General features: G+C 44.0%; 1 long non-coding RNA gene across 1 annotated transcript; it reads right to left on the minus strand.

Moving 5' to 3' along the window:
• Positions 1–48,893: 48,893 nt before the first annotated feature.
• LOC147727477 (uncharacterized) lies at positions 48,894–49,737 on the minus strand. Its single transcript, XR_015309485.1, has 3 exons — positions 49,690–49,737; positions 49,497–49,599; positions 48,894–48,953 (listed from the first exon to the last, which is right to left on the minus strand). It is a non-coding gene; the product is annotated as an uncharacterized LOC147727477 (long non-coding RNA).
• Positions 49,738–144,179: the final 94,442 nt, after the last annotated feature.

Raw genomic sequence — 144,179 nt, forward strand, 5'->3', positions numbered from 1 at the left:
TCACCTCCACTGCTACGTCACCTTCCCAACAACAGTACGGAACCGACGCCTCACCTCCCCTGCATCGCAGTAAGGGACCAAGGCCTCAACTTCCCTGGGGTCGTAAGGAACCAACATATCACCTCCCCTGTGGTCGCAAGGAACCAGTGCGGCCTGGCGCCATCAAAGCATCACCTTCCCAATGCCATTCGCCATCTTTCCTTTCATCATTTTCTACGGTATTACTTCTTTGGGGTCTGTGTGACTCCGCACCCGACAGCGAGCACCTCGCGGTCCGCGCTGTACTTTGGATTTTCATCTGTCACAATGTTGTAATAGCTCCAGGTGGAGTTATTCGTTGTTACAAGCTTTATTTGTGTGAATGACCAATTTTTGAGGAGAGCTTGGTATATGACTTGTGAATTTTTGTCATTTTAATCGTTTGGTATACATAAAGATTATTTATTTTTCTAAACTGGTGTGGTGTCCACTTGTAGTGTTTTCCCTGTATTACTGTATGTGTGCACACATGCTTTGCACACTGTCTTTGAAATAATCATGTCTGCTCCTGCCAAGCTACCAAGGGGGGGAGCAGGGGTTGTCTAAGGGCATAACTTCATTAGAAGCAAGGGTCCCTACTTGGACAAAGGCGCAAATCATTGCCAACTAGTGACGCCCATTTCTAACAGGGCATATGTAGCATGTAGGATATTGAGAGAATAAAAGATAGCACAAGTAAGTATGGGCGAATTTTGCGAATCTCGCGTTCGCGAATTTTGCGGATTTGCGAACTCGCAATCCGCAAAATCCGCGAATTCTCGCGAATTTGCGGATTTTTTTTAGGTTCGCGCGGGTTTCTGCAAGTTCGCGAGGGTTTTGTACAATTTCGCAAATTGCGAAATTGTACAAAACGCGTGCGAACTTGCAGCAACCCGTGCGAACACAATTATATGAAGAGAAAGAAGCTCCTGGCCACAGGAACAGCACGGGGATTGCGCTCATGAAAGTCAAGGATGCAAAAGCCTCTACCCAGCATCGCAGCTGATTTTCCACAGTAGATTTGGGAAGAGGCACACCTGTCCCGCCTCGAAGACGCTCATTATTGTCTTTGGGCTAATGAATGAGTCACTGATTTTGAGCATCAACTAGTTCGAGCGACCATGCAAAGGCCGCCCTCTACCCAGCATCACAGCTGATTTTCCACGGTAGATTTGGGAAGAGGCACACCTGTCCAGCCTCGAAGACGCTCAGGATTGTTTTTGGGCTAATGAATGAGTCACTGAATTTGAGCAACTAGTTCGAGTGACCATGTGTGTGTTACTATGCAATCGCCCTGAAGGGCGCAGGGGTCCCTTGAGTGACCTGTGTAAGGCTGTGCCTGTAACTATTTTACAATGGCGCCAGCAAGCTGCCAGCGGCGTTGTAAAATAGTTACAAAGTTAGCTTGCACAGGAAGCACTTAGATAAAATAAAGCAGCACCTGCTTCGTTTTATCTAGTGGTTCCTGTGCAAGCTAACTTTGTAACTATTTTACAACGGCGCTGGCAGCTTGCTGGCGCCATTGTAAAATAGTTGCATGAGTTGGGGTTCAACTTTTGAACCCGTTACGCTCGCGGATTTTTTTTGCGGATTTTGCGGGAAATCCGCAAAATTCGCGGATTGCGGATTTCCCAAAAATCCGCAAAATCCGCGAGCGTAACGGATTTCCCGCTCATGCTTAAGCACAAGGCATTCAAATGTGGCATATGCTGTTGATGAAGTCTTGCTTTCAATTGTGTTCATAGTGACTACTGTTAAACCACCTCCTATTTTATTTTGGTGGTCAGCCTTATGAATTGGTAGCTTTTTCGACAAATATATCATGGACTTATTTGGAGTGTTCATTTACAATTCTGCTTATATTTTATTAAAAAATAAGAAATCTGTTTCTTAAATCATATTCTTGTGTCTATTCGATGGAGTGAATAAGTTTAATGGATCTTTTCTATTTATCAATGTATGTGTACAGGACTGACTTTAACAACTTCCTTTGTGAAATAAAAAAGATATAACATTGATACTTTCTAATCATAAAATGACTAATACTGAATGGCTATGGTTGTGTTAAGCATACCTACACAATGAAACATATAGTAGTGGTGTCTAACATTAAATACAAACTGTTAGAGATCTAGACTCAAGGCAGAAAATGTATACATTTATGGAAATTAATTCATTTAGAAATAGTTTTAAATCAGCTGGATGATGTAATACCTAGGAATAGTTCCTGGGGTGCTCCATAGTTGTAACACCACCCAAAAAAAAGGGCAAAGATGGCGGGGTACTGAAATGTCTTATCTTAGTGCTAGCCAACATTCCTTACTTTTGTCAGAAATAATAAAAAACACTGTATTTTGGAACAGATCTGCTCGGTTATGCCCACTGTGCAGCTCAATTATACGAGCCCGAAAGATGTCTTAGTTGTGAGGCTATATAGCACCAGGGAGGCTGTTCAAATATGCCAGCTGTGCAGCTTGATTATACCTGCTGTGAGACTTAACTACACCATCTAAGTGGGTCAATAATTCTACCTGTGCGCGCTAATTGGAAAAACGATAACATTCGCGGAAACAAATATGGTTGTTGTGATTTTGTATTATGATCACTGTTCTGCTTAGCTATCCACATGGATACTCAGCGTGCAGCTTGTTTATGCGCAGTATGCAATTCAATTACGTTGTCTAGCAGGCCATCTTAAGGCACTATAATGTACAGGTTTCAAATGTGCGTTGCAAACTTGGGTGTGTGGTCTCATTTCTGGACTTCTCCCGTCATCATATTCTCTCCGTTTCCAATGTGGATAAAGTTGTCACGGTGGTGATTAATCACGCAAAAAGCTGTGCATCCAGCGGTGGAGTGTAACTTCACTCCAGCTTCCATTGTGTTTACAAGTAAGTGAATTTGCCAGGTCAAAATAACAGTTTAGAACTGCACCCACAGGCTCTGCAGAGGCAGGCATGAGACATGTTTGCAGGGCTACTCATGTGGGTGGCACAATCAGTGCTTCTGGCCCTCTTGTAGAATCTGATTTACAGGCACTGGACACCCATAGTGCCCTTTACTAGGGACTTACTAGTAAATCAAAGATGTCAATCATGGAGAAACCCAATGCCATTACCTTTTGACAGAGCATAGTCACTTTAGCACCTGTGAGCAAAGGCAAAGTGCCCAGAGTCCTAAAACCAGCAAAAACGAAGTTCAGCACACAGTCAATTTCAATTCAATATTGCTTTATTTCGATTTTGGTTGCAAATCATAAAAGCATACATTACAAGTCATACATATATTCATAAATAAATACAATCATATAGCCATTTATAATACAGTTAAAAATACAATATTTACAAGATAAAATGTTAAACGATTGGCAACCTGCAAGTTGAATTTATACAAATGTCTAGGCAATACTTGTTATATTATTAAAATTCAGGTTTCAATATTATACAGGGAGCAATCTAGGGTCAAACGATGGCGGACAACACATTTAAGGAAGCTCGCCACTAGAAAAACCAACCGCTCACCCTGTAACAGTTGTAAAAAAAGCAATGCTGGACAGTATTGTATAAGACCAGTACTCCTTAGTATGGGTATAAGCCATTTTTTCCTAAGGTTATAATAAAAAGTGCAAAAAAATAAAATATGGGGAGTAGATTGTAACGAGACACCATCACAGGGACAAGGGGAAAGTGCTTTTGCCCAATTATTTCTAGTAGGAAATGTAACCAATCTATAAAAGAAATTCATTCTGAACCTTACCAACAGATGGCGTTCATAACTCGTGGTGTTATAGGTGAGGTACGGCTGTATTGTTGGTTCCGTTTGTATAAGCAAGGCATGAGTGACAGAGGGTTTAGTAATCTCACTCGTTAATCTCAAAGCCTCTAAATGGGCCAAACATTTCTTTTTTAGAGCCTTTCTCAGTACCTCACAAATTAGGGAGGGATTTAAATAATATTGGTCCCACCCCAGATCATGGACAAATCTCGCTACGTATCGCAGCCACCTTGAGTTATTAGCGTCATCCATTTTCAAGCAATCAGAAAGAATAAACTGGGTAAAGGTTGCCTTGTCTGAGGTCCAGATCCTATGCCACAGTAACAATGGTTCGGTTTTTGCTAGGTCCGTAACATATGAAAGACCTAGCTCAATGTGACAAGCAAGAGTACCCGAGCTACCAGGTACCCCTAAAAGATATCTTAGAAAGGAGTTTTCTACCCGTTGAATACTATCAAGAGCAACGAAACCCCAAAGACCCGCCCCATACAGAGCCACAGAGAGACATTTGGCTTTGTAAATCTTTATCATTTCCAGGGGCGCTTTCTTTCTCAGCTTTCTGGCAAAGTTGGTTAAGGCAGCTGTGGTTCTTAGAAAGAGCAGTTTACGTGTATCCACGGCTGCTCTCCATGAAAGTTTATGGTCTATTGTTATGCCTAGATATGAATATTTATCAGTAGTCGCTATTTTTTCTTTGTTGAGGTAGATCCCCCTCATTTTGCTTTTACGGCTCGAACCCACCCTCATAACAAAGGTTTTACTGATGTTTATTTTCAAGTCCAGACCAGCCATAAACCTTGAGTACCTATCCAGATTCTTTTGTATTTCAATGGGGGTGCGGGCATAGAGTAATGCAGGAATTGGGCGGTTTTCCACCATTGGGAGGTCTTGGGAATCGTTCAACATCTCACTTTCCAGCCCATTCGTATACAAAGTGAAAAGGAAGGGTGCCAGGACACATCCTTGCCTCACCCCTCTTTCTATTGGAAAGTCCTCCGTCAACTCTCCTCCCATTCCATAGCGGACTTTAGCTGTGGCATTTGAGTAGAGTTCTCTCAGGAACTTTACTTCGTTTGATGGTGCCCCCATATCGATCAACAAGGACCAGAGTTTAGAGTGGGAGACACAATCAAACGCGGATGATAAATCCACATAGACCATGTAAAGGTCTCCGCCTTTGATGGAAACATATTTATCGATCAGGAGGGAGAGATTTAAGGCCTGCTCAATAGTCCCTAGGCCTTGATGAAACCCATATTGTAGGTCTGAGATAATTCTGCCTTCCTCCGCCCAATCTTGTAGCAGTTCTAAAATGACTCGACCTGCCACTTTGCCAAGGGAGTCTAAAAGCGAGATTGGGCGGTAGCAAGAAACAGACCCTCTGTCTCCTTTTTTAAATATGGGAACTAATACGGAGATTCCAATAAGCCAACGTTACAGGTTGCATTCAGGACTCTGGTGAGAAGGGGGGTCCATAGATCCATTTGGGCTTTGAACAGATCAATTGGGACGTCATCTGGACCAGGCGCCTTCCCATTTTTGCTGACTTTCAGAGCCTGTGCAACTTGTAGCATTATAAACTGCAGGTCGATGGGGTAAGAAGTGGGTAGAACATTAGGTCTGGGACCCCCTAAATTTTGGGAGTCCGGGCTAGGGGAAAGGATCTTGGTAAAGTGTTGAACCCAGTCTTTCTCTTATATTGCTACCTCAATTTTCGGGAGCTTGGTATTATCATTTAAGAAGGGGGATTTGACCACTTGCCAGAAAGCAGCTGAGTTCTTATAACTGCAGCTTTCGTGCAGTTGGTCCCAAAGTTGGTTTTTTAGTTCCCTCTTCCTCGATTTGAGTGCTAGATTATATATCTTCCGCAGTTTTTTTACCTCTTGGGGATCCTAGCCGACTTCCTAAGGGCAGTTTTTAAATTAGAGTAGGCCACCGTACACGCGTGTTTGAACCAACCTTTTTTCTGCCTAGTTTTTTGCTTGATTTCAATCCAGAGTGCCTCTTTTATTGTTTTTAAAATTGCCTCAAAATTATTAATGGTTTTTGATCGGATACATCCGTACTAAGACATTTTATAAAATATGGGAGAGCCCTTAATACCACTTGCTTTGTTATTTCTGCAGGGTCTATTTTCCCCCATTTCAAAGCATAGCCATTTATTCTGTTTAAGGCCAAGTTGTTTTGTGTTAAAATGGAGCTATATCCGCTCCTTGGATTCTGGGACAATGGCATGGAGATGCTAATTGGAGTGTGATCACTTAATGGGATTTTATGCGAAGTGAACACTGCTTCTGCCAACATAACACCATTGGAGACCAAAATATAGTCTATGACTGATTGATGTCCCCTCCCATGGAATGTTGGAATGAGTAGCAAATCTTCCTTATTGGCGTTGTTTGCTATTACTAGGTCTAGATCAAACAATATTTCATTAAGGAGGTTGCCTAAAGTACAATGCCTGAAATGTGTAATTGGATTTCTGGCTTCGTCTATAATGCCACAAATACCATTACCCTCAGAGATACATGGACCCAGGTTAAAATCCCCCCCCCCCAAATGATTGTCACATCCTTGTCAGTCTTTCTCATACAAGTTAATAGAGTGGATCAAATCAGTATTCCCGCATTCAATGCATCTAGAACTGTCAGATTGTTGTAAAAATTTACCACGAGAACATTTTCCTTGTTGTTGAGGCATAGCCATAAGATCTGGAAATTTGGGTCTAATTTGATAGATACAACTTTTGTCGTATTAAGGAGGTTCGAGACATAAGTTGTTAGGCCTCCTTTCGCTCTGCCCGAAATAGAGGGTTTGGCAGGCGAGAAATAGGTCTTCTATCCCTGCATATGTATCACATCACATGCCCAGGTCTCCTGTAGTGCTAAGATATCAAAATTTGGAATAAAATCTATCCATTTGTCATTAGTCACTTTTGCCCGCTGCCCTGCCACATTCCAGAATAAGACAGAGATACAATGTTTAGTCTCAGCCCCATTATGTCCCCCAGTATCTGGTTTCAATCTATTATCAATTCTGGGGTAACAATCCTGTTTAGAATTGGAAGCTAGGGAGGGGTAATTTTGACCTGCGATCGAAGTGGCAGGAACAATCGCTGTGTCTTTCAGACAGGCTTGCTTAGGGCATTGGGTAGGCGAGATGCCATTTGAAAATTGTTGCTCAATGGTCATCGGGGGAACCTTTTGTGGACTAACAGAACTGTTTTTGACTGACATCCCTGAATCAAGTCAGTCAATTCCCTCCATGCCTGAAAAAGCAGCGTAACGATTGGAAAGTGGAATGGGATACTTGGGTTGTTGATAAAACGGATGCCTAGGATAATCTTCCAGATTCAGGGGCGGATGCCTAAACCAATCAATCTGTCTTTGGATCGATGACTCTTTGTGATTTCCAAAGGGCTGGAACAATGGTCGAACGTTATTTACTGGGGGCCTGGGGTAGCCTTCTAGATCTAAAGGTGAATGCCTTAACCAATCATTCTGATTTCGAGATGGAGGTTCTGTATAATTTGCAGTGGACTGGAACAATGATTGAACGTTGGATGCTGGGGCCGTTGGAATTCTGGGGTAAAAATATGTAAGGGCACATGTATTTATGGTAATGCTAGCATTGTGTGGGATCCAATTAATAATGTGACCAACAGCTCTTTTATCTTTAAAGTTTATTGTTATTATGTCTCCCTTTATGTCTTTTTTTCTATGTCCTATCCAAGGAAGGCGTCTGACATACAAAATTTTACCATTTAAGTTTGGAGGGAGAGGGCGGTTCTGTTTTAGCCAGTATATTACTTTATTCCTTAATTGATATTCGGCTTCATTGGTCCCCTCCTCCAAAGGTGGTACTCCAGTTAGAACCACCACGAATGGAACCGCTTCCGGCGGCAACTCCACGGTGAGCCTTTTCGGTGGAATATCCCTCGCAAGCTCATTCGCTTTTGGAACACTCCGGGGAGGAATCGATTTCTCACTTGCCAAACCCTCCTTGTCTTTCTGCTTTGTAGTTAAGTTAGTTACTGCTGGGTTAGGGGGAACTAATTTTACAGCTTTTGTTTTGGGTGGGTTCACAGTTTTGATTACATATTTGTTTGCAATATTTGGAACTGAGTCAGGTTTCAGGGGAGCAGGCGTGAACTTTTTTAGATCTTTTGTGGCCTCTTTAATTTCCCCCATGACTTGTTCCAAAATTCCCAATTGCAAACCTATTCTTTTCAACCTCTCTGCTACTGGCAGTATGAGGGATTTCATTAGATGTTCCATGTTGCCCAATAAATCAGTGGATGACGAATCTTTTAGTGGTACATGCGGTGGTGTAACTACTACAGATGTTAATGATGGGTCATCCACTGTGCTTTTGTTGTTCCCAGAGCTAGTATTAGTAATCTTATTTTTGTTTTTATTCTGACCACTACCTCTTTTCTGTCTTTTTTTTGGGGGCGGACCCAAAGCGGGAGTGGATTTATTGGTCTTTTTAGCCTTTTGGTTGGATTTATTTTTCGGTGGTGGGGTGTCTAGCAATATTTCAACCTCCGGGATTGAGTTAGCAGAGAGTGTTGAAACATTTATTGTTGGATGACTGATTGCTGGCAAAGTAGGAGATCTATCCTGGAAAATTGATGGAATGCTATCTTCAGGGGATGCAACAAAACCCTCCTTTTCACAAGAGGGATTAGGAACTGGGGAGACAGCCTGCAGCAACGCGCCCATAGACGAACGTTTGTTCCTAATAAGCTCCACTGAGCGGCGTCTATCGGCCCGGCGCTCTGCGCGCATTGTTTCCCTATCAACATCATTACCAACCCTAAAAATGTAGTTATCGAGCGGACCTCGATTGGTTCCTCCTGGGGGAAGCAATTTTTCTTTTTGAGTAGAGGACATTATGACAACAGGCAGATAATGAGCAGGGGGACCGACTAGGCTCCTAGTACAATTCTGACAATAATAATGATGATACAAGACCAGTATCTAACCGGACATTTATAACAAGAATACCAAATGGTAGTTATGTTAGAGTCTGCTTACTTAGAGGACTATCTTTGGAGTCTCTGTACGTCCTGAGCGTCAGTTAGCCAGGTGGAAGATGAAAGAGAATAGGCCCAGCCCGGCCTCCTTCGGCATCTGAGGGCCTAAGAGGGCCCGTTCTTTGCCCGGGCTTCGCCCAGCACTCCCGCGCGCTCCCGTGCAGCGGGAATCAATTCTTGGTAAATAGAGCGTGCAGTTGATAGTGGGCGGGTCTCACTGCTAGCGCAGGAGCTGGTGGTGTCAATCAAGCAGGGACTCTTGGGATATTGAGTCCCTGCTCCGCTGCTCCCCGCGCCTTGCAAGACACACAAGTTCCTCTGATTGCGAATGCAGCCGCCCGGTGTCAGCGGGCCGGTGTGCAGAGTCCTTAGCGGCGCAGTGGCACCCGCGAAGCGGGTGCGGCAAGATGTTGCGATGAAGCGCTAGGGAAAGTCTTGCAGATGTAGCGCTGAGACGCTAGGAAAGTCCTTTCACCAAAGAACGTTGGAGCGCTAGGGAAATCCTTGCAGATGTAGCGCTGAGGCGCAAGGTAAGTCCTTTCAGCAAGAACCAAAGCCTTCCTTTGTGAAGCAATCTCACGCGGTGTCCACACAGTCAAAAACATGAGGTCAGGAGCAAAAAGGCAAGGAAAACAACACCAAAAGATGGCAGGTCTAACAAAAATGTTGACCAAGCAAAGTACCATAACAAAATATTTAAATGTGCACTTCCAATTCATGGTTATACTTGTTCACATGTAACTCAAGAACAAATGCAAACATAGCATGATTACACTTTCAAATATGACCTTCAGAATATATGCAAATGCGACTTAAAGTATAAACTCAAATGTGACTGCAGAATACGTCTTCATGTTAAACTGAACATTAGCGCACACATTTATAAAACTCTAGTTTCCACAGAAAATAACTGTCATTAATGCATTTAAATGTTCTTACACGTTAATATAGTTATAGCACTCAATAAATACAGCGTCAAAATATAAATGCAAATTGCGAAATTCTAAAGTGTAGGGTATGGAGTCTAACTTGTACTGCTCCAGCTGCATCAAGTGAGAAGGAGAACATTGCTTAAACATAGTGCCATCATTGTGAGTGCTCCATTAAACTCTAGTATGTTTGGTAACTCCAATTAAAGCGCATACCGGAATTCCAGATTTTGCAGCAAACGCTACACCTTACCAATTTTTCCCAGGAACATTTTGGTGGGTCAAACTTGACTAAATCTACCAGGGGAAAAATGTGTGCTGAATACCATGACTAGGGTATGCATATTTTGGTGAGGTAAGCACGACAATTTGCATGCTATGCCTTGCTTTGACCTTGACAAATTCAGAATACCTTAGTGTAAGATTTTGTCATTTGCCATAATTGTCTCATCCAAGACATGCAACTCGTAAAGATGGCGTAGTGTTTCATAGTACCTAATGCCTAGGCCACTGACAGTAACCAAAAGTGTCCACCATATCTAGCAATGAGTAATCACTGACTGGCTAGCACCCCCAAAACACTTCAAATCAGCTTAGTATTCATATTGTTCACTTTCCTTTCCCTGCTTTCCTTTCCTGCATTTTGTTGATTTGGTAGAGTCTGTGTGAGTATCACATGTCCAGAGTTCTCTCTCGAGTAACAGGATTCATTCTAGTCTATCTTACTTTTTCCCTGATTTTAGGGAATTTATTTGCTACTGGGTTTGCTCAAAGCATGGCTTTTGTGCACAAATCCTTCAAAAAGGAGAATTTGTGTTTTTTTGGGTTTGCATGTGGTCTCAGTTCTTTGAAACCTCTGTGGCATGCCTTCATTGAAAGGCATAGCAGTAAAGGATTGTGGAGCAAATTTATGGCTTTTGTGGACACAGAGCAGCAAGTAACCATGCTGTGTTGCCCTGCGTCGCAGGGAAAATGTTGGAAGGCACCATTTCTTTCCAATACATTGCATTCATGTCCTTTTCCCTTGAGCTGGTGCAGTTTTTGCAGCTAACATTAATGCAGGCATCTTTGCACCATGGTGGAAGGGTGCCTGTGTTGTAGGCAGGAAAGTTTTTGTGCAGGAATGGGCACCGTCCTGCACAAAAACAATATTGAGTGTTTTTTTCCTCTTTTTGTGTTTGCTGCAGACTGCAGAACTCATGGAAAGAGGAAAAAAAATATCTCTCCTTGTTACGCCTCCCCTGAGAGGCGTATCAGTTTGGCACATTCCCAGGTTTACCTGTTCTTCTACATCTGAGAATGAATCAAAAGGCATTTATCTTGAGTGGGAACACTCATGTAATACCCATGGAAATGCCTCCTTGGTGTAGAGTAATACAATGCAGCGATTTGCGCTGCACTACATTATTCGACATTTATGAAGCAAAGCAGGGCCATGCAAGGTGGTCTTGCCTGTCTTCATAAATCTCATTTTACATTATGTTGCTCCTGCACCACATTAAGTGGTGCAGGAGTGATGCAAAGGGGCTCATAAATATGCCCCTGTGTTTAGAAATTGAGAAAAAGTGATACTCAAGTAATTAATTACTAGTAATCACTAGAACTCTTGAGTTCAACTCTTTACCATCGGAGTTCTTAAAACCATCCCTCCATCATTTACTTGTGTCTTTTCCCAGCTTCTAATCAGACTTACTAATGTTGTAGATAAGACAGGAGTCCTCACAGTAAACCTATTCATACAGGCGAAGGGGGAAGGATTTTATACATATATATTTTCACACCCTTTAAGTCAAGTCCCACACCTCTCTATAGGGTGCATCCACATGTCGTTGAAAAAGGAGAGCTAAACTGGTATGTTAGAGTGTCATTAAAAGCTACAGAACACCCATTATGTACAGGGAAGCAAATGTAAATAAAAATCTGCACAGCATGCATGCTTTTGGTTGGGCTGTGTCTTGTTGATAGCATTCAACAAGACGCAGCCCAACCAATCTTCGGAAAATGAACCAGACAGGGGTGGCTCCTCTGCACAGATGGAGGAGCGCTGCCTCACTGGCTCAGAGCCAGCAGCTAAAAAATAAAGCAATGTTTGCTTATCGTTATATTTTTAAGCAGCTAGTTCAGCCAGCGTGTGCCAGGAGGGTCGGGTCAGGGCATGAGAGGGGGTGGGGGAGGGCCAGCTCAGGCTGACCAAAACAAACATGCACACTTAGGTTTCTCTAATCCTGCTGCATTGAGCGGGTGGGGTGAAGAAAACCCACAGACTACCTGACCAGAGTGGAACATCTTTACAGCCCACTGAGGCCAATCCCCGCACTGCTCTGCAGCGCGGGGATTGGACAGGGAGTCTGACGTAGCCCCAGTGCCTGCTGGGGGCAAGGAAGAGAAAACACCAAGAGGGACGTGGGACGTGACAGGCAACTTAAGGTACGTTTTTTCTTTTTATTATTAAGCTCCCCCCTGCACTCCCCCTCCTGGGCAACCCTGCTCCCCACCCACCACCTTTTGTATGTGGCAGCCGCCACTGGAACCAGGGGTATAAATAACTAAAATAGAACAACAAGTCCAAGTGGATTGATAAGGAAAAAATCTAATAGACACTTATGGCCAGACTGTGGCGTACCAGTCCTTCTTGAAGGTGCAGGGTTTGACGAGAAGCAATTGAGCGTTTCTTGATTCTTGGTCAGGGCCTGTAATTTTCAAAATGAACATATTTTTAAAATATTGGGAATTGTTGTCCGCCCCTTAGTTTCACTTTTTCTGGTATCATATTTCTTAGGTGGTTTATGGGTTCTTGGGCCTGTAACTCTACTATCCTTTAATACTAATAATGTTTGCATGCAGTAGAAGTAAGAATCATAAGAATTATTCTCTTGCAGTTGTTTGCATTTTAATCCATAGTGGACACATTCTTAATTTACGATGATGACAATTTTTTTTTATTTCTGACTCAGATGTTTAATAAGGCAAATTAAGATAAAATAAGGAGGTTATTTTTATAACTGGGCCCTAACACAAATTAAATTACAGGGACCCCAGCAGTAGTAGTTTAGTCCATGGTCCCAAGTCCCAGTTCACCATTTATGTTGAGGATCACATTATGGTAGCAGCCCACAGTTGTCAGAGCACATTTACAATGAAAAATATCAAATGTAAGCATGTTCTACTACAAGCTCATAGTGGTTGTGTGAATCATTGACAGAATATACAACTCATATGGGCAGATTTACAAATTAAGCACACAATGCAGCACAGCAACCAGAGTTGCTGCACTGTGTAGTGCGGGAGGAAGCGAGTGGGACAGTGCCATATCTATGAAGATAAGGCACTGTTTATCTCTCCCTCTGTGCTGGTACTCTTGAGCCTATCTTCCGCCATTAAGAGACCTTTGCAGCAAGGCAATGTTTGTGTTATGTCTAGCATAAACTAACTTAAATATTTCCTAGATTGGATGTGTGCTGTGCAGCACACATGCACTGGTGGAGAAAGTTTGGAGAAATGGAAACATATCTCCTTTTTAACATTTGCCTCAAAGAGACAATATTGTTTGGTGCAAAGCTGTGTACCATTGTTTGTAGATATGACTTTGCATCAAAACTCATAGCTGTTGAAAGGGAATGCCGACGGAATGTTCCCTTGACACAAACTAACACATTACAGGACATAGTGCTATTTATAGTACTTTTTGACAACATTCCACCACCAAACAAGTTTTGTGTTGGAAAGTAAATAGTTTATCAAGACTTTGCCCTTTTTTGTCACTTTTTGTTATTTTCCACCAACGCAATCCTAGATAAATCTTCCCTATAGATTCTGGGCTTCCACGAACAGCAATAAGAGCAACCCTACTAGTTCTATCTCTGGTCATGTTGGAGGGGAATGGCCTATGTAGGTGCGGCTGGAAAAATGCAGCTCTTGGTTCTGCCATAGATGATAAGGGCACACTGGTATTCATCTACCAGAAAATGGGAGGACTGTCTGCCTGACTCAGGATGGCGGCTGGCTTTGCTATTATAGTCGTTAATACAGCACATGAGTCTCCATCCACCTGGAGAGGCTATCGTTTGTGTAATCTGTCTTCAACAATGTGGAGCAGTGTGATCCGTAAGGTTGGTGCTACTGGAAAACAACAAAGTTGGTTTTGTTATTAAATGCTTTATTTGTGATTCATGAAAATCTTAATAAACACAAATATACTTGTGGTGTCACAGAGGTTTTTCTTCCATGTAACTGCTTGCGGTGAGGAAAGAAAGGGGGCCCAACAGGTTCCCCTCTTGCCCCTGTGCATGGGGTGGAAGCAGGGGGAACATGTTTTGCCCCCACTGTAGTTTTCCAACCCAGTTCCTGGACGGGAAGGGATGCACGACATGGTGCACTCCTTCCCATGCAGGAACAAGCACTGGCTATCCAGAGGCAGTGCTGTTTAAGGCTCAGAATGAGCCTTTAAACAACACCGCCACAGGACCAACATGTTGCCTGCCAGCCAGACTACAAAATTACTAGTAATATGGAGGGCGGGTGGGCGGCGACGACTCATGGCAGTGCAGAATAGTGGTAGTGACATGAAGCCTGCTCCCACACCGCCAAAAGTCCCTTAGTTTTAGATCCCACTTCAAGTAAGCATTTGGCTATTATGCAGAAAATGTTGCGTTTAGAGGTGAAGCCTTCTTCTCTAAGATGGGAACAGATGCAAGAAGATAAAATGATTTACCAATCAACCACTAGCTTGTTGTGAGAGATGAATGCTCCTCAGGACGCATGCCCATAGAATCCAGTATCTAAAGGGGGCTAACCCACAGCCCACTACATTTATATAAACAAACAAACGTTTTTCTCTGCTCTTAAACCAGACCTAAAAAGGACTTTAAAACATGATTTTCACACAATTTACAAACATCACTTTTTGAGTGCCCTATTACTGCCAAAATGATAAAAAAGCTTGCACGGGGAAATATGTGGTAACTTGTAAATTTTTAAAACGAAAATCCACATCCTCAGATCTTTATTTCAATATATTGAATCCTACTGAGTTGATTAGTTATAAAAAACAATTTACTTACAATTGCCTGCAGGGGGCCCGTTAAGGCATCAGCATGTTTTCATATTCATACTTTATATCCTAGAATAATGTTTTGTTTTATGGAAAAATAAAAAGAGTGTTTTGTTTACAGAAAATGCAAGTTGTGATTAAAATGCATATTTTATGTTGTCAATGTTCAAGTGGAAGCAATTACAGAGAAGGTCATGGAGTGCATATTAATGGGAATATATGGAGATGACATTAAAGGGCATTGCCAGAATAGAACACATAATTTAAAGTTAGAGTTTTTCACAAAGATGGAAAAGTTACCCATTTGACAATGCTTGTTTTTATTTCCCTCATGTAGAACTCAATTTGACTGTGTATGCCGCTGTGGCAGGACAGCAAATCATTCTTCGCTATGGTCATTCTATAAGAAACTACTGAACATGTATACTATAGTCAGTGTATAAAGAAAGGATCTTTGTAGTAAGCATACCAACATCTTTTCAGTTGATATCTAGGCAAACATCCATGTTAAATAGTTGTAATACAGTGAAACAGAAAAATTCTAAAGGTTCTGCACGTTAATTTCCAAAACTTCACTAAAGATCTTGGGACATTGCAGATTATTTAATAATATTGTAGGTAATGTAGAAGGTAGGGGTGTCCACCTTAGAGATGGTTTATCTCATTCTGATGTTGCAAGCATGACTTTAATGTTGCATGATAGTATGCCCATCTCAGGAATGTGTACTGCATACTTGACTAAACGTTGCCAATATTGCATGAAAGAAAGTATCATTACAGTGGTTAGAGGGTAATCTCATGAAGGTGAAATTGTAAACAGGTGTAGCATGTTGAATTACTTCAAGTCCACAAACTCAATAGGATGATGTCACAATGATTGCATGATGTCCTCAATGATGCTATCGTCATTGAGATATCATCAGTGATGTCATCAATAAAGTTGTTCTACATCAGGAGCAATTCAATATGTGAGGACAAGTTATAATTAGCTTAGTAATCTCAGTACATCTTTTACTTTATTTCAGCAGCTAACTATAACATTAGTGTAATCATTGGCCTTTGTTTTTTTTCACAGAATTTCTAGTATTTTAAATGTAAGTTGAGATCATATATATATATATGATCATATATATACCATGGCCGGCTCCTCCTATATACCTGAGTGCTCACCCCCAGGACATAGCTGTTTGCTATGGCTTGGCGGAAGCTTTGCTGCTCCCGCGAAGGCATAGCAAACTGTGCTCCGCTTTCATCAAGCAAGAGCATTGAAAATGATCTTGGTTGCTAAAAGCGGCACAGAATTGCTTTTACAGAGACAGAGCTGCATTTTAGCAGCTCTCTGTAAAAGCAATGCCTGGGCCCACAGAAGGCGAGGAGCTGGCAGGGACTGTGGGGGCCTTCAGGCATCCTTGGTCCCCGTCTGTGGCAAGTAGGTGACCTGGGTGGGACCAGGGCACGAAAAATTGAGGCCAGGCCCTGGGGGATGGGTTCCCTGGGACCAAAATCGGGCCGGGAATGGGGCCTTTAATTAAAGAAATATGTTTTTAAATGGCCGGGCCCTGGAGGAAGGGTCTCCAGTGCTGAAGTCAGCCTGGGTAGGTGGGCTATGTGGCCTCCCTCATCCTTTTAAAAATAAAAGACAGGCCCTGGGGGATGGGGTCCCTAGGGCCAAAATGGGCCCAGGGCAGGCGAATGCCACATTCCCCCCCTTCCCTAATAATAAAAAAAAGGTCTCCTTTTATCACCACTCTGTAAACGCACCTCCTAGCGCACTACTAACTGGGGGATGAAGTCCCTTTGACTGGAGAGGGTCCTTGGGGGCCAACTTCCCTTGCTGTTACCTCAAAAATTTCCCACACAGGAGGCACTGCCCCCTTTTTCCACCACTCTGCAAACATCACTCCTGGTGCAATTTTACTTAGGGGCTGAAGTCCCCTTGGCGCTTGAGGGTACTTGGGGGCCGACTACCCTTCCTGTTACTTCCAGTACATCCCACAGAGGGCAAATGCTGACAGGACTTCGGCGGCCACGCCTCCTTTCTGCACCACTGTGCAAACTCAGTCCCTGGCACACTGATGGTGGGGGATGAAGCCGCCGTGGCTCTAGAGTGTCCTGGGGGGCCAACAAGCCCTCCTGTTACCTGCACTAAGTCCCACACAGCATAATTGCTGAGAGGTCTTTGGAGCCCAGCCCCCTCTCTTTACCACTCAGCAAACACACCTCCTGGTGCACTGCTGGTTGGGGGATGAATTCTGTGAGTTCTTGGGGGCCCAGAAGCCCTCCTGTTACCTCTAGTAAATCAGGCACAGCAAGATTCCTCAGAGCTGGTCGGAGGCCCCACTCCCCTTTCTCCACCAGTCTGCAAACACGACTACTAGTATTAACTTTAAAAAACAACATTTACAGGGACGTTATAGTTAGGAAATAAAAGTGGAAAACCTTAGAAATGCAGTTAAAAAAACAAACTTAACTTTGGTGAGAACCAGCGAGGAAAAAACACCGCTCCACAAACGCAAGTCCTCATGCTCCACAGAGTGTAGTAAGCTGCACAAACTCTGCGAATGGAGTTCACCGCTCAGGCATTGAGCTGACTCAGTATTGGATCCTGTTTTGTGGGATATTTGCAAATGCTCCTACCAGATAGGAGTAAACACATTTCCCTGCTCCCCACTGGGCTCCTGATGACTCAGTAAGTTATCAGGCCCCAGGCAATGAGGTCCCCAGGTCCTTTATAAGGTTCAGGGAGAGTGAATCCCTGGCAGGCGGTTGGCCAGCTAACCCCCAAAAGGCACCTAACCCCATGCTGCACAGGGCCTTTGGCTATGCATGACTGGGCTGTCTGCCTTTGGGGGGGGGGGGGATTAGGCAAATGGACAACTCCCCCAAAGGCAGACAACCCTCACTGTGCAAGGCCTTCAGCCATGCTTAGCAACGGGTTAACCATAGGATGTGGCATGTAGCCAGGCCCTACAGCCAAGCCCCCTGCAGACAGCCAACCACACACTGTGCATGGCCTTTTACAACGCAGCATAGAGTTTGCCTGTGGGCCCCAGGAGCCACATGTCCTGGGGCTAAAACATATGTAATAAGGGAAGAGGGGCATGCAGACCCCCCAATCCAATGCTTTATAGACATTTATCTCAAGTCAGAGATCGGGGCCTAACTGGAAATGCATGTGGAGCAAATATGACAGTGGATTTAGGTCCAAATCTCTGACTGGGGGTGAGGGTTTGACACTGTTCAGCATTCCGTCCATCAAAATCGATCCTAGGATGCTTGTTTCTGATCCAGGGAGGACCTGGAATGCCTGTTCAGGCTGGACTGTTCCCTTTGGAGCTGGGTCAAGACTGATTTACATATGGATGGGTCCAAATCGGAATGGCGTGGTGAGCAAAAAAATTATACATTGAGGCCCAGATCTCTGACTGGGGGTGAGTGTTTGACATTCTTCAGCATTCCATCCATCAATTGTTCTTTTTGCATTTGTCACCCTAAGTGCGACAGGTATGCCCATACATGGGTGCCGTGCTCAACATTCTACTGGATTCAAGCTGTGTTGACTGATGAACAGTGATACCCTGAAACCGGTCCCAGGATACTTGTTTCCCTTCCAGGGAGGACCTGGCCAGGCAGTTCAGGTTGGACTGTACCCAAGGGGAGCAGGGCCAAGACTGAGTTGTGTATTGCATGGTCCAAACTGTAATGGCATAGTAAGCAAAAAAACGTTGGATTTAGGTCCATATCTCTGACTGGGGGTGAGCGTTTTACATAGTTCAGCATTCTACCATTCAATTTTTTTTTTTGCATTTGTCATCCCAAATGGGATGGGTATGAACAGGTCCCATGATTGCCATGCTACTTGTTTGACGCTATCCTGGCTGATGAGGGGTGATACCCTGAAACCAGTCCTAGGATGCTTGCTTTTGCTCCAGGGAGGTTCTAGCCTGTCAGTTCGAGCTGCATTGTTCCCATGGTGAACAGGATAAAGCCTGATTTGCATTTGGCTGGGACTAAACTAGAATGTGTGGTGAGCAAAACAAAAGATGGATATGGGCCCAGAGCTCTGACGAGGGTGAGTGTTTTACATTGTTCAGCATTTTGTTCATTAATTGTTCTTTTTTGCATTTGTCATCCCAAATGGGAAGGTATACCCATATGTGAGTACCTTGCTTGCCATGCCAGCCATGCCACGGGAAGCAAGCTATCCTGGCTGGGGAGGGGTGTGACCTTGAAACCAGTCTACAATGCTTGTTTCTAGTCCATGGCGGTACAAAAGGGGGTGGTAATGGACGGGGGATCTGAACCAATCAAACACTCACACCCAGTCAAAAGATCTGGGTTTAATCCATCACCGTTCTTTAGCCCACTCTGCCACCCCAGTTCAGACATGGCTATATGCAAATCAGTCTGACCCTGTGACTCATGTCCAGCCCGAACTGCCGAGCCATGCCTTCCCTGGACCCGAAACAAGCTTCCTAGGACCAGTTTGTGGCATTCCAGCCGTCTTCAGCCTGGCTTGCTTGAATCCAGTGGCAAAGTGAGCAAGGGACTCACGTCTGAGCGTACCCTGCCACACTTATGGCAACCAAAAGAGGTACAAGAGGGGGTGGTAATGGACAGAGCATCTGAGCCAATCAAACACTCACACCCAGTCAAAAGATCTGGGTTTAATCGATCACCGTTCTTTAGCCCACTCTGCCACCCCAGTTCAGACATGGCTATATGCAAATCCGTTTGACCCTGTGCCTCATGAGAACAGTCCAGTTTCTAGTCTATGGAGCACCTGGGCTGGCAGTTCGGGTTAGACTGTTGCCATATGGAGCAGGGCCAAGACTGATTTGCATATGGCTGAGTCCAAGCTGGAATTGTGTGGTAAGCAACAACACAATGGATTTAAGCCCAGATCTCTGACTGGGGGTGAGTGCTTGATGTTGTTCAGCAATCTGTCCATCAATTGTTCTTTTTGCACTTTTAGGAAGTTGGTAAATTTCCTGCCTTATTACACTGGTGCCTGCATCCTATCTCTGGGTCACATGACTGGGTGTCATTAACAATTGGATTTTGAGTATTCCTCCTAAACAGCCACACACAATTGAGAGCTTAGGTGTACCTGGATGGGCCATCACTGGCAGTATGGGATAGAGGAGCTGGACATAGTCCACTTACACTTGAATAGGCTGTGTCCTGCTTCCACACAAAGGGCTGCATGCCCTCTGTAATTAGTCTGGAGCCAGGGCAAGGAAGGCAGGTCACCTATGCACTTCCAAGGCATAACTCTAGAAGCATCTTCTACTTCAAATGTAGAACTAGACATAAATATTTGAACTCAGGCACCAGCCCTTCAGTACACTTATGGACCTGTGGATATTCTGCCAGGAAGAATGACTGCTGCTGAAAAGACTGCCACTCTGTTGGACTGCTGCTCTGAAAAACTGCTATCCTGCTGTGCTGACCTGCTGACCTTTTGCCTAGTTGACAAGATCTGGCCCTGCATCTATTGAACTCAGGACTTCATGGACTAGTTGGGTGGCCTACATACTAAACCCTGAGGGACAGAAGGTTCCAACAACTTCGACCCCAGCACCTGGACTCTGCCATCTGTCATTCTACCCTGCCATGTGGTGCCTTCCCAGTCTTGGACCCTTGGAAGTGGGCCTAAGGTGTTCGCCAGCTTTTGTAGATCCAGGAAGACTGACACATCTCATTGGGCAGTGCAACCCCAAGCAGAACCAATGCATCACCGCCACTGCTTGGATTCTCATCATCTGCAAAACTCATATAGCAGCCCCTTCATTAAAACCTGCTGCTCAGCGCTTTCTCTGTGCAGGCCCCGGCAACCCCTGTCAAAGATAACCTTGAAGATGATGCCAAACTCCGCATCACAGCTCATCAGAACCGATGCATCTCACCCACTGCACAAACATTATCCAAGCCGGAATACGCATCGTAAGCCCTCATCGATGGGCTTCACAATGACAACACAGTATAACGAACCGCAGACTTGCTGCATTTGGGAACTGACACAATGCTTTGGCTGTGAGATGCATCTTCAGTGAGGACCATCGCCATGCTCTGCATACCAGAATTCAAGGTACTTTGTTCAGTGGGCCTAAGTGGTTCCTGTTGATGGCCTGAGCTCCATCAAGGTCAGCCTGAATGTTTTGACTTTGTCATGGTCTGGCGTGACCAGATATACATAGTTGGCATTTGGTGCTTTTTGTGGTATTTTCACTGAAATCTTCAAACTTGGATATCTCTGATTCTACTGATTGGATTGTTGTCAATTTGTTCTAGTTTTATTCATTACATACCTCTTAACTTGGTGCCGGATCCTTTTTATGTGATGCTTTCCCTTTATTAATGTTTGAAGTGTTGTACAAATACTTTACACATTGCCTTCAGATTAATTCTGACTGCTCTGTGTCAAGCTACCAGAGGTTTGAGCACATATTAATTTAGGGTTGGCATGTGACTCACCCTGGCAAGTATTGTGGTTGCTGCTTGACCAGGGCTTAATCCCTAGTGAGTCAACAAACCAATTTATTACAAGTGTTAGTTAAAAAGTTAAAAGTTCAGCAAGTTTTATAGAGAGCTTTAACTCCTCCCCTTTTAACATCAAAGGTAATTTAATGCATCTTCGTTCCATTAAAGTATGGAAAGACTTAGGTATACCTGTGTCTTTTTCTTGATTGCACGAAGTACATCCTATTTTATGATTTTCTACTAATCTAGTCCTGGACCCCTCCCAAAACGGCTTCAGGCCAGGACACAGCACCGAGTCGGCCCTTCTAACCACCACCGAACACCTTCGAGGCATCCTGGACGCTGGTCAAAGTGCCGCGCTGATCCTGCTGGATCTCAGCGCGGCCTTCGACACGGTATCGCACAATATCCTGTTGAAACGACTCGAGGCCATTGGGATCAGTGGACTTGCCCTTGACTGGTTCCGGTCCTTTCTAAAGGACAGGTCCTTTCGAGTTTCAGCTCCACCCTACATCTCCCAATCCCATTCCATCGAGCAGGGAGTCCCCCAGGGATCGGCGCTAAGCCCATCCCTTTTTAACCTGTACGTCCAGCCCCTTGCAGTAGTGGCTAAAGAGTATGACCTTACGCTGGTGTCGTACGCCGACGACACACAGCTAGTCATCACACTCTCTGAAGGCCCATCTCCCTCGGCTACTAAATTTAGGGATGGCCTAGCCGCAGTTGCACAGTGGATGACGCGCAACTGCCTGCAGCTAAACGCCGGGAAAACGGAGGTGCTTCTTCTTGGCAAAAACCCTAGCCATTGGAGTGATCATTGGTGGCCCTCTCTGCTTGGCCCCACCCCCGTCCCAAAAAATGTAGTCAAGAACCTAGGTGTTTGGCTGGACTCATCACTCAACTTTCAGTCCCACACAAAGAAAGTGGCAGCTACGTGTGTGGGGCTAATGAGGAGCCTTAGCCCGATACTAGGCTTTTTTGACGCCAGAACCCGTCAGCTAATCATCCAAGCCATGATCCTTGCCCGGCTGGACTATGCCAATGTTCTATTCTTAGGGGCAAACAAAGCAGAACTAGCAAGACTGCAGCGCATTCAAAACTCGGCTGCCAGAGCCGTGATTGGTCTCCCACGCAGGTGCTCTGCTAGAGCCACCATACGTAACCTTCACTGGCTACCTGTTGAATCCCGTATTCACTTCAAAACCCTCACAATGGCATTTAAAATTCTTAATTCTGAGGACTGTCCCGAACTTCTACGCCCGCTCCTTGTATCCTACACCCCCCAGCGCACCCTGCGCTCACTAGGTCAGCACCTCGTGACTGTCCCCCGAACCAAGCTCTCTAGAATGGGCGGACACTCATTCAAAGTCCTAGGTGCAAAACTCTGGAACTCCCTGCCTCTACACATTCGCACCCTAACCAATCTGACCGTCTTCCGGAGGGAACTTAAAACCCACCTCTTTTCTGTCATCTAGTCTTGTTGGTTATCCCACCCACGCCTCTGGTACTGGTTAGGTTAGCGCCGGGACGCTCCGTTGCTGGGGCAGCTGTTTGCGCTTTAACAAAGGGATAACATAACATAACATAACATGTTGCAAATCTGATGTTTTTTGTTAATATGCATTGCAATTAATGCTATCCCTGAAGGTGATATCATTGTTTTTCCTTCGTGTACATTCATTTCCTGGTTTTAGCATGCTGCAATAAAACAAGAACCATTGATATATTCTCATGTATTTGATCAATAATTTATGCCATTTTTAGAATTACTTGCATTACTATTTATATGTAGTATATTCTGAATTGTCATTATGGTTAGAATTTTCCCTCAATACATGTCATATGTTTACCCATGTGAATCATATCATCATCATTGTTTTCATGATTATTTCCAATTACGAATATAACATGATACATTGAAGATCCTTTACAGGTAATCATTATTCACTATGCCAATTAGTAGTCAATTATAGGGGGTGATTTTGAGTTTGTCGGAGTAGTCACTCTGTCACAACAGTTGTCTGCCATATTCACTGTCCAACTGGCCACTTTAGGGAATGTCATGGCCTACGCCAGCCCTCTCAGTGACATACTCCTCTGATGGTCTGTCGAAGGTTGGGCTGTTGAGGATTAACCATCCAACCACCAGCCCAATCTAGAGTGGGTGGTCGCATGGCTTTTTTGTTATGTCCATTGCTGCTGCATAAAATCTGCCAGTGAAGGACAGTAAACAAAGGAAATACCGTCGACACAATTGGAGAAACCTCCCATGGTGTGGAGGTCAAGTGTTTTACTTTTTTCAAAAACAAGCTCCCTCTTTAGAATGCCATGTATCCTCGAACATGTATATCACAAATTCAGCATCACATGTTATATTTTCCTTAACATGCATTTTTTCTATTTCTTGCTTGGATTTCTGTCATGTTCACGTTGACATGCCTGGCATTTCATGCATTTTACAATCCTTTTCTCCCCCTTGCTAGACAAATATTTTCAATCTGCTCTTTTCTGGATTGATAAGTGATTTGTGGTGATCTCGCCATCTAACGAGGCAATTTTCCTGGAAGTTATTGCTGGTTGTGTATCATTTATTTAAGCTGTCACCCCTCAGGAGTACTGTCAAGTTATTTTGTGATACAGTTTATATTGGTTTGTATGATGCATTGGTGTCCATTATGATTCTCAAGCAGGTTGAGTTGTCGATGAAATGTACTTCATCAGTTTTGTTTCCTCAATTACTTTGTCCTCTCTCTACGTTCTCACGCTCTTGTCAGTGCATCTTGTCAGTGCATCTGCTAGCACTATTTCCCTTCACAATTTTTGCTTCTAATTCAGAATCTTCTCATGTGCAGTTCCTCAATAATTCCACAAAGTGCATACTCCATTCTAATGACCCAGAATGGATGGTCACTGTTTGATTGCAGTATGCTATTACAGGTTGTTTGCTTTTGTATGGAAGTTTGAAGATATTTGCAGCTGATCAAAAAATCCTAAAAAACATAGGGGCATATTATCAAGACATGCGATAAAATTATCACTGTTTTAGCAGCAGAAAACTGCTGCTAAAACAGCGATAATGGGCTTGATAATATGCTCTAAGGAATTCCAATTGAAGCCCATGTTAGATGTCCTCCTCATCTAACATGGGCTTCAATTGGAATTCAATTAGTGGCAGTTTTCTGCTGCTAAAACGGCGATAATTTTATCGCCTGTCTTGATAATATTCCCCATAAAGTCTTGATTGATCGGCTACTGCACATGTAAAGTTCAACACGTTGGTTTTTAGTATACAAATTAGTTTTCCAGCTGGAGAGCGGTTAGCGCTCTAGTGATTCACTTCCTTAGGGCTATTTAGGCGGAGCAGGGGAGCTTTTCGCTGTGGGAAGGAGACAGTGGCAGTGTCTCTAACCCGCTTGGCGTTTTGACCTGACCTGGCCAGTAAGAGATCGAGAAATAGAAATATTTGCTAGCGCTTTTAAAACTGATTTGTAATATTGCTGTGATATTGTGCATTTTAAACTGCTGTTTTTTAAAATTCATTACCCCCTGCACCACACGCCACCACTGATTACCGGAGCTGCCTCCCTGACAACACTCGTGGGGACCTGCAGGCACTTCCGGTCGGCCGGCACGAAGAGCGGTTAGCGCTCTAGTGATTCACTTCCTTAGGGCTATTTAGCTCTCGCAGTACCACGGGCGCGCAGCGATCGCGCGCAGCCCCGCCGAAGACCCGCCAAAGAGCTGCCCGTCTGCGTCCGTCCGCGACAGGACGGGGCGTAGGGGCTAGGGCCCATGTGTTATGGACCCTCCTGACTCAGGTACTCGTTATATTTCCTACTCCGCTAGCTCCTTATGCCAGCTTGAACCCATAGGCATTTGTACCACACGACTATCTTGCTCACAACTCGAGGGTTGCTTTTCTTGTCGGCAATGCCGCTATCAATCAATGGGGTCAATAGAGAGTTCCTTTGACAATGTAACCTCTTTAGTATCCCCTCTAGAACTGAAGTGTCTTCTCCTTAATGTACGCTCTTTCCCCAAACACCAACTTCAGATCTGGGATCTGATTTCTTCCCAACAACCGGATATGTTTTTTAACCGAAACTTGGATGAAACCACATGCTATAACTGCTATTACATTGTGGGTCCCAGTAGGTTATAGAATCATACATGCGGATAGGCCAATTAAGACAGGAGGGGGGCTTGCTATCATATTTAAAGACTCTTAAGATAGCAATGTTAGAACAAAGTTTCACTCCTTTTTTGGAAATCATGGTATTTAAAATCAACCTAGCAAGCAACATCTCATGGAAAGGAGCATTAATATATCGTCCACCGGGACACAATTCAGATTTTGCTCTCTCTCTCCTGGAATTACTGGCCCCCCATGTTAGAGCTAAGGAGGATTTTTTCCTCCTCTGTGACTTTAATGTACATATGGATAACTCTGAAGACCCTGAATCAATACAATTAACAGCAGACTTGTCCAATCTTGGACTTGAGATAAAAAATAGTGGGGCTACCCATAGAGCGGGTCACACTCTTGACTCTATATTTTCCAATTGCTCTAAAATAGGTGCCTTCCTGCCACTGAAATCCACTGGACAGATCATTTTCTGGTGGAGTTCTATCTGGCAGGACCTACTAAAAAACAACCTAGAACACCACCTCCTCCTATTTACCGCCGCCAGTGGCATAAAATATCAGCTGAAAATCTGCGTGAACATTGGCAACAGCCTCAGTTCTCTGAAACAGACTCTACTGAAGTGGCATTGGAAAAGTATAACAAATCTCTTAAACAAGCCATAGATACTCTTGCCCCGCTTAAACTTCATAAGCAGTATCCCCCTACTAAACAAGAAAAGTGGTATACCCTTGACCTTAGGAAAGAAAAACAGAAATGCAGGAGGCTTGAAAAAGCGTGGAGGAAATCAAAAAAAGAGCAGGAAAAGGAAATATTTCTACTTGCTCAGTCAAACTATTACAAGAATATAAAACTTGCTAGGAAAAACAACCTATCCTTACAATTAGAGGAGGCGGGTAATTGTCCGAGGGAATTATTCAAAATTCTGCTCAGCTTTGTAAAACCGTCTGCTACTGAGAGCCCTGACGATGCCTCACAGACTCTGTGTGATGAGATCTCCATCTTCTTTGAAGATAAAATAAATCTGATTTATAATAAAATCATTGCTTCTCAAGGCACAGGAACTAGGTCCCCCCCTTCATGTGTATCTTCGGCACCTATAAAAAGCACCTTTCTTACCATTCCACCTGTCAGTGATTTAGACCTTCCACTCCTCATTACCCACATGAAAACCGGCTCCCCAAATGATCACCTTCCTGCTAAAATGGTGGCCCCTCTGATCTCCATCCTAGGACCCTCCATTCAGTCAGTTATGAATACCTCGCTGGCGAAAGGACAAGTCCGAGGGAATGGAAAATAGCAGTGGTAAACCCCATAAGGAAGAAGGCGACCTCCCCCTGGACAGACCTTTCCAACCTTCGGCCCATCTCCTTCCTACCCTACATCGGTAAAATGACAGAGAAGCACGTAAACACCCACCTATCGAATCACCTGGAAGCAGCAGAAGGCCTGGACCCTTCACAATCTGGGTTCAGGCCAAACCACAGCACCGAATCAGCCCTACTTGAAGTGACCAATAACATCAGGTTGACACTGGATAGTGGGGGGGATCTATGATTCTGGTGCTGTTGGATCTCTCTGCTGCTTTCGATACGGTGTCCCACAAAGTGCTTCTCGGTCGTCTGAGGGATGTAGGGGTGGGAGGTACAGCCCTGTCCTGGGTGGAAAGCTTTCTTTCCTGTCGCTCTCAAGAAGTCAGGTTGGGCTCCCATAAATCCACCTCTAGGGAGCTCACCAGGGGTGTGCCACAGGGCTCATGCCTCAGCCCCACATTATTTAATGTGTATGTGGCCCCCCTGGCCGACTTAGTGAGGCCTTATGGGTTTACCCCGATATCCTACATTGACGACACCCAGCTGATGTTCCCCTTTAAAACTTTCACCCCTGCCCTGCAAAAATCTTTTGCTGAAGGTATGAGAGCCGTCGCAAATTGGATGGCCGAGAATTGCCTTCAATGCAACGTGGGCAAAACGGAAGTCTTATTGTTTGGGGAGGCGGCAACATTATGGCCTGGGGAGTGGTGGCCCACAGAACTAGGACCAGTCCCTGTCCCAAAGCAGACGGTCAAAAACTTGGGGGTGTTATTCGATCAGGCCCTGACTTTCAAACATCATGTCAACCAAGTTGTGGGCACATGCTTTAGGGCCATCGGACTATTAAAAAAGGGTGTTCCCTTATATACCTGATAGTCATAGGAAAACCCTAGTCCAGGCACTAGTGATTAGTAGACTGGACTACTGTAATGGCCTTCTATTGTCAACTAATGAAGGCCAACTAAACAAATTACAAGTGGTCCAGAATACGGCGGCAAGGTCAGTTCTCAATGTTCCATCTAGAACTCCCTCCCGCCCTCTACTAGCCAAGCTCCATTGGTTGCCAGTGCGGCAACGCACAAAGTTTAAAATCCTCTGTACTATTCATAGATGCCTGACTGGAAAGGGCCCTAAATATTTGACCAGAGCCTTTCAACCCTCTGTGCCAGGCCGATCACTTTGATCGAGTAATCTTCATTTACTTCAGGTCCCCAAAATAAAAAAATCCCGTCAAGGAGGTCGTGCTCTGGCACATACAGGCCCTGCTCTCTGGAACTCCCTTCCCCTTGAACTTAAACTTATCACCAATCACTTATCCTTTCGTAAAACTCTCAAGACCCATCTTTTCAGCACCAATTAATCTAGTTTATGATTTCTCACCTCTGTAATGATCAGATACAGGTCCAATCTCCCCTTCCAACATGAGCGCGGAGATACCCCTCCGGGGATTTATTCAGGCGCTATAGAAGCACATAAATAAAAAATAAATAAATCTTTCCTGCCACCCTACCAGAGATAAATCATTGATTCATTCTGCTCTAAGAGTATGGGACAAATTGACAATTTTTTTACACTGCACAGTAGCCAACCTGTTTGCACTGGATTGTATGAAAGGGAGAAAGCAGAACAGCACCATATCTATTAAGAGTATGGGTTATATCTCTCTTCCCCTGTGATGGTCCATTTTAAGCTGCCATGCACCATGAGCAGACCCTTGCACCATAGTGCAAGGGTGTGTATATGATGTCTAGCATAGGTCTTGTACCTGAAGTATACACTATCTAATAACAAATACTCTGCTTAGTCATTGTTTAACCCCTTCCATGCTGGTGACGAATCCCAGCTGTCACGCTCTGCGGCGCTCGTGTGCTGATGACGGCTGGGGTTCGTCACGGCCCCGCCCTGTTCTTTTGTTTACCGCACAGCGGCAGAAACGGCCCAGCATGGAAGGGGTTAATATTTTCCTAGTTTGTATATGTGCATTAGAGAAAAGAAAATGTTTGTCTAATGTCATGCCTGCCTTGAGGGGGCATACGATTTTGATGAAAAACCCTGTCCACCTTTATTTTAGTAGATAGAGCTTTTCACTGAAATCCAGGGAAGTTTACCAGGGAACACCATATACAACCGTTGACATGCCCCCTTGACACAAATAAGTTTAAGGTAGTGCATAACAAAGTTTGTGCTGGGAAGTAATTCTCAATTCCACACTATTGGGATGCAAATCAAGTGCAAAGTGTTGATGTATCTAGGCATTTGTTCTTCTATTGTTTTTCTGTTCTGCTCAGCCCAGACTGCCTCCTTCTCCCACCTTCCTATCAAGAGATTTACATAGCTTGGATAAAAGACGTGCCTTGTCTTTGCTAAAAATATTGTTCATTGAAGAGCAAGAAGATGCACTTGAGATAATAGTTTAGCATCTCAAAAATCATTTGAGCATGTTTCTAATAACTAAATAGCCTTTGCCATAAGAAATAGTCTCAGGTTTTTATATATTTCAAGTGCTGAATTTAAGTATATGAGGAGGATACAACTGGTGTTACCAGTAAAGAGTTGGTTTTCATTGGACAGTCCAAAGTATTTCTCAGAGGACAGAGCCACCACAAAAGGAGATAGAAAAATAACTAATAATCTGATAGTATTTTCTAGTAGTGACCCAACAAGACGTACCATTGGCTAGTTAGGTGTTAATGATTTTTTGCACTTTAGGTGTGCTCTTGGTTTATTTGTTGTTAAATACCTATACACATCTTCCACTAGGAGTACTTTATGTCATGAACATGCTGTGATATTGCGTACTGATCTCTTTTGTAGAAAACCTTTTCTTAGTAGTACCTACAAGGAAGGGCCTATTTACAATGTTGGTGGGTCAGAAACTGATGGCACTTGGGTGACACATCAACATCTGCCCCTGTGGTCCACCCGTTGTAGTACGATGCTGCAGGAGGAAGCATGGGGCGGAGGGACCGTGCACGGTGCTTCTGATGGGCACCAGATGGGAAACAACCTGTCAGGTTCCGCTGTTATGTATCCCCAAGATTGTACCGATGCTATAAAGGGGCCCACCTCTAGATCATCCCAAGTCTGACACTATTAGTACACAGACTGTTAAGGAGATCAAGCGGGGGAAAATAGAAGGTCCGGAGGGGAACTGCTGGGCTGCTGGAACTGGAAATCTGAAATATACAAAGCACGGAATAAGTGGTGTTGGGTTACTAGCGTGAACCACAACTAACTATATTACTCTTTCCTCACCTGTATAATCATTCAGGAGTGCTGAGATATAAGAGGTAAGGAAATGGATAACTCCTCATCCCCCAAGGATACTGTAATGAGAAATAACAACCTCTAAGTATCGAAATACCCCCACCACCCAGTATCTCTTCGTGGTATGTTTTAACAAGAATATACACCTACCCCTGAAGGGAGAAAGAATCTCAAACGATCCTCTGGAAACCGAAGACCACCAATTCTATACCTCTAGACTCCTTAAATAATGTTAGTGTATGCAATAGCTTGTGCATTCCTTCATGCACGAAGTAGTGTCTTATAGGTGTACATAACTCTGTCACCTGGAGTGTCGCTAACACATTTGGTTCCCTCCACAAAGTATTTGCAAACGAAAGTTCTAACAAATAAATAATATCAGCAGCTCAGGACAAAAGGAAGATCCAATAGTACAATTCTTTTCTCCACCATAAGGATCCACAATAGTCAGGAAGAAAAATCTGGTAAGTAGTCACTACTAGTGTTCAATACTTTCACAGATTCACAAAGTAATATTTCAAAAGGGGTGGAGGGAAATGAACAGGACACCGGAACCCTGAACTCAGTAAGCACCACCTTGAACCAAGAATTAAGACGACCTGAAAACAGACAGCGTACGTTGTAGGCGCTTCCTAAGCCCCTGCCAAGATATCCAAAGGGAAGCGTTCCCTCTCTTGGGACCGAACAAACCAGTAAATCCAGGTAGGCGCTTCCTAAGCCTCTGCCAAGTAATCCAACGTGAATTGGAAGTCACCGATTCTCCAGCCAAGAACTAACTTTCACGAGAACAAATTATCGGTAGCGCGTTCTGCCTGAATGCACGCTAAATGCTATTTTCCCCGGTGCAACGCGTCACTACAGCGCGCCGCCCCAAGGATCATGGGATTTGTAGTTTCTAGTCCCTTGAGCGCGTATTTGGGCAGTCAGTGTTTACCAGCGGTCGGGGAAACGTGACAGTACACCCCCCTCTCCGACATTCACTGACTGCCAACAGGCTTGCCCGGATGCTGACGATGAAACAAACGCATCAGTCTCGGAGCATGTACAGCTGCAACAGGCTCCCATGAATCCTCCTCAGGACCATACCCCTTCCAGGATATCAAGTACTGTAATTTGCCTCTCACTCTTCTAGCATCCAGAATCCTTCGCACCTCATACTCAACATCTTGTTGTACCCTCACAGGCATAGGGGTTTTTGTGCGAGGACCTTTGGCAGGTTTCAGAAGAGACACATGGAAAACCTGATGGATCCGGAAATGAGTTGGAAGATGCAATTTCACAGCCACTGGGTTTATATGCTTGATCACTTTATAAGGACATATAAACCTAGGATTGAAAACACTGTATCTGCGAAAACGAATGTTTCGAGTGGATAGCCACACCCAATCCCCTCTTCTGTACTCAGGACAAGCTTTACGATGTTAATCTGCCTGCATCTTATACCTTGTTTTAGCTTTCTCCAGGTTATTCCGTGCTTGTATTACCGTATTTCGGATAGTAACCAATCGGGAGTGCAATGTAGGGATGTTTACATTAACAGAGGGCAAACTCAAAGGGGCAAATCTGGGGTGAAACCCGTAGGTACAATAGAAAGGAGTGTATTGAGTGGAGGTATGAATTGCATCATTGTACGCCACTTCAGCAGCCCACAGCAAATCAACCCATGCGTCAGTGGTGGTGTCAACGAAACATCTCAGATATTGATTGAGTGTTTGATTCAACCTTTCGGTCTGACCATCAGTTTGGGGGGTGAAAGCTTGTAGAAAGAGAGGATGATATACACAGTTTCTCACACCATGTCTTCCAAAATTTCGCTGTAAATTGTGCCCCCCTATCAGACACTATGGAACGAGGAAGCCCATGTAACCTGACTATATGTTGGAGCAAAAGCTGAGCTAGCTGACCAGCGTTTGGTACTTGTTTACATGAAATTAAATGCCCCATCTTGGTTAAGTAATCCACCACCATGATGATGGCTGTCATACCTTGATCTTTAGGCAACCCCACCACAAAGTCAACTGAGAACCTCTCCCATGGAATAGATGAGTAGGCATGACTTGCAAGAGCCCCTGGGTAGGACGATGATCACTCTTGGCTTGTGAACAGATGGAACAATTTTTTACCCATGCAAATACGTCTGGACGAATGGTAGGCCACCAGAATTTCCTCAACATCTTTTCTAAAGTCTTTTGTCCACCAGTATGGCCTGCACAGGGAAGGTTGTGGCACCATTCGAATGCCTTTTTACGTAAACTTAGGGTGGGTAGAAGCAATTGTTGGCCTTTCATGGGTAACCCTTGTTTAAGTTTCCACTCCGGATGCATTCGAATCCAAGTTTTCCATTCGAAGGTCTGAATTCCTCTCTTGGTTTTCTGGAGGAAGTCTTCCAGACGTATCACTCCCACTATTTTCTGTGGTTCGATGATGCTCTTCTCAGGTGGCATCGTTACAATGGGGTTATTTTCTTGGCGGGTCAGAGCATCCACCTTCCTGTTTTCGCTTCCAGGACGAAAGGTGACGATAAAATGAAATTCTGCAAAAAATAACATCCATCTGAGTTGTCTGGGAGTAAGATGTCTGGCTGCCCTTAAAAATTGTAAATTGCGATGGTCCGTATACACAGTGATTTGATGAGATGCTCCCATTAACCAGTGTCTCCATTCAGCAAACGCATCCTTAATCGCTAACAATTCTTTTTCAGCTATTGTGTAATTTTGTTCAGCTGCATTTAATTTGCGTGACACAAAGGCGATGGGATGGAGATGTCCGGTGCTCTCATTTCTTTGGGATAGCACTGCCCCTATGGCCATCTTGGAGGCATCAGCTTCTACCACGAATGGAATTTCAGGGTTTGCATGTGTGAGTACTGGGGCGGTGACAAAAGCTTCCTTCAATAAATCAAACGCCTTTTGTTCAGCAACACTCCACACAAAAGGGATATTCTTTATCGTCAATCTTGTGAGTGGAGTAACCATCTCTGAAAAATGCGATATAAATCTTCTGTAAAAATTTGCAAATCCTAGAAGACTTTGAATATCTTTCACACTCTTTGGTCTAGGCCACTCCACAATCGCTTGCACCTTTCTCTCCGCCATGACCTGACCTGATGGAGTGAGCATGACTCCCAAAAACTCCACAGTGGTGACGTGAAATTCGCATTTTGTCAGATTACAATACAAATGATTCTGTTGTAAGGCTTGGAGAACTCGACATACATGACCCTGGTGTTCTAGCTCAGTGTCGGAATAAATCAAGATGTCATCTATGTATACAACCACAAAGATGTCCAAAAACTTGCGTAGCACTTCATTAAAAAAAACTGAAAAGAGGAAGGGGCATTGCAGAGCCCAAAAGGCATTATGAGATATTCAAAAAGCCCATACCACGTCTTGAAGGCCGTCTTCCATTCGTCGCCTTCTCTCATCCGAACCAAATGGTATGCGCCCCTTAGATCCAATTTGGTATAGATTTGTGCCGAGCGGACTTGCTCTAGCAGAACTGGAATCAAAGGCAACGGGTATTGATTCCGGATGGTAACCGCATTTAATGCTCTGAAGTCGATGCAGCAACGCAGCTCTCCATTCGCCTTCGGTATAAAAAAAAGCGGAGAGGCTGCTGGGGACCTAGAAGGCGGAATGAATCCTAGCTGTAGTAGCTTATCCAAATATTCCTTGAGGTGCGATGTTTCCGGTTGAGAGAGAGCATAGATTCGATCACAAGGAATCACAGCTCCGGGTACCAAATCTATTCGACAGTCGTATTCTCTATGTGGTGGTAACACCTCAGCCTTACTTTCACTGAATACTTCCACAAACTTCCGATAACAGCTTGGCAACACTGCTTCTTTTTCAGCAGCGGTATTGATGGCATGCATGGTCGCAAGGATGGTAGATGGACAGGGATTCTCCACATTACAATGTTTGTGACAAAAGTCGGATTGTAACTCCAGAGACTGCTCAGCCCACTGTACTGTGGGTTCGTGTTTTTTCAACCATGGGAGTCCCAATATCACTCCATAACGTGGAGCATGAATGAGATAAAACGAAAGATATTCTTTATGGTAACCTCCATACCAAAGCTCATACTCCGGAGTGTGTTGATTTATTGGTCCTGATTCCAATTCATGTCCGTCTACTGCAAACACCACTTCTGGAACCGGTTTCCTTATAGGTGTTACTCTCAGTCTACGCGCCTCTTCTTTATCCATAAAACAGCCCGTGGCTCCTGAATCCACCATGGCTCTGATGCGTTTCGGGGTTTGATCAATCCATAACTCCATTTCCAAAAAGAACAACTTATTTCCAACTGTATCTTCACCTTTCACAGAAGGGATGAATTGTTTGCTTGAGTCACTCCCTTCTGGAATACTCAAGCACTGGAGTTTTCCGACCCTTTTTCGACGGAAGAAGCAGCCACTTGACCAGGACGAAACCGACCTCCTTTAGGTTTTACAGGGCATTCACGCAAGAAATGTCCTTTCTTCCCGCAATAAAGACACAATCCATGTTTGCGACGATGTTCTCTTTCACTGAGCATCAACGGGGAGCGGACCGCTCCTATTTCCATAGGCTTTGTTTTTCCCTCAGATTTTTCTCCGCCTGTCTGTTTCTCACCAACGAACAGCGGTCTATCTTTTCTGCTATGATCTCCTTTACGTTCCCTTAGACGATGGTCCAGCCTCAATGCCACTTCGATCAGAGCAGCACAGGTTGTGGGTTGAGGATCGACCTGGGCTATGACATCCTTTAAGTTCTCAGTGAGTCCTTGATAAAACAGAACGATTTGTTTTGCTTCAGGCCACTCCGTTTCTGCTACGAGCCTTCTAAAATGGTTCAGGTAAGTGACTAAATCAGATGATCCTTGCTTCAGTACAAGCAATTCCTTGTCTATTTAGCGCACTTAGGCAATTAATGGAAACCCATAACTTACTAGATATGTGGGTTCAGTCAGGCAAAAAGACGGACGGTCATACATTCTTTTCTTACCCCCACAATATATTTTCCCGGATCGACTACATCATGTCATCGTTAGAGGGCTTGGTAATGATTGATATGATCAAGTCCCCTAAAACAATTTCGGACCACAATGCGCTCACCTTTGTCTTTGATGTCCCCGAATTGGTTAAACCAAAGTATAATTGGACCTTTGACAGAAGACTCTTGATTAATCAGGAATTCATAACACATATGAAAAATTGGGCACAGGGCTTTTTCGATTGTAACCGCTTTAGCGCGTCACGAGTAACGGTCTGGGACTGTTTTAAAGCGGCAATAAGGGGAGAAACTATCTCATTTGTCGCCAATAAAAAGAAGCGGGAAGACAATATTAATATACAGCTCATGGAGGAACTTTCTGATCTTGAGACACTCCATGCCACTCAGATAGGCCAGGGGGTCCCAACATCTGAAACCTCTAAAAAAATACTGATATTAAAAAATGAAATTAATAACATCTTGATCCAAAAAGCAGCCGAAACCTATCAAGCTAACAAAAATAAGCTATATGAATCAGGGGAGAATGTAGGCAAATACCTAGCATTACGAACACGCCAAAAACAATCACAAGGCAATATAAAGATGATTGAATATGAAGCCAAGGAATATACATCCAAGCAGGATATCCTAAACATATTTCAAAAATATTATAAGAAATTGTATCATAGCGATCTGACAAATTCGGACTCGGACATCACGTCATTTTTGAACAACTGGCTCCCAGACCAAGACATAAATACTAGGTTAGATGACAGGATTAAAATAATACTCGAGAGAGAAATTACCTATTCTGAGGTAGAGATTGCCTTATCCGAACTTTCCAATGGTAAGGCGGCAGGCCCCGACAAAATCCCCCTAGAACTGTATAAAATCCTAGGTAAACAAATAATTCCGTTATTGTTAGATCTCTTTCTCGGAGTGCAGTATAACTCCGCCCCACCAGACTCCTGGAAACTAACGAATATTATAATTTTTCACGAAAAAGGTAAACCATCTCAGCTTCCATCATCTTACAGACCGATATCCCTGATAAACTCTGACTCAAAGCTCTACTCAAAAATACTAGCCAACCGACTGAACGGGGTTATCAAACATCTCGTATCCCCCTGGCAGCACGGATTTATACCCGGAAAGGGCACTACAGATCATACCCGGAGAGCCACTACCCTTTTTGATATCATGGGAACCACGGGGGGCGAGATGGCGATGATTCTCCTCGATGCCGAAAAGGCTTTTGATCGAGTAGCATGGCAGTTTCTCTGGAACATATTAGAACGAAAGAATTTTGGATACAAATTCATCAGAGCCATCAAAGCCTTATATATCGATCCTAGTGCAAAAATCTCTATATGTGGCAATGAGTCAGAGCTTATCAAGGTACATAGAGGTACAAGACAGGGTTGCCCATGCTCCCCGATCCTGTTCGCACTATACATAGACCCCCTTATTCAGAAACTACTTTTGACCCCTTTAATACAGCCTATTAAAATAGGGCCATATTCCACCAAAGTCATGGCATATGCGGATGACATTGCCGTTGTAACTAACAACCCCACGGTGGCAATCCTGGAAATCGAATCAATTACCCAGGCATTTGGCACATATTCAGGATATTCGTTAAATAGGGACAAAACCATGGTGTTAGCTACTGATAATATTCATTATGAAAGTGCTCTCAAAGTTGAAGAAGCTACATACTTAGGCATACACCTTACTACTAAAGTGGAGAGAATTATCCATTTGAACTACACTCCCCTCATTGATAAAATTAAAATAGACCTCAAAAGAATAGACAACTTACATCTATCTATAATTGGGAGGGCTAACTATATTAAAATGAATATCTTCCCGAGGGTCCTCTATCTTTTTAGAGCGATCCCATTGCTAGCTGGAGATAACTTCATTAAGACTATTGAGTCTGCTATATCTAAATTTATATGGAGCTACGGAAAGATACGAAGATCCCTCCGCTTAATGTCGCTTCCACAGGATAGAGGGGGACTAGCTAGCCCCAATCTAAAATTATATCTCTGGGCAACACTGATGCAATCTATGGATCCCCTGCTTACGGATAAAAAAACTAATACCTATACGCCCCCAGACTTATATATTCCATCGATCTATGAACTTAGTCTCGGTGATAAGTGTAAAGGGCTCTTTTTAAGACAGGTAGAGCCTTCATACTATAAAAAAATCAAATTGAAGACAGTCTTAGACGCATGGGTGGGTTGGAAAGCAATCTCTAAATACCTATCAATTCCCAATTTTACAAGATATACTCCTCTTTGGCATAGTAAGATCATCCCCCCATCCCTTAATGATGCTACCTCGCAGAGGTGGGAACATCTAGGTATCAATACAGTTGGCGACATATTAGGACATAATATCCCTATATCTTTTGAATATTTTCAAGAAAAATATCGTGTCCCTACGCAAGATTTTCTTAAATATTTTCAAATACTGTCATGTATCCGCAATGTTTTTCCAGTAATAATACGAGACAGACTCCCACTTCTTGAAGCTATTGGTAAGAAAACTACAAGAATAGGGACTCTGTATCAGATTCTTATGGGTAATCTCCCTGATGATATCGAAAAAACAGAACAATCTTGGGCTGTAAAACTGGCAAATCCTAATGTTGATATCGATCTTTCACTAGCGCTATCTACAAAATACTTTATAGCCTCAAATTTAAGAGCACAATATTATAAAACAGTATACAACCTATACTATACACCCGCAAAATTATTTGGTTGGGGTCTTCGGGCCGACGACAACTGCCCAAGATGCAAACAACCACTCGCCAATCTACTTCACATGTTCTCAGAATGTTCGGAGTTGAGGCGGTTAAAGACCATGATATTGGAGTTCTGGGCTCAGGTCTTTGGACGTCAGATAAGGGACTCACTAACTCTCTGTATACTAGGCCACGATGACTCACTGGGTCATAATAAAGAGGAGCAAGCGGTAGTTTTTCTGGGGTATGCTGTACTTCGTATCATTTTGGCAGCTCGCTGGAAAGACGTAGACCCCCCTACTTTTCATATGTGGCTTAGTCGCTTTCTTGCAATCTATAAACAAGAAACCGCAATATATGCTACTAGGGGGAGAAAAATGAAAGCAATAGGAGCACAGATTTGGGACCCGATTACAAGATGGTACACAAATGAGGTTCGCCAATTAGGTTCTGCCGATGATTAATGGACATCTCTTTTGTTTCTCAGATTCCTGATCGTTTAATCTGCTTATATTTTTCTGTTGTCATTTTTTATTTTTATTTTTCATTCTTTTTCTCTTTCCTCTCTGGTGTTATTATCCCACTTGATATTTTATAAATTGTTTTGTTAATTAAGCTATTTGATCATCTGCTGTACCAACTTCTGTTTCTTTTTTAATCTTATGTATTAACTATGAATTTGTCAATAAAAAAAAAAAAAAAAAAAAAAAAAGCAATTACTTGTCTGCTGAGAATGTTTCGGCTCTCCTGTCGAATGTTTTTTCAAACTCCACTTTAAACAAATCCCAGTTATACAGTATGGGATCATTACTTTTTACGATAGGGACTGCCCACTGTGCTGCCTCTCCCCCCAAGTACGACATCAAAAAGGAAACCCTAGACTGATTGGTCAAGAAAAATTTGGGTTTACAAGTGAAATGTAACATCACTTGTGTCATAAACACTTGCACCTTTTTTCTGTCACCTAGAAATCTTTCTGGAGGGGCCAAAGGGACTGGAGAAGGCATTTCTACCACTACTGATGCAGGTTGAGGGGCTCCTACATCAAAAGGATTACGCTGCAATGCGTCAACCCTTAGTTTGAACGCTGCCGTTTCTTGACGTGAGGCCGCAAGTTCTGCCTGTACCAGGCCTAAAGCTGCCAGCACGTCATCAAAGGAGGCCATCCTTTATCACTACAACCGGGGGGATACAAATACTTGGGCCGATTATTCTGTCAGGTTCCGCTGTGATGTATCCAGAGGATTGTACCGATGCTATAAAGGGGCCCATCTCTAGATCATCCCAAGTCTGACACTATTAGTACACAGACTGTTAAGGAGATCAAGCGGGGGAAAATAGAAGGTCCGGAGGGGAACTGCTGGGCTGCTGGAACTGGAAATCTGAAATATACAAAGCACGGAATAAGTGGTGTTGGGTTACTAGCGTGAACCACAACTAACTATATTACTCTTTCCTCACCTGTATAATCATTCAGGAGTGCTGAGATATAAGAGGTAAGGAAATGGATAACTCCTCATCCCCCAAGAATACTGTAATGAGAAATAACAACCTCTAAGTATCGAAATACCCCCACCACCCAGTATCTCTTCGTGGTATGTTTTAACAAGAATATACACCTACCCCTGAAGGGAGAAAGAATCTCAAACGATCCTCTGGAAACCGAAGACCACCAATTCTATACCTCTAGACTCCTTAAATAATGTTAGTGTATGCAATAGCTTGTGCATTCCTTCATGCACGAAGTAGTGTCTTATAGGTGTACATAACTCTGTCACCTGGAGTGTCGCTAACACATTTGGTTCCCTCCACAAAGTATTTGCAAACGAAAGTTCTAACAAATAAATTATATCAGCAGCTCAGGACAAAAGGAAGATCCAATAGTACAATTCTTTTCTCCACCATAAGGATCCACAATAGTCTGGTAAGTAGTCACTACTAGCGTTCAATACTTTCACAGATTCACAAAGTAATATTTCAAAAGGGGTGCAGGGAAATGAACAGGACACCGGAACCCTGAACTCAGTAAGCACCACCTTGAACCAAGAATGAAGACGACCTGAAAACAGACAGCGTACGTTGTAGGCGCTTCCTAAGCCCCTGCCAAGATATCCAAAGGGAAGCGTTCCTACCCTTGGGACCGAACAAACCAGTAAATCCAGGTAGCCGCTTCCTAAGACTCTGCCAAGTAATCCAACGTGAATTGGAAGTCACCGATTCTCCAGCCAAGAACTAACTTTCACAAGAACAAATAATCGGCAGCGCGTTCTGCCTGAATGCACGCTAAATGCTATTTTCCCCGGTGCAACGCGTCACTACAGCGCGCCGCCCCAAGGATCATGGGATTTGTAGTTTCTAGTCCCTTGAGCGCGTATTTGGGCAGTCAGTGTTTACCAGCGGTCGGGGAAACGTGACACAACCTTTACAACGCAGTCATCACATCGCGCTACATTTACAACGCAGTCATTACATCGCAAAATCCTTTACAACGCTGCCATTGCAAGTCACTACAACGTATGACACTACAATGCATGTCACTACAACACAGGCATTACATCGCATGTCTTTACAAAGCATACCATTACAATGCATAGTACCCCCTACACTTTCCAACACTTACCCTACTGTTGAACCCCCTGTATTAGAATAGTAATTTTTCCCCTACACTATCCAACACTTACCCTACTGTTGCACCCCCTGGAGTTAGAATAATAATTTTTACCCCTACACTATCCAACACTTACCTTAAATGCAATGTAATGGAATGCGTTGAACGGTATTATGCGATGTAATGTAATGCGTTGTAAATGTAATTTTAAAAATTTGTTGTAATGGCATGCGATGTAAATGTATGCGTTGTAAGGGATGTAGCGGTGTAAAAACTGCATTGTAAAGGCATGCTTTATAAATGTATGTGTTGTAACATCATACATTCACTCAAGACACCATAATCCCCTAATGACGGTGACTCAGAAGTTGGGATTAGGATGTCATTTTCTACCAGCCTTTCCATGTCAGCCTTTCTGACATGGAAAGGCTATCAGAAAATTACTTTGGGGGCCTCTAGCAGGGCCTCCTTATCCCCTGGCCGTCCACTATATCATTGCACCCTGTGGGAGGCACCATCAGGTGCCGGCTATTTGGTGCAGGGATGTTTGCAAACATCCATTTCACTGTGGCAGCTTGTGCTGTTGGCATTTTCCACCCACCGCACAAACTGCCATATTTAAATGGATGTTTCCGACTGCCCAAAGGTGGTCGCATCCAAATTACGAGGAAATAATCTCTGATGTTTGGTTGGTCGGTTCCAGACCGATACAGTGTCGTCCACCCGACATTGTAATCAGCACCAAACTATCAGTAAGCTTCTTCTATGTATTTAATTGTGTCAAATATTGCAATATTCTCACATGTTTCTGACCCTTTAATGTTTATATAAATGTTACTTCTCAATTGGTTTATTGTTTTCCATGCCTGCTGACTCATGTTCATATTTTAATGTTGTGGTTTCTCATCATCTGTCAATGTTTTCAGTTCTTCTATCATTAAGTAATAACACAAATCAATTTTCTTTCCTGCTGAAAAGCTTTGGGCAAAATGTACTGTGACTTTTTTAAGCTTGTCAGCTCAATTTGATACATTGCAATCCCAAGTTATAAAAATGCTTCATCAATATTGTCATTTGTCTCTTTATTGACAATGTTGTCCTGAAATAGTGCTACCCACTTCAGTAAGTCCAGTATTTCTTTCACCTTTAGTCACCATTCTGAGATAGTTCTTTCTTTCAGTGAATGTATCTTGTTCTTATACAGGCTTCATTTTCTTATACATTTACTAAACTGGCTCCCAGTGGAGAGGAGAATTTCTTTCAAAGCTATCTGCCTAATGCATAAGGCACTCCATGGAACCGGCCCCCTCTACTTTCAGGAGCTATTTACATGGTATACTCCTAGCAGAACATTGAGATCTAGCACAGAGCATAAGGTTCAGATTCAGAGAAACAAGCGATTAAAATGGGTCAGGAGGATTCTGACATTCCAGGGGAAGAAGTTATGGAATTCCTTCCCTCTGGCCCTCCGCTCCCAAAACAGCCTGCAGCTGTTCAGAAAGCAGCTGAAGACCTGGCTGTTTCTGCCGACTGAGCTTTAGCATCTGGCGACCCATTTCCTGGGTCCGTTCCCCTTTTCCGCCTTGTTCCGCTCAGCCGGGTAGGCTCATCACAGAAGGCCACCTGGTAAATCTATATAGCAGAAACTTGTCATGTGCCAATGAGCACCGGGCTCGGTGCTACTTGCTGAGACTTTTTAACATTTGTGTGTGTCTGTCTGTTGTGTCCCACCACCCACTACAGGTACAATAAGGGAAGACTTTGAAAGGTGCATGCTAAACGCTGACCCACCAACAAACCCTGAAGAAATCACTGAAAAACAAAGTGATGAAACATGTCGGTTGACTTTTAATCAGAGTGAGCTAACAGCACAGAATAAAGTCATGAGTTGCCAGTTAGTCTTACTCTTTTTATAGTGGTATTTGGTTTTTTCACTTAATTGGGCACGGAAATATCACACTGGGTCTTCAGCACTCACAACACCTCACGGTTGTTTGACCTATATGCACTTTCTTTATGTTTGTTTTCTCCCATTTTCTTTAAGGTTGACAGTAGCCGATGATGAGAAGTGAGGAATCAGGCGAGTACCAGTCTGATACAATCCTCTCCTTGGTGTTGCTTCCGTGAGGCACTGTCAACCTCCCCTCCCCTTTTTTCACGTATGGAAGGGAGGATATATATGTAGCGTGGTGGTGACACTGATATACATACACACATCTTGGCAATATTGCCAGATTGAAAATTACAACGTTGTGTAATATTGTGATAGAAGTTAGATATTCTCTCTACCACAAGAGCAAATTCTTCCCCTTTGTTTAGCCGTTGAGCTGCTCAGGAGCAGGCCATTGTTGTATGAGAGATATTTGAGTGGGGGGCGGCCTGTCTCTGTTTCCCCCTAGGCTCCTGTTTTTGTGAGACCGCTCAGCGCTAAGACATGAACAAGGGTGTCCCCCAGGGCTCCTGTCTCAGCCCCACTCTTTTTAATATTTATCTGGCGCCATTGGCGAGTGTAGTGGAAGCCCTGGGGTTTGAGACAGTGTCCTACGCTGACGACACCCAACTGGTGTTCATCTGCGGGTCAGACGCAGCAGCTGATAGACTCCGTTTTCATTCCGGAATGATGGAGATCGCAAATTGGATGGCCAACAATTGCCTCCAATTGAACCCAAGCAAGACAGAGGTCATGCTTTTGGGAAGAGCTGAAGAATCTTGGTCACCGGATTGGTGGCCGGCACAATTGGGGCCGCCCCCCTTGCCATCTCAGAGTGTGAAAAATTTGGGGATCAAATTAAACCACACCCTTACAATGCAAGATCACATTTCCTCGGTTTCTGGGGCATGTTTCTATAGATTGACATTATTATGGAAGATCCTTCCTTTTATTCCCATGACACATCGCAGAACGCTGACCCAGGCGACTATTATCAGCCCTTTGGATTATGGAAACGCTCTGCTTGCTGAAGTAGGTGCAACACATATAAGGAAACTGCAGGTCATTCAGAATACGGCCGCTAGGCTTGTTCTGAACCAACCGGCGCGTACCCCATCTATGCCTCTACTGAGAACCCTACATTGGCTTCCAGTGAAGCAAAGATCCTTTTTAAAGTCTGCTGCCTTACCTTGACGGCTCTTCAGGGCCGCGGTCCATTGTATCTCCAATCAAAACTGGAAAAATACTCGCCCAACCGCCAACTGAGATCTAGTTCGCGGCATCTTTTGCTTATCCCGCGCATCAAATTAAGTAGGACTGGGGTAGGGCCTTTTCTTACTTGGCCCCTAAGTATTGGAATAGTCTCCCTATGACTCTTCCAGACATCTCCTCCTACCAATCCTTTAGGAAACTCCTTAAAGCCCACCTGTACTAGTTCTACCGACCTGTTATGCCTTCTTGTATTTGCGACTAAGATAAAAAGCGCTGAGATGCCCCCCGGTGATTCGTGCGCTATACAAGCTAGAATAACATAACATCTTCTCTGGTATTGCGCACTTTACAAAATTAATAATTAATTCACACTAAACTCAATCCTCATGTTCACATAATTCACCATCGTTCCTCGCCAGAAAGAGAGACCTCCATTTAACACACTTCATTTGTTCTTCAGAGCTGTTTCTCATTCACTGCTACAATTTATGTTTCTTTTCTCATGCCTGTCTGTTTTTCCTTTTATGTGGACTGATGTCCCTTCCTCTTGGCTCTTCTTGTACTGCATATCATCTGTCTCTGACTCTCCCAGTTCCCTTTCACCATCCTTTTTGTTTTGAAATCAAGTGGATAAGTCTAATGTCTTCTTAAACTATTCATTCAAGAGAAGGGCTGCCTCATCTGCCTAGGAGGCATGATCTGAGTGTTCTTCAAATTCTGTAAGATTACTTTTGCCTTTTTAGGTTTTGTCCATGTGCTCTGTATTCATGAGTGGTTTAAACCTTTTCACACAGGTGTAGGTTCTACCAGACATATAGTCTAATTTATCACAATCACATTTTCAAGCTGTCATCATTTCTATCTCTATCTCATTTCTTTTTTTTAAGTTCAAAAATGAGTTTATTAGATAAAGAATTAAAATAATGTTTAAAAATTAAGAACAGTGAAAGTAAGAAGATAACATACAATGTATCAGTTGGAGTAAATAAATATCAGGGATATAAAACGGTCAATCAAGTATTTCGTGTACAATCAATATGACCATAACATATGTTAGTGATTTGAAAGAAGAGAATGCTACATGTACTACAGAAAATTATAATACATGTTAAAGTATAAACACAACTGTATAATAACATAAAGGAAGTCATGGAGGTTTAGTAACTCCTTGTTGCAGAGGTGTAGGGCGAGTGGAAACATTTAGCACTAGTATCAATATATAGTGTGACTGGTGTCCACAAATCTAAACGTTTGGATGATAGATGTGTCGGGTATACAAATGCAGTGTCTAGCCTATGATTGTAACAGACAGAGTACCAGCATGCTTGATATGCGAGTTTAGTAAAGTTTTTCCAATTCTTAGTTATTTGTTGGAAAGCTACTGCTAATAATAGGTCAATTATTTTTACATTGATATCACAATTTTCCCATATAGAAGATAAGCTACCTAAAAAGATATGTGAAATTGAAAAGGAATGGTTGGCATGAAAAATCAAATTGAGTTGTGACCACACCTTTTCCCAAAAATCCGAACAAACTTGCATGTAAAAAGTAGATGGAATAAGTCCACATGTGGTAGCGAGTAAGACCAACAATTGTGTGAGGTATCAGAATGATATGTATTGAGGGCAAGGGGAGATAGAAGGAGCCTATTATATATGAAAAATAGTGTTTGTGTTGTGTTTGCGGCTCTAGAAGATTTCCTACCTTTAAGCCATATTTTATCCCAAAAATCCACGGGCCAAGAGGTGTCAAGTTCCTTTTCCCATAATAATTCTGTCTTAGTTTTATTTCTTAGAATAGGTGAGGTGTGTATAAGTTTATACATAGTGGAAGCCTGAGATTCTTGAAGTGATAAGGAACGCAATTTATCTGCATGAGTAGACTCAGAAGGAGTGGTAATATGGGATGTTGTAAGTGAGCTAATTGGACAGCTTGTGTTAAGAGAGAATATTTGGAACAGAAAGTTGAGGGAAAGTCAAAAACAGTACTAGCTTGTGCAAAGGGTATAATCTCATCTTGACTGTATAATTGGTGCACCCAAATCAATCCTCGTTGTCGCCACGATTTCCAAAATAAAGATTTATTATTTATTAAAACGTGTATGTTGTATTGTATTGTATCTATACTTCTCTAGCGCTACTGTCATCCTACGGGTATTCTGGCGCTTTCAAATATCCAGATACTTGGTCTGCTGGTTGATGAGGAAAGAAATGGAAACATAGATCAGAGTTTTGGGAAAAGCCAAGTTTTCAGGCCTTTCCTAAATTCGATTAATGAGACACTCTGTCTAATCATTTGTGGTATCTTGTTCCATAACTGTGCCCCTACCACACTGAAAGCCCCCCCCCCCCCCCATCCGGGAGCGTTTACATTTTCTGACTGCCAGCAGACCGGTACCCGAGGACCGGAGCTGTCTCTGAGGGAGATACCAGGAAAATTTTTCCTGTAATATGATTGGCCCAATCTCGTGTAAGGCCCTAAACACCTGGCAGAGTGATTTGAATAGAACCCTTTCTCTAATTGGTAGCCAATGGAACTGCCTCAGTGCGGAGGTGGAAGAAGAGTCACGTTGCAGACCCAGTACCAATATTGCTGCCGCAGACTGGACTCTTTGCAGCCCCTGAAAGATGTACCGGGGGGCTCCTAAATATAGAGAGTTACAATAGTCCAGTCTGCTCAGCACTGTGCTGTTTACCACCATAGCGCACAATTCCTTTGGCAACATGGGGAGTATTCGACGGAGCAGGCGCAACAGACCAAAGCAAACATTAGCAGTCTTGGATGCCTGCAACTCCATCTGGAGGTTTTTGTCAATTAGGACCCCCAGGTTCCGTACTGTATTGGCCGGGGTCAATGGGTCTTCCTCAGGAGTGAGTCTTAAATCCAATGGGGAGTAGATAGTCGGCCTTGCAGGGGAACAGTAGAGCACTTCATTTTTTCCTCTATTGAACTGCAGGGAGTTCCTCCGCAGCCAATCCGCGGTGTGGCGCATACACTCTTGGAATTGCTCAAGGGGGAACTGCCTGACTAAGTCAACCCCGAACGATTTGATGATGGAGAACAGCGGCTGTAAATAGACATTAAAGAGAACAGGGCTAATAGCAGAACCCTGAGGCACCCCATGAGTGACCGGCGTCTTGCAGGAGGTGAAAGGTGCCATAGAAACTGTCTGTTCTCTATCTGTCAGATAGGAGCCAAACCATTGCAAGGCTTTACCCCTGACCCCCATATTTTCCAGTCTCTCTAATAGGATTGAGTGGCTTACCGTGTTGAATGCGGCTGACATATCGAGAAGTACCAGTACTGCACCATTCCCGATGTCGGCCCTCATTCGTAGGTTGTCCAGCATAGTCAGGAGAGCAGACTCCGTCCCGTGCGCTGGCCGAAACCCAAACTGATCCTTGTCCAACACGTGATGTTCCTCAAAGAAGTCTGACAAGGACCTGCTTACAACCCTCTCCAAGATTTTGATAGGAAAGGGGAGCAGCGAGATTGGGCGAAAGTTGACTGGATTTGTGGGGTCTAGAGAAGGTTTTTTAATCAGTGGTGTCACCACCGCGTTTTTCCATTCCCCCGGGACAGTTCCTGTTTCCAATGACTGATTACATATCTGTCTAAGCCAGGGAAGAGTTTCCCGGCCATAGGTTTTCCATATTTTCTGTGGCAATGGGTCAGAGTGGGATCCTGAGGATATATTTTGCACTACCTCACTGAAAGTGGAGTCAGAGAGAGGCTGAAAGCCATCAAGAATGTATAATTGGCTCGGGCCCCCTCCGTCTCCATTGGTCCTTGGGGGTGGGTGTCGGTATTATGCACCTCAAGTGATCTAACAATCTTTCCCACTTTATCCAGGAAGTGCAGAGCAATATCATTGCATAATTCCTGGGAAGCCACCACTTTGGTGCTCAGACATGTTGGAGCTGACAGATCTCTGACTATCTTAAAAAGTTCTCTAGTCCCATTAGGGGTGTGCAAGACGGAATTGGCATAAAAGTGGGCCTTACAGCCTAGGATCCGTTGTTTATACGCAGTCTGTGCTGCACTCAACTCAAGCCTGTCTCCCTCTAAATAGCCCTTCCTCCATTTCCTTTCCGCCTTCTTACACAGCAGACGTAGATGTCTCAATTCATCATTATACCATGGTGTTGATGTTTTATTTCTTATTTTGATTTTTTTTATCAGGATTATTTGATCCAATGCACTCATGATATAATTCTGATAGATGTTGTAGTTAGTCTTCACTGATGCGGACGAGCAGAAGAGGCTGTCTGGTGGTGATGTTAGTGTGGCCCCTGACCTACCCAGCTTCGCCCATTCTCTTCCCACCCTAAATGCCACAGGTGTCTTGGCTTGTCCCGTATGTTCTGGGAGTAGGGCTTGAAATGATACTAAGTAATGGTCAGTCCAGTTCTGAAGTGTGACACTCAGAACCTCGGTCTCCAAGGCATTGGCAAAAAGCAGGTCAAGTATATGACCCCCTTGGTGAGTTGGGACTTTAACCAGTTATTGCAGATTTAGGCTGGCACAGGTGTGTGTCAGTTCTCTTAAATGGTTACCCAAGGAGGCATTCTCCCACAAATTAAAATCACCAAGGATGATCATTCTACTAGGGAAAGGTTGGTAATAATATCCAGGGCGTCTTGATAACGGGTGACGCTCCCAGGTGGTTTATAACAAATCAATCCAGTGAGCTGGCTACCTTTGGGTTCCTGTAACGAGAAACCCATGAGCTCTAGCCCACTAACCTCTTCCACTTTTATTGAGGCGAAATGCAGTTCTTCCTTGTAGATCATTCCAACCCCTCCTCCTCTGCCCTTAGGCCTTGGATTATGTAGGATATTAAAGCCCTTTGGGCAGGCAAGTCCTATTTCGAGTGCAGATTCTGCTTGAATCCAGGTTTCAGTTAGGAATAAATATAGTAACATGTAAGAGAAGTTCCCATTATTCTAATGGACCAATAGGTTCCAATATACACAATTGCCCACAGAACTGTTGGTGATATTAGATCATTTTATTGTCAAGTATATATATATATATATATATATTTATAAAAAAGAGATTAATTACTTCAGTAAATATATCGACATATATAATTCATAAAATGTCAGCCCAGAACAACAAAGGACAATAAAAACATTTTATGTACATAAGACATAATAAAGTCTAGCTACACCCAGTTCACATACATCCGAAAAGACAACTATCTAATAGGGAACAAGAAATATCGTATACTATATAGGGGTGACTTGCAAAAGAGGGGATAGGCCAAAGCCTGTTTCAGTTATCCCAAGGGGAGGGGAAGGGGTTGATAGGCCTGATATTTCAGAATCGAAATCGGCAAGACTAAAGGCATACATACCGGAGGGACGAAATTAATCAGCCATGTAAACCATTCAGGGCTTATAACAGCAGGTTCCACATTAGATGGCGACAGACATAGAGATCTCTCTGAACTGAATATAGAAAAAAAAGGAGAGATATAAATGACCATGAAATGCAAGAATGCTCCAAAATTTCTGAAATAGGGACAACCAAGGCGGAACAACTCGGTGGTAAGGCTGTAGAAAATTCGCCTCGCAAAGGAAAGTACCCACTCGCTAATCTATCTACATACAACAAATCTATACACTTTAATGTTAAGTTATAGCCAAACAACAGTAGCCCGCCGGCAGAAAATGCTCACCCGAGTGTTTGGGGGAACAATGTAAAAAGTGACAGATGAAAGCGTAGCCATCCTGATATGTATGGCCAGCGAGACCGCATTTTTACGAGAGATTTTCTAAAATAAAGAAGGAAAGGGAATATAGAATTGCCTGTATTTAAAAGTATATGCAAAAGGAGTGAGCTAAGCAGGAGCCAAATCACAAGTTTTTATCTTATTTTAATAATGGCCGTCGACCAGAGAATAGTTCCCATGCACATTTCTCCAATATAATATATTAACAACAGCTACAAACGTATAGCTAAAGGCCGTAGGAACATTTACTAACGTTTACCTTTGGATGAATCAAGAGATGGAAAGAGTGTCGGTGTGCCGATAAGCACTACACCCACAGGACCCAGCCGGGTGGGGGACGAATTTGCGCTTCAAGGATAGTCCTGCACAAATATGAAACGAACAATGTAACCCACCGGCCAAGGGGATGAAAGTAGTTAAAAAAAGGGCTAGTCCAAAAATAAGAAACTTACTTTCCAGACAAGGCGGAGATCTCGGGATGTGGGCCAAACGGGTCACCTTCTAAACCGAAATGGGAGAGGTACGTTTAAGCTCAGACGCGCATAAATAACGCGAAGAGGCGGTATAATATGTCTCACCTGAGTAAGATAAGATTAGACACACCCAGCGCTAGAGTGGTAAACTCTATCGAGTCGGAAGTAGAGATAGGGAAAATGCCGCCATTGTAGTATTTTTGTTCCCAAAGAAGCCGATAACTCGGCGATAGACTACGAAGGTAAGAAGTGGCCAGAGAGAGCGGGCTAGAAGGAAAAAGAATATTTTTAAATAGCAAACCTAGTCGGAAATTTCCAATAAGTGATAAATAAGAACGCTGCACTTTAAAGACATACCAAAAACGATTCCATAAATAGGAGTGACAAAAGGAAGAACAATAAAGGAAGATAAAAAAAAGCAGTGAAAATCTGACTAAAAGGTTCAATATCACGCCATAAGAAACAGCACTAGGCGAATATATATACTCATCAACAAACACTAATCATAGGACACTCAAAGATGCTGGGAAAAATAAATATACTTAATGAATCGCATTTTCCCATGGATTCATTGAGTCCTGAAACAGCCGTCTCAAGAACGAAAATCCAATATACTTCCCTTTTGCTCCGCAGTGCATCCGAATTGCCATCCTGAGGACAGTGGATGTGTTCAAGAATGAGCCACCTGAGATCTTCAATTTTGTGTCCCAGGTCTTTCCAATGTGTAACAAGAGGTGCTCCCAGCCGGGAGTTTCTAATGCAGGATTTATGCTCTGAAAACCAAGTGCGGAATTCTCTACCTGTTTCCCCTACATAGCCCTTAGAACAAGGGCAGGTAAGTAAATACACCACATTATTGGTCCTGCAGTTGGTAATTTCTTTAAAATTGATGTTTCTTTTTCCCCATTTAAACTCAGGGGTACAGATAACCTGGTCACAGGCGTGGCAGCCACCACATCTGTGACTACCCAAAATAGGATTGGTTCCCATGATACTCCTTTGGGTAGGGCCAGGAGGCTCAGATGGCTTAGCTCTCACTAGGAAGTTTCTTAGATTCTTGTTGCGTCGAAACGCAAAGATAGGTTTGTCTAGTTTATCAGAGGTTTTATCTATATTAAGGAGGTGCCAGTGGGAAATGATAATGAACCTCAATTTATCATTGAAATTGGAGTGAGTCGAAATCATCACAAGTTTGTCATCATCTTTTCTGTCTTTAGGTTTCAGTAAGTTCTCTCTATTGAAGTATTTGGCTCTTTTGTAAGAGTCTCTAATCAGCCTCTTAGGGTATCCTCTGTCTAAAAATGTATTTTTCATCGCTCCCGTATGATATTCAAAGTTACTCAGGTCAGAACAGTTTCGTCGGAGCCTGAGAAATTGGCTGAATGGAATGCTATTTCTCTGGTTCCGCGGGTGGTAACTGTCGTAAAGGAGCAGTGTGTTGCGGGCAGAGGGCTTGGTGTAGAGAGATACTTCTCCTTGTCTCAATGGACATTGAGGCACTGTATTCAAATATTCCGCAAGAAGGGTCCCTGGAAGCGGTTAAAAAGATCCTTGACGGTGCAGACTGTCCTTTCGAAAAACTATTTGTCCTGGAATGCCTCGCTGTTGTTCTCAAAGAGAACTTCTTTGAATTCGACAAAGCTATTTACCATCAAACGCTGGGAATCAGCATGGGAGCGGCATGTGCCCCGAATGTAGCCAATGCTTACATGGGGGTATTTGAAGAGAAACACATTTATAATGAGCTTGCCCCCTTTTCTGAGAATGTCACCCAGTATAATCGATATATTGATGATTTTTTCTTCATTTGGCCAGGCTCCTCAGAACAACTCGAGGAGTTTGTGTTGTGGATAAACCTTTGCGATCCACATCTTAGGTTTAGCACCAACATTAGTTCGTCTAAGATCGAGTTTCTAGATGTTTGGATTCTAGAGAACAACAAACATATTGAAGTATCTCTCTACACCAAGCCCTCTGCCCGCAACACACTGCTCCTTTACGACAGTTACCACCCGCGGAACCAGAGAAATCCGTGGGACGGTGGCAAGGGCGAGGCTGGCATCGAAGCTGGCGGGTGGGTGTGTAGGAAGTGAGGCGGTTGTTGAGGTACTTGGGTCCCATGTCGTGGAGAGCCTTGTGTGCCTGGGTGAGGAGTCTGAACGTGATCCTTTTGCTGACGGGGAGCCAATGCAGGTCTTTCAGATGGGCAGAGATGTGGCTGTGGCGGGGGATGTCCAGGATGAGTCATGCTGATGCGTTCTGTATGCGCTGGAGTCGTTTCTGGAGTTTGGCTGTGGTTCCAGCGTAGAAGGTGTTCCCGTAGTCCAGGCGGCTGGTGACGAGGGCATGGGTGACAGTCTTTCTGGTTGCGGTGGGGATCCACCGGAAAATCTTTCGGAGCATGCGCAGTGTGTTGAAACAGGATGACAAGACGGTGTTGACTTGCTTGGTCATCATGAGGGAGGAGTCCAGGATGAAACCCAGGTTGCGAGCATGGTCTGTTGGCTTGGGTGCGGTGCCCAGGGCAGGGGGCCACCAGGAGTCATCCCAGGCGGAGGGGGATGGTCCCAGGATGAGGACTTCTGTCTTGTCTGAGTTTAGTTTCAGATGGCTGAGCGTCATCCATTCCGCAACGTCTTTCATTCCTTCCTGGAGGTTGGCTATGGCGGGGTCGTTGGTGAGGGAGAGGGTCAGCTGGGTGTCGTCGGCATAGGAGATGATGCTAAGGTTGTGTTGGTGTGCGATGGCTGCAAGGAGGCTCATGTAGATGTTGAAGAGGGTGGGGCTGAGCGAGGATCCCTGTAGAACGCCGCAGATGACTTCGGTGGCCGTGGATCGGAACGGTGGAAGGTGGACTCTCTGGGTTCTTCCGGCGAGGAACGGGATGATCCACTCCAAGGCCGTTCCTTGGATTCTGGTGTTGCTGAGGCACTGTATCAGGGTGCGGTGGCATACCGTGTCGAAGGCAGCAGAGAGGACCAGGAGGATGAGGGCAGCTGTTTCCCCGTTGTCGAGCAGGGCCCTGATGTCGTCAGTTGCTGCGATGAGGGCGGTCTCGGTGCTGTGGTTTGCTTGGAAACCGGACTTCGACGGGTTGAGGGATCCGTTTATCTCGAGAAATGCGGAGAGTTGCTTGTTGACGGTCTTTTCAATGACTTTGGCAGGAAAAGAGAGGAGCGAGATGGGGCGGAAGTTCTTGAGGTCCGTGGGGTCCACGGTGGGTTTCTTCAGGAGGGCGCTGAGCTCTGCATATTTCCAGCTCTCCGGGAAGGTGGCGGATGCGAAGGAGCTGTTGATGATGTCCCAAGTTGGGGTGTGATGATGGAGCCGGCTTTGTTGAAGATGTGTGGGCATGGGTCTGTAGGGGAGCCGCAGTGGATGGTCCTCATTGTGCGGGTGGTGTCTTCGGTGCTGACTGAGGTCCAGGTGCAGAGGGTGGTGGTTGGGTGCGCTGGTTCCGTGGTTGGGTGCGTGGTTTGTGCGCCGAAGCTGTTGTGTATGTCGGCGATCTTGTGGTGAAAGAACGAGGCGAGTGAGTCGCAGAGGTCTTGCGAGCGTGTGATGTCGTTGTTGCAGGCGCTGGGGTTGGAGAACTCCTTGACGATGCTGAAGAGTTCCTTGCTGTTGTGGGTGTTGTTGTCCAGTCGTTCTTTGAATGTAGTCCGTTTTGGTGGTGCGGATCAGCTGGTGGTGTTTGCGGGTCGCGTTCTTGAGGGCTGTCATGTTCTCTGTTGTCTAGTCGTGGCACCAGGCTTTCTCGAGGGTGCGGCAGGTTTTCTTGGAGCTTTTGAGGTCGTTGGTGAACCACGAGTATTTCTTGCTGTTGGGTCTGCCAGGTGGTTTCTTCAGTGGTGAGAGGTTGTCGGCACAGTTGGTGAGCCACTGTGTGAGGTTGCGGGCTGCTTCGTTGAGGTCCGCTGTGGTGATGGGAGGGTTCTGGCTAAGGGAGGTGGTGAGCTGGTCGGTGGTGATCTTGCTCCAGCTTCTGCAGGGAGCCTATTGTGGGTGGTGGTGGGTCGTGGTATTTCTGAATTTGAATTGGACGCAGCTGTGATCAGTCCAGTGTAGCCCGGTGGAGTGGCTGAAAGAGATGTGCTTGCTGGAGGAGAAGACGGTGTCAAGCGTGTGGCCAGCGTAGTGGGTGGGGGTGTTCACCAGTTGCTTGAGTCCGAGGTTGGCGAGGTTGTCCAGCAGGGCGGCGGTGTTGCTGTCATTGCTGTTCTCCAGGTGGAAGTTGAGGTCCCCTAGGAGGATGTAGTCTGAGGAGGTTAGGGCGTCCGGGCTGACGAAGTCTGCGATGGCTTCGCTGAATTGTGTGAGTGGTCCCGGGGGTCTGTAGATGAGGGTGCCTCTGAAGGTAGTCCAGGGGTCGGTGTGTATCTGGAAGTGAAGGTGTTCGGCGGCAGTGAGGTTGTCGTCGGAGTTAGTCATGATTCGGATGGTGTTTCTGTGGACGATGGCAATTCCTCCTCTGGTTTGGTTGACGCGGTCCCTCCGGGTGATCTTGTAGCCATCCGGGATGGCTATGGTGATGTCGGCGGCTGATGAGGTGTTCATCCAGGTTTCCGTGTGGAAGGCGACGTCTGGTGATGTAGTGTTCAGGAGGTTCCAGAGTTTGACGGCGTGTCTGTGGACGGAGCGGGTGTTGAGCAGGATGCACTTGAGGTGATTGTTGCTGGTACTAGGCTTGGTGGGTCCTGGGCCGTGTCGGAGGCAGGTGAATTTGCAGTCTTGGCAGGTGAAGGGTCCGTGGGGGCATAGACGGGCTTGCCTTTGGCGCGCCTTCGGCGCACAATCGGCGCGCCCGCTGCACGCCTCCGCTGCATGGTCGCTCTGTGGGCTTCATAAGTAAGGAGCTTGGAGGGAGGAGCAGCTGGGTGGCGGGAACAAGGCGGCGAATGGGCTGGAGAAGGTGGGGCCGCAGGGAGGCAGCAGCAGGAAAGAGCAGAGTCTCGAGGTGGGCGGCTCAGCGGCGGCTGGGTCGTCCGAGGCAGCAATCAGCTGGAAGGAGGCTGGCTGGAGGGCAGCAGCACGAGGGGGTGACCTAGCCTGGAGGCATCCCCCTATTAGTAGTGCACCAGGAGGCACGCTTGCAGAGTGGCGGAAAAAGGGAGCTTCAACTTTGACACCCTCTCACCAATCCTGCTGTGTGGGATGTACTGGAGGTAACAGGAGGGGTACTTGGCTCCCAAAGATGTCATTGGGGGCCAGCTACCCCACATGTCTTGTTTTTCTGTCCATTCTATTCTAGTTTATGAAAGAAATGGCTTCATTCATTATGTCACAGTCTAGGTTTCAGGCAATACTTAGAATCCTTAGTGGTGTTGAAAAGTGGCACAACCCTTTTTAGTGTTCAGCCTAAGCAGCTACTTATTTGCAGCAAGAGTCCATCTGGGCCGGGGGTTGGAAGTTTTGATATATAGCTTACCTGGTGAGGACCCGTGAGGATTGTGTGCCGCTAGGAGACTTGGGCTGCCCTTTATCCCTCACCCCAGAGGGATACCACTACTCCCGCAAATGCTCACCGCACCCGCCTTGCGGGTGCCACTTCGCGGGCTGAAGCGAGGGCTTTGGTGTTGCTCCTGCGGCGGACCACTGGGGAGAGGAGGAGCATTCGGCGATCAACGTGAAGGGCGGTGCGAGGTAGGGACTCGCTTGTCCAGGAGTCCCTGCAAAGCCCCGGAGATCTTGGCCGTGCCCCCTTGAAACCACGCCCCGCCCGCAACGCTTTCTACTTAACAGCACGTCCGACGCATAGCAGAACGTGAGCGGAATGCCGAGCGAAGCCCGGGGAAAGGGCGGGCAGTCTGTGGCAGTCAGGGGCTGTCTAAGGCTGGGCTGGGCCACCCCTCTGACATCGTTATTCGATACTCCAGACCCGGTGGACAAATTAACACTAGTAAGGGTACCTGCTCTTTCTTAACAGTCTGTGCCAATGTCTACCCGCTCGGGGAAGAGCTTGAGGGGAGGGGGCGAGGTGGGACCTAGTATTGTTATAGGTACTATGGACAAATTTATCACACGGGTTGCAGCCGTCATAGAGAAGGAGATTGTAATGACAGAGGGGCGTCTTTCGCAGGAAGATCATCCTTGGGCCCCTTAGCTCAGGCAGTGTCACCTGTATGTAACCCTGCTCCCCTTTTAGCCACACCTCATGTGTCTGACGAACCGCGGGTTGCATCTCTGAGGGCTAGTATCGATAGATTGGAGAGCCTGGCTGCATCATCCATACCTCCTTCTGAGGATGGTGGCAATCCGGCCTTGTCTCCCACTGTATCCCCTGTTTCCATAGCAGGCCCTGTCTGCCCCCCCCCAGCCCCCCCCCCACCACAGTGGAAAATCCTAAGACACTGGGCACCCCGCTGTCGGCTCCTAAGATCTCTGTAATTACTAAAAGGAAAAGGATTGCTAGCCCGCGTAAAGGAAGTTCCTTGAAACTGCTTAAGAAACCAAGGACACAGGGAACCAAGGGCATAGGTACCAAAACAGGTGAGGGCTTGGGCACGATAAATTCCTCTTCTTCTACCAAGGGGAGTGGTCCTATCTTAGAAAAGGTAGGTGCAGCTCCCTTTCCCAGCCATCAGCCACCAGCTCTCTGTGTTCCTGTTACTATTGCACAAATTGAGGAGTTGTTGAAAACACTGTTGTCCCCGATTATTGACAGAGTAACAGGGCTGGGTGATAGGCTAGACAGGTTTGAACAATCAACCCTAGATAGCTTTTTCTCGTTGAAAACACTTATTAAACTGCACTCTAGGTTAAGGGAGGAGGGTCAAGGAGGGCCCACTGAAAACAGGAAAACTACGGAGCCCCAGCAGGCTTTGCCTGTTGTACCCACTGCGGCTATTTTGGTAACTCCTCAGTTGACTGACAATGTTCCCTTAGTGCCGCTTGTGGCTACTTCCGGGAGCATTGGCCAAAATGCGCAAGTCCTTTCAAGTATCCCCAAGCCCCCCAAAGCTCCGGGTACGAAGCCGGGCCGGGTTGAGTTGCCGGGGGGCAGTGGTCCTGCTAAACCAAAGGGAACACCAAAGGGGACGGGTGAATGTAAAGTTACTAGTCAGGCTTGTTCAGCCAAAACCTCGAATAATAATCCTGCTCTTATCCACCCACAAACACTATTAGCAAAAGCTGTCCCAAAAGTTTCATCATGCAAAGTTGCTCCAATATCCCCTCCTGTGAACTTGCCCCCAGACTGTCATCCGTATGTTGCTGTCCTTATAAATGTACCCACCCTGAAGGCTGATCAAAATAAATCCCCTCAAGCCTTAAAAAATAAAACGTTGCACTGGCTAGAGTCCAACAGACCCCTTCCTAGGGGCCTTGATGGATCAATTATAGGAGTCAGAAGGGTGGGATGGGTGGGTTATGGTCACAAGCATTTGGAAGGAGACTGCGTGGTGGTCAATTTCAGGGATAGTAGAGTAGCACAAACCATTTGCAATTAGAAACCTAATCCCGGGGGGCCGGCAATTGGTATAGTGGACCTAACCTTTTTTTACCCAAGATCAGTCACTACCCCGATTGGCCGAGAATTCGGCATGGTTTGGAGCAATAGCTCTGCCTATTCTGAATTTCCTGCTAATCCACAATTCCACCCTCAGGCAGTCTGGCCATCGCCTGGGTGGAGAACACCGGGATATTGAACCAACGGTATTGTTGGGGAGGTCCTCGGAGTCGGTAACTCAGGTGATGTCACTGAGCTGAGTGGGCTGACCATTGATTATGGCACACTCCCCCTTAGTGTAGTAGTCCCCACCCCTATACAAGAGAGTAATCAGCTTCCCGGGAGGCAAGGTGGGTTGGCAGCCTAACGACCCAGGACCTGCTGGAGGGTGGAGGAGGCCTCGACTCTGGCGTTGACCCAGCTGTGGCAGATCCAGTCCTTAGGATTTTCCGCTGGAACATCGCAGGAATCGATAGGAAGTTGGGGTTGCCTGAATGGAACGCTCTTGTTGAGGGATATTCCATCTGTATATTCCAGGAGACGTGGGGTAGGGAGCCCTGTCATAAGGTGGGATATTCATCCCACTTTGTTCCAGCTGTCCCACCTTTGTCAGGGAGGGGTCGCCCTTCGGGTGGTCTCCTCCTTTGGGTTGCTGTCTCCCTAGATTGTAGGGTGGAGGAGCACCACACGAACTCACCTGATATCCTCAACATCACGTTAAAGGTTTCTCAGGGATGTCTGCTCCTAGACATCTTCAACATCTATGCTACAGGTACTAGGGGAGGCGCACAATCGCCCACCATTGCTCTTTTGGAAGATCTCCTTAGTTAGCGGCCAATAAAATCGTGCATTTTGGTGGCGGGTGATCTAAATTGTACGTTCGAGCCCCTAGGCCTTGATGACATGCTAGGCATAGAAGAGGATGATTCGAGAAAGGGGATTCCGGCCTGGCTCTGCCCCCCATTAAAAGGTGGTCACAAGTGGTGTTGCAGATCAACGCACTAAATATGGAATTTGATCTGAGGGCGGTCAATGGGAGGTCCAAATCTGATTGGATTGGTGCACACACTTACAACAGGCCCAATCATACGTCTAGAATAGATTATATTCTTCTCGACGTATGTTTATGGAGCACCCTGAGTGACATGGAGATTATTCAGACCATTGAGAGTGACCACATTCTTCTCTCTCTTGTCTTATCTCCTGAGTGGCTCAAGGGCAAGGATGGGTTACAACCACCGTCTGCATCCAACTCTCAAATGGCCAGTGTATCTAACTGTGGGAGGCGACTGAAGTGGGCCAAGCTCGTCTTATCTGTTGAGAAAGTCACAGCCATAGGGGCACTGCTGGCTGCAGCTCAGAGCAATCTAGGCTCATTGTCTCATGCGCCTGAGGAGGCCACGCGGATTTTTTGTGACCTAACTAGGGCCCTAAGTAAGCTTTTCATCTCACCTAGTAGTTCCTCTGGTGCGACTAACAGGACTAAACCCATGAATAGACAAAGATGGTTTACGACAAACTGCAGGACCATGAAAAAAGCCTTGATAGGGGGAGTCAAATCCAAGTCCCAACTATCAATTAGGACAGCAAGGAAGGATTACTCCCACACCTTAAGGGCAGCGAAAAAGGAGTGGGAGGAGAAGTTTTTGGAATACCTTTTGTTAGCAAGCAAGGGAAAGGATGCAAGGGGCTTTTGGAGCTTGGTTAGAACTAGGAATAGGCCAGATGTATCGCTGGTTACATGTAACATCCCGCCCAGATCTGGTACAACCACTTCGAGGCCCTGTATTCTCAACCTGAAGGGGACCTTAGTGAGTCTTTTTCCTTGGAGGATGATGTAATTGTTAGAGGCATTGATGGCTTTACCGCGAGGGAGGTGGAGGCCGTAATTAAGTCCCTGGTCCCATTAAAAGCAGCTGGGCCGGATGGGATACCAGGTGACTTGCTACGAGCCGATCCCAAGGAATGGGGACAACTGGTCGCTACACTACTAAATGCAATCGTGAGGGGCGCATTAGTACCAGATTCCTGGAAGGGGGTGGAGGTTGTCCCGATATTCAAAAAGGGGTGTCGGGACAACCCCACTAATTACAGGCCCATTAGTCTCATCGACTCTTCCCAAAAGGTGGCTGGGAAGGTGATTTTGGGGAGGGTCCTCCAATGGGCTGATGACCATAAGATACTGTCTGACTTTCAGGCGGGATTCCGTTAAGGTACTTGGACGATCGAACAGGCCTTCAGGCTGATGCTCCTGTTTTGGAAGGTGGTGGTGGTGCTGGGCAAGGGCAGTCTTTATTTGGCCTTCATTGACCTGAAGACTGCCTTTGACCTAGTACCTAGGGAGGAGCTATGGAGTGTTCTGCAGGGTCTGGGGCTGCCCCCCTACATCCTGTCGCTTTTGATTAAACTTCATACAGACAATTATGCACAGGTGCGGTGGGGCACAAATGGGGAGAAAATCAATAGGATCCCGGTGTGTAGGGGCGTCCGCCAGGGATGTGTGTTAGCTCCCACACTATTCTCATTGTATGTGAATGGTGTGGTAGAGCACCTGCTCAAAGAACCAGCAAATGCTCCTTCCCTGGCGGGCACTCGGATCCCCACCCTGCTCTTTGCCGACAATACCCTTCTCATTGCAAAGACACCCCAGGGTCTCCAAAAGCTCCTCAACCGCTTCCAGGAGTTCTGCTCTCTCAGGGGCATGACGATCAATGTAGACAAGACCAAATTCCTGACCATGAACCCTCCTAAAAAGCTAGGGCCCCCCCGGTTCTAAATACTGTTCCCCAGGAGAGGGTCTGAGAGTTTGATTATTTGGGGATACGCCTTAGCAATTCCATGAGCTGGACCCCACACATTCAAAAGATGCTGCTCAGCCACAAAAGGGTGACTGGCGTCCTACTCAGGGAACATCGCTCATCCTCTAAACATTGCATTTCCCCATTTATAGACATCTACAAAGCTAGAGGGGTTACTGCTGCCCTGTATGGGGTGGAGTTGTGGGGCACCTCAAACCTTGAGGTGTTAGCTAAAGCGGAAAGTAAATTCCTGAAAGAACTTATGGCTCTTCCATTGAGCACACCCACAGTCCCAGTGCTTCTCGACTTGGGCTGCAGACCAATTGCGGACCTGGCGCGACTCCAGCCTTTGCTCTTGTGGGCTCGCTTGTGGAGGGTCCCCGAGCTAGCCTCATATGCAGCAGGCCTGTCTGAGGTGATCGCAATGGAGGGATGGCACTGAATAAAATGGCTAAGGGATGTTAAGAGTCTATTGGGGGAGCTGGGTCTGGTTGATTCTTGGGCTACTCGTTCTGCTCCTCCCAAAGCCACCCTGAAGAAACTATACTGGGATTGGGTATCTTCCAAACCCATTGGCAATCCTCGACACTGCAATTCGACCGCAGCATTCCTAAGAATCAAAGATGTGGTTGCATATGAGCCTTATCTGGACCTTATCTCTACTGGACAGGGCTCTCTACTTTAAGCTCAGAGTGGGTACCTTACCTCTTGGTAACCTGGTGTCCAGGTGGAAATCATCTTCCCAGTCCTCGCCCTTCGGTGCTTTGTGTTCGACACGTGTGGAGACGGTGGCACACATTCTTTTTGAATGCCCGGTCTATTGTGCTCCAAGGAGGCGCTGGCCCATACCATTGTGTAGACTTTTAGGTACACACCAGCATTTGGTGGCCCTCCGTATCTTACTGACTGATACATCCTCTCCGATTGTCTGTGGTGTTACAAAATTTTTAAAATGGGCATGGGTGATCCATTCAAAAAGGCTTTCCATTTCAATTTAATTCTTTTTTAACTATTTATTGTAATAGTTTTCGATTGTTTTATTCTTTTTAATTTACAATGTATTTTATTCTTGGCCTTGAGAATGTATTTTTTAATGTATGTACTGCTTTTAAGATATTTATGTATCGAAATAAAGCATATATCACTCATCACTCACTCACTCTTTGATATCTATCTTTGCTGGATATTTCATAGTCAATAATCAATGAATTATTTGTAATGTCAAACCCTTAGGGACATATGAAAGTGTTTTAGCCCCCACCTTTTGTGCTTAGTTTTAGCACTTGTTTGTTGAACAAGGTCTTAAAAGAGGATTGGATGTAACACAAATCTGCACTGCACACTTTATGAAAAGTTGATGATTGCATTAACTGTGTCCTATGTTAACTTTGAAATAGAACGAATGTTATGACACAACGGACCATTATTGGGGTTAACTTAAAGCAATTGCACTTTAATTCTTACATCACTAACTACTATCAAGTGATTTTTAAAGGGATGTATTCCAATAAGGAACACACAATTAGTAGAATTCCTTAACAGTGTTCACTGTGCTTTATACACCCAAAAGGATGTGTGGCAGTACACAGCGTTAACATAATAGTTAAGATCTTTTAAATGTGGCATGCAATGCTTGCTATAGCAGAGAGTGGCATCATGATCTTAACCACATCCCTGCTAATGATATACCTCTCCTATGCTGGGCCATAATAAAAACGAGTGTGGTCATGACAAGCTCAGCTCATCATGAGCACAGGAGCACTGTGCCTCATGACTAAGCATGGGCTGAAAATTCGTTCCGCTCGCGGAATTTGCGGATTTTCCGCGATTTCGCAATCCGCGAATCTCGCGAAATCGCGGTATAATCCGCGAATCAGCTGGGACGAATTCTCTGCCAAGCACTTACAGCGTTACAGCAGCAGGTGCAAAGAGTTGAAGCTAATTTTTTGTAACTTTTTACAAAGGGTTACAAAGAAATTAACATTCAACTTGGGCACCTGCTGCTGTAAGCCTGTCAGTGCTTCCTGGCACCTCGTTGCCTACTTGCAACTATTCTCTGACCCTGCTCTGACCCTTGAAGCAGGGTCAGAGAATAGTTACAAGTAGGCAATGAGGCGCCTGTCACGAAAATTAAACCTCAACAGGAAGCACTGACAGACATAAAAACAAGCATTTGCAATACAAAAGGCCTGTGCACACATGGTCACTGGAGACACATCTTCTGGCCCTTTAGGCAGCTGCAGTGTAGTAAAAGCACTATACATTTACCCAATGAGGGAGCACTTACTGGATTAGCCAGTAGAAAGTACTCCAGGGCAAATCGCAAAAAAATCCACTTTTTTTTGCGATTTCGCAGGGAAATCCGCAAAATCTCGGATCGCCAATTCGCAAATTTCGCCCATGCTTACTCATGACGAGCTGAGCTCGTCATGAGCATCGAAGGGGTTAAATGATACTGAGTGGTACTATGAACTGACAATAAGTGTGTGAGCCTTGATGATTTAAGCAGATTGCCTTACTACAATTGTAAGTGATCCAAAAGTGCCAAGATGAACAATTCACCCAGGAGCTGTGTTTTGTAAACAAATATCTATGTATGTTTAACAATCGGTGTTAAGAATATTGTGTAATGATTGAACTAAATTAAACATTTTTTTCTTTTCAAGGAACTACATTTCAAAAATAAACAATTTACTACTATACTTCTGTGCTATTTACTATTTTTGAGATTAGATTTAAACTAAGGGGTAGACTTGTGGTGGCAGTCCAGCCACTGCTGCATTGACAGTCCGACCGCTCCATTAAGACTTGGGCGATCGGACTTCCATGGGATCACTGCCTGAGAACTGCCATTCTCTGGTCGTTGTGGTCCTGAGACCACATTATGTTTGGCGGAAATTCTGCAGTCCAATCAAGCACATTACTGGTTACCTCTCCGGTACAGTTTTCATGGGGATTCCACCTTCATGAAAACTGTGGCAAAAAGGAAACAAAAGGGGCCCAGCAGAGCCCGCGGGTGCCAAGGGCCAAGTGGATGCACGCAGTTGGGCAAAAAATCTGCCCCCTGCGAGCATGCACATTATTTTCCCGCACGGCATGGAATTTAAAGTCCATGCCTTGAGGGAACTGTTTTTGGCATTCCCATTGCGGTGCCCATTTTTAGAGGTGCCGCTGTGAGAATGCCAAAACCCAGCCTGCCAGACAGGTGGAAACCACTAATCAGACGGGTGGCCTGACCATGGCTTTGGCACTGCGGGAGTGTGGCAGTGGCGTAATCCTGCGCCAAATTAGTAATCGGACCCTAAGCGTAGGCTTACATGCCTCTACCACTTGAAATCAGGCTGAATTTACAAGTGTAATTTCACGACTAGTAACTGTTCACACATAGCACATCACACAATCTCTGCTACTGGGTAAAGATCACCCTGTGGGTAAACATGAAAAATATTAATAACGTCTATTCATAAAAACAAATGTAAAATATTCTAAAGTACAATATGAATGTAAAATAACGTATCAAAAGTATTTTTATCTACAATAAATAAAATTACATTCTTCAGCACAATAACACATGAGAATTAATATAATTAATTAAATTGTATTGTATTGTATATAGCATTTGTAAAGCGCAGCCAACACCCTACGGACACCCTGGCGCTATGGTACGTGACACAAACCATCATGAAACAGAGAGGGTAGAACCCAATTAGACAGCACTCAAAGGCAAGAAATCAGTTTCTGGGGAACAGCCACGTTTTTATATTTTTCCTAAACAGAGACTGGGTGTTGCATTGTCTAATTTCAAGTGGTAGTTCATCCCATAGCCTCGCAGCAGAAGTACTAACAGTCCTCCCTCCCAATCTAGCCTTAATAAACCTTGAGACCATTGCCAAACAAGCAGAAGAGGAGCGGAGGCTCCGAGTGGAAGTGTACCAAACCAGTATCTTCTGTAGAGGCTTAGGACCAGATCCATGCAGAGCCCTAAACACTATGCATAAGGACTTAAAATATGTTATTTGCAGCACTGGGAGTCACTGTAGCTCAGCTAAGCACATTGATGCAGAAGAGTCTCGTGGTCTGGACAGAACTCATTTTGCCACCCTATTTTGGACGATTTGCAGTCGCAGAATCAGATACTTTGGAGACTCCAACAGTAGGGTGTTGCAATAATCAAGTCTGCTTAAAATAATGCCTCGTACCGTTAAGGCTCTGGCCGAATTTGGAAGCAGCAGGACGATATTTCTCAATGCTCTGATGAGACCAAAACAGCTCCCCACAGTTTTATTCACTATCATCTCCAAAGACAGGTTAGCGCTGAACGTGACTCCCAAATTTCGCACTGTCTTTGTCGGAACCAGCGGAGTAGATGTTACAAGGGGCCAAATGTTGTGAAGGAGAGGAAGAGGAACCTTACCAACTGCACAGTGTAAATTTCGGTCTTATCTGAATTAAATTGTAAAAAGTTATTCCGTAGCCACTGCGCACTATCATGCATACAGGCATGGAAATCGTCCAAGGCATTAGACTGGGTTCCATCCAGGAATAAGATAATCTTGGTGTCATGAGCATAATTGACCAACTTCACATTGTGAGCCTGAATTAATAATGAATAATGTATTATATAAGTTTATTTAATAAATATAATTGTTTCACAAAACTCCCATCTTCAACAGCATTTTTTATTTTAAGTAATATTTATTAAATGTATTTAAAAGTCATTTGTTTAAATATGTAAATTACTTTTCTATTTTAGTAAAAGTTTAAACAATTCATTACTTTTTCAAAATAAGTCAACTAGTCCATTTTAAAATAATACAATATTTAATTATTATTTTTCTATGATATGGTAACACAAAAAAATGATAGTCATAATTTAATTTAAAATTCAACATATTTTAACTATTCTAACATTATTTCCAATGGAGTGTTATTTTAACTAAGTGCCTGATTTAGGTGTCAGCAGTCCGGTTACTCTATCTATCACAATGGTGACAAATATCCCGTCTGCTAATATATAAATCCAATAGGATATTATTGGATTTATATTTCGGCGGAGGAGCTATACGTCACAGTTATGATGGAGTAACCTGTCTACCGAAATATGAATAAGACCCTAAAGCTTGGGTTGCAGTACCACAAATGGCCAATACGTGGCACTAGACTTACACCAAGTGTCTCTCACCAAGTACACTTCCCTAGACTCTACTACATTTACACCTGAACCATGAACTTATGTGCGCTGAGATGTACAACACTTTGGGGAAAATCTCCAGATAGAAATGTTAGGATAGGTGGAGGTCTCAGCCCATTGCTTTGTAAATAGCTACTTGTAGTAAGTGAGTAGTACTCCTGTGGTTCTGCTTCATGTATTATAAAATGCAGTTTGCGAATTGGCCCCAAATGTCCTCTTTCACATTCACTCATCATCCCTTATTCTCTTCTAACTTCTTACAAGCCCAAACATACCCACTGTTTATACAACAGTTACTTTGAACTTTTTTAACACAGTTACAACTTTAATAGTTCCAGGCCCTGATTTGCAAACACTTCACATTGAGTTTGCATTACATTTGAATGCAGACCTTACAAAAATGTTGGGTTGGTATTTAAAAGCCAACACAAATCACGATTTGTGTAGGATTGTAACCCAAGATATGTGCAATGCAGCGCAATGCACTGTATTGCATTACTTTGCATCAAGGAGGTGTTGTATGGATAGTGTATTGCCATTTATGTTCATCAACCCACAGATTTTACACAAATCCATATCTACAAAGACTCATAGGCATGGAATTGTCAGAATCCTGCGTCCCCCTGAGGCTGATCTAACAAGGAGACATATTTTTATTTCTCCTCCTTTTTTCCTCCTTGTATGTATGTGTGCTGCATTCTGCATTCTGATACATCCTCTCCGATTGTCTGTGGTGTTACAAAATTTTTAAAATGGGCATGGGTGATCCATTCAAAAAGGCTTTCCATTTCAATTTAATTCTTTTTTAACTATTTATTGTAATAGTTTTCGATTGTTTTATTCTTTTTAATTTACAATGTATTTTATTCTTGGCCTTGAGAATGTATTTTTTAATGTATGTACTGCTTTTAAGATATTTATGTATCGAAATAAAGCATATATCACTCATCACTCACTCACTCTTTGATATCTATCTTTGCTGGATATTTCATAGTCAATAATCAATGAATTATTTGTAATGTCAAACCCTTAGGGACATATGAAAGTGTTTTAGCCCCCACCTTTTGTGCTTAGTTTTAGCACTTGTTTGTTGAACAAGGTCTTAAAAGAGGATTGGATGTAACACAAATCTGCACTGCACACTTTATGAAAAGTTGATGATTGCATTAACTGTGTCCTATGTTAACTTTGAAATAGAACGAATGTTATGACACAACGGACCATTATTGGGGTTAACTTAAAGCAATTGCACTTTAATTCTTACATCACTAACTACTATCAAGTGATTTTTAAAGGGATGTATTCCAATAAGGAACACACAATTAGTAGAATTCCTTAACAGTGTTCACTGTGCTTTATACACCCAAAAGGATGTGTGGCAGTACACAGCGTTAACATAATAGTTAAGATCTTTTAAATGTGGCATGCAATGCTTGCTATAGCAGAGAGTGGCATCATGATCTTAACCACATCCCTGCTAATGATATACCTCTCCTATGCTGGGCCATAATAAAAACGAGTGTGGTCATGACAAGCTCAGCTCATCATGAGCACAGGAGCACTGTGCCTCATGACTAAGCATGGGCTGAAAATTCGTTCCGCTCGCGGAATTTGCGGATTTTCCGCGATTTCGCAATCCGCGAATCTCGCGAAATCGCGGTATAATCCGCGAATCAGCTGGGACGAATTCTCTGCCAAGCACTTACAGCGTTACAGCAGCAGGTGCAAAGAGTTGAAGCTAATTTTTTGTAACTTTTTACAAAGGGTTACAAAGAAATTAACATTCAACTTGGGCACCTGCTGCTGTAAGCCTGTCAGTGCTTCCTGGCACCTCGTTGCCTACTTGCAACTATTCTCTGACCCTGCTCTGACCCTTGAAGCAGGGTCAGAGAATAGTTACAAGTAGGCAATGAGGCGCCTGTCACGAAAATTAAACCTCAACAGGAAGCACTGACAGACATAAAAACAAGCATTTGCAATACAAAAGGCCTGTGCACACATGGTCACTGGAGACACATCTTCTGGCCCTTTAGGCAGCTGCAGTGTAGTAAAAGCACTATAAATTTACCCAATGAGGGAGCACTTACTGGATTAGCCAGTAGAAAGTACTCCAGGGCAAATCGCAAAAAAATCCACTTTTTTTTGCGATTTCGCAGGGAAATCCGCAAAATCTCGGATCGCCAATTCGCAAATTTCGCCCATGCTTACTCATGACGAGCTGAGCTCGTCATGAGCATCGAAGGGGTTAAATGATACTGAGTGGTACTATGAACTGACAATAAGTGTGTGAGCCTTGATGATTTAAGCAGATTGCCTTACTACAATTGTAAGTGATCCAAAAGTGCCAAGATGAACAATTCACCCAGGAGCTGTGTTTTGTAAACAAATATCTATGTATGTTTAACAATCGGTGTTAAGAATATTGTGTAATGATTGAACTAAATTAAACATTTTTTTCTTTTCAAGGAACTACATTTCAAAAATAAACAATTTACTACTATACTTCTGTGCTATTTACTATTTTTGAGATTAGATTTAAACTAAGGGGTAGACTTGTGGTGGCAGTCCAGCCACTGCTGCATTGACAGTCCGACCGCTCCATTAAGACTTGGGCGATCGGACTTCCATGGGATCACTGCCTGAGAACTGCCATTCTCTGGTCGTTGTGGTCCTGAGACCACATTATGTTTGGCGGAAATTCTGCAGTCCAATCAAGCACATTACTGGTTACCTCTCCGGTACAGTTTTCATGGGGATTCCACCTTCATGAAAACTGTGGCAAAAAGGAAACAAAAGGGGCCCAGCAGAGCCCGCGGGTGCCAAGGGCCAAGTGGATGCACGCAGTTGGGCAAAAAATCTGCCCCCTGCGAGCATGCACATTATTTTCCCGCACGGCATGGAATTTAAAGTCCATGCCTTGAGGGAACTGTTTTTGGCATTCCCATTGCGGTGCCCATTTTTAGAGGTGCCGCTGTGAGAATGCCAAAACCCAGCCTGCCAGACAGGTGGAAACCACTAATCAGACGGGTGGCCTGACCATGGCTTTGGCACTGCGGGAGTGTGGCAGTGGCGTAATCCTGCGCCAAATTAGTAATCGGACCCTAAGCGTAGGCTTACATGCCTCTACCACTTGAAATCAGGCTGAATTTACAAGTGTAATTTCACGACTAGTAACTGTTCACACATAGCACATCACACAATCTCTGCTACTGGGTAAAGATCACCCTGTGGGTAAACATGAAAAATATTAATAACGTCTATTCATAAAAACAAATGTAAAATATTCTAAAGTACAATATGAATGTAAAATAACGTATCAAAAGTATTTTTATCTACAATAAATAAAATTACATTCTTCAGCACAATAACACATGAGAATTAATATAATTAATTAAATTGTATTGTATTGTATATAGCATTTGTAAAGCGCAGCCAACACCCTACGGACACCCTGGCGCTATGGTACGTGACACAAACCATCATGAAACAGAGAGGGTAGAACCCAATTAGACAGCACTCAAAGGCAAGAAATCAGTTTCTGGGGAACAGCCACGTTTTTATATTTTTCCTAAACAGAGACTGGGTGTTGCATTGTCTAATTTCAAGTGGTAGTTCATCCCATAGCCTCGCAGCAGAAGTACTAACAGTCCTCCCTCCCAATCTAGCCTTAATAAACCTTGAGACCATTGCCAAACAAGCAGAAGAGGAGCGGAGGCTCCGAGTGGAAGTGTACCAAACCAGTATCTTCTGTAGAGGCTTAGGACCAGATCCATGCAGAGCCCTAAACACTATGCATAAGGACTTAAAATATGTTATTTGCAGCACTGGGAGTCACTGTAGCTCAGCTAAGCACATTGATGCAGAAGAGTCTCGTGGTCTGGACAGAACTCATTTTGCCACCCTATTTTGGACGATTTGCAGTCGCAGAATCAGATACTTTGGAGACTCCAACAGTAGGGTGTTGCAATAATCAAGTCTGCTTAAAATAATGCCTCGTACCGTTAAGGCTCTGGCCGAATTTGGAAGCAGCAGGACGATATTTCTCAATGCTCTGATGAGACCAAAACAGCTCCCCACAGTTTTATTCACTATCATCTCCAAAGACAGGTTAGCGCTGAACGTGACTCCCAAATTTCGCACTGTCTTTGTCGGAACCAGCGGAGTAGATGTTACAAGGGGCCAAATGTTGTGAAGGAGAGGAAGAGGAACCTTACCAACTGCACAGTGTAAATTTCGGTCTTATCTGAATTAAATTGTAAAAAGTTATTCCGTAGCCACTGCGCACTATCATGCATACAGGCATGGAAATCGTCCAAGGCATTAGACTGGGTTCCATCCAGGAATAAGATAATCTTGGTGTCATGAGCATAATTGACCAACTTCACATTGTGAGCCTGAATTAATAATGAATAATGTATTATATAAGTTTATTTAATAAATATAATTGTTTCACAAAACTCCCATCTTCAACAGCATTTTTTATTTTAAGTAATATTTATTAAATGTATTTAAAAGTCATTTGTTTAAATATGTAAATTACTTTTCTATTTTAGTAAAAGTTTAAACAATTCATTACTTTTTCAAAATAAGTCAACTAGTCCATTTTAAAATAATACAATATTTAATTATTATTTTTCTATGATATGGTAACACAAAAAAATGATAGTCATAATTTAATTTAAAATTCAACATATTTTAACTATTCTAACATTATTTCCAATGGAGTGTTATTTTAACTAAGTGCCTGATTTAGGTGTCAGCAGTCCGGTTACTCTATCTATCACAATGGTGACAAATATCCCGTCTGCTAATATATAAATCCAATAGGATATTATTGGATTTATATTTCGGCGGAGGAGCTATACGTCACAGTTATGATGGAGTAACCTGTCTACCGAAATATGAATAAGACCCTAAAGCTTGGGTTGCAGTACCACAAATGGCCAATACGTGGCACTAGACTTACACCAAGTGTCTCTCACCAAGTACACTTCCCTAGACTCTACTACATTTACACCTGAACCATGAACTTATGTGCGCTGAGATGTACAACACTTTGGGGAAAATCTCCAGATAGAAATGTTAGGATAGGTGGAGGTCTCAGCCCATTGCTTTGTAAATAGCTACTTGTAGTAAGTGAGTAGTACTCCTGTGGTTCTGCTTCATGTATTATAAAATGCAGTTTGCGAATTGGCCCCAAATGTCCTCTTTCACATTCACTCATCATCCCTTATTCTCTTCTAACTTCTTACAAGCCCAAACATACCCACTGTTTATACAACAGTTACTTTGAACTTTTTTAACACAGTTACAACTTTAATAGTTCCAGGCCCTGATTTGCAAACACTTCACATTGAGTTTGCATTACATTTGAATGCAGACCTTACAAAAATGTTGGGTTGGTATTTAAAAGCCAACACAAATCACGATTTGTGTAGGATTGTAACCCAAGATATGTGCAATGCAGCGCAATGCACTGTATTGCATTACTTTGCATCAAGGAGGTGTTGTATGGATAGTGTATTGCCATTTATGTTCATCAACCCACAGATTTTACACAAATCCATATCTACAAAGACTCATAGGCATGGAATTGTCAGAATCCTGCGTCCCCCTGAGGCTGATCTAACAAGGAGACATATTTTTATTTCTCCTCCTTTTTTCCTCCTTGTATGTATGTGTGCTGCATTCTGCAGCACACATACAAAGAGGACATCGCCTATCAGTGGCAAGTCTCTGTAGATATGGCACTGCTCTGCTCTTTCCGTTCACCCAAAATTTGTGCGCGGCCTTGCGTGATCAATTTGCAAATTTAGGCCATAGTGTCTGCAACCTGGCCATAGTTCAGTTGGCCTTTCAAATGTTCTAAAAAATTACTATATCCAAATAAATTAACTGCTGATGCCAAAAAAGTGTTCTTTTCTTTTCCTTTTTGGTCATTGAGATTAGTTTCTGAGCATTAATGGGAAAAAATTGAGCACTTGTTCTTTTGTTGGAAAAAAATACAGATTGTTGAAAGCATACTGTATTACTTTTAGCACACTTAACCAGAAAGATTTCCTCTCTTGTTACTAATTACAGTTGACACTATACTAAAGCCAACCCTGTGAAGTCTCATAACCGAACTTGAAGCCGAATAAACAGGGAAATAGATAATGACCCTTATGTTCTGTGATAGACCACCCATTCTGAGTCGCTGTACTCTATTAGAATAGTTAATGGAGCCTGGGGAGTGAGGGACTAATGTATTGTCTCTAATGGGTCTGCAGGGTACTGGAGTTGTAGGAAGGAAATTATTCATTGCATCGGGGTCACTGTCTGTATGGGTTTGTCAATCGACATCTGTCAAGCTGGAAATCGCCACTAATTTTGCCTGGCTTTGAACGAGTGACCTGCCCTGGATAGGAAGATAAAGTGATACATCATAGAACAGAAATTTGTAAAATATGCAAATAAAATATCTTAAAGGTAATTGCTTCGGACTTATCATAAAAATGAAGCAACTAAGCAATTTTAGAAACAAAATTAAAAAACACACAGCAAAGAGCATTGACCTGTCATTTATTCAATGAATGACCTGCAGTTTTTAGCGCTCTAAAGTTGTGGATTCGTCTATAAAATCTTGTCCTCTCCCCTCACAAACATGAAGAGTAAGGGGCTCATTTACTAGCCCGGTGTGCTGCCGGAACATCACTTTTTAATGACTCTCCAGTGGCACACAGTGCAGAGCTACATCTACGAGGCCACGTAAAGCCACCCTGCTTGGCTTTTCAGAGCCTCGTAGATATGGTGTGAGGAAAAACAGTGCAAGGAGCTGCGTTGCCTCACACTGCAATAGGGAGGCATGTCATGGGCGTCATGGTGGGTGTTCTCATGTAATACCCATGGCATTCCACACATCCCCAGATTTACAACATACTGTAAACATGGGAATGAAAAGCCTACGACTCCCCAGGGGTGGTGTACCTGTTATTTTTGTGAAGGAAGGTATCCCTTCCTGCATGAAAACAACCTGATTTTAATGCAGGCACCATGGAGCAAAGGGTGCCAGTGTTGGCGCTACGCAGCCATTTGTGCACCAGAGCAGTAGAAAAGGAGAGGATTATGTCACATCTCATAGATACGGCTCCCTGTATCTCATAGATGCGGTGCATTCCTTTTCTTGTGACGATGGGCAGTGCAGCAGGACGGCTTGCAGTGCTACCCTACACCAACAATAAGTAAAATAGGCTCTAAATTAAAATGTATCAATCAATCAATCAATCAAAGAATTTGTAGAGCGCACTACTTACCCGTGAGGGTCTCAAGGTGCTGAGGGGGGGGGGGGGGGGTGCTGCTACTGATTGAAGAGCCTTCTGAAGGTAAGCAGGTCTTGGGTCTGCCGCAGATGGGTGGAAAGGGTGTTTCAGGTCTTGGCGGCGAGGAAGGAGAAGGATCTGCCACGAGAGGTTGTTCGTTGGATGCGCAGGACGCGGCAAGGGAGAGGCTGGGCGGAGCGGAGCTGGTGGGCGGGGGTGTGGAAGTTGAGACTGTTGTTCAGGTAGGCTGGTCCGGTGTTGTGGAGTGCTTTGTGTGTGTGGGTGAGGAGCCTGAAGGTGATCCTCTTGTTGACGGGGAGCCAGTGCAGGTCTCTCAGGTGGGAGGTGATGTGGCTGCGGCGGGGGATGTTGAGGATCAGCTGGGCGGAGGCTTTTTGGATGCGTTGCAGTGGTCGCATGTGTTTGGCTTCCTGCGTAGAGTGCGTCGCCGTAGTCCAGCCTGCTGCTGACGAGGGCCTGGGTCACAGTTCTTCCGGTTTCGGTCGGGATCCACTTGTAGATCCTGCAAAGCATGCGGAGGGTGTTGTAGTAGGAGGAGGAGATGGCGCTGACCTTCTTTGACATGGAGAGGGAGGAGTTGAGGATGAATCTTAAGTTGCGTGTGTGGTCCGTGGGTGTTAGAGCTGTTCCCCAGTGTGTTCGGCCACCAGGATTCATCCCTCGCAGAGGGGGTGGGGCCGAGGATGAGGACTTCCATCTTGTCCGAGTTCAGCTTCAGATGGCTGTTCCTCATCCACTCGGTGATGGCCTTCATTCCCTTGTGGAGGTTGGTTTTGGCGGTGTGTGGGTCCTTGGTGAGAGAGAGGATGAGCTGGGTGTCGTCGGCATAGCATATGATGTTCAGGTTGTGCTGGTGGGCCACTTGTACGAGGGGGGCCATGTAGATGTTGAACAGGGTCGGGCTTAGGCATGAGCCCTGGGGTACACTGCAGATGATGTCAGTGGCTTCGGAGCGGAAGGGTGGGAGGCGGACTCACTGGGTTCTGCCAGAGAGTATGGACGTGGTCCAGTCCATGGCCTTCTTCTGGATTCCGGCTTCTTGGAGGCGTGTTCTTAGAGTGCGGTGGCAGACTGTGTCGAAGGCGGCTGACAGGTCCAGGAGAATGAGGGCAGAAGTTTCACCATTGTCTAGTTGGCGTCTGATGTCGTTTGTGGCGGCGATGGGGGCTGTCTCGGTGCTGTGGTTTCATCTGAATCCGGACAGGGATGGGTCTAGGAAGTTGTTGTCCTTGAGGTGGCGGGTCAGCTGTATGTTGGCGATTTTCTCAATGACCTTTGCCGGGAAGGGGAGCATGGAGATGGGCTGGAAGTTCTTGAGGTCTTTGGAGTCCGTCTTGGGCTTCTTGAGGAGGGTGTTGATTTTAGCGTGCTTCCAGCTATCCGGGAATGTTGCTGTGTCAAAGGAATTGTTGATGACCTTCCATAGTTTGAGGGGATGGTTGTGTCTGCTTTGTTGAATACGTGGTGTGGGCATGGGTCTGACGTTGACCCTGAGTGGATGGATTTCATGATCTTGCGTGTCTCGTCGTCATTGACGTAAGAACAGGAGGTCAGCTGGTTCGGAGTGGGGTCTGCCGTAGTCGGGGGGGGGGTCGAGGTGTTGAAGCTGTTGTGGATGTAAGCGATCTTGTGATGGAAGAAGGTGGCCAGTGAGTTGCACAGTTCTTGCGAGGGCGGGATGTCATTGGTGTTGGCGCTGGGGTTGGAGAGTTCCTTCACTATGTTGAAAAGCTCTTTACTGTTGTGTGCATTGTTGTCCACGCGGGTTTTGAAGGAAGATCTCTTGGTTGTTCTGATGAGGTGGTGATGCCTACGGATGGCATCCTTGTGGGCTGTGTGGCTGTCTGGTGTGCCGTCATGAAGCCATTTCTTCTCAAGCTTCTGGCAAGTGCGTTTGGAGGTCTGGAGTTCTTTGGTGAAGCAGGCGGCTTTCTTGCTGGAGCGGTTGAAGGAGAGTTTCTTGGGCGGGGCGAGGGTGTTAGCGCAGTCGTTGATCCACTGTCTGAAGTTCCGGGCGGCGGCGTTTGTGTCGGTGGGGTCGGTGGGTGGGTTCTGGGTCAGCGTGGAGGTCAGCTTGTCATTGGTGACTTTGCTCCAGCAGCGGCGAGGGAGCTGTTGGGTGTGGTGGTGTGTGGTTGGTTTCTTGAAGGTGTAGTGGATGCAGCCATGGTCGGTCCATTGGAGTTCGGTGGTGTGGTTGAAGGCGATGTGGGTGCTTGTGGAGAAGACTGGGTCAAGCATGTGGCCGGCGGAGTGGGTGGGTTCGGTGACGAGTTGTCGGAGGCCGAGGTTGTCGAGGTTGTAGACCAGGGTGGCGGAGTTGGTGTCGTTGTTGTTCTCAAGGTGGAAGTTCAGGTCCCCGAGGAGGATGTAGTCCCTGGAGGCGAGTGCGTGGGTGCTGGCGAGGTCGGCGATTGAGTCACTGAAGAGGGTCCGGGGACCGGGAGGTCTGTAGATGAGTGTTCCTCTGAGGGTGGTGTTGGGGCCGGTGTGGATCCGGAAGTGAAGGTTTTTGGCAGAGTTGAGGAAGTCGTCTGCGAGGGTGTGGACCTTAAGGGTGGATTTGTGGACGATGGCTATTCCTCCTCCAATTCCGTTGGTGCGGTCTCCGCAGGAGATCTTGTAGCCATCCGGAATGGCTATGGCGATGTCAGGTACCGAGATTTCGTTTCACCAGGTTTCAGTCAGGAAGGTGACGTCTGGGGCAGAGGTGTCGAGCAGGTGCCAGAGCTCAACGGTGTGTTTGCGTGCGGAGCGGGTGTTGAGGAGTTTGCAGCAGAGGTGGTTGGGTCTGGTCCTTGGAGGTTTGGTGGTTCTGTCGCATGTGAAGTTGCAAGTGTGGCAGGGGATGGGTCCATGGGTGCGTTTCGGGGCGGCCTGGGAGCAGTGGTTGTCTCGGCCGGTGTTGAGGGTGTGAATGGTGTTGGCGTCGTTTCGGAGTTTGGCATCCACACGTGTGCGGGGTCCAGGGGGTCTGGAACTCGACGCGCCAGCAGTGCGCCAGCAGTGCGCCCGCTGCGGCGGCCACGCAGCGGCCGTCATTTAAGGTGGGGAGGAAGGGATGAGCAGCTGGGAGGCAGGAGCGGGGGAATGAGGGGGCGTGGCCGCAGTGGGCAGCGGCGGAAAAGAGCGGGGTACAAAATGTAAAAAAGGGGGGGGGGGGAACGAGCTGGTCAGAAAAAGGCAAAACGGGACAAAGTACAGAGAGCACAGAAAATCAAAGGAGACAAAAAGCAGTAGAGCACAGTACAAATGCAGATGGTCAAAGCGGAGAGCAGTGGCAGTGAGGACACAGCGGGCGCGAACTCGCGCTCAGGCAGGAGTGGTCAGGCAACCGGTGGAGCTGTACGGTAGCAGGGGGGTGACCTGGCCTGCAAGCAGGGTCAGGGGTCACTAGATGCATGTATCTGTTTGAATGTTTTGCAAGAATGTGTTGAATACATCCGCAGTCACTTTCGAATGGCATCACTGTGACTTCGACCTGCAGTGTCAAAACAACGGTCTGTTTTCCCTGGCTCTCATCCTACACTTGAAGGGGGTCACATCCAAGGGCAGAATGATCCTTTCTCTCAGAATTGGCAATTTCAAACATGGCAGACTAGGAGGAGAGCTCAATATTCAGTAATTACTCATTATGAAATCGGATAACAGTTTGGAATTGGCGTCTTTGCAATGGGGCCTATTCACAAGGATATATTCAAACATGTAAATTTACTCACATGTACATCTAATCTGGAACCTAGGTAAAAGTATACACTTTTATCAGTGAAGATTTACACCTAAGTGTAGACCTATATGTCTCCACCCCCTCATTTTAGTGAATGTAGACTTTGCGAACCCAGTCAGACTCTGAGACCACGAAATCCAAATCACAAACAAAAAAAGAGACAAACCATAAGGCAATAGGAAAGAAGAAAGCTCCACAGATCCAAACACCAAGAAGCAACAAGGTAACACGTGGAAATGCAAGTACTTAACAATGAAAATAACAATACAGTAATTAACTTGACCGACATCATACTCAATGAAGCGGAAGTCCAATTGCTATCACTGAAATTAACTTACTGTCTGGAAAGTAGTTTTACCTACATTCAAACTCGTGTACACATATTTAAGTTTATTCGAAAGCTCAAGCTTGGCAAATATCACAGGCAACGACAACATCCTTTGGCAACTACAACAGAAGCTCCAGGACATGATAATGTTACGAGCAATGTACAAATATCGGTTATTAGTCTCATACGTGACTTACATGACTTTCAAAATGAAGAACTCAATCTCAATACCAGCATGCTAATATTAAGTCAACAAATTATCCAAGAACAAGAACTGGATATATCAGGTTCAATCAAAAGTCCATTTGAACATAAATCAACGTTCATGCCACTGATGCCTCTCAATTCTGTAAAATATTTTTTATGATCGAGTAACAGAGGAAATTAAAAAAAATAATTTTAAAACAAAACAAACAACAAAGAAAAAACTTTACCATGAGAAAAAATACTACAGTTTAATACAAAAATCGCAAAATAATAAAGTTATAAAACACATATTTAACAGAGGCACATAAACATTTGATTGATTTGACATGCTACAAGAGGATCAATGTATAGCATGTAAGGAAGACAAGGAATGATTATCATGAAGAACTAACAAGGTGGAAATGTGAAGGATTTTTAACTAAAAAGGAGTACCTGATTCTTATCCCCAAAGTCATTAGGACATCCCTCCAATACCTGGCAGACCTATTATTTCAGCCAGAAACAGTTTCTTTTAAAAGGCATCCCAATATGTAGATTATTTTTTGCAGGTTTACATATCAAGTTTACCATCGTACATTAAAGATGCTGGCAATTTCCTTAAAAGGATATATTATATACCCTGGTCAGCAGAATATCTATTTATGACATTGGACATTACTTATTTATACACTAGCATCAGGCATCAAGATGGATTAACAGCAGTAGAATACTTCCATAGGAGTAGGCCCCTAAGACTGTACAATCACAGTAAGATGATATTGACCATGATCACTTGGTGCCTTAACAATAACTTTTTCCTATTCGGCGACAATAGTTTTCAACAATTGAGGGGGGTGGCCATGGGTGCTGGCTTCTCCCCCAGCTATGTGGGTTTACACATGATCTGGTGGGAGGGGCAGGTACTTATGGTAGACCACCAGATGGATTTGGAGGAACATGTGGTGTGGTGTGCTGGCTGCACTACATAGACAATGTTTTCATTATTTGGAAGGGGTCCTCATCAAGTGTGAATGAATTTGTGAGAAAAATCAATGTAAATACAATTAATTTGGGATTTACATCACATATTAATGCACAACTAATTACATTTTTGGATGTTCAGGTTTTTACCAATCATAACAAGATTGAGTCCATTTCATTGTAAAATCACAGGCGGCAATTCCATTCTCTTTGCATCCAGATTTCACCCCAGACACCTCAAGGATAGTATCCCATATGGAGAAATGCTCTGATTACGAATGATATGTAGTTTGGGAAGTGACCCAGTTGAATGTCAGAACGAGGCCAAGCAGAGGTTTAATCGATAGGAGTTACTCAATTAACACCATCTCAAAGGCGATTAATAGAGCCAACAAAGAAACTAGGGAAACTGTTCTATTTAAAGAAAACACCAAGAAAAAACAGAACAGTGAATCTAGCCAGTCAAGGGACAAGACTAACATCAGGTTAATTACCACATTTAATAAACAAGAAAGGCAACTTGGGTCCATCCTTAACAAGCAATGGGCAATAGTGCTAACTGATCCTACACTAGGACCAACACTGCCTTAAAAAAACATAGGACTAACACTCCCTAAAAAAAGTCCATCTCTTTCCGTTGAGCACGTTCAATGAGTAGAACTCTGGTCAAAAGTAGCCTGGAAGTAATACTACCTAGCAATTGGGTGTCCTCTAGGAAAGGGTTTTCTAAATGCAGTTCATGCAGGGCATGTCACTTTGGAGTGAACACAACACAATACCACACGCCATTCAATGCAAGACCAATAAAGCTCGAGAAGCTGTATACTTGCAAAATGGATTTTGCAGTATATGTTCTTGAATGCACTTGTAAACTGAGCTTTGTGGGACGCACCAAGCTACAATATGTGAGAATTTTACAACATCTGAGGGTTATAGTGAACTCGGATCACTCGAATCCTGTGGCTCGTCACTTCAAGCACTTCCACAAAAATAATCTGAATTGCGTGAACAATTTTTTTATAGATGCTATTCCTTACCTGAGTACAGGAGGAAACATGGAAAATCTACTTCACCAATTGGAAACCTAGCACTTCCTTGAGCTAGATCCCAAATCTTGTAATGGGCTCAACATTAGTGAATATTTTCATAACTTTCCTGAAATCTAATGCTTTTCCTTTCAGAAGAACAGATACTGATTATTGATGTCTACATATTTTGAGATGAACTAAAACAAGTACGATTTAATTATCTGCACTCCTGGACAACTTCTTTCATTTTTTAATACACTTTTTAGCACCAAGCACTTTATGTCATTTGGACATTGATGATCTAAAACAGTGATTGTTTTGTACATACAATTCAGGAGGTTGTTTGGTGAGAACACAAATTTGGGGAAAACCACTTTAAACTATTTACAAAAATAAGTCTGTACAATAGCTCTATTAATTAGTTAACTCAGGAAACCAATATACAATTTGATGGAGGAAAGGGTTGATGATGAAAAGTTAAATATATCTAATTTTGTCCAGTAACAATGACTAAGCTCACTTTGAGCACAATTGTGGGGTCATTGGACAAGGCAGATAAATAACATTCACACATCACATATACATATACTCCCCATCATATTCTTCATCTCACACTTGCGAGACAGTATGCAGATAAGTGTTTAAATCTCACCCTTTAAATATCTACCGAAATACTGACACAACAATTTGTTTTAATTTTGGCTATATGATATATTAGATATTCACATATGCAATGAAGTGGCGATGCCCTTTTCAGTTATCTTAGAAAGGTTTTTAAACAAACTAAATTAATTATGAGAACATGAAAATATACATGCAGGCTGTTGGACCTGGGGTCTCCAGATCACAAGGGGTAGCCTGGCCCAGGGTAAGACAGTCAATCCTAGAGGCAAAAGTATTAAGCTTGCGTTACACCCCTACAGCAACCCAGCATCCATCTACTCAAAAATGACGCTACACCACTTCTTTTTAGGAAAATATGAGCTGTTTATAAAAATAATATTATTTACTCTTATATTTCCTGTCTGTCAACTTGGTTATTGCTCAAATCAAATATTTTTCCATTTGCACTTTTACATAAGTTAATTCTCCAGCAAACAATTCACAGAATATCGTTACTTGACTCCGTGGGGACACCCCGGCCTCCTAAACTGGACTGGTACATTGGTAAACAGAGCTTAACGCTTTTCAAGGCACAGGTGAGTAACCACAGGGTTTCAGATGAAAGATTAAATATTACATTCAGCTTAATCAGCATTGCTCGCACTGCTATAATTTGTTTATCATAGTAGCGCTTATTGCCAGACTTGCTTGCACTGCTGAATATTAAATCATCGTAGCGCTTTAGTATCAGACAGTGCTTTGTTATTTACTGTGCCATTGTTATTTACTGTGCCACTCGCTTTGCCTGCTTGATAATTGTTGCCTGACTGTGCTGCCCAGATCATAGCGCTTAATTAAGGTTGTGCCCCAATCTCATCCTGTTTCGCTGTTGGCTTGCTGCCATTTTGTTGTTTGTTGTTGTGCCTCCCAGCCCGGCTCTCCACCCCGCTCCCGCCTCCCCGCTGCTCCTCCCTCCCACAGAGAGTGTAGGCTCTACCTTTACAGCAATAGCGCTGTGACCGTCCTGAGCTTCTCAGAAGCGGTCGCTCCCCTCGCTGCTCCCTGCTCATCCACACCTGGTATCATAGCGCTCTGATTGCCACACATTGCACCCATTGCTCGCACTGCTATAATTTGTTTGTCATAGTAGCGCTTATTGCCAGACTTGCTCGCACTGCTGAATATTAAATCATCGTAGCGCTTTAGTATCAGACCGTGCTTTGTTATTTACTGTGCCATTGTTATTTACTGTGCTACTCGCTTTGCTCTGATAATTGTTGTCTGACTGTGCTGCCCAGTTCATAGCGCTTAATTAAGGTTGTGCCCCAATCTCGTCCTGTTTCGCTTTTAGCTTGCTGCCATTTTGTTGTTTGTTGTTGTGCCTCCCAGCCCGGCTCTCCACCTCGCTCCCGCCTCCCAGCTGCTCCTCCCTCCCACAGAGAGTGTAGGCTCTACCTTTCCAGCAATAGCACTGTGACCATCCTGAGCTTCTCAGAAGCGGTTGCTTCCCTCGCTGCTCCCTGCTCATCCGCACCTGGTATCGTAGCGCTCTGATTGCCACGCATTGCATGCATTGCTCGCACTGCTATAATTTGTTTGTCATAGTCGCGCTTATTGCCAGACTTGCTCGCACTGCTGAATATTAAATCATCGTAGCGCTTTAGTATCAGACCGTGTTTTGTTATTTACTGTGCCATTGTTATTTACTGTGCCACTCGCTTTGCCTGCTCTGATAATTGTTGCCTGACAGTGCTGCCCAGTTCATAGCACTTAATTAAGGTTGTGCCCCAATCTCATCCTGTTTCGCTTTTGGCTTGCTGCCATTTTGTTGTTTGTTGTTGTGCCTCCCAGCCCGGCTCTCCACCCCGCTGCCACCTCCCAGCTGCTCCTCCCTCCCACAGAGAGTGTAGGCTCTACCTTTACAGCAATAGCGCTGTGACCGTCCTGAGCTTCTCAGAAGCGGTCGCTCCCCTTGCTGCTCCCTGCTCATCCGCACCTGGTATCATAGCGCTCTGATTGCCACACATTGCACGCATTGCTCGCACTGCTATAATTTGTTTGTCATAGTAGCGCTTATTGCCAAACTTGCTCGCACTGCTGAATATTAAATCATCGTAGCGCTTTAGTATCAGACCGTGCTTTGTTATTTACTGTGCCATTGTTATTTACTGTGCTACTCGCTCTGCTCTGATAATTGTTGTCTGACTGTGCTGCCCAGTTCATAGCGCTTAATTAAGGTTGTGCCCCAATCTCATCCTGTTTCGCTGTTGGCTTGCTGCCATTTTGTTGTTTGTTGTTGTGCCTCCCAGCCCGGCTCTCCACCTCGCTCCCACCTCCCAGCTGCTCCTCCCTCACACAGAGAGTGTAGGCTCTACCTTTCCAGCAATAGCGCTGTGACCGTCCTGAGCTTTTCAGAAGCGGTCGCTTCCCTCGCTGCTCCCTGCTCATCCGCACCTGGTATCGTAGCGCTCTGATTGCCATGCATTGCATGCATTGCTCGCACTGCTATAATTTGTTTGTCATAGCATCGCTTATTGCCAGACTTGCTCACACTGCTGAATATTAAATCATCGTAGCGCTTTAGTATCAGACCGTGCTTTGTTATTTACTGTGCCATTGTTATTTACTGTGCCACTCGCTTTGCCTGCTCTGATAATTGTTGCCTGACTGTGCTGCCCAGTTCATAGCGCTTAATTAAGGTTGTGCCCCAATCTCGTCCTGTTTCGCTTTTGGCTTGCTGCCATTTTGTTGTTTGTTGTTGTGCCTCCCAGCCCGGCTCTCCACCCCGCTCCCACCTCCCAGCTGCTCCTCCCTCCCACAGAGAGTGTAGGCTCTACCTTTACAGCAATAGCGCTGTGACCGTCCTGAGCTTCTCAGAAGCGGTCGCTCCCCTCGCTGCTCCCTGCTCATCCGCACCTGGTATCGTAGCGCTCTGATTGCCACACATTGCACGCATTGCTCGCACTGCTATAATTTGTTTGTGATAGTAGTGCTTATTGCCAGACTTGCTCGCACTGCTGAATATTAAATCATCGTAGCGCTTTAGTATCAGACCGTGCTTTGTTATTTACTGTGCCATTGTTATTTACTGTGCCACTCGTTTTGCCTGCTCTGATAATTGTTGCCTGACTGTGCTGCCCAGTTCATAGCGCTTAATTAAGGTTGTGCCCCAATCTCGACCTGTTTCGCTTTTGGCTTGCTGCTATTTTGTTGTTTGTTGTTGTGCCTCCCAGCCCGGCTCTCCACCCCGCTCCCGCCTCCCAGCTGCTCCTCCCTCGCCCCACCCCCCTCCACTATCCACTTATGACAGATGCTTTTTTGTGCAGCGTTCACACGCAGCGGTCGTGCCCCATGCGGCCGAAGGTGCGCCAAAGGTAAGTCCACCTACGCCCGTCCGCGCCTGGACCGCGCCCAGCACCAGACCCCCTGGCCCCCACAAACCTCTCTCCACCCGCATTACGTACAACTCCGCCACCCTCTCAGCACTCAACTCCGGCCGCATCCCCGACTGCTACCAAGCTGCCCCAGGACACACCCATGGACCTTTCACCTGCCACTCCTGCAAGTTCGACTGCATCAGGACCCACACCAAATCCACACACTCCAAACAGAGCTCCGACACTAACCACCTGAAGTGCATCTTACTCAACACCCGCTCGGTCCACAGACTCGCCATTGAACTTTGGAACCTACTCGACACCACATCGCCGGACGACGCTTTTCTTACAGAAACCTGGATGAACGCCTCTTCAGCACCCGACATCGCCATAGCCATTCCGGAAGGCTACAAGATCATCCGAATGGACCGCATCAACCAAACAGGAGGAGGCATCGCCATCGTCCATAAGAACACCATCCGCATCACGACCAGTTCCGATGACAACCTCACAACCGCCGAACACCTTCACTTCCAGATTCACACCGACCCTAAGACCACACTCAGAGGCACCCTCATCTATAGACCACCCGGACCCCGCACACAATTCAGTGAAGACATCACTGACTCCATCACCCCTCACGCCCTCCCCTCCGAGGACTACATCCTATTGGGAGACCTCAACTTCCACCTGGAAAAGAACAACAACAACAACACCCCCACCCTGTTAGACAACCTCGCCAATCTCGGACTCAATCAACTTGTTGATACCCCCACTCACTTTGCCGGGCACGACCCAATCTTCACCTCCAGCAAGCACATCTCCTTTAATCACACCACAGCTCTCCATTGGATGGACCACAGCTGCGTTCAATTCAATTACAAAAAGACTACGACCCACAACCAATTCTCCGGAGAAACTGGAATAAAATTACCACCGACCAGCTATTCACATCACTTCACCAAAACCCTCCTACAAAATCAACGGACCCAAACCAAGCAGCCACCAACCTCACACAATGGATCACCCACAGTGCTAACGAATTAGCACCCCTGAAAAACCATCAAGTCAAGCATGGCAGCAAAAAAGCCCCCTTGTTTAATGATGACCTTAAGAAATCCAAGAAGATCTGTTGCACCCTTGAGAAAGCCTGGCGAAAAAACCCAACCACTGACAACCTGACCACCCTCAAGAACGCCACCCGCAAACACCACCAACTGATCCGATCCACCAAGAAATCAACATTCAAGGATCGGCTCGACAACAACGCCCACAACGGCAAGGAACTTTTCAACATCGTCAGAGAGTTTACCAACCCCACCGCCGGCACCAACGACATCACTCCATCCCAAGACCTCTGCGACTCTCTAGCCTCGTTCTTCCACAACAAAATCGCTGACATACACAACAGCTTAGGAGACCAGCCAACCCCACCTACCTCCGAACTAAAAAACGCCTCCAACAACCTTTACGCCTGGAACCCAATCACCACTGAAGACACCATCCGCCTGATGAACACCATTCACTCGGGATCGCCAACCGACCCTTGTCCCCACCACATTTTCAACAAAGCAGACTCCATTATCGCACCCCATCTCCGAGACGTCATCAACTGCTCCCTCAACTCTGCCACCTTCCCGGAAAGCTGGAAACACGCCGAACTCAGCGCCCTCTTGAAGAAACCTACAGCAGACCCCACTGAACTTAAGAACTACCGCCCCATTTCGCTCCTCCCATTCCCGGCCAAAGTCATTGAGAAAGCCGTCAACAGTCAACTCGCCGCCTTCCTCGAATCCAACAAATCCCTCGACCCTTCACAGTCCGGCTTCCGAGCCAAACACAGTACCGAGACCACCCTCATCGCGCAACAGACGACATTCGAACACTACTGAACAATGGAGAAACAGCTGCCCTCATCCTACGTGACCTCTCCGCTGCCTTCGACACAGTCTGTCATAACACCCTTATACAACGCCTCAGCAACGCCGGAATACAAAGAAAAGCATTGGACTGGATAATCTCGTTCCTCTCCGGAAGAACCCAGAGAGTCCGCCTCCCCCCTTATAGATCAGAAGCCACCGATGTCATCTGCGGCGTACCCCAAGGATCTTCACTCATCCCCACCCTCTTCAACGTATACATGAGGTCCCCTCGCATCCATTGCGCGCCAACACAACCTCAACATTATCTCCTACGCAGACGACACCCAGCTGATCCTATCCCTCACCAAAGAACCAAACACCGCCAAAACCAACCTACACCAAGGGATGAAAGAAATAGCCGAGTGGATGAAGAACAGCCGTTTAAAACTAAACTCGGACAAAACGGAAGTCCGCATCTTAGGATCATCCCCCTCCGCCTGGGACGACTCATGGTGGCCACCGGCCCTGGGAACCGCACCGAAACCAACAGACCATGCACGTAACCTGGGCTTCATCCTGGACTCCTCTCTCTCGATGACCAGACAAGTCAACGCCGTCTCATCATCTTGCTTCAACATCCTATGTATGCTCAACAAAATCTTCCGCTAGATCCCCAACGAAATAAGGAAGACGGTCACCCATGCACTGGTCACTAGCCGACTAGACTACGGAGACACCCTTTACGCCGGAACCACAGCCAAACTACAGAAAAAACTCCAACGCATCCAAAACGCCTCAGCCAGACTCATCCTAGACATCCCCCGCCAAGCTCACATTTCCGGTCACCTGAAAGACCGCCACTGTCTCTCCGTCGACAAGAGAATTACGTTCCGTCTCCTCACCCACGCACACAAATCCCTCTACGACCTAGGACCCGAATACCTCAACACGCGTCTATCCTTCTACACCCCCACCCGCCAACTTCGATCGTCCAATCAGGCCTCCCCACCCACCTCCGCCTCACACAGAACCACCACTCCTTCAGAAAACAACTTAAAACTTGGATATTTGATAAGTAAGCTCCCCCCCTCCCTCAAGCGCCTTGAGACCCTCTGGGTGAGTAGTGCGCTATACAAATTTAAACTTGACTTGACTTGAGTCACTCTCCTTTACTTAACTTGTTTCCCTTCATCACTAGTCCTGGTGACTTCACAGGCTCAGACTCCCCAGTATTTTCAGACCTGTACTTCCAATTTTAATAACTGGAGCAAAGAAAGATCTCCCTTCTGGGACCTGGTTTTATTAATCCCCGGCCCCACAACAGCCCCCAGTTTCCACCTTACTTGAGGCCAGCCGGGCACTGCACCGTTGCCGCTAACCGGCACTCGCCAACAGTCGTCTTCTCCCAGCAGCGCCTCCCTCGTGGGCCAGGCCAAGCGAAATCCAAGCCGGCACCGAGGGGGAGGCCTCACTGGGTTAGCGGCGATGCGGGTTCCTAAAGACAGCTCCTAACCTTCCGACTTCAGCGCCACTGGGCAGACGCGGGAGAGCAGTGGCTCAGTTTGTTGCCGCTCCTCTTCTTCCCTCAGATGGTCAGAAATTCCTCTATGGGCCTGCGCACCAGCTGACGCTTCTCCGTTGACGCTCCTCCCCTCTTCCTTCAGGCAGGTGGAACTTCACAACAGGCCTGCACGGAATCGTGGCACCTCCTCCAACGCTTCTCTCCTCACCCGGACCTCTCACCGCAGACCTGCGCAGTATCGCGCCACCTCCGCAGACACTTCTCACCCTGCCAGAGTCTTTCAGGGCTGGGAAAGGCACTCCGCCCTTCTTCCTCTGGCTGAAGGAACACCACAGCAGACCTGCGCCGTATCGCGCCACCTCCGGAGACCCTTCTCACCCTGCCAGGTTCTCCCAGCGCTAAGAGGGACACTCCCAGCTGCGCTTCCAAGTGCCGGTAAGGGGAATCGTGGAGGGCCAGTAACGGACTGCAGGTGTTGTCTTGGAGAGGAGAAGGGGGGAATTCAATGTCGCCGCTCACAGAAATCTCTTTAGGAGTTTTGGCGAACAATGTCCATAGACCAATAACAGAGCTCGGTCAAAGGCTAAGGGGGTGACGTCCTCAAGCAGTGACTGTCCACTTTAATCAGGAACTAACCACTTCGAGCGCGCCCACCTCCCCAATCCACTGCCTCACTCCTCAACTCTCTGGTCATCACCTAAAATGGCTGCCTACCATTCCCCTATTTATAGCCTAGGTCCAGAGGGTCTAGAGTGGACTAGAACGTTCTGGAACACCTCATAGTTCCCAATGGCCCTAGGTTCTGAGGTGACAGTTGTGGCAGTTGTGAGCCACCATTTTGTAGGTCTGGTAGATTTTAGTCAGAAAGGCACCTAGGGCTTCAAGGAAAAGTCTATGAGGGCAAAGAGCACCTAACCCCTAGGTCAACACCTGAAAAGTCCAGTGGACGTAAAAAAAAATAAAAGGATTGAGGGGCAAAAGGGGGACAAAAATTAATAACAAATAGGAGGGACTACTCAAAGGGCAGACAGGTCTAACACAGGCTATCCCTTTTTTATGTGGGAATATATTTATATGTGTATTCATATATCTATGGCAATACCTATTAATCTGTCTTCTAATTTACGACTCCTGTTTTATTGCAAAGATAAGAGTCTGTTATCAATGACCATTATTCATGTGTGAATCATGTGGCGACTATTTAAAACATTGTTTGACTATGCAGCAAAATTGTGATCAAGGCCAAAGATTTGACCGAAACGTGTCAGGACAGGACTAGCAAAATGTAATACACCGCACGTACTAAAAACAGAGTCTGTGCCCGGATTTGTCTACCACTGGATTGTCAAGATCAGCAATATATTTATATATATGTATATATATATTCACTGAAGAAACCATAGGTTTGACAACATTTATAGTTAGCTGGAAATTTTACTGATATAAAACCAATGAAATTCCACGTTATAGTTAGTTGGACTCACTATAACTTGCGCGTGTAATGCACTGCTGATGACATTACATATTACATCACTCATGACATGGTCAGTGACATCACTCATGACATCAGTGATGACACCATCCAGTGAATATGTGCCTTTCTGAAAAATAAATGTTTTATATATGTATATGTAAAGGTCGATGGAAGAATAAATGTTTAAATAAGTGTGTAAATGGATGTTTTAAAAAAAAAAATGATTGGTTAACTGGCTTATTAAGTATATCTTAGTGAATACATATATTAACGAGTAATGTTTAAATATTTAAATATATGTATCAGTGTTTCACTTTGTGTATAAATGGCTGCATGGGTTGATGAGTACCTACATGTGTGTGTATATGGGTTATTAGATGTTTTTTAAGTATCAGTATGAGTGTCTCTATGGTTTGGTGGGGGTGTTACTTATCATATAGATCCATCAATGACTGACTCACTGTTTCTATGTTTTTTGAAGACAGCATATGTACAGGACTGTATGGGTGGATGAGTGTGTATATGTGTGTGTTAGTGAGTGAATGCCTGCCTCACTAGTGTCTTTATTAGTAACAAGATATGTTTTAATTTAGTATATGTGAGTATTGATATATATAAGTCAGTATATGTGAGACTAAGAGATAGAAAGAGTTCCTGTTTAAATAAGTATGTGTTTCTATAAGTGATTGTTTAAGAGAGTAAGTATGTATAAGTTTCCTTAGAAGTAACGTGGTAGTGTGTGTATAGTTGTATATGCAAATGAATGGATGTTCAATAGTTTATTTGCATGTGTGAGTATGTGTGTGAGTAACTTTTGGATGACTGTCGGTGTGTAACAGGATGTATAGGTGTATCACTACATATGATGAGTGAGTATATGTATGAGTGACTATATAGAACTGTTGGTGAATGAGAGAATGTGTATATAGATGGTGGAATTACTGAATTGGTTGTTGTAACTGGTATGGGTATCTCCATTTTTTTGAAAATGTTAATTTCTATTTTCCAATATGTGTTTTAAGGGTTACATTACACTTAAAGGAGGTCTGTCATCAGTGATGTCATGAGTGATGTCACTGACCATGTCATGAGTGATGTAATATGTAATGTCATCAGCAGTGCATTACACGCGCAAGTTATAGTGAGTCCAACTAACTATAACGTGGAATTTCATTGGTTTTATGTCAGTAAAATTTCCAGCTAACTATAACTGTTGTCAAACCTATGGTTTTTTCAGTGAATTTCATAGGTTTTTCAAATGCTATTTCCTAACTATAATGTGTGTAAAACCTATGGTTTTTTCAGTGAATTTCATAGGTTTTTTGAATGCTAGTTCCTAAGTATGAAATCACGTTCGTAACTAGATAGTGTCACCGCCTACACGTCCTAAGAAGCGCATGTAAAGTCATGTGACTTGAAAACAACACTTGCAATTGGTTCTTAGTAGTTTCTGTTCTGGAATTTACACGAAGCACTCCACCCACTTTCCTCACAATCTTTTCTACTCTCAAGAGACAACAACGTCGAGCATCTTCCGGAAAACTTTGCTGAAATGGCTGCCCTTCCGCATTCATCTTCCGAATCTGAAGGAAATGAGCGACCACCGTTAAGAAAAAAAAAGGAATCTTTCATTTGGCAATTTTTTACTTATCCTGAAGATCAAAAGAAAGTGAATGCGCCAAAAGTAACCTGCACGATATGCAATTCGGAGCTCTCAAGGGGAAATCCAGATAAAAAATATTCCTTTTCTATACACACCATGCAGCGGCATGTTAAACAAAGGCACCCTGAGCATTATGCAAAAGCATCGACAAGAGCCCTGGCCACGCTATTACCATCAGAGGTGGCCAGCACATCTTCTGGTGGACGACCTGTATCTCCATCGAGTGCTGAGATGGACTTGAGACCATATCTTGCGAAGGTGCATATGAAATGCAACGAGTGTGGAAAAATTCTTTTGTATGGAGAGCAGAGCCTCGTTCTTATTAAACTGAAAATTGAAAGTCACAAATGCCTCAAGAAAAGATCAATTTCTTCACTTCATTTTCATAGTATTACATACTGAAAAATGATGTAGCAACTTTAAAAAATCGAAAACATCATAACACTTGTTTCCAAAAAAAACAAAAAGTTCTTTTCAGAACTAACTCTTTCAACCAAAACGTGCTCCAAGAGCATATTATGAGATGGTTTTTCGCCGCTTTATTGTAGTGGGAGACCGGGTGCGCGCACCCTCCTATCGCGTACAGGACCTGAGACTCGCATGTGAAGTCATGTGACTTCAAAACAACACTTCCAATTGGTTCTTGGTAGTTTCTATTCTGGAATTTACACGCAGCACTCCACCCACTTCCATCACTTTCTTTTCTACTCTCAAGAGAGAACAACGTCGAACATCTTCCCGAAGACTTCGCTGCAATGGCTACCGTTCCGCATTCATCTTCCGAATCTGAAGGAAATGAGCGACCACCTTTGACAAGAAAAACGGAGGCCACGCTATTACCATCAGAAGTAATCAGCACATCTTCCGGTGGACGACCTGTACCTCCATCGAGTGCTGAAATGGACTTGAAACCATATCTGGCGAACGTGCACATGAAATGCACGAACTGTGGAAAACTTCTTGTATACGGAGAGCAAAGCTTTATTCTAATTAAACACAAAATTGAGAGTCATAAATGCTCCAAGAAAAGTTAAATTTCTTCACTTTATTTGGATAGTATGACATACTGAAAAATGTCGTAGCAACTTTAAGAAATCAAAAGCATCATAACACTTGTTTCCCAAAAAAAAAAGAAAAAAAAAAAAGTTCTTTTTAGAACTAACTCTTTCTACCAAAACGTGCTCCAAGAGCATATTATGAGATGTTTTTTCGCCGCTTTCATTTAGTGCGCGTCCGGGTGCGCGCACCCACCTATCGCGTACAGGCGTCGAGACACGCATGTGCAGTCATGTGACTTTAAAACAACACTTCCAATTGGTTCTTACTAGTTTCTATTCTGCAATTTACACGGAACACTCCACCCACTTCCCTGGAAAACCAGTTTATCGAAAAACTTTTAAAGCCTCCTCTTATGAAATATTCGACATCGTTCACATAGCAGAGTAGTAAATAGCACTATATACACTCCGTCCCTTAATTATAAGAGACTTATTTCCTAAGTCTCTGATCTCCAACTGTGCAACATGGCTCCCCTGTGTCGTAATGAGGTCCATAGACAAAAACTACAGGGCCAGCATTATACACTTGCACAGAACCACAAAACCACAAGAGCCACCATGTTAATATATATCCTTAATATAATAAACCTCTGAGAATAAATACATATTTCCGTGGCACCCCATAACAGAAATTTGGCGTCCTCTGACTCTGCTCCATTACCAAACACCCTAACCCCGCCCCCCTCACTCTTCACTAAACTCCGCACTCCACCCCACCCGGACCCCCTATTACAAACCCCCAACCTACCCTCCCTGCCCAAGCCCACCATGAACCTCAAACCGCCCTTGGAAAACTTATAAGACACAGGATTACTAAAACTCAAAGAGTAGGCAACAGGCAGATAATCTAAATAGTACATAAAGGCACATATTTTTTCCATAATACTATTGAAAAACATGTTCTATTTTTTATAAATCTATCATGCATCTGACCCTATAGAACCGCTTTCAAAACGTGAACTATAAACCTCTACATTTCATTTTCAAACCATACACTTTCAATTACATTATTTTTTTTTTACAATTCATGTAATGTTACACACCTTTTCTAAAATACACCAGTCCCTGTTATTTATAAGGATTTATTTTCAGTCTTCATCAGTGACACTTTCTTAACATATAATGAAAATCACTGTAACTTTTTAAACGACAATGCTAACGCGGTAAAAATAACCCTCCATTTGCTTTCCTTTAAGAATGCAGACTATCTACCCCACGCATGCGTTTCTTGATATTTGCATTTGGCAGCGAATACCGACCTTGAATCGGAAGACATGAACAAGAGCTCCATTGTCACATTTAAAACTTAACGTAGCATCTGCTCACACATATATCTTTCACTTAGCTAACATTCACAGAAAACAGCATTGATGTAAAAAAAAAAGTGACCTTCAAGAAAAGCTACTTTTTTGATAACTGCTAAGCAATATTTAAGTGACTAGACTCCTAGAAAATTTATCAAGTCATTCTGCTCCTCTCCACTGCATAGCCGGCGACCTAATTCTGTGAGTTGCTATACAATCGGCAGTGCTGCGCCGTTTCCTTTACCATCTTGGGAAATTCAAAATGGATGTCCCTCCTGCCTTCGCAAACGAGCCGGACCACTTAGAACTATTTCGACAGAGAATACTTCTGTACTACGGCACCTTAGCACTCTCAACTTTGAATACTTCATATCGATTATCATTTCGATATTCGTATTTCAGCTGTGTGCAGCCTGTATTTCATTGCCTGAGCTGTGATTTCACGTGGGCCCTGGATTTATGTCTCTGCAATTTGGTACATCCTGAACCGAATTACAATCACCTCATGAATCCGTTACTTGATCATGAACAGCTTTGTTACAACGGAGGGTTTATGGCCTTTGCAGCGATACAAGGAGTTCTGGGTCATTGGAATATATTCGCAGCGGCGCAAGTTTCCTAACAGAAAGCTACATCGAAAACCCACCGAGCTGCCCAATGATGGTAAAAGACGCTCCAATAATGACAGATCATGAATGCTCCTTTGATCTTCTCAATTGGATGGCTGACATGTTTTCAGATGATAACAGTGATTTCCTGTTAGAAGCACTTGCCGCCTACTTTGCCTACACAATGGACGGTTAACTCTTTCCTAACAGAGAACTACATCGAAAACCCACTGAGCTGCCCTGTGATAATAAAAGAGGCTCCGATTTTAACAGATCATGAGTACTGCTTTACTCTTTTCCATTGGATAGCTGACATACTTTCAAATGATAAAAGTGATTTCCTGTTACAAGCAGAAGCTACCTATTTTGCCTAAACAATGCTTCAATAACTCTTATACAAACCATTGACGTCCTCATTTCCTTTTGCTTCCCTATATTCTTCACGTTCTTTTCCATATTTTCTTTTGAAGAACAGACCTATTGGCTTTACTAACAGTGGACATTATGATTTTGTGTTGTTTAAATTTTGGTCTTTTATGTGGACTACATTTGTTTCTTCAGCTACTCGATTTTCAACTTTATTTTTTTGCAGTCTAATCTCAACAATTCTATTGCATATCTTATGTCAGGTTACTTCAAACGTACTCGATGCAAAACTCGCTAATATATGCTACATGTACCCTAATTAATGTGTAAATTTTAAACGAGTTTTTTATAACTGTAAACGCCATTTCGCATCTCAACTGCTTATTTCCATGTATTCCATGTACTACTGACAATACCAATTACTGTGTTTTTTGCAATTTCTGTACTCATATTACATAATGATTTGCCTTTAAAACAGTACATTTCTAAATAAACATTTCAAATATTCACGGTTTCTCTTTTAATCCATAATCTCAACTGAAATGATTTCATATTGAAAAACTATTCATGGGTTCCACATAACCTTAACTGTAGACACTGAGGACCTTATTTATGAAGACCTTGCGCCGCCGGTGCGTCATTTTTTAAAATGAGAAAAAGTGACGCACCGGTGGCGCAAGGCCGTCATAAATAAAATCCGCTGATGATGATGTCACATAATAATTCATTGAGGACATTGTCAGTAACATCACTGATGACATCACTGATGACATCTCAAATGACATCACGGATGACATCATCCAGTAAATGTGGTTTGCTTCCATTTTAAATAAGTATTATATATATGATGAGGTGTATCAGACTGTCAGTGGATGATGTCATCAGTGATGTCATCAGTGATGTAATTTTAGATGTCATCAGTGATGTCATCAGTGATGTCACTGACCATGTCAAGAATGATGTAATATGTGACATCATCAGCAGTGGATTGCGGGTGCGCGAGTTATAGTTAGTACAACTAACTATAACGGAGGAATTTCAATGGTTGTGTACGAGTGAAATGTCCAGCTAACTATAACACCCCTAAAACCTATGGTTTTTTCAGTGAATTTCTAAGGTTATTTAAATGCTCATTCCTAACTATAACATGTCTGAAACCTATGGTTTTTTCAGTGAATTTCAAAGGTTTTTTAAACGCTAATTCCTAACTATAACATATCTGAAACCCATGTTTTTTTCAGTGAATTTCAAAGGTTTTGTCAATGACAATTTTTAAATAATGTTATATTTATTTGCTTGATACTGATTTACTACATTTTTTTAAACTATCTATTTTTAGATATTTTATTTTTTTAAATTACATTATTTTTACTTTATACATTACATTACAAAATATACTTTCTGAGAATGAATTACTTTAGTTTAAATACTTTGCAAATAGGCAATGTACTTTTAGGGAAAGTTGTTACAGTGTTTGTAATGGGCAACTCAATTTCAAACAGAATGCAACATTGAGCTCAATGTGAATTTCTACTTAAATGGAATAGTTACTTTATGGATTACTTATTTTACCACAGGACTGGATCCTCGAATCAGTCCTTGTACATCTCCTGTAAACAGTTGAGGAAAAGCGTTTTGGTTACAGTAGTTATTTTTAAGGAATATTATTGTATTTTAAAAGAGGACACTTCGAATTTCTTTCACATAGAATCACCAATATTATCCTATGGGAGGAAATTCACTTAGCAGGTAAGTAGTGTTATTGTTACTTTTTCTTACTCAGTGGTGGATCCTGGATCCAGCACTGGTGCATCTCCTGTAAACAGTTGAAAGAATGTGTTTAAGTCATACAGGCGATTTTTAAGGAATATTTTTAGTTTGTGAAAATAGACTCTTAGAAACTTTTCTGCTGAAAAGCAGACAATGGATTCCTATGGAAGAAAATACAAGTTATTGGTAGAATTATTTTTCAGGGTCAGTGCAGGGCTAAAAGATGCAACACTGGGTTCTCTCCTGATAACAGGTGAATAAATCGGAATTCATTGTTTGGCTGATTTTAGGTGAATATTTAAAAGTGCCAAAATTCCACACTTACAAGAATTTCCACGTGAGACCAGTCAATGTTAGCCTATGGAAGGAAATTCAAGTTACTGGTAAGTATGGTTAGAATTACTTTTCAGGCTCAATACTGGGCTCAAGATGCAGCACTGAGGTCTCTCTTGATAACAGGTGAGTAAATCGGAATTCGTAGTTCTGTTGATTTTATAGGAATATTTTAAAGTTACGGAACTCACACACTTAAAAGAATTTCCAAGTGAAACCAGTCAATCTTACCCTATGGAAGGAAATTTACTTACCAGGTAAATAGTGGTATCGTTACTTTTTCTTACTCAGTGGTGGATCCTGGATTCAGCACTGGTGCATCTCCTTTAAATAGTTGAAAGAAGGCATTTAAGTCATACAGGCGATTTTTTAGGAATATTTTTACTTTGTGAAAATAGACAGAAACTTTTGAGGTGAAAACAAGACAGTGGTTCTACCAAGGCACAAGATGTCTGCCAACACTTCGTGATTTTGAGTGTTGACAGCCAATTAAAATACAGCTCGTGCACGGCAGGGTGCGCTTAGGCGGCGCTTAGTGTACGCGGATAGGTACACAGATCCACCGCACCCATAGATATATAAATGCTTTTAACTGTCATTTACTCAGGAACTACTGAACGGATTTACACCAAATAAGCAAAAGGCATGAGTCTGAATTAAGGAATACCTCTTTGTCAAATTTGGTGTAATTCCGTTCCGCAGTTCCGGCTGTAGCTGCGGCTAAAGGTCCTATGGGAAATTGCATGGGGAAAATGTGTTTTGGGACCCCCCTTTTTTCTCTGCCCCCCGCTTGACGAATCACCGTGAAACTTTCATGATAGGAACGGACTGGAGCTGGCCCAAAGTTTTGAAAATTTCGCGAAGATTCGTCAACCGGCGCCAAAGTTCATTTTAAATAAAATGTTGCGGATTTCCTATGGATAAGAGGTCCTAACTATAACTACCTACTGGCGACCTCCAGTATGTAATATATATCTATCTATCTATATCTATATATATATATATATATATATATATATATATATATATATATATATATATATATATATATATATATATATATATATATATATATATATATATATATATATATATTGTCCACCAATTGCCTGAAAGTTGTTTCGGGGGGTCACTCTGCTGAAGAACCACCTTTCGGTATATCTTTTCCTGCTCTCCGCCGTGTTCTTTAAAATTTAGTGCCTGCCGCGTTTCGATGCAACTTGCATCTCATCAGAGGCTGGCTTTTCACAACCCAGGGGAGGAGGCTTTTTTTATTGCTAATTGGAAGCACGCTTGATTAGTTCAATCCCTCGCATTGCACGCCGGGAGTTGTGGTTCCAAAAAGAGCGCTGCATTATTTTCCCTAAGTGGGTTTCTACTGGCAATGCACTTGTGATAGCAATTATTTCCTTTGTAGGATAAGATGTGTATATATATATATATATATATATATATATATATATATATATATATATACATACACTAGAAAAACAATGATTACAGGGATGTTATAATTAGGTTCAGATTTTACACACACAAAACCATACAAATTCAGCAGTTATAGATATAGTTACCTCAAGTAGCTATAACTCATGCCCCAAGGTAACTATAACTCTCACCCCCACCATGCACAGCTTTCACATCAATAATTTTATAGCAAATGTTAAACTGATATTTTCAATTTTCAATTCAAGGTTAGCTTTATTCGATTTAAAATATAAATCATAAAAGAACAATTTATTGCATAGTATTACAATCAAGAAGACACAAAAATGGAAGTGATATTAAAATTCATGTTGTTAGACCTGGCACCCCTGGTGTGGTTTCCCTAGTCTTTTTGCTTTTACCTCCTGTATTTTTGACTGTACGCTGGACTTCGTTTTTGATGGTTTTTGAAATCTGGACACTTAACACTGCTGATCAGTGCTAAAGTGCAGGTGCTTCCTATGTAAATTGTTATTATGGCTGGTTATCCATGATTGTCATATTTGATTTTCTGGTAGGTCCCTGGTAAAGTGCACTGTTTGTGCCTAGGGCCTGTAAATCAAATGCTACTAGTGGGCTTGCAGCACTTTTTTTTTGTCCTCATTTTGCCAAATATCTTGATGGGTTAATAGTCTTGTCTTTCTATGTCTTGTAGTGAAGACCTGACCAGAGACCATAGAATCAGACCCTTGCATATTTACCCAAAAGTATACAGCTGTTTCCAATTCCATCTCCGCACTCACTATACCGACCCTGGAAGATAAGGAGATAATGTTGCCAACAGAGTGGATGGCATAATCATCGGATTCATGTTTGTTTTCTCTCCACTTTATCAACAGAGCCCAAACTCTCTCTCTGTTTTTTTGTTCACACGCCATGTAGGATTTACTAACAAAAATAACACTCTTCAAGTGTTCGGAAAAAAACTGAGATTCCCAGATTTTCATAATTCTACAAATTTCCCGTCATGCGAGCAGAACAACATCAAACAAAAAATTGGATTCTACAGCAGAAATTTGCATTTCTTGATCCAAACTAGATCCAAAACATATTAAACTAGTTTTTACTTTTAGTTGCTTTCCAAAGATTTTTTCCAAGAAAGCATTAATCTCATCTAAAACGGAAACAAATTTTGAACATGACATAAACATATGTATATCGTCAGCCTCCATCTGGGCACACCTGGGACATGTATATACCTTAAATAAACAGTTAGAATCCACTCCTTGAGATTAAGGGTGTCTCCTCCACAGTGGGGAACACCTTTATGTTTTTAGGTCCCCTCACACACCAACAGGCCCCTTGGTGTCATGCTTCATCATCGGCGTCATTGTACCCCTCTACGGGGTACGGCGTGCTGCGACCTACGGAGATGTGGGAGCACTTGTTAGACTATGTGTGGTGTTGGTGAGGGGTATTTTGAATAAATGTGAGTGTATTGTGGTTTTGGGAAATAGTGATAGTTAAAAAGAACCTGGCTTGTGGGGTGACTAAAAATTATTTAATAAGCCCGCGGGCTGGTGCTGTTAAAAATGAGGGTGGGAGGTCACTACACTGACAATATGCGTTACCTCCTTTTTGTGTGCGTCGACATGTTTCGGTGCCAGAAGCACCTTCTTCAGGACGGGGTGCACAAATCCCCACCTTGCTCATGATTCTCTTACTAATACCAGAATTTTCTAATAAAAGTGAGGAAAAATTAAAGTGCAGGTAAAAGTAATGTACCTAGCAAAAAAAGACGTTGTCTATTGATCAACCTGTAAAGGAAAGAAGACAAAAACATTTTTTCTGGTGGTCTCTCTCTCCATATCCATAGGTAAAATGTCCAGTGGTTACAGGTGACATACTATAGCTGTATTCCAGTGCTTATAGTGGGATAAAAATATTTTACAAAAAACATACTAGACTCACTGACACACAACATAGAGCACACACACTTAATGAGGAAATTTTTGATCAGATGTTTTCAAATCATTTCCTGATCGTAACACTATTGTTGGTAAAGAGGGAAAGGAGAAAGTTTGTGTTATATCCCTGTAAAGTGAGGAGCAAAAATGTCAATTTCATGCCATTACATATTTACAACATACTGTTTTGGAGTTGTAGATAAACCTCATGAGCCAAAACGTCAGGATCTGGTGTGCTAACTAGCACCTGTTTGAGAAAGAAAGGCATATTCAGGTCTTGGTTTAACTTACATTCATGTAGTGGTGGCAGTGCTCACAATTATCAGACCTTTCTACTCACGATTTCTACGAGGAAATACCTCCCGATCGATCCCTACGTGGCTCCGGTGATAATGCCAGAAGGAATTTTGAAACTGGGGTTTTATACCTTTTCCCGGGTTGGAGTTAATTAGTTAATTGCATGACTAAGGTTTCCTTATGGCCATATATGGTCATTGTCGGTTTTAGTTAGTTAATTGCATGATTGTGGTTTCCTTATGGCCATATATGGTCATTGTCTGTTTTAGTTAGTTAATTGCATGATTGTGGTTTCCTTATGGCCATATATGGTTATTGTTGGTTCCTTGCTCGAAAAGGTATAAAACCCCGGTTTCAAAATTCCTTGTGGCATTATCACCGGAGCCACGTAGGGATCGATCAGAAGGCTATTCTCTTTGACCTCATCTGGAGGCTAGGAGGAAATACAGTTGTCCTGGAGAATCTACAGCCTCCCATATAGGATGGGGACATGATGGTGTCCGGTTTTGAAGCTTAATACTGGCAGCCCAACTTCAGTTTGCAGCAGAACGGGTGAATTAGGCGAGACCCCATAAACTCTAATTTTTGCAGTCGGAATTGGGTATTATCCAGATAGTGGAATACATGTATGGGCAACCAACGTGCAAAGCACCACAATACATGTTGTTGAAAGTAGCCCAAAATAGCTTGGAAAGATATTGGCGGAAAACAGGGAAGCGCAGAACACATTCTCCTGCGCTCCATAAAATAACACACAAGGGCACACTCATGACTGGCTGACTTATCCAGACACGTAGCTGACACAGTGGGCTGGTTATGCGACTCTGATTATCTCATTACATTTGCTCAGAGCATTGCGCTGCCTTGTGTTACCTTGCACCAGGGAGGCATTGAATTGGTGTTGCATGGGTGTTCCTGTGCATCCACCCATGGACTTTGATGCAAATCCATATTTGCCAAGAGTTGTAGACGTGGGTTTGTGCCAAATAGTGTGCCTACTTGAGACTGGCATACCAAGGAGTAATCTTTTCTTCTTGCTATTTCCTCTGTGCATGCATTCTGCCTGCTGGCTATTCTGTTGTTCAGGAAGTTAGCCCTTCCGCACAACAACTATCCTGGCCATATTGCAGGCACCCATGCACTATGGTGCAAGGGTGCCTGCATTGGTGCAAGCCAACCCTAAGTGTGCCAGCACAGGTAGAGACCAGAACTTCACCATTTCTTTGAAAATCTGGTGCAGTTCTGCTCTCTCCCTTTCATGCACTGCAGTGGAGAAACATCTATTTGTGCGCTGCATTGCATGAAATATTTGCAACTCTGGGGCCAAGTTTCTAAATGACCTTCTCTGCTTGTTCTACAGATGCCATCTACAAAGTTAGATCTAGATCTGAAACAATTTAATCATGTGCATAAATGGCTACGCCTAGTTGGTCACATTGTCCTCTTCAAAGTTTATAGGTGATCCAGCCATCAAAACTTCCTTATCTATCTTTATTGAAATCTTAACATGTGCTGCTTTGTGTTACACTGCATCGGGTAGGCATTACATGGGTGGAGCATGGGCTTTCCCATTCATTAACCCATATATTGTGACAGAATCAAGATTTACTAAATGCAGTAAATGTGGGTTTTTGCTAAAATGATGCACCTAACCAACAGAGGCATCCTTGCGATTGACACAAGGTTGCCTGTGTTGGCACTAAGCAGCCACAAGTGCGCCAGTACAGTGGGGGAGCTGAAAAGTGCCATATCTTTGGTAATAGGGTGCTGTTCATCTCTCTCTTATTCATGCAAAACAGCACAGCAACTCGCTTTGCTCTGTTGCATTGCACAAACTTTTAGTAAACATGCCCTAAATGTCTTCTCCCGATTGGAGGGGTGCACTTTCACTGGCCACATTTGAAAATATACATTCTGCCAGCTGTGATAACATGATAGGTGTATTTGTAAAGCACAAAATTACTTGAAGTTGTCCTGGTGTTGAATAATAGATGTTTATTGTTAACCAACTCAATGGTACTCATTTTGTCCAGTCTCAAATGGATGAAGGCTGAGTGGACCCACCAGGATTTGAACCTTTGACCATGAGGCCAAACACAGGCCCCTGCAGTGGCTGCTTTAGTCCACTGAGCCACCAGACCCGACTATGACATTGTTGGATTTTCCGCAAGAGACTTTCTATTAAAAATGGTTCCTCCCACATCAGATGCTGCTCTATACGCGGAGACATGTATGTTCTCTACTACATTCTAGATATCAAAAATGTCCTCTCACTCAAGTAGTGGTCAGATATTCCACTAGCCAAACTATACCACTTGGTTCTGACAGTGCAGACCACATTACGTAAGTGGCCAGCTGTGTCCCTTAGTGAATGTTCGTATTATAGAATGAGCACTCATTGAGATGTAGCTCCATATCAATGAGGACACTACTTTGCTCCTGCAGACATGCCCAATTTCTTTTGTGGATGAGGAGATATAGGCTCCTTGAAGGTACACTGAATAAGTTTACACAGGAAGTGCTGAACCGCAAGTGTCTCGATGGAGACCGCCACGTGGGTGGGCATAGGGGGGTCACTGTCAGGTACCCTTCAGACATCCATGAAAGACAGGTGCTGCCTCACAATGCACCTGATGGTTGGTTGATCCCTATCCAATCTTAATTCAGTCTAGGTGGCTTGAAACCACAAGTTTGTTTCACTGGTATGCTCCCCCAAGTGTGGGCACCAGTTCACACTTTTGCTTTTTCATAGAGCACATGGCTCTTCTCTACAACAAACACACTCAGTGAGGGTGAGTGACACCCTGCAAACTGAGGCTGTATGTAATTTTACATGATCTAGCCCATGAATCACACAAATAGCAATTCATTTCTGTACCTATCTATGTATATCCCCTTTCTGCTGCTCTTGCATGACAATAATTATGCTGACAGAAAAATGTAATTTGGCGATTACAGCGCGATAGCGCTGTCTCTCCAGAGACCTATAGTCACCGGCTCAGCTTCCCAGGAGACAAGAGATGGCCACGCGCATCTTCAAGAATCGGATCGGAGCAAGCCGCACGCACGTGTGCACATCTCCTGTCTCCTGGGAAGCTCCAACACACACAGCCACACCTCCCCCTGCTTTCGCTCTCACATGCGCACACACAAGAGCGCACACACAGACACACATACAAGCACACATACACGCACGCACACATACAGAGACACCCCCCCCGCCGCCGCACACATACACACATGCGCGTGCACACACACACAAGCGCACCGAGACCCCCCCCGCTGCCCCCTCCCCCCTACAGGACCCGACCAACGCATTTACCCATCTCAGACGCGTGGACACTGTGGCTCCTTCCGCTTTTACCCCATTCGCGATTGTCCAGGGCCCGTGGCTCCTTCCGGCCTCGGCCACCATGACAGAAATGGTCAGTTATGCAAATCACACCGCCGCCCCCTCTGGCGGGGCCTCCGTCGATGAATTTGCGGAGGGATCAAACATAAACGCCAGCAAAAACCAGCAGGACGAGGGGTAAGCGGGGTAAAGGGAGAGGGGCGCGTGCCGCTGCTTGTTTTCTCTCCAGGAATGCTGCTCTCTGCTGCCAGGTAGAGACAGCGCTCGAGCCGGGCACGGCTTCATGGCGGTGCCTTTACCTGGAAGAAACAGAGCTCTGGGCCAAGTCGTGTTAGTGTCGCAGGCTTGATTGCAGGTCATTCCGGCTTGATCTGTGTAGGCTTACTGCTGTTCTGGTATCTCATCCAAATTCCCCTCCGTCCCTTGAAGGCCGCGGGCCTCTTCTTTCCCCCTCAGGTGCAGGCTTTTCAGCTGTGCACCAGCGCCCTCTGGATAGTCTTGGAATGCCCGTAATACTTCAGATCTTTTTATGCCATCAGGAGTGCCTCCCTTCTGTTGGCTCCGTGCAGTTGTGTGTTCATTGACCAAATCTTGCCCATGGGGCTTGAAATGTGTGCGGAACCAAAGCGAAGTCTGAACTCGCTTCAGATCTCTCCATCAGCCCCTAGCATGGTCTAGATATGCCCTGGACTCGTTCTGAACATGCGTGGCCATGCATGTGGGCTTTGCAAGGGCTGATAGCTGAAATGAATAGTATAGATCCCGGCATAATCTGCATTACCATACCTGTACATTACAGGCTGCTTATTCCAACAGATGCTTGTTTTGTATGTTCTGTGTCCTTTGTCATTCAATGGAGGGGCTTCTGATGAGCTTGTGATGTGAATCCTGTGAATGTAGCAGACTCCATACATTACATGCTGCTTATTCCCACAGATGCTTGTTTTATATGTTCTGTATTATTCTGTCCTCCTGTAGCGAGGCTAACGCTATTTCTCCATTATTTATGTTTTTTTAAATCAGCATGGTGCCCCTCACAGGCTGCAATGCAAATAACTTTAAAAGTCAGAAACGGGCGAAAACACCCCCACTGAATGCCACGTGCTCAACATAGTAGAATCCAACACTTACACATGCACACACTACCACACTACCACACATACACAAAACACACACGCTCAAAAACAAAAGGTGCACACCAGTATACAAGCAAGCATGCTGAAACAAACACAAGCACATCCACCAGCAAATGTGCAATCATGCATGCACACAACTCAACCTCTGGCAGGTAAACATATTCAGAGGCGCACACATTTATTTTAGGGTTCCACCCGGGCACCGGTCTGGCTCTTGGTTCAAAGTGGTTTGGAAAAGTGTTCGGAGAAAGGAGACACCACTGCACCCTGAAATTCACAACTAAAGACAGTGTATTTATCTGTAGGGCGCTGCGCCTGAATGGCCACTAGTTTGGTAATGAAAATTCAAGCTTTCCGAAAAAAGTGGAAGCTTTTCATCTGAAACGGAAACCGAGGCCCTTCTGGAGTAAATGGCATCTGCAGACTTTCTTCAAAATAGCAAAGCCTTTTGTTGAGCAGCGGCAGCGCTTCTTTTATGTGCAGACTGCTGATTTGACGTCAAATTTGCTGTTTTTTCTCCTTGCCTGCAATGGCTGCCACTGCACCCACTGCGGCCACCGGTTCCCGCCTCCCTACCCCCCTCCAATGCCCTGCAGCCATGCTGGAAGCAGGTGGTGGGCTGGTTGGCACAGACATCGTGCAGTGGCCATCAAGGAGCTCATCGTGATAGTTGATGAGCTGCATGAGTACAACACCAGTAAGTCTGCATTGTACATAATTAGATGGGTAAGACTACACTGACCAGAATGCAGTTTGCACTGAAGTAGCGGGCCCCTAGCCTGCGTCCTAATCTGTTTTCTCCTACTGGAGTGCTTTTATGTTGAAACCTCTTTTACCACAGGCATGGTTATTCAATCTGTTGTTTTCCTGCTCTACATATATTTTAAAACAGTTGTCATCAATGTTGTTTGTTATATGCTCCTTAGACTTAAACAGTGCCCAACACGTGCCAGGCGCGTGCACATCGCCAGCCACATCGCACACCATTTTTCTGAGCCTCGCCATCACACTTCAAAGGAATCCACTCCCCCAACCCCCCCATCAGACTTCAAAGGAATCTGCTCCCCCGCTACGCAATGCTGAGAGCTTGTTTGTATATAGCGCGGACATTACCCAAAGGCGTTTGAGCGCTTTACAAAAATACAGAGATTGCTTGTACACTTTTTGACCTGTCACTAAGCATCTATATATCTATCTATCTGTCTATCTGTCTATCTGTCTATCTGTCTATCTATCTATCTATCTATCTATCTATCTATCTATCTATCTATCTATCTATCTATCGCCCTCACTCTATCGCCCGCCCTCTATCTATCGCCCTCACTCTATCTATCACCCTCACTTTATCTATCGCCTTAGCATCACTCAGGGGCACCACAACATCACTCAGCCCCACCACAGCACTATGCGCTACCACAGCATCACTGAACGCCACAGTATCACTGAACGCCACAGCATTAATCTGTGCAACCATTCAACAACAACTGGTTCAAATATGTTCTCTCAATGTTTCAAACTTTATTACAAATGTCACAAAAAGGTGTTAATATTTCACTTCTGTTCTTGGATTTTCGTCACAATAAAATACACTGAATATAATCTTCAAAAAAGTTATTTACAAAAGGGTAAACTATTGCCAGTATAAATTACAATAACTTGTATTTAAGTATTAATTATTAAAACAAATAAAAGCCATTGTTATTTGTAATATCAATACATCTAAGTCACATAAATACAACACATATTGCATTACAAATGCTATAGGTGTCACATTTGTGAAAGTTAAAACTATTGGCATTGTCAGGACAAAGCTATTAATTTCACTATTTTCAAAACCAACACATAAATAAAAAATGTGTCATTTACAATACCAATACATCAAACTTTCCTAATGCGAGACCTATTGCATTGCAAATGCTTGTTTTTCAGCTGACTCTGTAGTATTTTGCAAGTTTTTTTTTAGAAATGTTCATATTTCATGCAAAAAAAGCCAAACACCACACAGGAATAGTAAGTCCATCACATTTTAGTTCTAAAAAACTTTATCCATCTAGGCTTACAAATACATTTCCAGAAGGGTACTGATACTATCAATATTTTGAAAGTGTCATTGCACATGGCACTTGCCCATTGCATTTGATTCAGAAAAGAGGAATTTTGAACTACAAGACACAGGTTTATACATAGGCACAAACCTACTCATCAATACAGCATGTAAGTTGTGGGTAAACGTTGAGCTATATTTAAAAAAAGAAATGCCATTTTGTTAATTTCTCTGTCACCTGTTGGTATTGGTTACTTTAATGTCTCACACACCCCTATGGCTCTTCATTACTTGCAGGCAGGGGCGTGGCTTCAGAGAATATTAAGGGTGTGACTTCCCCCAAATAAATGCATTGTTGGGTTGGTAGTTGGCCCATGGGCCGGAGTCAGGTCTGCTATGTCTATGTCGGTTTTTCTCATCATGAACCAAAAAAACAAGACATAACTGTGACCTTCGAAACAAAATATTAGGGAGAGAGTCAGAGACAGAGATATGTAGCTGAATTCCAAAATGTAAAATCAGATAACCTGGAATCAATACCAGCTTCCTGTTTGTCCAAATTGAGTAATCCGAGGAAGTATTTTATTTCTAAAAGCCTCCTTTGTTATCTCATATGAGAGCGCTTTTAAATTCTAAAGTTCAGGATGTGCACTGTAAATGCACCTCAAATATTTGATTTAATTAACTATAATGTTGCTCCATCAGTAAAAAGAATCTTGACCAGATTTAGGGTTTACATGACTGCTGATGTGCCTCTTAGTTCTCTGATAGGATTGTTGTTGGGAGAAGGGTGTGAGCCATTAACATTTCTAAGTTCGTGTTTGAAACTATATGTCTGTTTACATAATTATATATTATGACATACTAAGGTGAAATGCTTTTGAGTGTACGAAAATAGAATTTATATTAATTTTTAAGAGATTGTATCATATTTTTACATTATGTTGATTACACTTTGTAAATGTCAAATGTTTTCATAGCTTTGCTTATGAACGGACTCTTAGAGCCAAGCAAGACCCTTGGTCTGGCTCAGCTTGCCAGATTAGTTTGCTGGCGCACCCACATCTATTTGTGACTTGGGGTAAGTACATGGGGCCGTCAGCCACTTGATAAAAGGATTAGTGAATGGCACCAACTAGAAATAGGAAACATGGAGCCCTGCCTACATGCACTAATTTGACAACTCTAATAGAAAGGCTTCTCATAGCAGAGATGAAGGCCACTGTGTGCAGTGAAAACACTTTTAAAATAAGTGATCCTATGATTCCATGCTGTTGTGTTGTACGTGGCCATATTCATACCTTCCCTGAAAGAACTACCATCCCCAGGTGGAATGGGCAGAGGCACAGCTATAGGGTTTTTTCTTGTAGTGTGACATAGCCCAAATTAATTTTTGGCTTGATTTCTGGCTTTAGGGACCCAAGTCGTATAAGTGATGTGTGTGATTTTTTTCTCCGCCATTCTCTTCACTAAAAGCATTTTTATGTTCATTTTCTGGAGCAGAAACTTTATTATACACAATGACTGTGTGGTATCCTGCATTTGTAATGTAATGTATTTTACACCTACTGCTCCGCCAGCGTTTGTGCTGTGTGCTCAATAGAATGTTGGAGAAATGATGTGCCTCGGAATGTTGGGACACAGAGAGGTGAAGTGACAGTTGAGCTTGGGCTGAGCAGCATACAGGCTGCTCCTGGTGGGGCTCACCTTCACAACTGAACTACCCGTTGTCTGGAACTATTCAACATGTTACCTGCCTGAATAAATCATCTTTATTTACAACCTTCCTGCATGGACCTCCTTACTACAGACTGGTTTACCAAAAAAGTAGTAAATCTGCACCCATAGAAGTACACTTTGAATGGGTACAAATTCACTACTTTTTAGAATTCGCAAGAATAGGAAGTGGTAAGCTTTGGAAGGTTGCAACAGTCTTGGGTTTCAAGGTAATGGAATGAATTTTTGCAAATAGTTTAACTAGTGGAAAATGCTTGGGGTAGCATTCAACCCATAGTTTTGTTGACCACATTAATTCTGACCCTGTTCCTCATGGAAACATTTCATCCTGAAGATTGTTCATCTTACCCTCCACTCTAAAGTCCTCTGCTTTTCTAGTAGAATCTCACTAACTAAGCTTTGCTCCGCTTCCATCCCACATTTCATTTCAGGCACCATTGAATTAAGCCAGATCTGTTTGTCATGTTTTTAGCAAGAATGAATTTGTGATTCACCATTAAAACACACCTTACTATTTCAGCTTGCAGAACATGTGCAGGCTGTTTATTGCTGCCATTAACTCGAAATTAGTATATCGATAAAATGTTGTTACTGAGTTTCCAAACCTAATTTCAGTGCTTCACATGAGGTAATATTAATTAAAGTTTCAGTCACGCTTGAGCCACATAAGATAGAGGCAGAGTGATGCAAAACCTAGAATGATATTTACCAAGCCACGCAACGCTATCTTGCTTGGCCCTGCATGGCTTGGAAAATCTGGAGTAGGGGGAGGCTGTGCAAGTCACTGCCTTGTGTTACTGTACCCCAGGGAGGCCTTCCATCGGTGCATGGTTCCCATGGTTCCACCCACGGATTTTGGTGCATTCACAGATTTACAAGGCTCCTTAAGCTGGGAGTGCATCAAAATGCTACACCTTCCCTGGGGAGGCATAACAAGGAGAAATATCTTAGATTCACCTCTGTTTTCCCTCTTTTCATGTGTGCTACATTATGCAGTACACATAGAAAGAGGGAAACGCCTCAGAGGATTGTTTTTTATACAGGAAGGTTTCCCTTCCTGCAAAAGAACAATCCTGTCTGCTTTTGTGCAAGGCAACAGTTTGTGCACCAGTGCAGGCAGAGAGCAGGGTGGTGCCATATATTTATAATTATATGGCACATTTCTGCCCTCTCCTTTTCACACAGCACAGTGCAGCAAGGTGTCTTGTTGTACTACATTGATAGAAATAATGACAAATATGGTTTTATGGCCACCTGTCTCATCCAGGCCCCATGGGCATAAATTGAACTTTTGATTGAAAAGATATTTAATTGCTCTGGAATAGATTAGCTTTTATTGATTACATTTCACATCATTAACCTTCTGCCCTTCTCCCATTTAAACTGAAATATAGCTGCCAGAATTTCCATAACCATATTATTGTTCCTCATCCACAGTATTGTGCTGATGGTACATATTTAGCACAGCCTGTCCTTTTGGTATGTTTTGCTCAGCCCAATAACTACGCCTTCAGACATACTGGGAAGTTGTGAAAGGTGACAATATATCACTCAACAATAGCAGTAGGTGATAAAAAACATAAAGGTGAAGAGCTTCTTTAAAGAGTTAACATTTATGTAAACAAATGAAAGCATGAATCGAGTCTGGCCAATGAGGAGGATGGACTTAAGTAAACCTAAATGCCAAGCATCTGTCATAACGAAGCAATCCATTCAACATGTTATTGTTCTGCACAATGAAACCCCCAAATTAGCGGTTTTTCTATACAGACAAAAAATGCCTCTGATCCTCTTTGAGTTCTTCCGGCACATCAGAGATATTCTTAGATCTCGTCTAAGACAGCTTTAGCATACTTGCAAGACTAATGTTATTGTTTTCTAAAACAATCATAACAAAAATACATGCATATGCGGGCCTTCAGCCAATTATCTTTTGTCATGTGTAGATGTCATTAAACTCATGGCCCTCCCCAACATGGCACAAATTATAGATCAATAAATCAGAACACTTTAGCCATTGGACACTTTCACTTGTAAAAACTGTTCCATCAAAAATGAAAATGCGAAGGCATCATCTGCTATTTCCATAACAAACAAGACATTTATTGAAAGTTGCATTGTTAACTGACTCGCTTTCGCATATTTAATTATCCAAAAGAAAAACAAGCACAAAAAATGAGAGTAGCAAACATATATATGGAAATATTCAGGTTGAAGACAGAGACCCTGATATTTATAAATGACATTTCAACCAATTTCATGTGGCCTTAGAGGAGTACATGGTAATCACATGCAGCCTGATTCATCATTGGGAAGTTTTGCGAGTCTGAAATAGCGATAAATAAGGAATCGCTATTCCAGACTCGCAAAACGGGATTCATGTAGGAATCGCAATATTTTTTGGATTCCTACAGGTTCCTTATTTGCGATTACCTAATTGCTAATCGCAAATAAGGAATAACTCCTCATGCATTCCTATGGGCCTACAGCCTGATTCATCAAGCATAATTGCGCTCGCAAAGGGCCAGATTCTGAGAATCTGGCCCTTTGCAAGTGCAATTTTTGCTTTTGGGATTCATCATCCCAAAAGCAAAAGTCTCTATTTATGAAATCGCATATTTGCGAGGAATTGGATTTAAGGGATCTCTAATAGAGATTCCTTAAATCCAATTCATCAACCAATTAGAAAATGCAAAATCTCAATATTTGGTCGCAATTTACCACCAAGTCTGACTTGGTGGTAAATTGCGAAAAAAGAGTAAAAAGCACTTTAGTGCATTTTTTTCTTTTGCATGTTACACACACACATGTCCTTTGGACATGTGTGTGCGCAACACCTGTTCAAATGTGCATTTAAGGGGTGCTACAGGATGTCCTTTGGACACCCCTGGCACCCTTCAAATCGCTATCTTATTTGCGATTAGCAAATTGCTAATCGCAAAAAAGGAATACTCCCCATTCATTCCTATGGGCCTTTTGGCCCATAGGAATGAATGGGGAGTTTTTTTCCTTATTTGCGATTAGCAATTTGCTAATTGCAAATAAGGAATTTGTAGGAATCGCATTTTATTTTGCGATTCCTACATGAATACTGTTTTGCAAGTCTCTAATAGCGATTCCTTATGATTCTCTATTAGAGACTCGCAAAACGGTACCTTGATGCATGGGGAGTTATTCCTTAATTGCGATTAGCAATTAGCTAATCGCAAATGAGATTGCGATTTCAAGGGTGCAAAGGACACCCTGTAACACCCCTGAAATGTAAATTTACACAGATGTTACACACACACATGTCCAAAGGACATGTGAGTGTGTAACATGCAACGTAGAAAAATGCTTTTAAAAGCATTTTTCTAAGTTAACGCTATTTACCACGAGGTTTGACCTCGCGGTAAATAGCAGCCAAAAATTGCGATTTCGCAATTTTAAAATGTTTCAAGAATAGCATTTAAGGAATCTCTAATAGAGATTCCTTAAATGCTATTCCTCGCAAATTTGCGAGTTCTTAAATAGCGAATTTTGCATTTGGGATGATGAATCCCAAATGCAAAAATTGCGCCCGCAAAGGGCCAGATTCACAGAATCTGGCCCTTTGCGAGCGCAATTTCGCTTGATGAATCTGGCTGTTAAAGTATTACAGCTTTGTGAAAGTCATAAAACTTTTGCACCTGACTCAAGAAAAACATTTAACATCTAAAAATGCATATATGAATAAAAATGATTTTCGTGATATTGTTTTATCCATTTCTTTACTCAACTGACATTGATGTTTTATGACTGGTGAATGAGGGGTGCTGGTCGGAGAAACCTGCCACAAGAAATCGTAAATCTGGAACTGCCACTAAATGCTACACCTCCCCAGGGGAGGTATAGGAAGGCACATCGAGGGGAAATGTATTAATTTCTCCTCGTTTTTTTCCTCATTCTATGCGTGCTGCATTCTGCAGCACACATAGAAAGAGGAAATCACCTCTGGTGATTGTTTATGTACAGGAAAGTGTCCCTTCCTGCACATAAACAATCATTAAAACAATGAAGTTCTGCAAGTTCTATTTGTGCTAATGCAGCACACATAGAAGTTGTAAAACGCCATTTCTGATTGTTTATGTGCGGGAAGGGAACCATTCCTGCACATAAACAATCATCCCAATGACGCAGGCATCCTTGCACCATGGTGCACGGGTGCCTCGGCACATGGCAGCAGTTTGTGCGTCAGCGCAGGGGGATCACGATGATGCGACATAATGTTGTAAATATGTCCCATCCCTGTGCTTCGAAAGTAATGCAGCGCAGTGCAGCAAAATGACTTGCTGCACTGCACTGTGTTAGTTTATTGTAAATCTGCCCCTATGTGAGCATTACAAAACCCATCATATAGATCTTAAGCCAGATTTTGCTCATTTAACATACATTTCATCGGGCTTGTTACAGGTCCCCAGTGGTAAGAATCCTTTTGAGAGCAGGAAGGCAGATGCTTCACAAAAGAAGACGTGTATTTTATATGTGGGTTCTTTCTCCAGGTATTTTAGTTGATACAGAACAAAAAAAGTGCCACGGTGCGCTTCTTATTTATATTTTTAAAACTGTTCGCCATTTGTACAGCAGTGTTCTACCAAGAAAAAGTGTCAGTGAGCACAGCAAAAAAAAAATCATATGGCAAGCAACAATTACGGAGAACCGACACTGATAAGAAACAGATCAAAGTAATGATCATCTTCATCATGCTCGAAGGACAAAAGTCCTCAGCAAGATCGCCTCTTCAGTCACTTAAGAAATAGTTCATTTTTCAGATCCATACTGCCAGGGACGTACCGGGACACAAAATAGTCCAGGGAAACCAAAATGAAAGTGGTCACCATTAGGGAATCAGATAGCTAAAAAAGGGTCCATGTTTGCAAATTGGGGTCATTTTTAACTTCTAAAGACATGCTGCATAGGTGTTTTGAGGGGTATAGGAGACTGCATGCATTTCTGCTTGCTAAAGGCAATTTTTCGAGGTAATATCAAGGAAATCAACAGTAAAAGTCGGCCAACCAGACCATAAAATATGCCCAGAAAACTCCAAAAATGGCTCACATACTGACCAATGAGACCTGGGCACTGACATATTACCGTAGAGACCACTCCAACCCTGCGTACTGCTTTGCAACTGATGGTAAGCAATTTAATTTGTGCAAACCCGTCATTCTGGTGCTGCACCTGCAGCCTTGCTTGCCATGCTCGGTATGTTAATGGTGGATCCTTGTGATGGCCTCTTCTGCAATGAATGGCTTGACCTTTTTTAGTAGCTTGAGTGTGTACATGGCAGTTCTTGCTGTAAAATGTATGTGAGTGAGCATGCTCAGGTTTTTGTCCAGTGTGATTCCCAACGCTTTGGTATGGTTGAAAATTGTAGGACTGTAGTTCATAGCATCTAAGTGAGACATCCATTCCTGAAATGGTTTGGACTTCCCATGAGGGCAGAGTAAAACAAATTCTGTTCTCACTGGATTGAGCTTCAAGTGGCTTATCGCTAGTCAGTGTTGTCCATCCTTAAGTGTACCCTTCAGGAAGAGGACATCTCCAAGTTAGGAGATTTTTAGGTAGAGTAACACACCATCTGCAAATTGGTGGTCTGCTATGTTTGTGTGTTCTAGACTCTCGGTCAGGGGTTCCATGCAAATATTGACAAGGATGGGCGATAGAACTGAACCATGGGGGGCTTCTTTGTGCATAACATCTTTCAGTTTGACTAGATGCAATTGCGTGCTGAGGTAGGAGGTGAACCAACATAAAACTGTCCCTTTTATGCCCATGAGTAATTTTAGGGCGCACAAGTTTTCCATGGCTGACTGTGTTGAAAGCTGATGATGGAACTCTATGCAGACATGTGGTGTCCGCATCCATTATCCTAAAGATGTAGTCTGTGATATTAATTATGGCTGTTTTCTTGATGCAACCCATCCTGAAGCCTGATTGGTGGGTGTCGAGTATGTCATTGCTTTAAATGTGTTGGCTAAGATGTGCTAGTACAGGGTCAGACTGGGACAAAAAATAGGCCCGGGCACCCCAATAAAAGTGTCCATTAATAGTAATTAGGAAGCTAGAAAAAGTGGCCCATGTGATGTAAATATATAATTTACCGTCGTAATTTCTATGCAGGTAAGTACTTAATTAATAATAACTCAATCGGAAAGAAAGAAGACAGAGTCCGTGGTGTTAGAGTTCTTAGGGGTTTTATTCCTTAAAAAGGAATGGTCAAGACCAGGATATTATGTTCTTCCCACCGCAGGGGTGGAAGAAGGGATAGAGCAATGTTTTATTGACAATACATAGCTTATATACTTAATTTACATCATAGGAAGTAATAGAGTAGGCGTAACAGCTGAGAGTAGACAAGATAACAGCATCCACGTGTTACTAGTGCGTAATCAGAAGGCGTGGACTAGGCGTGAACTGGAGGTGTGTGCTAGAAACGTCACAGATAGGTGTCACAAAGGGGTGGCACTAAGCAGAAAGTTGCAATGTCAGCAGAAATCAGAGGCTTGGATGCGCGCGCAGCTGCATGACGTGTGATTGACGTGAAACTGGAGGGTGCAGGGGGCTTGACATTTGCACTGACGGAAAGAGACAGAAGTCTGGCATGTCAGATCAACTTGTGCTTCTATCATATCTGATATCTGGTGTTTAGGAACTGAGCTATCTGGGCGGAAAGGTCTCTGGGGCAGAAGCTATTCTATACTGACTGTGAGTGCGTGTATAAGCGCCTGAGTGTCTGCATGAGAAGCGTGGGGGCATGGGCCTTCCATGGGAGCATGGTAACAGAGGCTATGAATTACTTGAATTACTTGCACGGAGACAGAAAGGTCCTTTGGCTCTGCAGCTGAGGAATGTTTACTGAAGCTAGTAGGCAGGAATGTATTTTCGAGGAGCGAAACAGATAACTCGAAGGTTGAAGTCAGTCTTGGCAGGCAGCAGGCTGAGCTAAGCGCGGTGGGCCGCGCTGGAAGTAAGTCAGAGTTCACGGGTACAGAGGCAGCCTGGGCTGAGGCTTTCAGAGTCAGGAGGAAGGAAAAGGCTCGATGGCAGAGATTCTGGGCCTACTTTGCCAGAGCTGAAAAACATGTAGAGTACACTACAAAAAGACATTGGCATAGTATACTTAGGAACGGACTATCCAACCCATTCAGGGTGGGTTTGAAAGAGGACATGTTAACGTTGGACGCAAATGTATTTGCGTCTTTATAGCTGGCACAGGAGGGAAGTTACATGCACTTTAACTCGTACATGGAGACGGTGGGGTACACGCTAGGGAACACAACTCGACCAAAATTTATATTTCCTCATTCCCTCCTTGTTCCCTACGGACCCTTCATGATATATCGATCATCATAAATTGATCAGTTTGTTCTTGTAACATAATTTGTTCGTCTCTCTTCCGTTGTCTGTTTGAGAGAAAACTGGAATGTTCAATGCATGAAGTGGCACATAGTCCACATATCGCCGGCCCACACTGTAGGCACAGGCAGCAGCTGAATACTATGACAAGGCCAAAGCCTAGGAAGGATAGGATCTTCCATCCCCAAGCGGTTAACGTTGTCCAGAACCAACCGGACCAAGTCCAGGTGCCTGGATTCTGATGTATCTGATTTGCAATTTTATGCAGACGTGTAATAGCTTGATATACAGATGGCGCGTTTTGTGGAATGAAAACACAGCAACTTGACCCGATGACCTTACAGGCTCCACCTCTATCTGCCAAGATGACGTCAATAACAAGACGATTCTGAAGGACAACAACCCGCATGGCAGATTGCTCCTCTGTTAGGTTACCTAAGGCGGAGGCAGTTTCATGTACTACAGCTTCAAGGGTTCTAGTTAATCTACGTATTAATTTACTGTTTTGGACGGGGCCTAAAAAGAAAAAGAATCCTTTATTAAAATCGGTGTATTGTTCCCATGCCGTTTCTGTATAGTCGACAAGCGGGAGATCTCTTCGGATTCTATTCTTTACTAGATTTGTGTTTCTGTGGTAATCAGGAGGGGCTAGAAAGACAGGTGGCAGAAGGAATGCAATATAACAGGTACCATCCCAATCTGGAGGCAGACGTATGTATGCGGTGTGACCACAAACAAAATAAGAATGACGGGTAACTTTAAAGGATGATTTACCATGATCACTGAATTCGACCACAGTAGTACATTTACTATGACCTAAGTGTACTGAACCTTTCTTTCTGACACATAATTCACCAGTGACTGGTAGTACTGGCATAGCGGGCAGGACTGGTGCAGCTTCGGATTCAACAGTAAGAATCATAAGGTTAATTGTGTAATTACTCAATCCATATACTTCATTTTCTAGATCAGTTCCTAATCTAATGGGGAGTCCCTCCTTATCAGGGTAACAGACGTTGAGCAGGACTAAGTTCAGGTTTCCCCAAACCCAGCTCCCGTCGAGGACAGCAATATCAGGATCTAAGGAATTAATTATTTTGAACCATGCACCACAGGAGCCGTTGTGAGTGAACGGGTACGGAAAGAGGGGCAGAGCTCCCTTGTAATTCTGGTAGGGAGGGAGTCGGCCACATATCCAGCAGTTTGTAGCGTTATTAGTCTGATGGGAGTGGTGTAACATACTAATGAATGTGTTGTTGCGCAGCGCAAGTCTGTAAGAAAGTTCATGTGGAGGTAACTCGCTAAAAGAGTGTTCAGCAGAAACGTTGTAAGCAGATTGTTCACGCTTGAAAATAGGGCAATAGATTGGAAGAAGTACGCTTGCAACAATTATCAGAATACTTAGAAAAAACATGATTAACAATGTCACTATACAGTGACTACGCAGTGATTTGCAGTATGTACGTTTCTTGAATTCTCTCTCTCTCTCTCTATCTCGATCTAGGGGATACATGTCAGAAACTATTTAACCGATTCACCTAGGAGAGGACTTAAACAATTAAACTGTCTGACTTGCTAGATCGAAGCTTGAGTCTATACTCCTCTTGGGGAGTTTTCTCTCGTTTGGAAACTTCAAAGTCACTGGGCTCGATACAGTCTTTGGAAGGGGTGGACGAGCCTGGATCGGATTTCAGTTCATTGCATAATTTAACATGGCTCCTGTGAATCCACCCCTTTCGGCCCTCAACTTTCACCGCTGTCCTCGTAGTAAGTAGAACGGTCTTCGGCGATTTCCAGCGGGGCTCCAGCGGACTTTTCCTGTCAAAGTTCCTTATGAGAATCAGGTCACCTGGACGGACATCATGCGGCTTTACATCAGTGTTGTCAGGGAAGGCTGCGGCAACCTGTGAACGACATGATTGGAGTGCAGACATCAAGGAGGCAAGGTAATCTGTCAGCATATTGCAACCAACATCAGTAATTTTCTTAGGAATGGGCGTCCCCCACATATTCGGTGGTCTACCAAAGACCACTTCGTACGGGGATAGTCCTGATCTCGAATGGGCAACCATTCTCATATAGAACAGTGCCACTGGCAGGGCGACTATCCAGTCGACCCCTTTCTCTTGACATATTTTAGCAAGGCGTGTCTTTAGTGTCTGATTATGCCTTTCTACAAGGCCTGCGGCTTCGGGATGTCGGATACAATGGAATTTCCATTGATATCCTAGCAGCAAGGAAACCTGCTTCATTAATTCGGATGAGAATGGCTGACCGTTATCTGAGTACACGACACGAGGCATGCCGTACTGTGGGAAGAATTCATGAACCAGCTGCTTGGCAGTGGTCGGAGCAGTGTAATCTGGGACTGGGTAGGCTTCGGTCCAACGGGACAGTGCACAAACAACTACGAGGACATATTTAAATCCTCGACAACGGTCCATCTGGATATAATCCATCTGGAGGACTTCAAAAGGATGATCGGGAGGATGAAATCCACCTTGCTCTACAGGGACGCTTTTACCTGGATTGAACTGACAACAGATCATGCAAGTACGCACTTTCTGTTTTGCTGCTGCTCGTAAGTGTTTATTGCTCCAGAGATTCTGTAAACTGTCTAACATCGCTTTTTCTCCTAGATGTGCTGGACTATGTGCTGTATTAATTATGACTTGAACAATAGAGTCAGGGAGAAACCATGTAGATTTTCCCTTCGTCATCCAACCTTGATCTGTCTGGATCCCTCCTAGTTCAATCCATTTCTTTATTTCATCTGGGGTAGCATGTGTCTGAATATCGATAACATCTAGTGCGGGATCCCTAACTGTCATACAATTTGTCGGTCCTATTGTCTTTGTCATGTCAGTTGTCTGAGTGTGAGTCAATGCTGTATGTTTTGCTGTCTGGTCTGCCAGGTCGTTACCCTGGGAAACAGAATCCGTAACTTTAGTATGTGCCTTACACTTCATGACTGATATGCCTGAGGGCAGATGTATTGCTTCTAACAGTGCTTGAATGAGGGGACCGTGTTGTATCTTGGCACCATGAGAGGTCAAGAAACCTCGTTCTTGCCATAACATGCCGAAGTCGTGTACGACTCCGAACGCATAACGGGAATCTGTGTATATGTTAACATTTCTGTTCCTGGCTAGAATACAGGCTCGGGTCAGAGCAATAAGCTCTGCCGCTTGCGCAGACAGTGTGTCAATACGATGTGTTTCTTTGACTTCAGTTTCAGTGGTCACTGCATACGCGGCCACTAACTCTCCTGTACTTGTTCTCATGCATGAACCATCCACATAAAGTGTCAGGTCTGGATTTGTCAGTGGGACATCTGTTAAGTCTCGTCGTGGCTTTGTTACCGCATTAATGATTTCTATACAATCATGCGGGCTGGATCTGTCATAATTGTAGGTAACAGTGTTGCGGGGTTCAGAATGCTGCAGCGTCTGATTTCTATGTGTGGCTGGAATAACGTTAATTCATAACCTGTCAGTCGTGCTATAGTCAAGTGTTGAGTCTGGGTTCTGTTTAAAAGAACCTCCACAGAATGTGGAACTTGTACGGTTAACTGATGGCCTAAAACAATTGAATCGCTCTGTCTGATTGCTAGTGCTGTTGCTGCTACTGACTTCAAGCACGCAGGGAGTGCCTGGGCTACTGAATCCAATGTACTTGAAAAATAAGCGCAAGGCTTATGTGAACCTGCTTGGTCTTGAGTGAGGACAGACAATGCTGTACCATCACGTTCTGTAACAAAAAGTGTAAACGGTTTGCTGTAACATGGTGTCGCTAAAACTGGTGCTTGACATAATGCTTTCTTTAATTCCTCAAAGGCTTGTGTATGTTCCTGAGTCCAAGGAAGGACAGTCGAAGTCGCTGCCTCCTGCGTTGTTAACTGAATGAGTGGTTTAGCTAGAAATGCATACTGAGGAATCCATTGTCTGCAGTACGAGGTGAGGCCTATGAAGGCCCGCACTTCCTTTTGTGTCTGGGGTTGTGGCATATTTGCAATTAACTGAATGCGATCGGGAGTGAGCTGTCTCCCCACTTTGGACAGCAAGTGACCCAAGTACACAACTTGCTGAACACAGAATTGTAGCTTGGAAGGAGACACCTTGTGTCCCTTGTCTGCCAGAAAATGTAAAACTGTCAGTGATGCTTGTTCACATTCGGGCTCACTTCGTGCGGTGATCAGCAGATCATCGACGTATTGCAGTAAAGCGGTGTTAACTGGCATTGTGATACAATCAAGTTGTCTTTTCAGTGCTTGGCTATAGATGCTGGGGCTTTCTGTGAATCCTTGAGGTGCGCGTGAAAATTTGAAACTGCGTCCATTTAAACTGAATCCGAAGAGATATTGGCTCTCTGGATCAATAGGTACGCTGAAGAAGGCGTTCTTGAGGTCAATTACAGTAAAGAACGTTGCTTCTGAATCAATAGCCGTTAATAAGGATGAGATGTCGGGAACCACAGGGTACTGTGGAATAATGCATTTGTTCAGTTCTCTTAGATCAATCACCAGCCGATATACTGGCGGTGCATTGGGATCAGTACGTTTAAGAATCGGAATGATGGATGAATTACAGATATTGGAGTCGGTCTCTACGACTACTCCCTGGTTAATGAGCTCTTCAATGATTTCCAGTAAAGCCACTACAGTATCGGGCGGTAATTTGTATTGTCTGATTCGGGGTAGAACTACACCTTCTTTGAGTGTAACACGGTATGGGGTAATGTGCATACAACCTACATCAGTTGGGCCTTTTGCCCACAGGTGGTCTGGTACATTTTTCAATCTGACATCAAACTCACGCAACATATAATGACCCTTGAAATCCCGCAGAAAGAGTCTAACTCCCTCCGGAGAACAGCAAATTATGGCTCCTAGAGCCTTCAATGTTTTAATTCCTAACAGATTTTCTGGACATGATTTCGTAAGTAACAAGTCTGTAACACGTGATAATGGACCCACAGCCAGGGGGACTGGTTCAGATACTTCATTTACAATGGGCTGTCCTGAAAAACCAAGGGAAACATTCTGTGAGCCTGAGAGGGGTGCCCCTGGGACTTCATTATGACTGATTGTTGTGCGGCTTGCCCCTGTGTCAATTAAAAACTTTCTGTCTTTTCCCAATACTTGACTGTGTACATAAGGACCCTCTTGATCTACAGGAATCTCAATAAGAGGCAAGCCAAACTCCCTCTCTAGGCTGTTTCATGTATATCGTGGATAATCGGGGTAAGCGGACTGGGCATACTGGTACATCTGTTGTGAAACTTGCTGAGACGCGGCAATGGGCTGCGGCTGTGATACCGCTACTGTCTGTGTTGTAGGTGAAGAAGCATGCGTAGGCTGTGTATTCTGCATGGGCTGCATATTCTGTGAAGACTGATGCTGGTTGTGGTCTTGTCTAGGCGGATGCGGTCTTTCTTTAGTTTTACCTGTTGCTATGTTATGTTTCAGAACGGGGCATTCATGTACGTAGTGACCTGGCTGCTTGCAATAGTTGCATGTCCCTTTAACGGGAGCTGCGGCGTGACCTGTCTGGGTCGTACCCTTTCTATTCCCGTCGGTATGGACCGACTGGGCTACCAACATTTTCATTTTCGTGTCTTTCATACGTTTTTGTTCCTGATCCTGTTCTTCTCTAATTCTGTTCTGATGGTATTGTAACATTTGTAACATCTGTGATGGCGTGTTTGCTTGCCATGTACTCTCAACCTTGTATACACGATTCTTAACTGCTAACAGGGAATTCTCAACTAACTTGGATACAAAAAGATGCGGGTACGACTCGCTACTTGGTTTAAGACCACTATTAATAATGAAACATTTCTCGAATCTTGAATAGAAGTCACTAGTATCTTCGTCGGATTTCTGTTTACATGCTGAGATTGCATCCCAGTCTTCTTTTCTAGTTGTCAATAATCTTGGCAGAACTTGTACTATCAGACCTGGCAGTGCTTTAGTTTTCTCCCCAAGGCCTACCCCTGGGACCCGTTTGTTCTCTTCATCTTCTATTTCTGCCCATGCAATCTTTTTGTCTCCCACCTCCCATTCTTTTTCCTTTAATTTCTCGTAAATGCCCGTGGGCAATAATACCTTTAACATTTTCATGATATCTTCGTACGTCTAATCTCCCATCAGTAACATGTCTTTAAGCTCTCTGTGAAAACCTGCAGGGTCTTTATCATGGCAGGGTACTAGTTTCTTCATTTCTAACAGTTCTAACTTAGTCAGTGGCGTGTGTACATACACGCGTTTCAAGGTACGATCTTCACCCATAACTGGATGTACTTCTCGTAAGGGGTTCTGACTTTCAATGCCATGCCGACGTTCCATATGATACATTTTCCTTTCTGGGGGCGGGGCGGGGACATATTCGGAGCTTATGAAAGTGTCATATCTATGGCGTTGTTCTAGAATAATTTGAATTAATTTGGTACTTAAACCTCTCCATCTGTCCATGAGTAGTGCTTCTAATAATTCGGGTAAGGGACCTGGGTCAGAATGCTGATTTCTGTACTTTGTAAGGAGGTGCTGAATCATGTATACACCTGCTAATTTCTGCTCGTCTGGGGAGAGGTTCAGAAATGTCTGCGCTACGGTGTCATCATTATATATGTCTGGATTTTCGGCCCATGATATGGCTGACCGGGCTAGTTCTTGTTCATCCATAGAATTTAGTACATGGTACCCTACTCGATCTCGGAGCCTTTTATCAGTTTCCTGGAACTGATGTTCAGCAGAATTCGGGTTTGTTAAGGCACAGAAAAGAACTCTCTTGCTTTCTGGACGGATGCCTTTCCTAAGGTAAGTTCCTTTACCTACATATGCTATAGTGTCTGCAGTTTCTTCTGGTACTTCATGTTCTTCTTCCCCCTCGGAGGAAGCCTTTTCTTTCTCTTTTTGGTGTATTTCTATCACTGCTTTTCTAATTTTCTTGTACATACTGGCTATGCAAGTCCCCTTGTCGTGTTTTCCTTCAGATATATTTTGACCCCACTTGTTTAGTGCATCTAATTCACTCTGATCGGTCCCAGGCCTATCTCGTTCTCTTATTAGGCAATTTATGAAAAAACGTAGTATCTGTGCTTGAACGTCAACTTTCTGATGCTCCATGGCATCCTTAATACTGTCGGGGTCCTTCCCAGTCTGAACAAACTCATATATTCTATCTAGGCGCTCCTTCATTCCTGCATAGCATAGCAGGAAATCAGTAGCGGATCTTAACCGTAGTGATGCCATCACCATTATATCGTCTTTGCCGGGTACTGGATCATATCTGCAAACTGAAAGGTTTTCTTTAAACATGTCAAGACGGGGTGATTTGAACGAAAAAGGATTTTGCAGGTCCCCGAGCGGTAACCTGCGTGTCGGTGGCGGGGTGTGAAGACCCCCGGTCGCACCCCCTGAGGCGGAAGCTTGAACATTATTTCTTTGTGGAGTCTGTACCTGAACTTGAATTTGTCCTTTAGTAGGATCAGGTGGAAGTGGTTTCGGTAGATCAACTTTAGGTACGGGAAGTGGTGGAGCTGGTGGAACAGGGGAAACCTGTCGTGATACTGGCAGAATATGATTTTGGGGCGGGTTACCACCCCCGTCCCCGTCGGTAGTCAGGGCGCGAACAGGCAGGTTGGTGTAAGCGGGTGCTACATCCTCTAGATAGGAATTCAGGAATATGTCTTTAGTGGTCCTATGAGTTACTTTAGTTGGAACCAATGGTGGCGGTAGGTCTTTCGGTATTTCTGAAATGGCCTCAGGTGAACCCTCGGCCGCGAGATACATACCGTTTACGAGATTATTTCGTGCGCGGTCTATTTGTTCTGATTTTACTCGGATCCCCTCGGTAACTAATTCGTTTTCTTGGGCTTTCTCTGATTCTTTAAGTCTGTCTTCTCTACGTAGTGCTCTTTCAGCACGCTTATGTGATTCCTTACGCCAAAACTCTATGGCGTCTTTCTGAGATTGTCTGGCTTTCTTTTTCCATAGTGCTTCCTCTACCTTCATGATGCACTCGGCATCCCATGTTCCGGTAACGGGCCATCTGTGCCTCTCGTCTAGATGTTTAGTATAGTCAGCCCATAAATCTAGATATAATATGGCATCTATGCCATGCTTATGGTACATAAAGTTACCTGGGGTGTCCCTAGGGGGGATAGGAATTTCTTCCTCTAGTATCCCTTTCCTAGTTCCTATCTGCTTTAACTTGTTAAAAAACGGCATCTTGTTTACTCGGTACTGAACGCTCGATCCTTGCTACTTGATACTGAATACAGCTAGTTATACAAGAACACATTAATGCACATTAGGAAACAGTCACACTCATACCACGACATTAATTACATGAAAAGACATTTTGAAACATATATGACTACCCCCAATACTGGATGTACTGCTAAACAGCACAGATACACTGCTAAAGCGGTGCAGAAACTTGAAATAACGGATGTACTGCTAAACAGTACAGATACACTGTCTAAAAACAGTGCAGACCGGACTTGTGTACCCAAACCCGTCTAGATACGTCCCAGCAATGGTACTCACCGGGAAGCACGGAAAACAGAAGGCCTCGGAAAACTCGACTGGACTCGACACTTCGGAAAACTTCGGAAAAACTTCGGAAAACCTCGGAAAACTTCGGAAAACTGGTGGGCCTCTTGACACCTCGGACCTTGCTTCTTTCGGCTAGGCTCTGGTCGGGATCCTCCGCACTCCTCACCGCCTTGTCTGGGTACTGATCGTAATCTTCGTCACCTCCGTGGGCCAGAGGGAGATACAGGAAATCCTGCCGGTACGCGTAGTTTCCTTCTAACTGATGGCAGGGGACAGAGCTTACAACGCACCAACCGGCGCTTGAGGTGGGGGAGGGGTCCCTGTTCGGGCGCCAAAATGATGTAAATATATAATTTACCGTCGTAATTTCTATGCAGGTAAGTACTTAATTAATAATAACTCAATCGGAAAGAAAGAAGACAGAGTCCGTGGTGTTAGAGTTCTTAGGGGTTTTATTCCTTAAAAAGGAATGGTCAAGACCAGGATATCATGTTCTTCCCACCGCAGGGGTGGAAGAAGGGATAGAGCAATGTTTTATTGACAATACATAGCTTATATACTTAATTTACATCATAGGAAGTAATAGAGTAGGCGTAACAGCTGAGAGTAGACAAGATAACAGCATCCACGTGTTACTAGTGCGTAATCAGAAGGCGTGGACTAGGCGTGAACTGGAGGTGTGTGCTAGAAACGTCACAGATAGGTGTCACAAAGGGGTGGCACTAAGCAGAAAGTTGCAATGTCAGCAGAAATCAGAGGCTTGGATGCGCGCGCAGCTGCATGACGTGTGAGTGACGTGAAACTGGAGGGTGCAGGGGGCTTGACATTTGCACTGACGGAAAGAGACAGAAGTCTGGCATGTCAGATCAACTTGTGCTTCTATCATATCTGATATCTGGTGTTTAGGAACTGAGCTATCTGGGCGGAAAGGTCTCTGGGGCAGAAGCTATTCTATACTGACTGTGAGTGCGTGTATAAGCGCCTGAGTGTCTGCATGAGAAGCGTGGGGGCATGGGCCTTCCATGGGAGCATGGTAACAGAGGCTATGAATTACTTGAATTACTTGCACGGAGACAGAAAGGTCCTTTGGCTCTGCAGCTGAGGAATGTTTACTGAAGCTAGTAGGCAGGAATGTATTTTCGAGGAGTGAAACAGATAACTCGAAGGTTGAAGTCAGTCTTGGCAGGCAGCAGGCTGAGCTAAGCGCGGTGGGCCGCGCTGGAAGTAAGTCAGAGTTCACGGGTACAGAGGCAGCCTGGGCTGAGGCTTTCAGAGTCAGGAGGAAGGAAAAGGCTCGATGGCAGAGATTCTGGGCCTACTTTGCCAGAGCTGAAAAACATGTAGAGTACACTACAAAAAGACATTGGCATAGTATACTTAGGAACGGACTATCCAACCCATTCAGGGTGGGTCTGAAAGAGGACATGTTAACGTTGGACGCAAATGTATTTGCGTCTTTATAGCTGGCACAGGAGGGAAGTTACATGCACTTTAACTCGTACATGGAGACGGTGGGGTACACGCTAGGGAACACACCTCGACCAAAATTTATATTTCCTCACATGTTTGCAGTTTTAAACTTGTAAAGACACACAGTATAAGTTTTTTGCACACTATGGAAGACTGCATGGATTTGAGTGTTCGGTAGGCAATATTTGTTTAAATGTCAAGGAATTCAACTGTAAAAGCAGGCCCGGCAGACCATAAAACAGGTCGATAATCAGTCAAAAAATGGCCACACACTTACCTATGAGACCAGCCTGTCAGGGACTGCCTGAATGCCCTATAGGCTTGAAAGTGTGCTGAGTTATATGACGGCCTGGAAACATAGGAGCAGGTGGTGGGTGCTACCCAGAAACAAAAAGTGTATGTGACAGGAGCTGGCCATGGAAACAAGCCAAGAGGGTGGGTCATGGGCAAAGAGAAAAGGGAGCTTGCATGGTTAAAAAACAGTTACCAACCAAGCATAAACTCAAAATGAGAAAGGTCATCTGCCTTGCTTGTGGCAAAGGTGTTGCCTTCATCAATCTGATGATTCAGTGGTCCTACCTCTAAATCTTTAATGAGAATGTGGCTAAGATGGTCGCCTTTTATGTCGCACCATGAGCTCCTCTACTGCCAGGTTTGTCTGATGCAACATTTAGCTGAGTACTTTTTGTCGTCCCGGTGCTGCAACACCTACTGGGCCATGTTTCGCTGCCCTGCACTGATGGTGCAACCTGGAGCAGACCGATGACTTTGAGGCCGTAGCAGAGCTGAAGAAATGGTAGCCATGAGGTGGTGATTGGCGCTGCCCTATATCCTGCGGGCCCAGCACATTTCTGTTAAATTCTGTACTGTGGATGGCCGGCTCTCTACAGAAGGACACTGGCAGGCCCTGGACATATCTGCCTGCACATCCCACACTGACGATTGACACGCCCCCTGGTATCCTCCACACCCATGGCTGACTCCTGCAGGGGATGGCTTCCTTCTGAGCCTGGAAGCCCATCTCTGGCTAGTATGCCTGGATTGGAGCCTTGAATGGTGAGCCTTCTGCTCACCCACCAACACAGATGCCATTACTGGGAACATCAACAGTTGAGACAGGTTGGCATGTTGGAGCCTGAGACAGAGATTGAGTGAGCTAAACCTCCGCTAAGGACAGTGCAGGATGCAAGGGCCTGTGATAGTGATTGGTGGCCCCTCGCTGCGTGGCTGCTTGCTCTGGGATGAGCTGAGACCTGTGCCCTTCTGCTCATTCCCCTCAACAGATATGACCCATGCAAGCATTATTGGGCAGCACAACACTGACTGAGTGGTTTCTTTGATCTTGCTGGCACTGGTTAACTAACGGTAGGCGAGCAGAGGGACACAATTGTGATTGGGAGTGTGAGGTCTGGGATGCCAGGGTGGACAGACCTCAGGGGAGCAGTATCACCTCTGATTAAACAACGCCCTTTGTGCTCTGAATGTGACAGCCCTCTCCATCAGGGATGGCCCCTGCGTATGACATATACAACTCTACAGAAGCAAGGGGGCCACCATTGATTTATTGCCCCAACATACAATGCCAGGGGTCGCATCCACCTTTAGACCTGTTTGGGATCAGCTCCAGGCTATGATTGGCTGCCAGCACATACACAGACTGGTTTGACGTTGGAGTGCTTGCTCCTGCCTCATCCCAACATGCCGGCTGCCAAAGGTAGGAGAAAGCACTCTGTGTGTGACATGCTCACATGTTCCACTCAACTTACCTCAAGGAGCCAGCACTTAGCACATAGGCACCCCACCAGGCAACTTTAATGGAGGAGGGGGCCAGGAATTTGACCCTCTGATACAAGCCTTTCTAGCCTTCCTGTTTGATTCCCTCAAGGCAGACATACAGCAGGTCAAGCAGGACCTGTCTCAAGACCTGAAGGAGGTAGGACAAGACCTGAGTTCCATGGGAGATAGGGTGTCTGCAGTAGAAGACAATGAACAGGCAAGGGGTAAGGAGGTTGGGATGCTGTAGCAGGAGGTTGTACACCTACAGTAACACCAAGCTGACCTCCAGGCCGATGTAGAGGATCTAGTAAACAGAATCTGGCACAATAACATCCGTTTCCAAGAGGTTCCAGTGGGTGCTGAGGGAGCAGGCATGTGGGGCTACTTTCAGGCGCTGTTCCACTTCGTCCTTGGCTGCAAAGGAGAGACTACCTTGCTGCTCCACAGGGTTCATCAGGTAGACCACTCTGGGGGGTAGGGGGCAATGCGAGATCCACATATATCCTGGTGTGTATTCATGATTTTCAGGTCAAATAAGCAATCCTTAAGAAAGCCAGAGACTTGCACCCCCTCCAATTTATGGGACATAAACTTTTGTTTTTTCAAAGAAATCTTGCCGTCCCCTTGGTTTGCGGGGTGAGTCTCACTCTCACTTTAAGCCGGGATTCCCTTGGGGCTGCCCCCACATCGTTCTTATTGGCAAAAAGTATCTAAACTGACAAGGAATCCTCGGCCCGGCCGAAAACTAAAGCACACAGGACCGCCAAACTATGCTGGATAAACTGTCATCAAAAACAAGCTATTGCTGTACATGACTATGCACAGCTTCTGACACTCAGCTGAACTATCCTGTTCAGTTGTACGAAGTCCTCCCTTCAAAGATATGAACCGCAGCAGCCAGGGAGCACCTTTACTCTCCCGTCTTCACAGAACTACTCATCATCTTCCTGTTTGGCTCACACCTGGCCAGCTGTTCCCCACTGTTATTGGACCCTTCATTGATATTGTTTGTGTGTTGTTCTGTTTGGGGTATATTTATTACTCACTCCTCCTATATCCAGCATCTGCACTCCAAAGCACCTGCCGGCGGAGGCTCTGAGAAGCCTCTCTCCAGCCCTTCCTTTTCCCTGCAACTGGATGGGTTCCCAGCTGGGTCACCCCATCACTCTTTAAATGAGCTGACGCTGTGAAGGTCAAATTCAGTTGCCTCAATGTGAGGGGCTTAAATAATCCAACCAAGTGAGGTGCAGTCTTATCCTTCCTGGAGCGTAGCGGCAGTAACATATGCAATTCAAGCAATCCATGTTATCTTTTATTGGATAAAAACATATCCATAAAAGAGGCAAACACATACAATATACAAATACATATACAATCATAAAATCCTAGAAACAAACACATGATTCTCGAATAAAGTGCAAGCTATAAAGTGCCGATTATACAGTGTTCATTGGAGTGTGGGCTCTTACTGCAATTTTCAAAAAAGGGCCCACGCAAATTATTATCTCATCCTCACCCAGTGCAAGCAGGGTGTTGTAGGCATCTATATAATGAATATATGATCTTTTTTTCATGGGAGCAGTATTGATTTAATATACTGCTCTTAGAACTTACAAAAAAATAAGGAATGTAGCAGGGTTTGCCCGAGTGCCCGTTACATGGGCAAGGAATAAAATCAAGATTTGCTTGAAAGCCCAGGGAAAGCATAGTAGATACTTGTTTGCGCAAGCATTTAGACGGAACAGAAGAGCATGCTCCCATCGACCCATAGGTTTGGTCAGGTAGCCGGCCAGATGTTGATAGTATACAAGTACACAGCTATGTTATTATTATTATTACATTTCTTATATAGCGCCAGAATCGACCCCCGAAGGGGTATCTCCGCGCTTGCCTTGGGAACCCGTCCTGGTTTTTCCCTGTGAGATAGCCCCTACAGGGCATCCCCAAGGTGAAAGCCAGGCATCCCGCCGCGGGGGCCGTTGTGGAGATTAAGCAAGCTATTGCCCAGAGTTGCAGAGTGTGAACCCATGATTAGGTCAGGCACCGAAGCGAGAATTATCGAGTCCGTGGACATTTGAGCTCAACACCCTGCCGCGTCGGGAATCGAACCCTGGTCCCGGGTCTGACCTCTGCTTCAGGGTCTGCCTGCTCTAACCAGTGAGCCACACTTCTCCACTAATCTGTAGTTTTACTGGACTTCTTGGCCGATATATCCTCATTATAACGCCTATACAGGGCTGCCCGCAACTCTTTTTTATGTACAGTATCTAAATTGTTGGGTTTATCAAAAACATTTCCATAACCAAACCTGCGTAGACTAGATCTCTCTTCCGCTAGCCATGGGATTTCCATGCCTTTTTTGCATTTACTACAGACAACTATGATATCTTTAGTAATAGACGCTGCTTATTTCGCCATATGGTCAACCAAAATAAAGCAGGGTGCACTCAGATGTAATCGTCAACATAATGTAGCATTAGTTCGCTATGACACACAAATTGATGACAAGAGATTGGAGCGCCCAAAAGCTTACAGCAGAACCAATTCTCCTCATATTGGATATTATGACATTTGACAATACCGCTAACCTCTGCACCAAAGGTTGCTAAAGGTGTGCATTGAGTATACATTTTTTTAAATTAGATAAAATGCCAGCCCCCTCCTAGACTGGGGTAAGCTAAGTATGTTGTTAACTGACCTAGAGAACTTGGTCCTGCAATATGCAGTGTGGTCTGTCCACATCCCATTAGCAGCGAAAACCAAGCTCAGGTAGGAGAAAGTGCTTGTGCTTAATAAACTCTGGTCGCCATGGAGGACATTCAATGCTTGCTTCCTTGGTCCACAGGCCATTAAAAAATGTTTTTTTTCATTAGTACACTAATCCAAGGAGGCCATAAAATCATCAAAACCTCGTAATAAAAGGTGCAGGGCTTTGGAGGGGCAGCCCATTAGGACTGCATCATGAGCATATAATAAGGGTGGGAGTATAAACCCATTAATTCTTGGAACATCATTGGTGAGCGTCACAAAAAACTTGTGTAAGTTATTAATATATGAAATAAAGAGCAACGGGGCCAACCAAAACACTGCCTTACCCCTCTAAAACAACAATATATCAATAAAAAGATTTGTTCCATAAAAACACCAATATCATTCGCAAATTCCCCTTGTCTGTTAATTCTGATCCTGACTTTCATGTTTCGATGTAAATAGGCTAAGAATTGTATTAATGTCTCATCCATTCCAGTTTCCAGCAGGCTAGACCATAACTGCGATTGATTAACAAAATCACATGCAGAGGTCAGACCCATAAACACCAGGTACATTGGTGAGCGCTGGGTGATCGCATATTTTCAAATTATTATGTTTAAATTAAGGCACTGTTCTATTGAGCCCACCTTATTTCTAAAGCCCAGTTGGCAGAGGTGCAGAATAGAGTTCTCCTCCGCCCAATTTTTTATCTTATCGTATAGAACGCGTCCCAGTATTTTCAGTGTTGTGTCTATGAGGGAAATGAGCCTGTAACAACTGGGTTGAGGGCAGTCACTCTTTTGGTACAATAGCAGACGTCGACCATGAACTTGGTAGTGAGGATCTGGCTAAATTATTATAAAGATTAAGGAGTAGAGGTGCTCAGATGTCAGGTTTGTGTTTAATGAAGTCAATAGGCACCTTATCTGGTCATGGGTCCTTTTAGCCTATGCTCTGGGTTATAGCTTCCTCCACATCAAGGAGAGATATTACAACTCCCTTAGAGTTTGACAACCCAAGTGTTTCCCAACCATGGGACAGGGCTGTATATTTTGCTGAAAAATGTGCTTCCAAAGCTTCAATAGTTACTCTGCAACTTATCGGTGAAAGAACTTGGCCCATCGCCTGCATGTCTTTTATTACAGCCCCCAAAATGTTTGCCATTCTTTAGGCTCTCTGTATTGGCAAACGAGTCCCATAGAAACACCAATATCTCTTCCCTCTTTATTAAAATCACTGACATATTTTTTCATTAATATTTGTACTGTCTGCGGACACCTTGGGTTCACCTCATGGGGCTCTACGTAACTGTTGGTGTACTACTGAGCATTCATCATTAAACCATCAAGGAGTGCGAGATAAGGAGCGAATAGGTTTCATTAGTTGATTCCTATTGGTCAAACAAAGATTAGTGAATGCAATAACCAGATCAGGGTTGGGTTCAGCCACTGCCAGACAAACCTCAAACAATACAAGGTTCTCCCTTACCACCTTAATTAATAATTGCTCAGGGTCAACCCCTCGCCACACTAATCAGAGCTTAGCTGTGGAAGGTTCCAGGTTCCTTGCGCCACACTCAATTTTGTACTCAGGCTTCGGCGACAATTTGATAGTCACTTCTATTGGATTATGATCACCATACAGTGTTGCAACTACTTTGCCATACAATAAGAAATCCTCTAAGTTAGGAGAGATAAAAACATAATTAATTGTGGTGGCACAGCCCCTTCCTCTAAATGTCGGGAGTGGTATATCATTATTAACAGTGTCGGCGATATCCATAACGTTACTCAGATTATGAGTTATTAAATAGTCCAGCAGCTCTGCACCCCGATTACAGGTTGAAGCTCTGCTGGGATTACTAAAATGAGAATTCATGCCTGCCAATTTGGCGTTAAAATCACCTCTCAGATAGATACCTGCTGTGTTAATAAAATCTTCAGAGTTTCTTAAGGCCGTGATAAATCAAAAAGATTAATACAATTAATATTTGGTTTGTTGTGAAAAATTTAACAGATATAGTGTGTCATACCTCTTGAACACTTGAAAATTGTCATTATCGGTAGGTATAATCATAGTGCAGCCCCCTGAAGCGATGTTCACCAATATTACTAAGCAACCAGTTGGTCGACCCGCTTTTGGGTAGTGAGGCAAGAATGTTATAACACTCAAATCCTTCGAGATAGTTATTTTTAGTGACCCAGGTTTCCTGAAACATTAAGATGTCATATTGCATAATTATCTGGAGACAGTCATCTAAGATTATCTTTGATTGTAAGCCAGCCACATTCCAATTTAGTATTTTCATAACCTTGCTATTCTATGCGGGGGGCCCTGCTGCGACCGTTGAGGGATGCACCAGAGTTGTGTGTGTTAAACGCGCAAGTAGTAAGTCACCCTCACCCTCAACAGTTGGAACCAGTCAATCCTGGGCATCAAGGTCATTTAGTGCTGAGTACCTGTTCTGATTGACTAGGGACAATGTTCCAGTTAGCATACATCTAAGGGATGGTGTATTGAAATATCCGAGCGGGAATGAACACATTTTGGTATGTCTTCCAGGAGGGATTTCCTGAAGATTCAATAGCGCTCTTACCATAGCAGGTCTGCACATTTCTATTACGACAAAATCACCTTTGATATTTTTGGGCGAGTCTCCCACCCACCCCACTCTCAGCACCCTATTTATTTAATCGGAGGGGCTGAACTGTTTGTGCTTGAATAGCCAATCCGCACATTTATTGCATAGTTCACCCCAAGATTCTTTTTGCTGTATCTTAAGTGGGGGCACTCCTGCCAGCACCAGCACGCAAGGGCACGGTGCTGGGGGAGATCCAGCACACCTGGGTTAGTTTTGGAGCTAGACCCACTTAATGGATAGTTAGCATGTGGTTGATGAAGGATAGCACTATTACTTTTACTTAGTATTTCTAGGTGGAGGGTGGGTGTGGGTGCGAGATTAGGACCATTTTCAGACCTAGATGGAGCTAAAGAACTCGACTCAGAATCAAGATGACCACCCCCATCTGTAGTGTGCAGATCAGCACTGCTAGGAGAGATATGTGGAGCCATAACATTTAAGGGTGATTAAACATCTTGTTGTGTGCATCTCTTGGAGAGAAATGCAGTAGGGGGACCTCCAAAGGGTCAATGATCTAAGTTAGCAACGCAGTCTTTGGGTGAAACTCTTGTCAATCAACAATGACGACCCCCTCCCACCTTGACATCAGAAGTGTTCATATTGACAGGCATTACAAAGTTTATTCATTAAAGTTTCCAAGTTAGTCAGGCAGTCCAACAAGGGGTTATATTTTGGGTGACTAAGTCACCAACATTGAAGCCTATCACATTATTAATAAACTGTTCAACATCAGGTAGTACAGTGGTGGCTTCCATTTGAGTACTGCAAGATTGAGTAGGGCTGTCATTCAAAGGTTTGGCCATTTGTTCAGAGTTCAGTGTTGGGTGTATCCAGGAGGTCAAGTCACAATGTGATACACCTGTGCGCTGGGGTTGTTTCCTCTTTTACCGCACCAGCCATGGTTACAAGAGGGGCTACCATGACGTGTTGTGTCAAAGGGGAACCACCTTCAAGGACAGACCCATCCGTTTGTGACTCAGTACTAAGGGAAATAACAATGTGCACAGGGACACTGCCATTTTATCGAGAGGGTGGTCTAGCACCACACCCCGGCTCAGCAGGCTCAGTTGGTAATGCCTCGCATTCCAGAGATAATCTGCACTCTGTGAGCTCGATCCCACTGGATACTATATTAACCACCCTCTCCAAAAGCTGTCGATGGTAACAGAAGGCTGCTCATTGCTAGTTGAGGTTGTGGTTGAGACTAACGCACCAGTTCTTTTCCCCATAATTTCTTAGCATAGCAGGAGAGGGCTCTCCCCTGAATGTTGTTGCAGCAGACTCAACTTGAATCAAAAAAGAGGGGCCCAGCCTCTGCCACCCGCTGACGGGTGCAGACGGGCCCTCTGTTGGCCCTGTCTTTGCCCGGGCACACACCCAGGCGTGTCTTGCACTGCGGGAGCCCATCAGCAATTTATTCTGTACCTCTGGGCACGGGCGTGATGGTGTCAGTGAGCGGCTGATGCTGCAATGCCTCAGTGGGCGTGTGGTCTGCCTCCAACAAACAAGCAAGCAGCAAGGACTCCCAGTAACAAATGTCTTCTTCATGAGACACACCTGCTAACCCGGGATTAGCAAAGGATCGGGTCCTGCTGACTCCTGTATGTATGTATGTAGGCATACTTATATAGCGCGACTGTCACCCAAAGGGCATCCTGGCGCTCCTCCAACATTATTGGTCCTAGGGCACAAAAAAAAGGGTGAATTAGCAATACTGCTTTCAACCATTTTTGGAGGGATGTTGTCTCAGGAATACGACTTTGTGTATAACCAGTGACAGACAAGAGGCAAGGGTTTTAGAGTAGATTTTCACATCCTCATTTAGGAGGGTTATTGGGCGATAGGATCCCAATTTCTCACTAGGTTTGTTTTTCTTTGGAAAGACAATAATATTCGCCATAGCCCATGATGCTGGTTGAATCATAAGCTCTGCAATCTGTAAAAATATAGTTGTCATAATTTCTTTAAGTTGTTCCTGAAAAACCTAGTAAAATTCGGTAGGGATCAGGTCAGGTCTGGTTGCTTTCCCTTTTGGTAATTTAAACATGGCTACAACAATCTCATTCCAGCTCAATGGTTGTTCTAGCTGGTCCATCTTTTCTACTAATAGAGATACCCCAGCAGCTTGCTCCAGATATTTCGCTATTCGTTTTTCCATCTGACTCTCCCCTGATCCTCTGTGTATAAAGCCCGATAGAATTTGCAAAAGGCTGTTGGCATTTCATTTGACTCTGAAACTAGTCCTAACAGAGGGTCCCTCGCCTCCTTAATTTCACTCTGTGTGATTTCTCGCCTTGTCCTAACTGCGAGTAGATGGGCAACCCTTTCACTGCACTCACACATATCCTCTTGATGCACTGCCGCTTTGTCAATGGCATTCTTCGGTAGTTTCTTCCCAATTGCTGCTTTATTAAATGCTACATCTGGATGAACACCCACTATGCCAAGTCAAGTCAAAACAGCTTTATTCGGTGTAAAATGTACATCCATAAGAGTATACTTATAAAAACAGACAGTAACATTAAGTATCCACTATGCCATCCTTATGCTCCAGGGCCTTGATTAGCTTGCCTTCCGCCTGGGCCAAACTTGGTTGTAAACTGAAGGCACAATTTCTCCATTTTATTTTGCCTTATTGAGTATTAAATCGTTTCCCCCATATCGCTGCCTATAACGTATGCCATACTGTACCCACAGATGCCGTTCCTAGATTTCTATGTATAAATTCCAGAATCCATTCCTCAAGTGTCCCATATAGGCCTTGTCTGCCAACAACGCTCTTTCAAACATCCAGGAAGAGGACATTTCCTGACAACCCCCACCCTCTATCTCTAGTACCAATGGATTGTGATCTGAGAGATATCTGGGAAAACTTTCGATTGTCATTTTCTGTCTAATCAAATGTGAAACAAAAAAAATTATTAGGAGTGGGCGGAATTTGCATAGTCGGGTTACGCAAAGTTCTGCGAAACGGTAAAAAATCTCAGCAAGAAAGCGGAATTGCTTGTTCCGCCTGTTCGTGATGCGTTTTTCCTGTTCGGGACGCTGTTTGCATGCTCGAGGAGAAATATCTCACGAACTTGCCCATGTGGTCACAGCCATCTTGTTTCACTTGTCCCGCCCGCTTGCGTTGCGTGTTTCCTGTTCGCAAATGCGGATGTCTGATGGCGCTTCTGCATGACGTGTTCGCAATCGCACACTCTTGCGGGATCACGCGGCTGGCTACCAAAATCTCCTGGCACATTTAAACGGATAGGAAAAATCGTCTGCAAGCGCAGGGATCCCGGTAAGTCACTCCTGCGCAAGCGAACATGCATTTTGAAAGTGTGAACAAGGAAAAAATTCCACTACCCCGTGGATTGGGGAATTTTCAGCAATTCTTTGTTCTCCGTGGAACGCGGAATTGCCAAAATTCTGCAAATTCAGGGAGCGGAGCGGAATTTACCGCCTAGGCCTAAAAATAATTCAGCCTCATATGTTTCTGGTAAGGGGCAGAGTAGTATGTGGAGCCATGTTCCAAAGGTCTCATTTTAGCCCAGGCATCGCTCAAACCATGCACCTGACAAAGATTACATATAGCTTGAAAGACTTTAGGTTTCCTTCCAACGTATGATTCACCCTGTCCCCAACCACTAGCGAGATTAATATTAAAATCCCCACATATCACTATAGGTAATTGCCAGTGCAATAGTTTGTTCGACAGCCATACTACTAAAGAAGGGTCATTAACATTGCTACCATAGAGGGAGCATATTGTAAAGTTAGTGAGGCCTGGGATTCTATAACTAGCAATAACGCAGTGCCTGGATGAGCCTGTCTGAACTAGGGGAAACTGTATAGCCTTGTTATGTGATAAAATTGCTACCCCCCATGTACGGGTACCTTGGGTTGTAGCTGCTACAATACTGTATCCTAGGTATTTTAAAAGGTCTTTTTGATTACCTTCTACATGGGTCTCTTGAAGCCAGGCAATGTCTGCCTGTAGCATTTGCAGCCCTTAGGATTCCATCTGCCTTTTTTTAAACTGTTCAAACCATATATATTGACCGTTGAGAGCCTTAATTTACCATCTTTTAAGTTCTTTAGTGGTGCACCACACTACAGATCTCTTTATTCCATAATAACCTCCCATGCACTCCCAAGAGTAACATCCCTGCATAAGTCCCAGACTGTTCAGTGCCTGGCTTAATCCCACCCCCAAGACAGTACCCCCCTCTCTAGTCCTCCCTTTTCTCCCTACCCACCCCCAAAAACCTAGGCAATCAGGCATAGCCTGGGCGATGTGTGTCTGATAAACTGCCCCACCATCCCCCTTCATATATAAAAATACAATATCAATGGTGATTGCCCAGCCTTTGTTTTCAAAATAGCCTTTTATAGTCCTGTGGTTGGTGACCTATTCACTTAGGGGATTCCCCTCCTTTTTCTTTTTTTGTTATTCCTTCCAGGAAGCCCTGTGCTTGGATCTCAGATGAAAAGGTACAAGAGGTTCCTTTATATTTAATTTGGAGTCTGGCCGGGTTCTGAAGAAAGATCTCTGCTCCTGCTTTTTGAAAGATAGATATTAACTGTTGTAAACGCCAGCATCGTTCTAGAGTTGCATGGGCAAAATCTGGCTTAACAAAAAATGAAACCCCATTATAAGATTTTGGATCGTTAGGTCAGCCTTGATCATACACCAACTGTCTCGGCAGGAGATTTCTGAAAAATACCAATATAGCCCTAGGTCTTTCTTGGGGCTGTTTTCTCATCATGAATGGAACTCGGTGAGCACGTTGGATCTCACTGTCCCAGTCTACCTTCACTTGCTCAGGGAAGGTGCTCTTCAAGACATTAACTATATACAATCTAGCATTGCTACCTTCCACTCTCTCCGGAACCCCCAAAAATCGCAAGATGTTTCTTTTCTCTCTGTTTTCCTGCTCCTCTAGTTTGAGCATTACGTCGGACAAAGCATCTCCCTAGCAGGTATTCTGCACTTTTAGGGATTCCATCTCAACTTCAAGAGTCTCTGTCCTTGTTTCCACAGATGTCAATCTCTCAGCAATATCTCCACATTTTTTTATTTATTTTACGGATTCCTGCTTGTACTTTTTTATTTGGCTCTGCGCCCATCAATCCTAACTTCCTCTTGCATCTGTTTGATGGACATAAAAATCCCTTTTAATTTGAGTTCTTTTGCTGTGTGTCCATTCTTAGTTCCTCTTTCGGACCTTCTTCTGGTCCTTCTTCTTGAGGTACAGGCCATGTATCGGAATAATCCCACCGTAATTGCTTGCCGACATACTACCTCTGACTGTCTTTTCTTTTTTTCCCCTGTAAGCTTCTTCCTTTGTGTTGTTTGAGTCCTATCTTCCGATGAGCTACAGCCAGATTCAAAGAAACCCTCACAACTAGATGAGGTATCTTCCTGCCCGGAGGGATCCGCTTAATAAGTTAACGAGAAGAATCTCTTGCCTACTACATCAGGCGATAGTTCTCCTCTACATCTTCGCGCCATACTGGGGAGCCTGACACCCACCAAGGTCTCAAATCGCGCCTTTCGCATATTTTCCTTAATCTGGCTCGGAGTCTCACCCTCCAGGCTTGGTACTTCAGCCCCCTCCGTATCCAGCAAAATCTCTTCCCTCTTTTCCTCTTTTTCACCTTCCTTTTGAGTCTCAGGGCAGGAGGCCAGTGGTTCAGGAGGACGAACAGCATTTCTTGACCTCCCGCCGGATTCTGTGGCCCCTGCCCACCCATGATCCAAATACTCAACCTGTCACTTTCCCCGCCACATGAAGACTACCTTGGCAGGGCATTCCATCTTGCCTGGGCAGGTCAACCATACCCTACCTGGGAATTCAACTGGACAGAACCATAGACAGAATGGGGGAGTTCAATTACTCTGCCCTTACTTTGCAAATCCAGTCAGATTTGGCTCACGGGTGTTGGCTTCAACTATCTTGACTAAGCCGGATAGCAGCTGTAAAAATGACAATCTATTTCAAGATCCTCTACATCTTCCAATCACTGTCTCTGACACCCCCTAAAAACACTTTGTGGTCCCTACAATTAGGAAACAATCCTTTCATCTCAGGTACTAAAACGTCTGCAACTCCACAGACAGCTCCTTTACCTTTAGACTCTCTAGGGCAGACTAAGTGTCCTTGTGATCACAAGGTATTACCAGGCAACACAACTCCGCTATCTGGTGGAGTGGGGCAGACCGACCACCAAAAATACTTGTGCTTTATGGATCAGGTGGTTGCTGGGACCCGTGTTTTTAAGGACCCTCAAAGACTGGGAAGAGAATTAATATAGAGTGAAGCACAGTGCACACCACATGGCTTGCACCAAAGTGACCTATAAAATACCCTTGCAGTGTTACCTCACTCCTGTCCCTCTCCAGAAGTGATGTCTAGGGAGGGCTGGGAACTGCTGGAGAGGCTGTGGAAGGATGGGTACTTTACTGCATCTTCTCCGGCAATGTCCGAAGTTGACCAGGTACTGGGGGAAGATACTTGATGATATTGACTAGGCTTTTAACAAACAAATCCAGAGGTTTCCTGCATACATCATATTAGGGCTCTCTATCCTTTGACATACCTCCTAAAGTCGATGAGAGGGCGGCAGATGTACCTGGCATTGGGCACTGCTCATCAGGCTGTACTATGGGACTCTGACAAATCTCCCGAGTATACGACTTGGCTGCATAAATTGTGGTACATCCTGGGAATGGAAAACCTGTTCCTTGCTATGGAGTCTAAACAAGATACCTACCAGAACTGTGGGCTCCCTTCATCAATACACTCTCTACTAAATTCATTGAGTTGACCTGACTTCAACCACTGAATTGAACACAATCACCTGGGAGTATTGTGCAGACCTTAAGATTCACTCTGCCATCAGTCTCGCTAGCAGGCAATTTTTTGTGTATTAACTTACAGTGACAGGATGTTTTATGGGGATACAATTGGGTTATGCTATTTGCCTGCTTTTACGTTACGCTGCCGGCCTGTTAGTTGTAGGCGACAGCTGTGTATGCCAACTGCCCTTCTAGGAGGCTTTCCATAATAAAAAAGAGTGGATCCATACATCTTTAATGAGGGAGGGCCCGATTCACAGAATGAACTTAAGACTCAATCCTAAACGTACTACTGTTTTGGTATTCACAGATTGCACTTACTACTTTTGGTATTCACAGAATGAACGTACTACTTTCGGCATTCACAGAATGCACTTACTACTTTTGGTATTCACAGAATGAACTTACTCATTTCGGTATTCACAGAAGTTAGGACTCCTAACTTTAGGACTCCTAAATGCCTTCTGTGAATACCAAAGTCCAAAAATTGCGATTTTTCTCAATTTAGTAGTAGTAAAGTTAGGACTACTAACTTTAGGACTCCTAAATGCCTTCTGTGAATACCAAAAGTCTTAAAATTAGGATTTTTCATAATTTAGTAGTAGTAAAGTTAGGAGTCTTAACTTTACTACCACTAAATTGAGAAAAATCCTAATCTTAGGACTTTCGGTATTCACAGAAGGCATTTAGGAGTCCTAAAGTTAGGAGTCCTAACTTCTGTGAATACCGAAATGAGTAAGTTCATTCTGTGAATACCAAAAGTAGTAAGTGCATTCTGTGAATGCCAAAAGTAGTAAGTTCATTCTGTGAATACCAAAAGTAGTAAGTTTAGGATTGAGTCTTAAGTTCATTCTGTGAATCGGCCCCGAAGTTACTGATTTTCGCTTTTGGAATAGCGTGAGACTTGCTTCTTTTGTTTTGGGCGCTACCTGAAATGTTTGCTGGCTGATTATTCAACAACATTAAGGTTTATAATTGAGCACCACTTTATTTCTAAAACACCCAAACTCACAGGGGCTAATTCATTACGGTTATGGAAAACGTCGTTTAATAAACTCTGCACAAATTACTCGTTTGCCTATGCGTAAAATGGACAGTTTTTTAAGCCTAGGGCCATTCATTTTTACCTGTATAATATAATCTTGTGTATATTCTGATCAATGGCTTTCGCGTATTTTACAAAATGTTGTGTTTTTTTCTTACGTCTGCGTGATTATTTGCACATGGTAGATTGGTTTGAGTGGAAAATGCAATGTAAACGAACACCCAATGCATTAGGTATATTGAGTGAATTTGCACCCGAGGGCATACCTTGAGTGAAATTTTCATTCATTCAGGCAACTTCCCAATACAGAAGTCTGGTGTTTTGTGTATTTTTTTAATGTGAAGGTGGTACACGTGTATGTTTCATGCTGCCAACTACCCACGCGTAAATCATATAATTAATGGAACTTTCACAAAAAATAGATAGATAATATATTAGATATATATTAATATGTAAAAATATACACAATTGTTGCCACCTCTAATTGTTACTTACCCAAACAGTTTCCTCGAATACCGTGAACTAGATAGGCATGATGGAAGTTTCACACGTTGACAGGCTTTTACATCGGGTGGGCATGGCATGTGCTCAGCACTGGCTGTAACAAAAAAATTACATTGAAGCTGATACTTTCTGTGCCCTATATTCATGTCCTTAGGTTTCCCGGGATGAACTACACTGCAGGGGATGTGGTGTACAGAAATCTCATGAATGATACAAAGTCACTTTTCAAATAAATGGTCTGTGCTGTGCTTATTTTTTTATTTTTAAGGCTGAGGTAATAATGCGATGGGCAAGGATACCCTTTCGGGTAAGATGTGCATTACAAATACACATAATAACATGGGTGTTTAATCATGCTTGTTTTAGAATGCTAAGATACAAGTTTCTAAGCAAATATCAACAGAAAGCAACTTTCATTATTATTTACCCACTGCTGCACCCCCAAGAAGACATTTGACCAAAGGGCTAATGCAACTTTACTTTATCACACTTGAAAACAAAATATAGTGAGGTACAAGAAATGCTTCAAGGCTGTATCACATGATGAGCTTTAATGGTGCGGTGCACAGCGAGACCCTTTTCCACACTCCAGCAGTGGGTAAACTTAGGGCCTTAAGTGGGCCGGGTTTCACCGGCTCTGAGCACCAGCAGTTTTTAAAGAGGGCCTCTAAACGGGTCTCTATCGGGCTCTGTTTTGTGCCCACGCACACCGTCCTTTTTTCCGTATTGCAGTAACTGCAGGCACATCCATGTGCGCTGCTCACACTCAGGGCGGGACTGGCTACCGGGCGTTTTGGCATGCTGCCGAGTTGGAGGCCGATGTCACTGTGGTGGAGGCTAATTTCGTTGATGGAGACCTGCGTGTGCTTCGAAATACACAAAGCAAAACTAATTTTGTTCTGCACACGCAAGTTCCGATCAACAAAATCAGCCCCCAGCTCTGCAGCATGCCAAAACACCTGGTAGCCAGTCCGCTCCTGCTCACACTGCTCACTTCTCACTAGTGGAAAGTTACGGTATGACAGGTGAGCGTTATAGGGTAAGGGAAATCCATTAAAGAGAGTAATTTTCTCTCTGGATTTCCCTTCTCTGTTTGAAACTCAGGAGCAGCAACATTGTGGTGGTGTCACCAGGGCTTTAAGTGGCAGCTTTTTCAATATTAAATACAAGAAGCCAGAGTTGCTGCTTATTTATCTTATGCAACTAACAACCATTGACAAAGCCAATAGTCCTAACTTGTTGTAGGTATGATGTTATTTGTTATAGCATAGATTTGGATGCAATGACAGAAACAGCAAAATACAAGTTGGTCGGCACACTATGCTAAGCACAGATTTTTAGCTTGTGTTTTAAGCCACACCCTTAATTACATTGGCCACGCTCCTTTGAGGGACCCCCCAGTTTTTTCATCCCACTTAAAGACCTGGGTAAACTGAATTCATTTAACTCGATATTTCTCTGAGTTAGTGCTCTATTTTCTGATAGTATAACTCAGAAACAGAAATAGGAAACCTTTGCTCACTGTTTCCGAATTAGCCCTGCGCTGAACGTGTAATTCCCATCATGAAACGGCTCCAAGTTTGCAAAATGGGTGTGAATTGTGTCGGCACGGATTTCACAATAAATACTTTTGCACACTGATGAATAATTAAGAGACGCAAATTAATTATTTTTGTTGTATGAGAAAGTTATGTTAGATTTACACGAGTAAGGCTTTAGATAGAACTGGTGATTTTTCACTTTGCACATTTTAATGTGTGTGGTTTTCCAGGCTTGATACTAACTCATCTTCCCCTGCCCTGCCTGTGTACCACAGAGCTCAGACTTGACCTTCAGGTTTCATATTAATTGTAAGAAATCCACTCAGCTCAATGGTCTGCTTGAACTGTAACATTTATGAAGCATAATGTTTTTCTTCCTGATGATCCTAGAGAAGACAGATTTTACAACTGAGGTGATGTTTAAATTTTCAATAAAGTATTTTGTGTATAAGGCATACAGCAGCATATTATTTAGAAGTAGTGTAAATTTTGAGTTTGCCATTTGACAAGTTTTCTATTTACTCATTGGTTGTGATACGTCATTTATATTTGTCATACCACAGGGACTGCATTCTTTTTTTTCAGACAAGAAATGTATAAAGGCTCACCATTTTGGAGACAGACCAGTGCTTTTCCTCAATTCTCTTTGAGACAGACTTCACAGCGCATTACTTACTTTAAAGCTTAGAATATTTACCCCAGCCTTACCCCAGCCTTACTGAGCAGTTGTTATGACAAATGCTCCTTGATTCTCATTTGCCTTGTCCTGGACCGTATTCGACATTGGCTATTGACTAAATTAGGGCTTACTTTCCGCTGGCAATGATTTTACATTTCTTTGCCTTTTGAGCATTTTGAAATAACTGACTAATCAATATCTTTTGCTTTCTGTATTGAGTGTTAATTTTCAATTAACATAGTGCTCCTTCTCAGAGGCACGGCTCCCACTGAATGTGGTTCTGTATCAGAATAGTATATTGCTTGAATATCTGTTTCATTAGAATTCCATCATTATAACATATATGTAATTTACTCAAATTACTATGTTTTTCGCCTACATGTTGTTTTTGAATGAATTTACTATGTAAGCATTTGCGGAACTGTTGATTCTGGAAATTGACAAAGATTTAAATCTGACAGAACCACTTCTTGTTTATGTGCTACTTGATACCCAGGTTCTGAGGAATACAGGGTTACCCCATTGGTGCTTAATGTTCAGTGGAATAAATGGGCAGGACATTTCTCACATATTGATCTCTTCCTTGACAATGAATGTAAAAACGCTAAAGGTAATCCAGGTCAGTGATGGGAACCCTGCTTACATTTGACACATTACAAGCTATACTGCATGGTATGTGGTATGTGGTATCCCGATTCCATAATAGTGTTCTTTATATGAGATGTTTTGTTTCTGTAGTTCTGTGTTTCCTGTAAAATATGAGTCTTGTACCTGACATACTGACAACTAAGTTGCATTTATGTGTCTCAATGAGTTCATGGCGTGAATGGCAGGGGCCGCTGGTGGATTTTGAAAGTGGTGGGCGAAAAATGGTATCGTAGTATAACGAGCGAGCTGGAACTGCAAAAGGAGGGTGCGGGGGGTTCCCCCCACAGAAATGTTTTCAAGAAACGTATTCAAATGGTGGCTTTTACACCACATATATACTGCAAATTGTTGTAAACACAGGGTCCAAATATAGTATTTTAAAGCACAAGTGAGAAGAAAACATTAGAACCATATTAAAAATATGCCCAATCCTCTAACTGGTCTGCTTGCAAAATGACCCCCAAACCAAGCACACACAACCAATGGAAACAGGCCCTCTAAGTGTTTTCTACCTGTAACACATCTCTGCCTCTTTACTGTATTGGTTAATTAAGTCATCAAGGTTCACACCATTGGTAACCCCGTACATTGCAAATAGTTACTTTAAAAATTAGATGGCGAAAGAGATCCATCCCAGGATTGCAGTTCATCCTTGACTTTTTTAAGATTAGCCGGACAAACAGAAATTATATTCCAGCAAACAGTTTTTAGTTTGTTAAATATAACATTTGTATACTATAAATGAACACATACAGAAGGACCACATAACAGAAATTGAGGTGCAGATCTGTTTCCAGTACACCCCTCAGATAAGTGAACAATTGGTAAGTGCAGTATGTATTAATTCTGTACAATGAACAGCACATGGAAGAAAAGCTATTTGTGACTTACCAACAATATTTTAAAACCCTATATTTACAAGTGACACTTGTACAAAACCTTGGGACATTATTATCTACTTTAATAACACATACTGCGATGAAAACCCCCTAGATGTTCTTAAACACTGACAACCTGGATGGTGCTTCCATGTGACATGGAAACAATGGCGATTACAGTCATCAGAGCACAACATGCAGGCGGCAAAGCTCCGCCTTTGACACTCTCCCAGTTAATGCCATCCGTGCATGTAGTGCAGTGTTCATTTCTGGTTCTGTCTCGCAGATCCATTTCAAATTATGGCAACTGTTGCTCCAGGCCACACCGGTGACCTGGTTTGATGAAAGTTTTTGAAGTATTTTGCTCTTTGCCTTTGCACAAAATGCTGTTGTCAATATTGAAGATGTCGACCAGAGTGAATTTCCTTCACCATCGCACCAGCTGACAAAAGTTCCAGAACTTTTCAGCTAGTGGCTCCAAGGGGTAATTTCTTGAGATTATCGCAATGTTCGAGCCCCCTTGGTAGTGCTTAGCGGTGGTTTGATTCCCAGTGTGAGCTGTAGAAGATCCTAACGCACACCAGGGAAGATGGGGGTCACTCTGAGAATGATGGCACAGGTTAGTGAGAGAAAAGAAGGAGCCTGAAGGACATGATACTGGGTTAGAGGTCTGCCCGAGGGTCGCAAAGAGCATTTCACCAGGAAGAACTAATAATAAATATCACAAGTGCTCATGAAAATTCAATGTATAGCACTATTATTGGCTAGGTGCTCATGTCATATTACAGGTTATCATTTGTACACACATCCCTGAGCCACTTTAAAGCACTGGAAAAAAAATAACAATTT

The sequence above is a fragment of the Lissotriton vulgaris genome, chromosome 3_1 (assembly GCF_964263255.1).
Source record: "Lissotriton vulgaris chromosome 3_1, aLisVul1.2, whole genome shotgun sequence".
Taxonomy (NCBI): domain Eukaryota; kingdom Metazoa; phylum Chordata; class Amphibia; order Caudata; family Salamandridae; genus Lissotriton; species Lissotriton vulgaris.